The sequence below is a fragment of the Tasmannia lanceolata genome, unplaced genomic scaffold, assembly GCF_043159265.1.
Source record: "Tasmannia lanceolata isolate RefF3 unplaced genomic scaffold, GAP_Taslan_0.1 ptg000006l, whole genome shotgun sequence".
Lineage (NCBI taxonomy): Eukaryota > Viridiplantae > Streptophyta > Magnoliopsida > Canellales > Winteraceae > Tasmannia > Tasmannia lanceolata.
The window spans coordinates 41,364,821-41,504,594 of NW_027518683.1; the positions used below are offsets into that span (position 1 = coordinate 41,364,821).

Here is a 139,774-nt window from a genome sequence, read left to right on the forward strand (position 1 = left end):
CTGAGAGCCATAAGTGTATAAGAATTAAACCCAAATTCTATTTCAACTAAAATATGAGCTAAACTGACACAGACTTACCTGCAAATTCTAATACCATTTTTCTACCTGAGATTCTACAGACATACCATTACTAAGGGTGGAATTGGCATAAATCTTTCTCGGTTTTAACTGACAATTACCACAACAGAGATGGGTCAAGCTTATGCAATCATCCAGGTACAAATGTTAGAAGAAACACCATATGTGAAGTCATTATGAATTGAGCCTATTTGCAAAGAAACAGGTGAATTGATCCCATTGAAACATTTCTTGAATGCCTTTTATTGAGACAAACTAACAGACGAAGAGTTGAAAACAGACTCAAATGTACTCACAACCGGTGAAATTGAAACAGACCAAATGCATATTTCTCACTAATAATCGGTGAAATTGAAATGGGATCAATGTATTCACAACCAACTAATAGACAAGGAGTTGAAAACAGAGGTTAAGAAGGGGAAAATAATGAACATCACAAGCATGAAAAGAAAAACTGAAATAAAACTGAAGGGGAAAAAAATGAGAGGGATCTCCCAAATACTTGCATTTTGAGGCTAACTGATAGCTTAATGTATCCCAACAAATCCAAACATTCAGACATGGAAAATGTAAGTCCTAGGGTTCAAATTAGTCTAATTACCATGCCCTTATCTCCATTCTTTACATATATTTTCTAGAAAACCAATTTAAACAACACAATTAGAGATTAATAGTTGGTCATGGTTACCTTGGATTTGCAGAGATTGGAATAACCTGCTGATTGCTGAAGAAAAATATGGAAAACCGGAGAGAGAAATAATGGCCGGAGTAGAAATCTGTGAAGAGGAATTGTTGCCGAAATCTGCGAAACTTGCCGAAGAAGCTAACCGATTCTCCTCTCTGCTCCTCCTCTCTAGATCTGATTTTTTCCTCTCTCAATTTTGAAATATTGAAGTCGCGGATTGATCGGAGCTCCGGCAAAATTGCAAAAAAAATATAAAAAAATGTGAAACTCTCCTTTCTTCCTCTTACCCTCTCGGATCTCTTGATCATTCTCTTTCTCCCTGATTTTTGCTTGGGTTTCGTGATTGAGGCAAGAGGTGAAGAGAAAGGCTGAATATCGTGGATATGATGGTTGAGGTAGAGATAATAGAGGTGGTATAGGGCCGGATCTCCGATCGAATTTATGGAGAAGATGACCAGAGCTTCGATCATGCCATCGGAGAAGACGATCAGAAGAAAAGAAAAAATCTCACTCGTTCTTTCTCTCTCTCTCTCTCTCTGAATTTTCTGATCTGAAAAGGCTTCTCTCCGATCTCCTACTCTTTCTCTTGGATCTCGAATCTCTCTCTGATTCTTTTAAATGTAATGAAAGAGGGTTTGATAGAAGATGAGAGAAGTGATGGCTGGCCCTTGCCGGAATTAGTAGCGGAAAGATCAGATCTAGCAACAAGATGATATCGAAAGAGGGAAACCTTGACCGGAGCTTTGCCGGAGGCTAGCCGGAGAAGAATACAAAAAGGCTTAGGGTTTGAGTTTTTTTTTTCCTTTTCTCTCATGCTCTCTATCTCTGTTAAGAATTTTTTTCTTTTAAGAAAATGAGAGCCCTCTCCTTTTTATAACCGATTGCAATAAAGAAGGGGTGTGCTAATATTAGCACATCCTCATTTTGGTGAGTGCACTTAACTTTGAAATTTCCACCCAAATGAGAGACCCTTTCAGAAATTTTTCGCAAAAAATGAGATCCCCTGTCCATGCCCAAATCGGTTCTCTTTTTCCAAAGGAAGGGGTGCTTATATTAGCATACCCCTACTTTGGTAACCATACTCTTCTATTTGCCTTTTTCTCTTATTGGATTTTTGTGAGTGAAGTAATGGTATTAGCACACCCCTATTTGATATTTGTATCACCCACTCAATAATGTACTCCCCTGATTTTTTCAACGAGAGAGTCTCCTCTCCTCTGTAAAAAAAAAAACCTCATCAGGCCATATAAGGGAAATGATATATTTGCTCACCCCCATCACTTCCTACAGGCAGCCCCTTCTAGTGTAATTTATAACTCATCTTTTTCATTTCTAATGGTGGTGGCTCGGGAAAAGGAAAATGGGTATTTTAAAAGAAAAGAAAAGTGATATATTTTTGCACCCCTTTTCTCTTACTTGGACATCCCCTCAAAGTATTTTTTTACTATTCTTGTACACTACAAAGGGGGTGGCTCGAGTAATGACAAGAGTAAAACAAATCATTTTCTTCTTGTAGGGAATGATATTGGCACCTCAAATTTTCAAATTTGCACAGCCCAACTTGTCTTTTCTTCTTTTCTTATGATTTTTGTGGGGCATTTTGGAAATAAATAATGACCATTGATAGCTCTTTAAACACCAAGCAAGATGGGTTAGCGAAAAAATATCAAAACAAGATTGTACGGGTAAGCCTCGGAGTTTGGGGGACCTCAATAGAGGAGTGCCAATACCAATTCTCAGGGGTATTTTTTTTTACTTTTCTAGGTTAATGAGAAGACAAAGAGACTAAATAAAAAGGGGCCTAATGAGGCTTAGGGAAGATACTTGGGCTTCAATTTCGGAATCTTATTTGATTTTGGGGAATTAGGGTCCAGTCAAAATGGGGTGTCTACACTCGTAATTCCTTCGTCCTTGCATAATTTGTTGAATTCCCTGTTCTTGAATTCCAACCCGTTATCTGTTCTCAAGTACCTTACATGCCTTCCTGTCTGCTTCTCCACTTTTGCTTTCCACTGCTTAAATTTTGTGAATGCCTCTAACTTGTGTTTCATAAAATACACCCATATTTTCTAGAGTAATCATCAATGAAAGAAATAAAGTAAACTGCTCTACCTTTAGATGGTTCATGTACGGGTCCCCATACATCTGAATGTACATAATCCAAAACACCCTTGCTTATATATCGCCCTGTCTTGAACCTGACCTTGCACTGCTTTCCATACAGACAATATTTGCAGAAGCCCAGTTTACACATTCTCACCCCCTTAAGCAATTTTCTCTCATGAAGAACCTGCAGCCCCTTCTCGCTCATATGGCCTAAACGCATGTGCCATAGAGCCGTGTCATCTGTACCTGAGTCAACTGGAGTAGTAGCAGGTACTCCACCTATCACTGTATTCCCTAGCAACCTGTACAAGTTGCCTTCTTTCTTTCCCTTCATGACAATCATTGCCCCCTTAATCACTTTAATGTTTCCTCATGTTGCCTTGAAATTGCACCCACTTGTATCTAAGGCCCCCAAGGAAATAAGTTTTTTCTTTAGATCTGGGACATGCCTCACATCAGATAGAGTTCTCACCATCCCATCAAACATCTTGATTTTAATGGTGCCTATGCCGACTGTCTTACATGCTGCATCATTCCCCATCAGAACGGTTCCTCCATTATAGGGTCGGTAGGTGTCAAACCAATCCCTATATGGACACATATGATAAGAACACCCTGAATCCATAATCCAGGTCTCACTCAAGTGATTTACTTGCGAGTAGACTGATAGGACATCTCCATCACAGTCTGGATTCTCAGCTGCAACACTGGCCTGATCAGAAGTTTTATTCTTTTTTTCTTTTCCTCCATCTCTTGCTTATATTGTTTGCAATTCCTCCTTATATGGCCTTCCTTGTTACAATGGAAACATCTGAATTTACCATATTTTTCTCTCAACTTAGATCGAGACCCTTTTCTGAAAGGACTTCTATCTTTTGACCTTCATCTCCCCTTATCACTACTTTTTCCTCTTGCTACCAAGCCTTCACCTTGGGAATCATCCCCACTTGGTTTCTTACGTATATCATTTTCTAATAATACTGCAGTGACACCATAAAAAACCAAAGTGTCTTTCCCAATTAACAAAGTAGTAACTAGGTTATCATACGAATGAGGAAGGGAAGCAAGAAGGAGTAAAGCTTTATCCTCTTCTTCAATCTTCACCTCAACACTCAACAATTGAGTTATAATCTTGTTAAATGTGTTAAGGTGGGACATAAGAGGAGTCCCTTCTTCCATTCAAAGTCTATACAATTGTTTATTAAGAAATAATTTATTTGACAAAGATTTAGCCATGTATAGACTCTAATTTCTTCCATAATTCAGGTGCAGTTTTAATTCCAAGGACATTGTACATTACCTCATCTGAGAGACATAGCTGAATAACACTGATTGCTTTCATCTGGAGTTCCTCCCACTCATCTTCTTTCATTGTTTCCGGCTTCTTATTTTTCTCCGACAATGCCTTATATAACCCTTGTTGAACCAACAAGTCTTGAACTCTTTTTTGCCATAGGCTGAAATTACTCTTGCCATCAAATTGCTCCACCTCAAACTTCATGCTTGAGCCTTTCGCAGTCATCTTAGATCAAACCCACAAACTCGTCAGGAAAACTCAACTTCGACGAGAATTTACAGTAAGCGCCAAACGCTCCGCGGTTCTTGCTGTAGACACCCCCATTTTGCTACGCTTTAAAAGGCAAAAGATTCGGTAGTATCATCGAGTCTTGAATCCGTATTCAGCATTAGATTAGGAATCCATACATTTTAGGGTAGATTTCATTTCATTATGGGAGTTTTGAAGTTGATTCGCGATCCTGAAGGTCTCTAGGGGGTTCCTTTGGCCTCTGGAAGATTGAAGTTTAAGTTTCCAAGCAAATGAAAAAACCTGCTATTTTTAGAATTTTCAGGGTTTCCCTTATTTTTGCCTATTTTGCACTGCAGGGGTATTTTGGTCATTCCCGATTGGTCATTCCCGATGTGTCTCGTTTGACCCCCAAGTTATATTTGAGAAATCTTGAGTGATTTTAGAAATTTTGAAAAAGCTGCTATTTTTAGAAACTCATGAGGCTTCCACATTTTCATCATCTTATGGATATTTCAATCATTTCTCATATGTCCAAAACCATCTCGAGGGTACGGCTGATGGATTAGGAGTAATTTCGTAAGATTTAGGAAACCTGCTAAATTTAGATCTCTCAAGATTTTCTCTTAGTCTTGCACTTCAGGGGTATTTTAGAGATTTCCAAACATATCATATTTAGTCCCTAAGTTGTGTCTAAGAAATCTTGAGTCCGTTCATAAATTTTCGAAAATCTGCTATTTTTAGAATTTCTCAAGGTTTTCCCTAGTCTCGCCAAATTCTAGCACCTCGGGGTAATTTGGTTTTTTTCTGTGTAATTCTTTTGATCCTCGAAATATGTCTGAGAGATTATGAATGATTTCCTGAATTTTGGAAAAACTGCTAAATTTAGAATTTCTCAGGAGTTTCGCTTAATTTGGAAATTCTAAGTGTTGAGGGCATTTTGGGTATTTTCAGGGGATACCAAATGATCCTGTTTAATATTGCTCACCGAAAGGACCCAATTTTAAAAGTGTCTATTTTGGAAGTTTGACCACAAAGACTTTCCATTTTTAAGTTTTCCCTTTAGGGGTGAACCAATCTGAGGGTATTTTGGTCGCATTTGGATGTCTAACAGTCAAATAGGGGCATTTTGGTCCGAAAAGTTATTTTCCAAAAAAGATGGTCCAATCATGTGTGATGGATGCACCATAAATGTCAAATGGGTTGGTTCCATATATAGAATGTTGAATTTAGAAAAAATTTATTGATTTTTTACGGAAAAATCTGAAACCCGTGTGAAATGGCCCATTGGGTTAAAGCCCGCAAAGATGGAGCTCATGTGGGTTCACCCAAATGGGTCAACCACCATAGTGGGTGGCCCACATGGTTGACCCACATGAGTTGAGCACCCAACCTTATTGTGACATCATATTTGTTAAAAGAAAAATAAAAAGAATAAAAAATGAAAAGAAGGAAAAAAGGAAAAGAGGAATGATTGCTTAAAAAAGTTTTCTTCCAAAGAAGTAATGTGGAATGAGAATAGCATGTCTTGATTGATAAGAAATTAAGATTGGAATCAAATCCAATTTGGAAATAAGAAAGAAAGAAAGCAAGAGGGAAAAATTGGAAACAAGCCAAAAAGGGAGCTCTCACATTGAAAATTACTATTTCTCTCTTAACCCTAGCTTTTTGGTATAAAAATCAAAGCAAACAATGCTAGAAAGGATTGGAAAAAAATCCAAATTCGTCCTTTTTCTCTCTCCTCCCAAGAAATTTTTTTTTCTCTCTTGAAGTGTGATCTCTCTCTCAAGTATTCTTCACAAAAGAATTCTTAAATTCCTTCTTCTTCTCCAAGGCATCACACAATCAAGAATTATTGGAGTATTCTTTCTACCTTTTTTTAGCATATAAAAGGGTTGGACAAAGCGTATATCTTGGATCACCAACCCTGGAGACAAGGATCGCGATCAACGGTAAGGATTCCTCATCTTTGTGAAGTAGAAAAAGCATGCTAGGGTTTTAATTTTTATGGATCAAATCAACAAGTTTTTCTTTGAAATTCCAGTATGTTATAATATAGATTATGAGTTTTCAAAATCCAAAATTTGATCCAAAAATTAATTTTCCTCAATTTAAAAATGATTTTCTTTTGTTTTTATTAAATATGGATTTAGATTATCAAAGCAAGTGTTTGAAAACATGGTTCTTTTTAAAAAATGATATTTTATGGGTTCTATATAAAATACAAAACTACTGGAAACTTAATTTCCAACCGCGGTTCAGCCGTTTTGTTTTTCATTCTATTTTTCAAAGAATAACCCCGAAAATGGTTATTTCTTGATGAATGGAGCCAAACGTATATCAAATCATGTCCAAATTTAGTGAAAGTTTGTTTCCAGTAGTTTTACAAGGTTTTTAGATCACCCAAAAATTTTCATATTTTTTGGAGTTTATTTAATCGGATTATTAATTATTTTAAATTTCGGCTATTTTTAATAAATACCAAATCATTTTAAAAATTGATGAAACTTTTCAAAATTAAAGCCTAATAATAAATGGAAGTTTCCATTGAAAAATATTTTTAAAAAAATATGGTTTTTACTGTTTTCTAATCGCTTCCCCGTTTTACGTGCCATAATTCTTTTTCTTATTAAATTAATATATTTTCAAAAAATTTCTTTACAAACCAGTAACTTTGGTTACTGGAATGTTAGAGAAATATTTTTAATTAATTTTTCAAAGATTTGATAAGGTTTTACAATTTATTTTAATAAACGGGTTTTAACGCCTAGGAAACAAATTGATCTCTTATATTTAAAAACCAATTTTATGGAGGAGATTTAAGTTTTAAGTTTTAAAATTTTGATAATAAATTCTATAATCTATTATATATCTACTGGAATTTTTCATTTGATTTTAGGATACCATTAGGTTTGCTTTTTAAGTAATTCTTTGGTTTCATCTAATTTTTGTGTGAATTTAAATGGGCATCAAATCGTCATAAAAATCCATGAAAGTCATACAGTAGTCTAATTTCATGATTATCTTTATACTGTAAGGGTTTAAGTTGATTTGAAATTGATATGCTATAGGTTACTGTGTTAATCTATAATCTGATTTGAATTTTCAAAAATCGGACATTGATATCTAATCTTAATGATAATTCATGCAAATTTTTCAGTAAGCTTTATCATTTATATCTTTATTCTGTAAAATTTTGGAGTAATTTAAAAGTGATATAATATAGGTTGCTGTGTTAATCTATAATCTGATTTGGATTTTAAAAAATCGGGAATTTATATCAAATCTTAATGATAATTCATGAAAATTTTCCAGTAAGCCACAATCATCCATATCTTGTTACTGGAAAAGTTTCAACTGATTTGGAGTTCGATTGCTTAGGGTTACTGTGTATTCCTAGCAATCTGGTCTTAATGATATTAAATCACAATTTAATAGCAAATCAATACAAAAGTCGGTAAAAATCTCCAAAAAACCTTAAGTTTTTATCATAAATGCAATCCCTAACTTTTTTGAAACAGAAACCTTAGGGTTCATAGATTACCTTTGTAAATTGGCTATTTTGTGACAATTTAACTGCCGAGATCGCAACCGTAATCGTATACTAATTGCGATTAATCATGCATAATTGGAGTGCGTAAATTATAGTATGATATTAGCTCCGAGGTCCACTGTCCCCGAAAATCCTGAGAAATATGCCAGGCAATAAGATACTATAATTGAGAGCACGATTCCCTTCCATGGTGGCGATCCGATGCCGAAACTTGCGAACCATAGAGCCTTTGGTATTCCTTAGATGTTTAGGAATAAAAAATCCTCAAAAATTGAAAATCATTAAGTTCAACAAATCGAATTAACTTGATCCGTGTCTTAGGAGCCGTTGAATTACGGTCTCCTATCGTAGGAACCTTTAGGGCCCCTTAGGAACACTTACTGTAGACACCCCATTTTGCTCTACCTTAATCGATAAAGAAATTAGGGTTTGTTTTCCGTCGGTTTTCCAATGTCTTTCTTTCCCGCATCCGTTTGTTACATTTCTAAATATTTTTGGTCATTTCCGTCGTGTTTCGCATTTTCCCGCTAAATGTTGAGAAGGATTATTCAGAAAAATCTAAACTAGGGAGAATTTGTACCTGCTAGTGTGGGACCTGCTAGTGTGGGACCGTTTGTGTGGGACCCGCTGGTGTGGGACCTGCTAGTGTGGGACCTGCTAGTGTGGGACCCGTTTGTGTGGGACCCGCTGATGTGGGACCCGTTTGTGTGGGACCCGCTGATGTGGGACCCGCTTGTGTAGGGCCCGCTGATGTGGGACCCGCTTGTGCGGAACCCGCTGATGTGGGACTCACCATTAGCATGACTTAACTTTCTCTACCATTTCCACTAACTTCATTTTTCCCTTTAAAATAACACCATTATCTCCATTACCATTATATATTCCATTATCCCCACCACCATTCCCACCATTACCATTATATATTCCATTATCCCCACCACCATTCCCACCATTACCATTATATATTCCATTATTCCCACCACCATTCCCACCATTACCATTATATATTCCATTATCCCCACCACCATTCCCACCATTACCATTATATATTCCATTATTCCCACCACCATTCCCACCATTACCATTATATATTCCATTATTCCCACCACCATTCCCACAATTACCATTGTTTATTTCCATTATTCTCCACCACACCCACCATTCACATTATATATTCCATTATTCCCCACCACAATTTCCACCATTACCATTATATATTCCATTATTCTCCACCACACCCACCATTCTCATTGTTTATTTCCACCTCTCCACTAAGTTTTTCACTATATAAAGAGAGGTGATGAGAGGAGGAGAAAAGAAAAAAGACAACACATTGTTTTTGGATAGTTTTCTCTTTCTCTCCCTCAATATCTCTCACTCTCTCACTCTCACACTATCATTATCTACTTTCTCTCCTTATTTGTTTCTCCCCATCTCTCTCCCTTGTTCCATATAAAAAAAAATATAAAAGAAAATAAAACAAAGAAAAAGAGAAAGAAAGCGGAAGCGGATCAAGCGGCGGTGCGATTTTCGAATTTTTCGGCTCTCGGATTCGGCGAGGATTTCGATCACAGGTAGGTACTTAATTTTTAGATTTTTCTAGAATTATTTGGTATATTTGCATGATTTTTAGTATTTAATTGAATTTAGTTGAAAATTAAATATGTATGCTCAAAATCATGATCTCCATGAGTGTTTCGAAAATAAAATATATACTAAATGAATTCCAAAATTAATGAAATTTCGTGGGAAACTAATATGATACCAGTACATTCTACCATGAAATTTTGAGAATTTTGAGAATTTGTTTGGTATATTATTTTATGCTTTCTTTGAAATTTACCAGCTTTTGAAGGAATTGTTACTGACATCAGATAACAACTAAAATTCTTAAAATTTTTACAGTAGTCTTCAATCTCACATTTCTAGTTACTGTAAAAGTTTCAAGTGATTTGGATCTGTTTTCATATGGGATGTAGGGTTAATTCATAATCTGGTCTGAAAATTAAAAAATCTGAAACTGATAGTAAATGGTTTCCAAAATTTATGAAAATTTCTCAGTATGTTATTTTTACTTATATCTTATTAATGTAGAAATTTCATTGAATTTAGATTCATATTTCTAGTGGTTTCTGTGTTATTTGTGCAATCTGGTCAATCAATTGTTAAATCGAAATTAAATATGAGCTTAATGTAAAAATCTGTAAAACTCTTTCCGTAAGCTACATTTCATCATATCTTGCTGCTGTAGAAATTTCAACTCATTTCGAATTCGTTTGCTACAATTTCACTTGTAAAATCACTCATATGTTTAAAATTAATAAAATTCATTAAAAATCCGAAATTAATTGAAAATCATCTGAATATTTCTAAAGAACCTTAAATCTCTGTCACACATTAACTCCTTAATCCATTGAAACAGAAATCTTAGGATCATTAGAATTCCCTGGAAAAATGGTCAGTGCATCCATAATCGTATCCCAATTGCAACCGATCTTTGACAATTTGAATACTTAAGCTATAGCATGTTGTTGGCTCCGAGGTTACTGTCCACGAAAATCCTGAGATATGCCAGGCAATAAGATGTTATAACCTAAGTATTAAATTGCGCAAGGAAAGAACACACGATTTCCTCCCTTGGATGCCATTCTGGGCCGAAATTGGTGAACCCTAGAACCATTGGTATTCCTTAAGTGTCCAAAAACTGAAAATCCTTAAAATCTGAAATTCGTTAACCTCAAGAACTTAAATCGATTTATCTTGTGTCTTTCGGAACCATTGGATCATGGTTTCCGATCTAAGAACCATTAGAGCCCAATTTAGGAACCCTGGTGTCAGGTCGAGTCTTAGGTTTTAGGGAGTCCTAGAGTTAGGAGTCCAGCCTCATCACGGACGCTTGCTATGTATAGCAACCGTGCCATAGGTCTAGTTACACTAGTCACCCGATCTTTCCCTAGGACAAGCCTAGTAAATTAGGATGTAGGCAAACCTGCATTAGTCTAAGGGACAACTTGCATTCAGATAAGAATCATATAGCATCTTAGATGAAATCCTAAGATAATAAAATCCTCAACTTGAATTAAATAATTCCTCTTAAAACTGTTGAAACAGTCAAATCCGTCTAAGTCGGTGTCCTAGTTGAGTTAGGCATATGTAGCTTAGCTTAGGTGCACCGAACTACGTCGACTCTGATCCCAGTAAGGCTTGGGTACGTAGGCAGCTTGGATGTCTGATGGCATACCACCCGCGAGTCGGCACCACAAACAAATTGTGGTGTTTTGTATATTAATTTTCTTGTAAATACTTAATCAAATCAGTTAGGGTTTTCCATGAAATTAGAATTCTAGGAGAACTTTCACTTAGAATGAATCCAGACAAATTAATAAATCAAGATACACATCTAGGATTCACAGTGAAATTAGATTCTAGGATGCATGTCACTTAGTTCGCACATTAACATAGAGTTGAATGAGCCATTTAAAATAAATTTAAAAGAGTTAGCTTTTGGAATCGAAGACCGATTATCGGACAAGAATGGTGCATGTGGTGGATAACTCCCCATACCTTCCATTCTCGTAACCAGGTAGCGAGTCTAGATTTCTGGTTAATTACGGGTCCTAGATCCCACATCTAGGTGGCGACTCTGTCAGTCTCTTTTATGTGGAATTCGGATTGCCTTAGTGATCCCAAGTTCACATAAAAGACGAATCTAAATCAACACTAAGAAGCACACGCCAATCGCGTGGGTACTAGAGACCAAGAGAGTGCACGGTGGCTCGCGCCCCACGCCCCTCTCGCGGGATCATGTCCCACAGTCTGGCGACTCTGCTGGGGACCACCTAACTTCATTAAAATTTCAAAAGATAATTCATTTGAATTTAATTTAACTGGCTCATAAAAACTCTATACTTGTTAGATTAGTTTGTCTCGTTTTATTTTCTCATCACATTTTACTCGAACTTAATTTAACAAAACCTGAAGGCATCATAGATTGCGCGAACTTATTGCACACACTTACATCACTTGCATCTAAACCCTTGCATTTCACATGCACACACGTCCTATTTTAGGAACCCGGAGTGTTATCTAGCATGGTTGACTGGGATTTCATCACCTGGTGCCTCTGTGCTAGAGAAGCATTCCACCCTTAGCCTAGTACCTTTATGGTGCGTAAACGGATCTCTTGTTCACGTACTGATACGCCGGACACTGGTACAGTATATCGAACATGGATTCGCGCTAAGGGAACTCTTGGCCTTACCCCTAGATTAACCCACACATGCATGTAGTATACGAACACATGTGCATCACGTGTGTGAGCCTAGTTTAGGATATCTTACCCATTTGTGTCTAGATTAGGCCGTAGTCCATCTTCCAATGGCTACGATCGGTCCTAGGTACACAAACAAAGTCATGAGTCGAGATCCTCTCTCCACTCCGCTAGATTAGGATTAGGGTTGATGCCTTCAGATAACACTGTTAAAATATGCGAAGACTAAAAACTTTTCCTTTGGGGTTAGGATATAAATCCCATCATTTCCAAAGATCTCATAGGATTAGTTATTCTTGATCTACCCGTTGAAAGTAATCCTATGCAATCTCACATTTTGATCATGTGTCTATCATTCGTCTCTTGTGGGATTCGATTGTGTCTTCATTGGCGGAAATTGTGTCTCAATCATTTGATCGTGCAATCTTGATGATCCAATCTTGCCTGTACCCTTGATCTCTTCCTCCTCTAGGGGCTACCTTTTTCAAGAATATTTCTGCTAAATCCTTCAGAGTTTACTCTCATAATCCTTGAACTAAGGGCATTCCCCTCATCATTTGGATTCATTCTATTGTCCCAATTACTTGCTTAAATGTGTAATATTTTTCAGTCATTGAGAAGAAACACTCCATGAATGTCAAGCTCATATACCTCGTGTTCATTATTTCCATGACAGGGCACTAAACACCATAGCTAATCCTACTATTCCTTGGGTTCGGATCTCTTCTCGATTGCAGAGGAAATCTGTCTCCCCGCCACCTTCTCTGAGGACCCCAGCATCTCCTTCTTTCCCATCCTCATCCTCCCCAATGGCAGAAAACCAGAACAGTAGTCTTCCACCCGCTGCTATTACCGATACTCTCACCTTGATTCTCCGGCAGCTTCAAGAACTCAAAGAAGAGAACCAAGTTATCAAGGCCCAGCTTTCTGAAAAGTTGGGGCCATCGTTGTCCAAAGATAAAGGGTCCATGCACCATACAGTTACTTCAGCCGCACCTGCCCAGCCAGTGTTCATTCCTATCCCTGACAAAACTGAAGAAGATTTTGAAAAAGAGCAGTATAGCGAAGATCGCAGCAGGCCTTCTCAGTCCATGGTTGATAAAGTAGTTATGGAGAAATTAGAAAGTCTTACCAGGAAGGTTCAGGACATTCAGTTTCAGGACCAGGGTGGTTTCAATCCAAGTGACCTCACACTGTTCCCAGAAATCCGTCTCCCAGCCAATTTTCAAATGCCGGACTTTGATAAATATGATGGTGTGGGTTGTCCAATCACACATTTGCAAATGTTCACCATCATGTGTCAGCCTCAAGGCTTATCTTCTGAGCAAATGGCTCAATTGTTCCCGGTTTCCCTAACCAAGGTTGCCAGGAGGTGGTTCATGGTCTTGGACAAGACTCGTTACAGGACATGGAAGGATATCGGCGAGCAGTTCATCAGGCAATTCAAATATGATGACGGGACAGAAATCACCAGAAAGGATTTGGAAAGGACAAAGCAAGACTTGAGGGAATCCTTTCTGACCTTTGTGAAAAGATGGAGGAGAATAGCAGCTCAGATGATGGAGCGCCCTTCTGAGGAAGAGCAGGTCCAAATAATCATGAAAAATATTTCCCCCCAGCTCCAGTATCACATGTCGTTGCAGTATTATCCGGACTTCAAACACTTTATCGTGCCAGGCACCCAAATAGAGGAGGCTATGGCTCAAGGTGTGTTCAACCGAAGTAACCCGAATACCAAAGAATTCAGGAAGCCTCCATCAGCTGAAATTAATAACCTTTCCCGCTCCAAGCCTCAGCTTTCAAAACCTCAGAACCCCATGGTGATGGATTATACCCAACCTGCTGTCGCACCTCGGCCACAGGCCCAGACAGAATTTACCCCTCTCCCTCTTCCACCATCTGTGATACTCAAGGAGTGTCTAGCCTCAGGTCGCATAATCCTACCCGACATTAGGGCTCTTCCTAATCCTTTACCAGCAAATTGGCGAACAGATCAACACTGCGAATACCATAGAAATTCTGGCCATCTCACTGATAATTGCATTGCCCTAAAATTCAGAATCCAGAGGTTGCTCGACAATAAAAGCCTTGTGTTTGAGCCAAGTCCCGTTGCTACCAATAACCCATTACCGAATCATGCAGTACTGCCGCCAGCCGTTCGCAATGCTTAAATAACTGAAGGCTCAAAGGGGCACAGGTCTGGTTGCAATGAAAAGAATCAGAAGTTGAAAATACCATTTATGAGCCAGCTTTCGCCGAGCCTCCAAAGCTAGACAGTTGCAGCAGTTAAAGTTTTAGTCATTTACTATTTTATGTTGAGTCAGTCACCATGGTCAGTACAATTGTTGAGTCCGGTTTTACAGTTCAAGGTTAATGCCTAGTCCAGGCAAGTTATCGTTTGCTTTTCTCTTTATTCAGAGTTGTGAATCCTGAGCATGTTCAGGATAGGTCGTCAGATGTAATAGCCTTTCCTTTAAATAAAATTTCAAGTTTCAATAGTTCACTTGTGTCTGTTTCTTAAGTATGCTTCTGATCTTAAAGTAAGACTCCCTCCTCAAATGAAGACAAAATTGGCGAAACTCCACTTGAGTCACAACAATTACTTGAACAAGAGGAGGAGCGCCAATCTCAGCCTTTCAAAGATGAAATTAAAGTGGTAAACACTGGCACTGAAACCTTGATCCAGTAAATGCCGATTGAAAATACATTACCCTCTGAAAAGTGTGAAGAATTGGTAAACCCATTTTGAGGATAAAAAGATGGTCCGGTAAGTGTTACCATTAATGCCAAGAGAAAGACCCAGATAGAAGGTTCAAGAAAGAATGAAGTGAATATCATATGCTATGCAAGGGGCATGGAGTGGAAACAACTTTCATATTTCCAATCAATGACCTTGGTTCTCAAATTCATAACATGAAGCCATCAAATTCGAGATAAGAAGTTCAAGAGCAAGCATTGAAAAGTGATCATCAGATATCAAGAGTTACAAATCCATAGATGGAGGATGTCGAAGAACAAGTTTCGCTCTATGAAAGTCGAAGGCACGTATTAAAATCTTGAAAGAAGAAGATTTATTATCTCTTACCTGGAAATGCCGTCAAACTCCATAAAAAAAAGAAAAAGAAAATAAAAAAATAAATAATCAGTACCAGAGGGACTCTAGTAAACTAGATCGACTCCCAATCTGAACATCGGAAGGCCTCCTTTGGCCGAATAAATCCCAAAATCAGAACCCAACGTCAAAAGAATACTGGTTTGCAAACCCTTCGAGCCTAAATGAAATTTTCTTGAAAACCCATCAAACTAGGGGCATTCGCCCCGAACTACGCGAGACCTGATCCCTACACTGGGGTACGTAGGCAGCTCGGTTAAATTGAGTTCGGTCAATTCAAAAAAGAAAAGCAATTCAATCAATCCAAAAAAGGAAAAGAAATGTAATCGTTCCAAAAAAAAAAAGAGGGACCAGTTCCAAAAGAAGAGAGGTCAATCATTCCAGAAAGAAAGAAAAAAAGGAAAAAATCAATAAACTTTCGAACAATTTATCTTCAAACTAGGGGCATTCGCCCTGAACTATACACGACCTGATTCCTACCTTGGGATATGTAGGCAACCTATTCACAGGTTCGGTCGAAATCTTTGTTGAACCTTAAGCCATTCTTTGAAAAGCCCTATCCTACCTATAAAGTCCTTCCGGTGTTCAGAACTAATGATCTAGGTCCCGAAACAAAAAAAAAAATGATGATGAATAAAAAAAAATGGAGTTTGAAGATCTGCTAGACTGAAAACCTAAAAGGGCGGTTTAGGCAAAATTTAAGATTATTCCCCTGTTAAGTTGAAAACCCGAAAGGGCGGCTTAGGCAAAAGCTAAGGGGATAGCCTGCTGAATCGAAAACCTAGAAGGGCGGTTCAGGCAAAAGTTAAGGCCACCACGGTCCGCCAAGTTAAAAACCCTGAAGAGGTGACTTGGTCATGGTAAGAGAATCATTGTAAGAAGGCTACAGCCGGTATCAGGACTGAAGATCAACTGAAGTTCAAGCAAATTCAAGTGACATCCTCAAAACTGGGGGGCATTGGAGCTAAGCAATCCTAGGAGTTGTAATTAAATCATTGAGGCATTACTGTTTTAAGGAAAAAGTCCAGTGTTTACCAATTGAAAAAAATATTCCTTGAAAGGATAGACTTACCAAATAAAACGTTAACTAAGTCAGAAGCATTACTGTGTCTGTCAGTATAGTTAATCAATCGTTGTTATTCTATGTTCATTCCTTCAGAGCTCCTCAATCCTTTGAGTAGTGTCTTTTATCTAAGTTTTCTCTTTAAAAAGAGTCAATCGTCGTCCTTGTGTCCAAAATGATGCAACTGTCTCAGTGAAGGAGGCCCGGCTTCGTCAGCTCCCTGCGATTGTACCTGAAAGAGCTTGAGAATCCAGTCAAACAGCTTCATTTCAAAGATGATCAACCCAGAAGAATTCAGAAGTAGAAACATCAGAAAGCCCAGCTTCCGTAAAAAGATCATACTCCAGGAAAGCATCTTAAGCTTGGAAGAGCCTCAGATGCAATGATGGTCGAGCCAATTTCTCAGAAAGATGAACCGTTAAAATTCAGAATTTCCTTCCAGTTAGTTAAATACTATCTTGGTCAAGAAATGTTTATCTAAACACCTATCAAGAGGCAAGTCCCACTTTTCCATGATTATATCCAAGAGAGCCGTTGTTCTAGATTACCAATTTCAAGTGTCTTGTTCAAGGTTTCAGTCATCCAAATCCCCAAAGACAAGACCAGCAGTCTCTTTGAGAAAAATCTTGTTGAAGTTTCATAAAAGTGTTTCTAATCCATTCTTGTTAGTAATGGTTCTTTGGTTTGCCGTTTCATCATTCGTCACGGTTTGCCGTTTCATCATTCGCCAAAGTCCTAGTTTCCGATATCTTTGTCAAGCACGATCTGTAACATCCCCGATTTCATTAAGTTCAAAAAATCAAAAATTCATCAAATCCAATCCTATGTCAAATTCAAGTTCATGAAAAATCTCTAAATTCTTCGTTGTTGAATTCATCAATCAAAGCTATCTTGTTTCTTTGAGCCTGTTTGTGAACGGTGCCTCTTTTCTCGAGTCCATTTCTAAATGGTCTCATCTTCTCCTTGAACCCGTTTGTGAACGGTGTCTCATTTTTCTGAGTCCATTTATGGTCTCATGTCCTCCTTGAGCCCGTTTGTGGACGGTGCCTTATTTCTGAAAAATCAAAAATTCATCAAATCCAATCCTATGTCAAATTCAAGTTCATGAAAAAACTCTAAATTCTTCATTGTTGAATTCATCAATCAAAGCTATCTTGTTTCTTTGAGCCCGTTTGTGAACGGTGCCTCGTTTCTCGAGTCCATTTGTGAATGGTCCCGTCTTCTCCTTGAACCCGTTTGTGAACGGTGTCTCATTTTTCTGAGTCCATTTGTGAATGATCTCATGTCCTCCTTGAGCCCGTTTGTGGACGGTGCCTTATTTCTGAAAAATCAAAAATTCATCAAATCCAATCCTACGTCAAATTCAAGTTTATGAAAAATCTCTAAATTCTTCGTTGTTGAAGCTATCTTGTTTCTTTGAGCCCGTTTGTGAACGGTGCCTCATTTCTCGAGTCCATTTATGAATGGTCTCATGTTCTCCTTGAGCCCGTTTGTGAACGGTGCCTCGTTTCTCGAGTCCATTTGTGAATGGTCTCGTCTTCTCCTTAAGCCCGTTTGTGAACGGTGCCTCGTTTCTCGAGTCCATTTGTGAATGGTCTCGTCTTCTCCTTGAGCCCGTTTGTGAACGGTACCTCATTTTCTGAGTCCATTTGTGAATGGTCTCTTATTCTCCTTGAGCCCGTTTGTGAACGGTGCCTCGTTTCTCGAGTCCATTTGTGAATGGTCTCGTCTTCTCCTTAAACCCGTTTGTGAACGGTGCCTCGTTTCTCGAGTCCATTTGTGAATGGTCTCGTCTTCTCTTTGAGCCCGTTTGTGAACGGTACCTCATTTTCTGAGTCTATTTGTGAATGGTCTCATGTTCTCCTTGAGCACGTTTGTGAACAGTGCCTCGTTTCTCGAGTCCATTTGTGAATGGTCTCGTCCTCTCCTTAAGCCCGTTTGTGAACGGTACCTCATTTTCTGAGTCCATTTGTGAATGGTCTCATCTTCTTCTTAAGCCCGTTTGTGAACGGTACCTCATTTTCTGAGTCCATTTGTGAATGGTCTCATATCCTCCTTGAGGCCGTTTGTGAACGGTACCTCATTTTCTGAGTCCATTTGTGAATGGTCTCATGTTCTCCTTGAGCCCGTTTGTGAACGGTGCCTCGTTTCTCGAGTCCATTTGTGAATGGTCCCGTGTTCTCTTTGAGCCCGTTTGTAAACGGTACCTCATTTTCTGAGTCCATTTGTGAATGGTCTCTTATCCTCCTTGAGCCCGCTTGTGAAAGATGTCTCATTTTCTTTTAAAAACCGCTTGAGAACGATCTTTGTTCTTTCTCTTCGGAATCCATTCGAAACTGGTATCTCATTCTCTCGTTGCCCGTTTGTGAACGGCACCGCATCAGGATTTCTTATTATGTTCTAATTCTAGGATTTCATTTAGGGTCTTGCATTAGGTAGTAAATGTTTGCGTCTAGGCTCCGTTTTGTGTAGAGTCTTTTGTCGATTAAAGCTACGCAAAATGGCTCTGTCATTTTGACTTTGGTATTCGATGACTACGTCATCTCTACCAAAGAGGGGCATCTGTAGACACCCCATTTTGCTCTACCTTAATCGATAAAGAAATTAGGGTTTGTTTTCCGTCGGTTTTCCAATGTCTTTCTTTCCCGCATCCGTTTGTTACATTTCTAAATATTTTTGGTCATTTCCGTCGTGTTTCGCATTTTCCCGCTAAATGTTGAGAAGGATTATTCAGAAAAATCTAAACTAGGGAGAATTTGTACCTGCTAGTGTGGGACCTGCTAGTGTGGGACCGTTTGTGTGGGACCCGCTGGTGTGGGACCTGCTAGTGTGGGACCTGCTAGTGTGGGACCCGTTTGTGTGGGACCCGCTGATGTGGGACCCGTTTGTGTGGGACCCGCTGATGTGGGACCCGCTTGTGTAGGGCCCGCTGATGTGGGACCCGCTTGTGCGGAACCCGCTGATGTGGGACTCACCATTAGCATGACTTAACTTTCTCTACCATTTCCACTAACTTCATTTTTCCCTTTAAAATAACACCATTATCTCCATTACCATTATATATTCCATTATCCCCACCACCATTCCCACCATTACCATTATATATTCCATTATCCCCACCACCATTCCCACCATTACCATTATATATTCCATTATTCCCACCACCATTCCCACCATTACCATTATATATTCCATTATCCCCACCACCATTCCCACCATTACCATTATATATTCCATTATTCCCACCACCATTCCCACCATTACCATTATATATTCCATTATTCCCACCACCATTCCCACAATTACCATTGTTTATTTCCATTATTCTCCACCACACCCACCATTCACATTATATATTCCATTATTCCCCACCACAATTTCCACCATTACCATTATATATTCCATTATTCTCCACCACACCCACCATTCTCATTGTTTATTTCCACCTCTCCACTAAGTTTTTCACTATATAAAGAGAGGTGATGAGAGGAGGAGAAAAGAAAAAAGACAACACATTGTTTTTGGATAGTTTTCTCTTTCTCTCCCTCAATATCTCTCACTCTCTCACTCTCACACTATCATTATCTACTTTCTCTCCTTATTTGTTTCTCCCCATCTCTCTCCCTTGTTCCATATAAAAAAAAATATAAAAGAAAATAAAACAAAGAAAAAGAGAAAGAAAGCGGAAGCGGATCAAGCGGCGGTGCGATTTTCGAATTTTTCGGCTCTCGGATTCGGCGAGGATTTCGATCACAGGTAGGTACTTAATTTTTAGATTTTTCTAGAATTATTTGGTATATTTGCATGATTTTTAGTATTTAATTGAATTTAGTTGAAAATTAAATATGTATGCTCAAAATCATGATCTCCATGAGTGTTTCGAAAATAAAATATATACTAAATGAATTCCAAAATTAATGAAATTTCGTGGGAAACTAATATGATACCAGTACATTCTACCATGAAATTTTGAGAATTTTGAGAATTTGTTTGGTATATTATTTTATGCTTTCTTTGAAATTTACCAGCTTTTGAAGGAATTGTTACTGACATCAGATAACAACTAAAATTCTTAAAATTTTTACAGTAGTCTTCAATCTCACATTTCTAGTTACTGTAAAAGTTTCAAGTGATTTGGATCTGTTTTCATATGGGATGTAGGGTTAATTCATAATCTGGTCTGAAAATTAAAAAATCTGAAACTGATAGTAAATGGTTTCCAAAATTTATGAAAATTTCTCAGTATGTTATTTTTACTTATATCTTATTAATGTAGAAATTTCATTGAATTTAGATTCATATTTCTAGTGGTTTCTGTGTTATTTGTGCAATCTGGTCAATCAATTGTTAAATCGAAATTAAATATGAGCTTAATGTAAAAATCTGTAAAACTCTTTCCGTAAGCTACATTTCATCATATCTTGCTGCTGTAGAAATTTCAACTCATTTCGAATTCGTTTGCTACAATTTCACTTGTAAAATCACTCATATGTTTAAAATTAATAAAATTCATTAAAAATCCGAAATTAATTGAAAATCATCTGAATATTTCTAAAGAACCTTAAATCTCTGTCACACATTAACTCCTTAATCCATTGAAACAGAAATCTTAGGATCATTAGAATTCCCTGGAAAAATGGTCAGTGCATCCATAATCGTATCCCAATTGCAACCGATCTTTGACAATTTGAATACTTAAGCTATAGCATGTTGTTGGCTCCGAGGTTACTGTCCACGAAAATCCTGAGATATGCCAGGCAATAAGATGTTATAACCTAAGTATTAAATTGCGCAAGGAAAGAACACACGATTTCCTCCCTTGGATGCCATTCTGGGCCGAAATTGGTGAACCCTAGAACCATTGGTATTCCTTAAGTGTCCAAAAACTGAAAATCCTTAAAATCTGAAATTCGTTAACCTCAAGAACTTAAATCGATTTATCTTGTGTCTTTCGGAACCATTGGATCATGGTTTCCGATCTAAGAACCATTAGAGCCCAATTTAGGAACCCTGGTGTCAGGTCGAGTCTTAGGTTTTAGGGAGTCCTAGAGTTAGGAGTCCAGCCTCATCACGGACGCTTGCTATGTATAGCAACCGTGCCATAGGTCTAGTTACACTAGTCACCCGATCTTTCCCTAGGACAAGCCTAGTAAATTAGGATGTAGGCAAACCTGCATTAGTCTAAGGGACAACTTGCATTCAGATAAGAATCATATAGCATCTTAGATGAAATCCTAAGATAATAAAATCCTCAACTTGAATTAAATAATTCCTCTTAAAACTGTTGAAACAGTCAAATCCGTCTAAGTCGGTGTCCTAGTTGAGTTAGGCATATGTAGCTTAGCTTAGGTGCACCGAACTACGTCGACTCTGATCCCAGTAAGGCTTGGGTACGTAGGCAGCTTGGATGTCTGATGGCATACCACCCGCGAGTCGGCACCACAAACAAATTGTGGTGTTTTGTATATTAATTTTCTTGTAAATACTTAATCAAATCAGTTAGGGTTTTCCATGAAATTAGAATTCTAGGAGAACTTTCACTTAGAATGAATCCAGACAAATTAATAAATCAAGATACACATCTAGGATTCACAGTGAAATTAGATTCTAGGATGCATGTCACTTAGTTCGCACATTAACATAGAGTTGAATGAGCCATTTAAAATAAATTTAAAAGAGTTAGCTTTTGGAATCGAAGACCGATTATCGGACAAGAATGGTGCATGTGGTGGATAACTCCCCATACCTTCCATTCTCGTAACCAGGTAGCGAGTCTAGATTTCTGGTTAATTACGGGTCCTAGATCCCACATCTAGGTGGCGACTCTGTCAGTCTCTTTTATGTGGAATTCGGATTGCCTTAGTGATCCCAAGTTCACATAAAAGACGAATCTAAATCAACACTAAGAAGCACACGCCAATCGCGTGGGTACTAGAGACCAAGAGAGTGCACGGTGGCTCGCGCCCCACGCCCCTCTCGCGGGATCATGTCCCACACTTACGTCACGTTGTGTTCTAAGTTTTAGGGAGTCCTAGAGTTAGGAGTCCAACCTCATCACGGGCATTTTCTATGGATAGCAATCGTGTCATAGATCTAGTTACAATAGTCACCTCACTTTTCCCCTAGGACAAACCTAGTTGCCTAGAATGTAGGTTAACCTGCATTAGTCTAAGGGACGTCTTGCACTTAGATATGACCATATAGCATCTTAGATGAAGTCCTAGGATAATAAAATCTTCAACTCGAATTAAATAATTTCTCTTAAAACTGTTGAAATAGTCAATCCAGTCTAGATCGGTGTCCTAGATGAGTTAGGCATAAGTAGCTTAGTTCAGGTGCACCGAACTACGTCGACTCTGATCCCAGTGAGGCTTGGGTACGTAGGCAGCTTGGATGCTTGATGGCATACCAATCACGAGTCGGCTCCACACATAAGTGGTGGGGTTTTGTACATTAATCTTTAAATTAGAAGTAGTGAAATCACTTAGGACTTTCCATGAAATTAAAATTTTAGGAGAACTTTCACTTGGATTGAATTCAAACAAGTTAAGAAAATCAAGATACACATTTAGGAATTACATTGAAATTAGATCTTAGGATGCATGTCACGTAGTTCGCATATTAATATAGAGTTAAATGAGCCATTTAAAAGAAATTCAAAAGAGTTAACTTTTGGAATTGAAGACCGATTATCGGGCAGGAATGGTGCATGTGGTGGTAACTCCCCATACCTTTCGTTCTCGTAACCAGGTAACGAGTCTAGATTTCTGGTCAATTATGGGTCCTAGATCCCTCATCTAGGTGGCGACTCTGTCACTCTCTTTTGCGTGGAATTCGGATTGCCTTAGTGATCCCAAGTTCACGGAAAAGATGAATTAAATCACACCTTGCTAGGCTCGACGACTCACCCCTGCCCTTATGGGTACTGGGTTGTACGTTTGTTTGCACCCCATGGCTTGGTTGCTGCCTGCTTGGTTGGGTAATTAAAATCAGTAATAAAAAACACACGCCATTCGCGTGGGTACGAGAGACCAAGAGAGAGCGTGGCGCCTCGCGCCGCAACCCTCTCGCGGGATCGGGTCCCATACTTGCCCGGCAAGATTGATCCAACAGCTTTGATACCAATTTGTAGAAAATCAGCGGACAATGGTCCGATCAAAATCCACGATTTAAAGCAAGATAAAAACAAACCACAATTGCAACCCACAAAGAACACACAAATTTTACGTGGTTCGGCAAAGCCTACGTCCACGGGCGATCCAAGAGAAATATTCCACTCATCAAGAAGTAACAAAGATTACAATAGATTCCTCAATCGATCCAACACTTGATCGATTCTCAAATCCTTCTTTTGTAACCCTTTACAAAACCCCTTCTTGACTTCCCCTCTTGTATAAAATCCAAGAGAATACAAAGCTTTCTCGTCGCCGTCAAAGAACTAGAACAATCCCTTGAAAATGCCTTCATAAAGTTCTTTTCTTCTCTTAATTTTCACATCACAAAGATGCACTAAAACCCTTGGTTTTCCTCTTTTCTTCACACATAGAAAGAGTTCCAAAAAACGTAAGTTTTTCTTCTTTCTATTTCTAACATGAGAGAGAGAGCAAGAGTTTCTAACAATATGGTTTTTCCAAAAGGAAAAACTCACGCCACTTTTTGTTTTCGCTTACTACCAAAACATTGACTTTTATGTTGCTTGGGAAACAAGGCAACATCCCAACAGATTTCTCATATTGAGCTAATATCATTTTTCCTTAAATGATGTGAGATTTTAAGTTCCATGGGAATATATCAAAAGCCAAGGATATTCAAGAGTTTCTCAAGGATAAGAGTCACCTTAGGCTAATGAAACTACTTATGAATTTCTTATGATGTTAACTATGGATTTGGAAATTCATAAAGCTTGTGTTTTGACCCAACCTTGTTTGTTTAGAAAATGTCTAAGGTTTGATTCACAATGATTTTGCTTAGACACAATGTTTTACAATGAATCTACCTATTTCTTTCTTTTTTTATTTTTTATTTTATTTCTTCTATGCTTGCTAGAAGGACGTGATCAACTAACTTTATAAAACTAAAATCTAGCAATAGCAAGACTTGTTTCATTTGTGTTCAAGTTTCAAGATATTAGACTTATGAACCTAGTTTGCACCAAACTAAGCTATTCCTATGGGTCGATAAGGATACTAAGTGCATGAATAAGTTTCAGGTGAGATGCAAAACACTTTGACCTAAGTACCATTATAAGTGAGAGTAATGACATGAGTTTATAAGATTAATCAAAGATAGTATATCTTATCACTAATTGTATAAACATTACATTATAGATATTTAAAGACGAAGCACAATTGTTGTATCTATAATTTATTTTGAAATGATATAATCAATAAAGCACATACATAGCCTATATCAAAGCATCCAACAATCAGACATATAGACTATGAAATTAAAAAGATGTTTGCATTTAGCTTAAGAGTGAATGGATACAACAAGATCAATTAATGAATGAGCCTCGGTATCTATCAACATGAATTTATATGATTTTACCAATCTTAAGCACAACTCTCTAGATAGAATGATTTTCTTTGTATCATGATTAAGTACATGGTATCCAAGTTCATGTTTTGAACCATCTTAGTTCATTCAAGTTTTAGAATTCTTAACAGTGACTTCCTATGGATGGGCATGAATAATTTCTAGATGTGAAGAGATTTTCATAAAAAAAATATTCATGATTTAATTTCCATTTTCTTTCTTAAACACAATTTTTTATCGACTTCCTCTAGGTTTTCAATTTCAATTCTCAATCTGGATTATCAATTATGTGTTAATATTTGGACATCAAGTGCAAACTTATTTCATTTCCATTTTTCATGACTAATTACAAGTAAGTATAATTTTTCTTATTTTTATCGTTTTCAAGGATATGATCAAAATGAAGCCTAACCATATTAATTCAAAAGAATAATCCACTTATGCATAAATATGCAGATACTTGAGAAATAATTCATGATGAGCACAATGTATCTTTCCAACATTATTTTCAAATGATAAAAGCAAGTCATACTCAATGAAGCACAAGTACATTTTCCTTCGTTTCTTTTTAACCCATCTTTGAATTTGAATTTATAATATTCATAAGTATGAACGGGTCTTTGCAAGATTTTTAGATAATTACTTTCAAGCACAAATCCATGACATTAAATGAATAATCACAACTGATTATTTCCAACAAGTAATCAAATTAAGTACACAATGGTTTCAACACTAAATCATAGATACATATAAATCAATCAAGATGAACATGTGAGCATTTATAGTTCATTTTCAAAGGATGTGAACATTAAACACAAATAGCTAGACAATATCTAGTATAAAGATACTCAAATGATATAACAATGGAGCACAATCATGGATACGAGTAGATATGCACAATTTGGCACATGTATCTAAAACTTATTTTCAAATTATATTATATTGAAGTACACCCCCAAATCTACTAAGCATATGAAATGCCTCAAGTAGGGGGTTTTGGGATCCAAACTAACTTGGTTCCACTCAAGTTTGTCCTAAATGATAAGTCATTCTCAACCCAAACAAACTTGGTATTCTTTACAAATCTAAACTTACATCTAGATTTGTAATGTCCATATCTACCACAATAATTGCATGACATAGAAGAGTAGGTAAATGAACATGAACTACAAAAGTGAATATGATCACAAACATGTTTAGCTTTTTCTTCTTGTAGCTTGTGGTTTTCGATCAAAAGTTGGTGTCTTTTTCTAGTTTTATCTCTTCTATTTTATTTTCCAAATGATCTATTTGAAGACATGAGCTAACTCTTAGTTCTTCTTTATCTTCACTTAAAAGTTTGTATTTTTCATTAAGCTCATTATTCTTCATTTCAAGTTCTCCATTTACTTTGGCTAATTTTTCTTCTTTAGATACAAGTATTTTAAATTCATTTTTCAATTCTTCAATTTTCTTTGTTAGTTCAACATTTTTAAACACTCGCTCCATTAAACCATCATGAAATTTTTCACAAGTATCATATAGTTCTTCATATGACATGGTCAATATACTCCTCATTGTTGGGGTCCATCTCTATCTCGACCAGAGTGACCTTGTTATATGGATCTCTATAGTATTTCCCTTTTGATGAGATTTTCCTTTGTTCTTCTTCTTTTATTAGGCTGTCATATCTTGAGGCCTGAGAAACCAAATGGTAGAGTTCTATGAATTCTTGACCCGGAAATTTTTTTCTTGATTCCAAACTAAGCTCATTTTGATCCAACTTTACATAGTCGGCCTGTTGAAGACTAGGGTGGCATCTGTTCATGGCCCTTTTGAATCGGGCAATGTACAAGTCCACTGGCTCGTTTGGCAGTTGGCTCAACCTAGCCAAGTCAACTTTATTTACTTCGGGCTCAGTCGGGTAGAACTGTGAATGGAAAATATGTTCCATGCCTTCCCACTTCGTAACATTGTTGGGTGGCAGACTTATGTACCAATTGAAGGTCGCTCTTGTGATGGACTTGGGAAAATCTAAAGTTTGTAAAGTTCATGACTTGCCTCTCCACATTGGGTAGTGAAACGACCAATGTGCTCGACAGTAGACTGATTGTCTTCCCCAGAAAATAATGTGAATTTTGGAACCTTGTAACCCCTAGGGTATAAGTACTCATAGTCAAACCAATCAAGATACGGTTTCTTGTAAAATGGCCTATGAATTGATCTGAATATCAGACTAAGCTACTATTGAATCATTTTCATGACGTGGTCTCTATTCAGGCCGATGTTATGGGGGATGTAGTTGCCCCTGACGAAAGGTTTGTAGGAGATAGGGTTAGGCCATACTTGTTGCCCCTCAGCTCTGCCTATGACATGAACACCCATAATGACTTGGGGTTTTGGAGGTGGTGTTTGGTCCTCCTTATTGTTCCATGATACCCTAGTCTCATTGCCATTATGTACACTACCACTAGGGTCTGCCACACCCTCATTTGGTATAACGGTTCCAAGGTCGGTTCGATCTTCCGCAGAACACAATGCCTGCTATGTAGGTATTGTAGAGTCAAAGTCATTAACATTGGTCCCATTGTGTGGTAGAATTATACCTTGGTGCGAAATTTTGGCTTGATTCTCCTAGGGCAAATATAGAGGGGCCACTAAGAGGGCCTCCTAGAGAAGGGTTTGGCCTAGTTAAAAGCTGGAATTGGTCGATCCTGATGCCACCCTCTAGTGGGTTAGTTACACTTAAAAATGCGGATCCAGTGTATGGTAGCTTCTTGATAGTTCCAGTGTATGGTAGCTACTGGACTAGCTTTTTACGCTACCAAAGTGGTGGGTGTACTGGAGTTGACGACGTCATTCTGTCAGTTAGTAAACCAAACATTATGTCTACCTGTTTGGAAATTTTTCTCACTAGAGGAGTGGAAGGGCCTTAACACTTCATAAATCTGGCGAGCCACTAGTTGAGATAACTCATGGGAATTCTCATCCAAGTGTTGCCTAAATGCAACGGCACCTCCTGGAGTGATAAGGGCATGTCTGAGTTTCGGCCCTGAGGGGTAGTTTGACCACTTGGCAAAACTGGATTAGGGTTCTTCCCTAATGAAGGATTTTCCTGATTTGAAGTCCTTCTATCATTTGTTTTGGCACTCTGGGAGATATTAATCATTAGTATTTTTGGGAACACCAAGGCTAGAAGTTTTACTTCTTGTATTATAAGCCATTCAACGCTGCCTAATTCAGCTTGTCCCACCGGGCGTGCCAAAAAGATAGTGTCCAATCTAAAAGTTGCTCTGACGCGATCTGTCAGTGCACCCATGCGTGTTCGTGAGTTCGCTCGGGCGGGCCAGTCTCTCTCAAGGCAAGAAAATTGGAAACTCAATTCGAGGGGTTCAACGACCGAGATGTTTTCGTCCCCTAATATTGAATTTCAGGCAATTAAGAAGAAGAGGGGAATGACACTTCTTCCTTGGGCTCCTCTGCCTTTACACAGATGGAAAGGACTTTTTAGGTGCAGACGCGACACCAAACGTGGCGATGTTGACACATTCAGAATGTGAACGACACATCAACACACTGAACATGAACGACTCGTGATTGGTCTATGAGCATAGAACACAATGACCCTCAGGGTCGACAGACTGTTCGATCCCAGCTAAACGACAAAGCGACACAAATGAAAGACTAGTGCGAGGGATAGCAGAATTACAAAGAAAGACTCACCCGGGAAGATGAATTCATTGCTTCCTTAAATCTGAAGAAAAGCTACAGCTGCAAAAAGTAAAAGTTACAGTGCTGAAAAGTGATAAAATGCAAATACATGTTTGATTTAGTTATGGGACATCTTCTTTGGAGACAGACGCCTCCTTATATGGCTTTATTTGGGTAACTGGTCCTCATTACCCCATGTTCTCTTGGAAGGAGCGGTTTCGTAACTGCCCATGCCGGGCTCCCTTATTTTCACGTCTTCCATGTTCCAAGTGGTTATCATCCACCTTCCCACGATTGGCAACTGCAGTGCCACACCTTTGAATCTGTCAAACCAAATGGTGTCTTGATAATTCGGTCCCACTCAACCGATTCGCTTTAAAGATAAACATACTCTGATGGAAAGATCGTCAATGACTGCCCATCCATTACAGCTTTGGTACATGCACGTTCCTCCACATGCCCATCAAATGCGGACGTGGCATATAACTTCTGTGACCTAGTCCACATGAACTGCCAGTTGACAACTTGGTCTTTGATGACCGATTAAACCCCAAATGGGTGTAAACAGAAACCCAGCGACTACTAGATTTTAAAAATCCAAAGGAGTGTTGAGGCATAAATGATTAAATAACACCAAACTCTAAACGCCTAAGCTTTTGGAGTAATTGGTTGTTTCAGATCTTGATGGATCTTGTTTTAACTATAGGAATGGAGGCCAATCACTAAGGATAGTGATAAAGCTGTTCAGCTAAGTTCTGATTCTCCAATTGCTCATAATAGGATCAGCTTGGATCATCCTGAAACCCCTTCTACCAATAGTGCCTTATCTAGAAATAAATTCTCAGTCATTGGCTCTGATATCCCCGAGACATCTACAAAGCAGACCAAGCCTCCGGACCTTTCTCTCTCTTTATCGTCCCCATCGTCTGAAGGTCCTTGGAATTTAGTTCAGAGCAAGAAGAATAAAAAGGGAAAGTCAGGTGCTTCCATCTCCCCGATCCCCTCTACTAGAATAAGGTCCCCATTTCGTGGGCTCATTCCGGGAGGCTGATCATGAATTGGGGTCTGCTTTTGGTGCTGGTGTTTTTGGGTCTGCTGTTAGCTCTGGTGCTGTTTGTTTTTGTGGTAGCTGTTCGAATTTTGGCAGTGTTGTGGCTGTTGTTTTCATTTTGCTGAAGCGGTTAGGTTGTTCTCCTTTGTTTGTCTTTGCCGTTTTGTTGGGTGGCCTTTGGCTCCCTTTTGATAGTTTGTTTGCCCTTCTTCTGATGTGCGAGGGGCTTGATTTTCTGTTTTCTTGTAGTATCTTTATTGATCTTTCTTAATATATCTGGTTGGGGTCCGCCTAACCCCAGCTTACCTATTTCAAAAAAAAAGAATATGAATGCATGTATAATCCAAACCATTGATCTTCAAGATAATCATGAGGAGATCCTCACGTCCCATACCAAATTGACATCCCCTACCATGTTCTGTAGATCTGGTGCTATGTCTGCTGCTCAGCTCTGTGAAGCATTGGCTCCTATTCTCTCGAGCTGCAATGGTGTAAAGAGGTCAGCCATCATCAGTTCGAATGTCCTCTCAGATTATCCCCCTTGGGTTCAGAATCCTAGTATAGGGCAGTATGATTCTGTTTGTATCTTGTGTTTACTTTCTCTCTTTGTTTGTTGCTTGTACTGCCCTTGTGGTCCCCCTATGTTCTCCGTTCTTTTTTTTTCTAATATATCTCATAGGGTCCTGCCTAACCCCAGCTTGCCCATAAAAAAAAAAATAAAAAATTAAATGAGGTTTATGGACCACAGGGAATTGGATAATCTGATGAGCATTGCTAGGAAAATGGGAATCCGTTTTAGGAAAAAAAGGGCATCAATCAATGGAGCCACGTCCACTAAAAGACAAACGAAGGGAGTCAAAATCCCCTTAAAAGCAATAAATACAGCTTTAAAAAGGTCAAATCAAGAGTCTTGTTCATCCCTTTTTTATTTTCTAACACGGAATCCCTTTTTCAAATTGTGCTTCCTAATCTGATTAAGGTTTTTGTCCAGCCCTTTTTTTATTTTCAACACGGAATCCCATTTTGAAAGTGTTTTCATTACGGATCCAACAACAACCAAAAAAAAAAAGTTAGACACGTGGCTGCCGAAACGCTCTAAGGAAAGAACCTAAAATCATAAAATGGCTTGAAATTAAAGAGCCTAAAATCATTGACATTTTTAGGGAGTGGAGCCCGTGACCTCCCTTCAATACTAGGATTCCATTAAAAAATCCATAGTTTAATTTGTATTATTTCATGGGTCGCTATGGATGGGAGTAAAATTTTACATGCCTCTTTGTCTATTTATTGCCATGCAAAGTGTCGTAGATACTTTTAAGGAAATGAACACGAGGACAGTTCGGCTAATAGAGTTGTGTGGTGTTAGTATAGGGTTTGGTTTTGTTTGGTCGACCGCGAGGACAGATCGAGTGGCTAATAGACTTGTCGTGTTGGCATACACTTTGGTTTTGTTTTGTTCTGTTCGTGGCTAAGGAGACGACACTCCTCAAATGACATTGATCGAGACACGCAAGTAACCTAATTCACAGATTTATGTTCTCTGCAAGTGAAATTGTCTTATGGCTATTTAAGGCTATTTCTGGGGAGAGAAGGAAACAAGTTTTGAGACAGAGAGTGGGAATGGATTACTCAGTTTTAGTGTTGTGGTTCTCATTTCTTTTGGCATGCATCTATGCTTTCCATCTTCTTGTAAGGAATGGGTCTGATAAAGGGAAGCTCCCACCAGGCCCCTTTCCTCTCCCTATTGTTGGAAACCTCTTCAAACTCGGTGATAAACCCAATGAGTCACTAGCCGAGCTAGCCAAGACCTATGGCCCACTAATGACTCTCAGGCTTGGTTGTGTAACCACAGTCATTGTTTCCTCAGCAAACATGGCCAGAGAGATCCTACAAAAGAACGACAAGGCCTTTGCGGGTCGAACTGTCCCAGACGCAGTTCGGGCTCTTCAATACAATGAGGGATCGATTGTATGGCTACCGTCAGATTCTCAATGGAGGAAGCTACGGATGATAGGCACCATGCATATTTTCACCACCCAGAGGCTCGATTCAAACCAAGGGCTTCGACGTCAAAAGGTGCAACAGGTACTCTCTCACATAGGTGATAATTGTACGACAGGACAAGCTGTAAACATCGGTCGAGTGGCTTTCGTTTCTACCCTTAATTTGATATCGAACACAACCTTCTCTGTGGATTTGGTTGATCTAAAATCCGAATCTACACAAGAATTCAAAGATCTAATTTGGAAAATATTGGAAGAGATTGGAAAACACAATTTTTCTGATTACTTCCCGTTGCTTAGGCCGATAGATTTGCAACGGATAAGGCGCCGGATGACTGCTCTTCTTAAGAAACTCCATTTGGTTTTTGATAGATTGATCGAAGAACGCGTACTATATAGAGCCTCTTCGAACTCTCTGAGGATGAATGATTTTCTCGACGCACTACTCGACCACAAAGAAAATAATGATGAAAAGTTTGATATCAAAGCTCTACTTGTGGTACGTTTATTCATTCCATTGCATGATTTTATTTCTTCGCGAGAATGAGTAATGTGAGACGAATAAAATCTTGGTATCAAAGATCCCAACATTTCTCTTCTTCACTCTAAAATCTTGGTGACACATACAAAACGGAAGAAACAAACGGAATCCTTTGGGTGGTGGCTTAGAATGTAACACCCGGACCTACCTAGGGTCGGTGATGCATGTGCATCTCAGCCGATTGATGGATAGATGTTTCAAGATGGTAATCGGAGGATTGATCGGATCGGGGGCCAAAAATCTCAAGTCCATGATTGTGTAGGGACCTGGGTAGAACTCGCTCGGTTAAAAGCTAGCCATTAAGGGGAGGGTGCCCAAATCCTTATAAGTCCATCCACATCCACTCACATTACCGATGTTGGATCTTTTGCTTTTTCGTGGAACCCCCAACAATCTCCCCCTCCAAGCAGAAAAAAAGTGGACAATCTCACCCCTCCATACGGGAGCAATATGGGAACTACGAGATCTTCTCCGAGGGAATTTCACCGTCCTCGGAGGAGCGCCGGGGTTACCGAGATCTTCCACGTAGCAAAATGGGAAGGCCTAAACATATCCTTGTTTTCTTATTTAATATTTATAAATTCAAGTTTCCGATGCACATGCTTGAATCTTATTTCCTAACTGCTGTAGTATCAAAATCATGATAAAAAAATAACTCACAAAGTCGTTAGATCTGATCTAGTTCCCACATTGAATCTCTTGAACAGGGATTGTTAAAAGGTTCAAAAGTTTTCCCAAATAATCAGAATTCATTTGCATAGTATATTAGTCTTATCTTTAATAATCTGTTGTTATTCAATTTTCTCTCTTTTATAGACTCAAACAAGTCCATTTTATCTAACCTATATATCCTGCTACAGACATAAAACAGTGCTATAAACTTTACAATTTTAAACTTTGTTGTTATCATCAAGAAAACATTGTCTAACTACATATCCATTCATCAGGATATATTTACCGCGGGGACTGATACTAGTGCAAACACAATAGAATTTGCGATGGCAGAGTTGCTTCGTAACCCAGATACCATGGCAAAGGCCCGGTCCGAGCTCTTACAAACCATCACCTTAGATCAGCAGGTGGAAGAATCAGATATTGCTAGGCTCCCATATCTACAAGCCGTGGTGAAGGAAACCTTCCGCTTGCATGCACCTGCTCCCCTACTAATCCACAAAGCAGAATCTAATGTGGATATTTGTGGCTTTACCATACCCAAGGATACGAAAGTCCTCGTCAATGCATGGGCTATCGGTAGAGATGCCGATAGTTGGCCAAATCCCGCTGCTTTCATTCCTGAGAGGTTCTTGGGCTCTCAAGTGGATTTCAGAGGCCAAGATTTCGAGCTTATCACATTTGGTGCAGGTCGAAGGATCTGTCCTGCAATTAATCTTGCATATCGGATGGTAACCCTAATGCTAGCTTCTCTTCTCCATTCATTTTCATGGAAGCTTCCAAATGGGATGGCACCCGAGGACATGGACATGCGTTATAAGTTTGGCGGCACATTACAGAGGGCTGTCCCGCTTTGTGCTATTCCAATTCGAGATTCCTGAGTGATGTTGATATTTAGACTATTATTTTAGATAGGGAAATGATTTCATCGCTCCAGTGTTTTGATAAACATGCGTTCCACCTGTTTTTTCGTGTAGTATTTAAGGGCTTTAAGAGCTTTTTGAGAACCATAATATTCCTCTGACAGCCCTTTAAATACTACGTACATGAAAAAAGTTAGAGCTCATATTTATCAAAACATTGGAGCGCTGAAATCATTTCCCTTTTAGATATTGCAAAGATTGTTATTTTATGTAAGGAATATTGTACTCTATTAATGCCAATAAGAATGGTGGGGGTATAAGCGACCTCCCAAAATCAATGTAACTGCTTTTGTATCTTGAAGGAGATGCTAGTTCACATTAAAAAAGCTGATTTATCTTTGGAACATGGACGAATACATTTCTAAATTTTCAACCGTTCATGTTTCTTGAAAGAAAATGATGTATACCCACGGGCTAGGCACTTGACAATGCCGCATACCCATGGGTCAAATTCCATGGCATGCAAGGTTGACTAATTCCATCCTCATTCATTAATTTGACAATAGTATCTAAATTTGTAGAATTTAAATCGTACATGAAAATCTTATTTCAATAGGTTCATAAATTCAAATTCAACAATACATATTCAATGACAATAACCTTAATCAGGATATAATAATGAAAGAAAGCAACTAAAGATCTAATCTGGGCCAGATCCTCGCCGAACACAAGTCTCAGAATCTGAGCTGCTAACTCCATGACGGTTCACCTAATGCTCCTCTAGATCTGAAATTGTGAACCACATAATGAGCTCAAAAGCCCAATAGGAATCTCAATAGCCTGGCCAGCTAATACGAAAACAATGTATATAATGCAGGTAAAATGTTATACATGCTTGAGATCGTTTATCAAATGGAAATTGAAAGTAATTACTTGAAATGCAATAATATCAACATGCATCGATAATAAGATTTTATTTGAAAATTAGGCAAATGAAGATCCATTTTTTTTCTTCAAATTTATCTACTGAGACCAAGTACAGATGAAAGACATTTCAAGCTATTTCTATTATTTTAAAAAATGGAAAATCGGTGGACTCAAAATCAATCAATACATCACTTGTCAATCAACTCAGTTTTTAGAAAACCAATTGTCATTCAATTTAACTTTTTATTGTTCAAATTCAATTCCTAGTTCACCACTGGTCATTCTTCTGTCAGGCAAGCGGATTTTCTAATGAAGAAATACTAAAATAATGAAAAGAGAGGCTGCAAAGAGAATGATTGAGGTGTACTCTCTCGTACAACAAATCCAAGGAGGCTGTATGAGCTCTGATGGTGTCAGAATGGGCAATAAGGTCATTTTCCCTCCACTTTTCCAAGATTCATACATGATTTGAAATAAAGTACTCCAAAACTATCCGCATAACATAGTTGTTTTCAATCATTGCCCACATTCCATACTATTCTCCTTGATATTTGATCCAACAGCTCACTTTTTAAGATGCTGCTCTCGAGTCAAATATCAAGGACAGTACTTCTGTCATACCGCAATGCCCGCTTACATGCGCATTCATCATATAATTTCTCCACCATGATGTACACTTGACACACATAGTAACAAGGAACAATACTCGGCTGCCTAACGTGAGGCGGGAACTTCCTGCCTCATCCAATCACATGCTGACACCTCATCAAAGTGAAAGTAAGGCTTATTTTTTCATTCTAAACAATTAATGAGGTGTCAGCATGTGATTGGATGAGGCAAGAAGTTCCTGCCTCACGTTAGGCAGCCAAGTATTGTTCAGTAACAAGTTAGAAAAAGGGAGTGCCATTATTGAAAGAAAGAGAATCTCTATATCCAAGTGGGACTTGACCTTGAATGGGCTAAAAGGTAAAATATTAATCTGATCAAACAAAGGTAGTATTTGATCAATAGAGTAAAGCAAAATGATCAACGGCCCACATTCAACATACTTGCACCATTGGGCATCCAAGGTGGACCCAACATGTGGACGGTTCTTATTGTTCTGATGTCTAACTGAAATACCGACCTCGCGTTCCTCCAATTTGACTGAAATATCCCCACATCTAGACCCCCAACTGTACACGACCTTGCGGTAAAATGGTCATTTAAATAGGGATGTTTCTGTAATTTTAATTCCCTCGGAAAGAAATAGGGGAGGGACTGAGGGAGAAAGAACAGAAAAAAAAAACAAACTTCGTTTGTGAAACAGGGGAGGGACTGGTAGACCACGCGCATCGGTTGAACAAGGCGGGATTCGAACGCTCGTCACTGGGGAGCATACCCATGACTTTACGCCAAAGAGCCACACCCTCCCGGGTTTGCGTGGCCCTTGATCAAAGCCAAGATGACTTCGATCTCTTCAGCAATATACCATGAGAAGTCCTTCCTCTTTTAGAGCCAATTAATCATGTTACGGGAGTTTCCTTCCATAATCAACGAATCAAGAAGAGCATGGTCAACTAGCCAGATACTTCCAAGAAGAGAAAGATTTTTCCTTTATTACAGTTATCCATAACAATCGGACCCGAATAAGCCTATCTAAATAGAGCATCGGCTCTCCATAGGAGCCCTTTATTGCTGGTCAGACCATGGTTCCCAAGACTTGAATAATCAAATGATGTGATTTGGCCTTTGTCTACATGCCATCCTTAGAGATTTTCCATTTGTGTAGTTTCCAGGACTTTATATTTTATGTTGATATTTTAGAGCCTAGATGTGGAGGTTGTCTACATCAAGTAGGGCCCACAACACTTCCACACATCTCATCACCTACATTGCCCATTTGAGTGGGCCTATTACTAAAACCACCTAAGCTCTATTTAAGGAGGCCAAGAGGGGAGAAAAGCCCTAATTTTGAAATGATTTTGGTGTAGCCCCCCATTGAGCAGCCATAAGTGGAGTTTCTCAACCCCCTTTGACGCACAAAGTTAACACCATAATGCTCCACGATCACCTCTATCCACAGGTGCCCACTTTCCTCTCCAAACCTCGACAACCACTTAGCCCGACAACCACTTAACCCAAACAACTTTATCCATTTCTGTAAAAGAGAGAATGCCCAAGCCCCTTCAGCTTTTGCAAACTGTCTTCCACTTTAAAAGATGATATTTCTTGCACTCCTATTATCATTCCAAAGAAAGTTATATTGTAACTGCTCTATACACTCCATCATATTGACCAAGCACTTTAAGAAGAATAAGAAATATAGCGGATGAATAGCCCGAACCGCCTTGATGAGAGTGATTCTCCTTAAGGAGAAACAACTCTTCTTTCATGGAGAGAGTTCCTTTTTCTTGATCATGGGATTCCAAAGAGCTTTAGGAGGCCAACCTAAACGAAGACGAAGTTCCAAGTAGGTGTTAGGGATCACATCCACTTTATCCTTGCCAATTTTTCTACCTATCAGCCCTCCATCTGCACGCTCATCATGAAAATTTGGCAAAACTTATGCGTTGGTCGAAGATAGCCTCATAACACCTCATCTCAACCCTGAGATACTTAATGTCTCCTTTCTCCAGACTACTAACGATGGAAGTGTCTTCCACAAATTATAGATGAGTGATCTCGACCCCAGGGAGCCCAAAACCCTCTAAAAGGTTAATGCTCCCAGACTTATCAATCATGCAACTCAAAGTCTCTGCCACAATGATAAAAAGAAAAGATGAAACGGAGTCCTCTTGTTTTCAGCCCTCTATAGCTCTTGCAGAAGTCCCTAGAGGAGCCTTTGGCAAGGATTGAGTGCCAAATAGAGGGAACACAAGTGCACATCCAATCTCTCCTGCTGCCAAAACCCATGTGCCCCAAGAGGTAGTCCTGGCAACTGCAGTCCACCCTATCATAGGCCTTCATTATGTCTAATTTACTAATGATGCCTCTGATGCCGCTTTAATGATAGAAGTTCATGCATTCATTGACAATTAGGGCTCGATCAAGAATCTGTCTTCCATGTATGAAGGCGCTTTGGGTTCGATATCAAATAAAATTTATATAAAGAAAAAAAGAGATGGATAGGTAAGTTGGAACTGGATTTGTACTATGATGGAAGGAGAATTGCAAGTGGTTAGTTTTAGGATGAACCAATTATGATTATCTGAAAATTAGAAATTTGGATTGTTACCGGGGCGGATAATCTGGGTCTTTGTTACTTGTTGGAATCGAAAGGAGAATATCTGAATTTTTATGGAAATAAAGTTATAATCTAATTTTTCTTTTCTTTGTTAAAACCCTAGTGGAAATCAGAATACTTCATTGGACTCTTGGAGAAAAAGTTCATTAGCTTGCAACTGGGTTTTTCGCAATGTAATATAGTCAAATTTTCAATGATGTGAACTGTTACTTCTCTTGTTTTTTCCTTGGTATTCTGGGAAGTGTAACTGTATTATTTGGATTATCCATCACCATACTCAAATAATCGAAAATTATGATATCTTTCTTGTTGCCAAGTAAAGTTGGACTTGAATATTGGTTTACCAATCTATATTTCATATTGGTTTCCAAGGAGCAATAGAAGCATAAAGTTTTCTATTCGACCTGCCACCATCAAGTTTAATCACATCATCAAGTGGATTTCTAAATTAACAAGCAGTGGTTTTGTACTCACTAAAATATATCCTAGCTTTCTGAGTTTTCCACTTGTAAACAAAAATTGTATACATATCATTAAAAAATCAAAGAACAAAAGTGCATCCCTTTTACCATGCTATGTTTATCTGTATATATTTGAAGCAAAAGTATATGTTTTTTCTGTATAACTATGCAATAGTAACATCATAATTCTCTTTTGCTTATCTGCTGGCGTAGGTTTAACACGGTATCAGTTGGGTTTCAAATCTGTCATGTTCCCAGAATAGCTCAAATATAATGCAGATTTATTACTTTTCCACTTATTAACAGAGGTGGAACACATTTTCTTTCTGGAAATATTTGGGTATTGCTTGTTGTGGTTAAAAAGCTTTCTTTGGCCGCTTAGGAAGATGAAGTGTTCCTCATCTCTCTTATCCATATACTTGGATATAATATTCATAAGTGATTGAATCTCCTTTGGCACATAAATAGTATTTGGCATGCAGAATAATATGTTTCCGTAATTGTTTCCTTTATGTGGATAAGTTTCTTTTCAGTTCCACGTGTATCATCTGATATATTCCTCTAATGGAGTTTCTACTTTCAGGGTGCACCAGTACTCTTATCATCAGAAACAGTACTTCTAATTTTAATGGGTAATTGCAAAACGAAGGTAAGCCTTTTTAGTTTTTAAACATGTTACTATTACTCACAGTGGCAATCAGTTTTGAATTATAAATTACTAATAGATGTTATGCTCATTTATTTGCATTAACCATCAATCGCTTGCCTATGTTGTCCTTTTTTGTACGATAAACTGCCTGTAATGACACATATATCTTCATTATGAAACTTCATATATCATTCTCTGTTTTCATTCTATTTTTTTTGTCCTATAAGTTCATAATGTTTTGTTTGGATAAGGACATAATCATCAGTGGAGATTTGAGTTTGAGACTTTCTGGACCAATGACATATTTTTTCAGAAGCTTACCCTCGCAAAAGAGATTTCACTCTCAAATACATCTCTTCATATTTTCCATTTGCTTAGATAATCTTATCCCATTTTCTCTCACATTCGAAGGATCATCCTTTCTAACTTTAAATGGCCAGTTGCATTTGAAGCTACTAATCTTGATAGTATACTGGTTTTTCCTGCTCATAATTTTTATGATGTAAAACACTTTGTTATTTGGTATGGGTACAATTTTAATTTGCATGCTCAATTGCTTTGGTTTACTTTGTTCTGCTCATGATTCTGGAATTGCCAATGCTAAAGTTCCATTATCTTAATCTGGTCCCTTAATATTTTTTTACTGTTGGAATGTTAAATGGAAAATTGACATTATATTATTCTCTGAAAGGCTTCTGAGGAAGATAAAGATGAGAAGATAGACTTCAATGGTGGAAATGTACATGTTATTACTAGAAAAGAAATCTGGGATGAAAAACTAGCAGAAGCAAGCAAGGATGGCAAGATCGTAAGTTTGCAATGTTATTCTGTTTTCCGAAGATATCCTTCCTGAAAATTCTTCAAATAGATACACAAGTTTCGGTGTATTCGTACATGATGTCACATATATCCTTCTCGGGAATTTCTTGGCAAGGGAAAATCTCGGGATATATTTAATTTTTTAATTTTTTTCTGGTTTATATCGGGAAAAAACGATAAAAATAAATGTATTTAAAAATATATAAATATATAAAATTTAAGGAAAAATATAAAGTAAAAATAGTGTAAAAATATCGGGATAATATCGTGATATTTTATGACAAAAATGAAAACATCGCTATATTTTTAAAATCTCGGGATTATTTCGGGATTTTATCGTTTTATCAAAATAACGCAATAAAAACGCTATATTTTGAAAATAACAGTGATATTTGTGACATAGTTCGTAGTTTCGTACAACATCAATATTTTGGATATGACACTTGAATTGCAAAGTATAGTGATCCACATTTTTGCTGGATTCTACTGGTACCATGCTTCGTACGGTTCCTAACCCGAAGAGATTGCCATCTGTTCTTTGCATGTGCACTTGACATATTTTCATATTATTATTTCTTGTAGGTTTTTTTTCCTTCTCTTAATTTAAGTTGTGTAAAATTAGTAACATGTGACTCTAAACATCATTTGATCAAGTGAATCAGTCCATTCTCTACACGAGTTCTTATTTAAAAGGTAAGGCCTTGGAAACTCCACCTTTAAGAACCCTTTGTATTACAATCTGCATGACAAACCCCAATGTGGACTCACTTACTATTGACCTACACAAAAGTAGTTCCTTGATCCCAGAGTAGAGAGGAGTTTTTATTTGTACTGTATTTGCTCTCATCTGTTTAAATCTTCAGAAAATATTCAATACCAATCAGACAACTTCTCTGGTTAGCAGAGGTTCTGAACCCTCAAAGTTGTTTGTACATCGTCAGGGAATCTTTCTCCTTGAAGTCTCCAAATTATCTTTCAACCTGTTCTTCCTTGCTGAAGTAATGGAACTCTAAAAATGGTTCACGAAGGCTGTTTAAATTTTAGGTCTATATGTCTTGCAAACTTTAGTCAGTGTGCTCCTTATATATATTTTTTGAAAATGAGCGTGCTCCTTTTATATATATATATATATATATATATATATATATATATATATATATATATAGAGAGAGAGAGAGAGAGAGAGAGAGAGAGAGAGAAAGAGAGAGAGAGAGAGAGAGAAGGGTTTCTGTGCTCGAGCACAGAAATAGGGGGGGGGGGGGGGATCCAAACTATTCATTTGGAAGGCCCCATCATGGATGGGGTGCCTACCAAAAATCAGCTCCATTGGATCACCATAGGGTGTCCATTTGTGGGGCCAAAAATGGACAGATACTGTTTGTCTATTTTTTGCCCCACAAATGGACACCCTAAGGTGATCCAATGGAGCTGATTTTTGGTGAACACCCTATCCATGAAAGGGCCCATCAAATGAATGCTTTGGATCCGATAAAAAATGTGGCCCCACCCTTGTTTTTGTGCTCGATCGCAGATAAGCTTATCTGTGCTCGAGCGCAGAAAATATTTATATATATGAGGATAGAGTTCCTGCGCTCGAGCTCAGAAACAGGGTGGGGACACATTTTGGGTGGGATCCAAAGCATTCATTTGATGGGCCCTTTCACGGGTAGGGTGTCCACCAAAAATCAGCTCCATTGGATCACCTTAGGGTGTCCATTTGTGGGGCAAAAAATGGACAGATTAGTGGACAAACAGTATATGTCCATTTTTTGCCCCTCAAATGGACACCCATTGGTGATCCAAAGGAGCTGATTTTTGGTAGGCCATCCATCTATGATGGGGCCTTCCAAATGAATGGTTAGGATCACCCCCCCCAATGTCCCCACCCCCCTGTTTCTGTGCTTGAGAGCAGCTAAGCTTAGCTGCGCTCGAGCGTAGGGCTGGCAACGGGGCGGGTCGGGGCCGGATGTTGGGGTCCCCTACCCCTTCCCCATTGCGGGGAATTTCCCCCCTCCCCTTCCCCTCCCCTCTGCGGGGATGGTGGGGAATCCCCCTCCCCTCCCCGCAAGGAATATCTAATCCCCTTCCCCTCCCCGCATCCTTCGGGGACAAAATCCCCGCCCCGCCCCGCTCCAACATCACCCCCTCTTTAGTTATTGATACACTGATGATGGGTGTCCCTAATCAACTTGATGCAATTTCAATATATAAAAATGTTATAAACTAACATACTTGTAGACGAAGGAGATATATTTCTTACTCTTCAGAAGATAGCAAAATCCCTTGAAGTACTGACTTGACTCTTGAGTGCCCTAGCAGCAGTCGCACCAACAGGCGTTATAAACCCAAATAGATGCCTGAGCAATGTTCAGAGGCTTGGGAATCACCAAAATGCAAAAAGTGAACTGTGTCCCTAACCTGAGCAATGTTTCTTTCGTGGGAAGGAATTAAGGAAACCCTAAGTCCCTAACCAAAATAAAAATGCAATTTATTATTTTATTTTCGCCACCAATGTTGGTACTATGATTTTTTGATAATGGCATACACTCAGCTTGTCTTTATTATTTCAACATCTGTCAAAAGGTTGTTATAGTTCCCAAAATGCTCTCAGAAGCTAATTAAAAGGAAAAGACAAGCTAAGTTTATGTTTGGGGGAATCTTGTAGCCGATCCACAGAGTTTCTAGTAGTTTTCCTAAAAAAAACACTTAAAAATATACAAAAAAAAATGGCATTGATTAATGGAGCGGGGCGGGGCGGGGCGGGAAGGGGACAACTACATCCCCTTCCCCTTCCCCTCCCCGCACCGGGGAATTTTTAAATTCCCCTTCCCCTATCAAATCGGGGAATCCCCGCCCCAAACGGGGCGGGGCGGGGCGGATCCCCTCTTTTAGGTGAAATTGCCAGCCCTACTCGAGCGCAGCAACCCTTTTCTCTCTTTTATATATATATATATATATATATATATATATATATATATATATATATATATATATATATATATATATCTGTGTGGGAAAAATGTTTCTACTCATATGGTTGATAGGCCCTGACATAGATAGGGTGTGCCCAAAAAAATCAGCTCCATAGGATCATCCCAACCCTTCGATTTGTAGAGGTAAAAAATGGACAGATTTGTGGAGGTTTATACCCGTCCATTTTAACCTCCACAAATCGAAGGGTTGGGATGATCCTATAGAGCTGATTTTTTGGGCACACCCTATCTATGTCAAGGCCCATCAAATAATTGGTTTGCATCACCTAAACAATGTGGGGCCCCACTGTATTTTTTGCCGACGGAGTAGATAATGTATCTACTCGATCGAGTAGAAACATTTTTCTCTATAAGATATGGAAAAATTATAGTTGAGCCTTTCTCATGCTTGGGTTGGACTAGCTCGCCTCTGCTTCATGTACTCGTCCATAGTTAGAGGAACTTCTACTTGGAGTATCACTCCCGCTTTGGAATCTTTCATAGGGGTCATAAGATAGTTTATTTTCTACATCTGGTTGCAAAAAAGCTTACTCAGAAAAATCATTTCCTCTCTAATGGATAATCATGCAGTTAACGCATATCTTCACACATTCAAATCTGAAGTGCTGGTCGCCCATGTTCACATACACATCTGCACGGTTGCGCCCACATAAATTCAACTTCTGCTTACTTTTGCTGGTTTGAACTGTTCTGCATATTTCTCTGCTCACGTTTTCTGTTTGAACTGTTCTGCATACTTCTCTAACATGTATTGCCTTACATGGAATACTCGTAAACGTCACAACCTCATCTCTGCATCCAGAAAGCCCAGAGATATACTCCTATTCTATAATCTCAAAACACCACACAACCAAACCCAAATATATGCTGGCCATGTTCCTACCTCTAAATCCATGGAATGACAAAGCCCAATGGAGATATTTCTACCTCTAAATCAGAGATAGAAGAATCTTTCGTCAACTACTTCAAAAACACCCTTAACTCTTCTGACCCCCACTTCTGGCAGGTCCCTGACCCTTTAAGGGTCATCTCCCCTCTTCAAGCTTCTTCCCTTACCGATCCTATCTCCAAAGAAGAAATTGAAAGAGTCGTTCACCAAGCGGATGGAAACAAAAGTCCTGGGCCTGATGGGTTCAACGCAGATTTTTTCAAGGCTTTTTGGTATCTCATTGGGGAAGAAGTGACAGCAGCTATTCACAATTTCTTCCATTGTGGTAAAATGCTCTCGGAGCTAAACACCACATTCATCACTTTGATCCCTAAATCAGCTGATGCAACCTCCCCAGACAAATTCCGGCCTATCTCCCTCTGCAATTTCTTATACAAAATTATCACCAAAATTCTAGCTTCCAGGCTTAGTGGAGTCATTAGCGACATCATCAGCCCCAACCAGTCAGCATTCATCAAAGGTAGGCTCATTCAAGATAACATCCTCCTTACCCATGATGTCATGCATAACTTCCATTCAAAAGACTCCAAACAAGCCATCTGTCTTAAACTCGACCTCCAAAAAGCTTTTGACAATGTAAATCTCCAAAGCCTTTTGAGTTTCATGTCCAAACAAGGATTCAATGATACTTGGTGCAACTGGGTATCTCAATGTATCTCCACCCCCTCCTTTTCTATACTCCTAAATGGATCCCCTAAAGGCTTCTTCAGATCCTCAAATGGTTTGAGGCAGGGAGATCCTCTATCCCCTCTCCTATTCACCATTGTCATGGAAATGATGTCATGTTTCCTAAATGAAGCTCTGTCTATTGGCTCCCTTGGAACTCCATTCACAAGGGGCAAAACGAAAATTTCTCACCTCCTTTTTGCTGATGACGTGATGATTTTTGCAGATGCAAACCCTTCCACAGCTAAAGCAATCCTTAGTTGCCTTGATAGATTCAAAATGTGCTCTGGACTCGACATCAACCGAAGAAAAAGCGAAATCTTCTTCAGTAAAGCCTGCACCCATGGTAAAGAGACCATACTTGATATTCTAAAAGTTCCTGAAGGCACCCTCCCAATCAAATATCTTGGTCTTCCCCTAACCTCCTCCAGAATGAACTCTACTGATTGCATCCCCCTTGTTTCTAAAGTTAGGAAAAAGATCTCCACGTGGTGCAACAAAAACCTATCCCGAGCTGGGAGACTTGAGCTGATCAAATCTGTCCTTAACTCATTTCAGATTTATTGGTCCTCTTCTTTCAACATTCCAGCTGGGGTGTTAGATGAAATTGAAAAAATCCTGAGAAATTTCTTTTGGAGCGGAGAAGATCGGCACAAAAAGTTTCAGGCCATCTCTTGGGAGGTCATTTGCACCCCCAAAAGAGAAGGGGGAGCTGGTCTGAGAAGAATCAGAGACACCAACCGTATTGGCCAAATGAAGCAATTCTAGGGGCTGATTTCGAATAGGAAATCCCTATGGAATGACTGGGTCCAATTCAAATACATAAAAAATCGAAGCATTTGGCAAATGAAGATGCCCAGTCATCCTTCATGGGGATTTAGGGGAATCCTCCAATCCAGGGACATCATGAAAAATCACATTTGCTATTCTGTTGGAACAGGGGAAAACATCAACTTCTGGGACCACCCTTGGCACCCTGAAGGGACTATATCCAACCAAACCTCTTCTACCTCGCTTCAAACCAACATCAGTAAGAAAACCAACCTAAGTAGCCTTCTCCTTAATGGCATCTGGGATCAGATGTTTGATCTCCCCCACCTCGCCGTCTTAAAAAAGACCATTTCTTCTGCAATCATCCGACCTGGCTATCCTGATAAAGCTATTTGGAAACCTTGCTCAAATGGTATTTTCACCTCAAAATCAGCCTGGAATGAAGTCAGAATCAAAGCGCAGATAGTCCCCTGGTGCTCAACCATTTGGTTTTCAGGAAACATTCCCCGGCATGCTCTCACAGCATGGCAAGCCATCAGCAATAGACTCCCAACAAGAGACCGTCTGTGTTCCATGGGTATTATCACTGATCAAGCTTGCCTTCTATGTCACTCTGGGCTTGAATCAGTAAACCACCTTTTCTTTCAATGCGCCTTCTCCAAATGGATTTGGATCTTTCTGCTCTGGAGATTTAATCACAGAAGGAAAATTGGCAAAACTCTGTGTGATGAAGAAGCATGGGTGAGAAATCAATTCAAGGGCTCAAACCAATATACCATTGCCATGAAAATTTCTTTTGGGGCAGCCATATATTGTATATGGCAGGAAAGAAATTCAAGACTTCACGGAGGTACCCCAACCCACAAAAGAGATATTTTTCATCTGATCATCGACAAGATTCAAGCCAGAATTAGATTCCTCCACCCCCATGATAATCATTCCCCCAGAAGTCTCCACTTTGCTCTCCACTTCAATATTCCTATCCATCTGAAACCTAATCTAACTCGAACCTGCTCCTGGATCAAGCCCCCTGTCGGTGTTGCCAAAATTAACACTGATGCATCCCTTTTTGTTAATGGTGCCTCCTTGGGAGGTCTAATTAGGGACCCCAACTCTGTTCTTGCCCTCTTCTCTATTCCTGCTTCTGGTGACGACATTACAATCTTGGAACTGAAAGCTATTGACTATGGAATCTTTTTGGCTCAGGAAAAAGCCCTCAACAGAATCTGGGTTGAATCTGACTCCCTCAATGCAGTCAATATTATCAACTCTCAAACCCCCTGCCCATGGAAGGCCCTCACCTTGTTGGACAAAATCTACCTTGGTCTGGCTACCTTTATTGACTGGAAAGTCACTCATGTTTGGAGAGAAGCAAACTCAGCTGCTGATTTCCTTTCAAAAGAGGACTGCCCTTGCAAGGGTGATGACATCCCTCCGTCGTCCATCCCACACCCTCTCAAAGATATTATTGCAACTGATTCTGCTGGAGTCCCCTACTCTAGGACATAGCTCTGTATCTCTTATGTTTCTTCTTGTCTTTCTTGTTCTTTTTGTTGCCTGGGAGCATGTTCCCCGCCTGTTGGCCTTTGAGCCCCCTTAGATTGTAATTCTCTTTCTCATTAATTTTAGCTGGTCGGGGTCTGCCTAACCCCAACTTACTTACCAAAAAAAAAAAATATATGCTGGCCAGTTGGGATCTTGAAAATTGATTCAGTTACCCACAAACTTACTTTGAAGACATAATATTGGCACCATTAACTCTAAAGTCATACGAAACAGGAAGCTAGTGAAAAATAATACGCCACTGTTCAGGTTAAAACAAAACCTCTCGCATGTGTGGTATCCGTTGTTCTGAGAATTTAAATGAATGGTAGGTTATAGGAGGGTCAATCAAATGAAGTATACTTTGTACGTATTAAATTTGTAATATTCTTCATTATGCAAATAATAAATTCTAGTGAGGGAGACGTGTTAGCTCTCTTTCTGGGTGCTGCAACTTTTCCCTCTTTTGTCGGGTCCTGTTGAGGTGGACAATGATTATGTTAATATAATCAGGTTGGTAAGTTAATGAGTGTGTTACCATGGAGGCTAGATGATGGCACATCTGAGGAGCTTCAGATGTCTTTTCACCATATTCCTTGAGAGACTAATGAGGTGGAAGATTTGTTAGCAAATGTAGTGTTGAGGCTGGAATTCCATAGGGTCTGTAGTTACATTTTTATTGATGCAATATGGCTCATTGTTGGTTACCTTGCTGATGGGGGTTATTGTAATCTTCGTTTGTTACGTGTCAAACAATAAGAAGTGAGGACGAAGAGGAAGAGAAATAAAATAAGGGGGAAAGAGAGATGAAAGAATTTGTTAGGGTCAGGTTGACTCCCCGGAGTATTTAATATATATATATATATATATATATATATAGGGAATACAGAGCTCGAGCTCAGAAACAGTGTGGACCAACATTTTTTAGGTGATCCAAAGCATTCATTTGAAAGGCCCTTGCATAGATAGGGTGTGCACAAAAAATCAGTCGGTTAGGATCATCCTAACCCGTCCATTTGTGGAGGGAAAATGGGCAGATTTGTGGAGCAACAGTATATGTCCATTTTCCCTCCACTTTTGGATGGGTTAGGATGATTCTAACCACCTGATTTTTGGTACACACCCTGTCTGCGTAAGGTACTTTCAAATGAATGCTTTGGATCAAGATTGCCAAGGCGGGAATCGAAAGCGGGATTTGATTCGGGATTCGAAAGCGGGAATCGAAGGCTCCTGGGATGGTGGGAAGCGGGAATCGTGGGTTTGCCAGAGAGTCGACGGGGATTCGACGGAGATTCGTCGGGGATTCGCTGAGAGTCGCTGGGGACTTGGGATTCGATGGGGATTCGCAGGGAATCGCCTGGGAATCGGGGTTCCTATAAAGTGGGAATCGGGGTTTTCATAAATTGGGAATCGGGGTTCCCCAGAATCGGGGATTCGAATCGAATCACGGTTCGGATTTGCGATTCAGGGATTCGCGAATCCCCAACTCCAGGTACGAATCCTGCTTCTCTGCTTTGGATCACCCCAAAAATGTGGGCCCACATGTGTTTTTGATGCTTGAGCTCAGATAAGCTATCTGAGCTCGAGCTCATAAACAGATTTCTGCGTGGAGAAAGCTGCTAATGAAGTTAACAAATTGAACTTCAACAGATGCTCAATTCGCAACCCAAGGTAAGGGTGGGAGGCATTTTTTGGGACTTTCACGGGGTTTTTGCACTGCTTTTTAGGGCCTATAGATAGGGTCGATTCGACCTAAGCAGAAATCAGGGCCCTTCATTTGGTCTTAAGAATTTTTAAGAGGGAATTTAGTGGTCCCATGAACATAGAGGTAGACTCATTTAATACAATTAAGGGGGCCAAGTGCAGTAGCAACGGACCGTGGAGAATAGCATGATTCATTGAAGAGATCAGGGACCTTTGTAAAATTGTTTTTTTCCCCGTATGTTTCTATTCCTCAAAGCAAAAACTATTTGGGGAATCATCTCGCCGAATCGGCTTTATTCGATCCAATTGTATGATGGGCAATCTCTGCCCCCCACCCTATGTACTTCTATTGCATTTTCAATAAATAAAATAAAAATGGGACTTATTATAACCCACATCATAACCCAAAAAGCATAAAACAAAACCACTGAAAAACACATTCTAATCTCAACACCCCCCCTAAAGCATACACATAGATATCATCCATTCATGCCCGCCTTGGAAATTTGGAATAATTGAAATCTAGTCTACTAAAGCTTATTACTTTGGTGAAAACATCAACTGACTGATACTGTGATTGAACGAAGGATGTCGACATTTACTTTGTTGATGACTTTATCATGAACAAAGCGGCAGTTGTTCTCAGTGTGTTTTGTCGTCTCACAAAACATTGGTTTATTATCAATAAGTGTAGCTTCCTTGTTATCAAACTCTACTCTCATTGGAGCTTTAGCCTTGAATCGTGGTTATTGTAAGAAGGACCACAACTAAACCAACTCACTGGTAGTCTGTCCCATGGTTCTATACTCCACTTCTGAATTGGGCGATTCTACTCATAGTTGTAAAACCCCTCCACGTCATCGTTGACTTGCCCGAGTTGACTCCTTTTTGCCTTGGCAGCGTTCTTGTCCGAGTTCGCATTTTGCCCTGCTAATCCAATCAAAACTCCTTTGAAGAGTCAAAGGAGTTTTAAAACTCAAGTATTTGATCGCATCAACCAAATACTTGGCCTCGTCCACCGAGTACTAGGCCATTTCTCACCGAGTCAACTTGGTTTTGCTTTGGCCTCATTTAGCAACCCACATCCGCGTTTTGAAACAATGATTCCACTACATGATTTTCCTTACTCTTCCACTTTACAAGATTTCCACCAGCAAAAATACAGTATCTTGTAGTAGACTTCTCATCTAAAGGTGAATCAACCCAATTTTCCTCTGCCCTTTGAGTTCCATATTCCCATTAGATTTGTATAGAATTCCTTGGCCTGGATTTCGCTTGAGATTTCTCATTATGTGAATAATTGCATGCCAATGAAGCACTCAAGAATACAGCATATATTGGTTAATGACACTCACATCAAAATAGATATGTGGTTGTCTGATAGACAAATAAATTAGCTTACCAACAGATCTTACTATATCTATCCTGATCTTGAAACAATTCTCCCACATTCACGTAGCTTACTATCAATCTCTGAAGGTATGACAACTGGCTTTGTTCCAAGTACTATGGTCTCCTTAAGTAAACAACCTATTTTCTCTGAGACATTAATACCTTGCTTTGACCTTGCAACATCAATTCCTATGACATAGCGAAGTGGTCCTAAATTTTTAGTATGAAAGATATGACCAAGATACTCTTAATTTTTAGTACCCATGGAATCATCTACTGTCAAAATAATGTCATCAACATAGACCACTAACACATCAATCCCATACTTTTACAAAAAACATTGAATGATCTGTCATTCGTTTTCATCCCGTACGCAATCACTGCTTCACTGAATTTCTAAAACCTAACATGTGGAGATTGTTACATGCCATTGATTGACTTCTTCAATCTGCACACCTTGTTGATTCCCCATGAGCAACGAACCCAAGTGGTTGCTATATAAATATTTCTTCTTGAAACTCTAAATGAAGAAACACATTTTTAACATCTAACTGAAAGAGTGGCCAATGGAAATTAGCAGTAAGAAAAATATTAATATGAATAGAGCTAAGCTTGGAAATGAGTGAAAGAGTCACCATATGAATACCATAAGTTTGGGAGTAACATTAAGCCATCAATTGACAATAAATTGAAGCATCAGGAAGATATTTCACCTTGTACACGTGTCTAAAACCAACAACTCTCTGCCCTGTAGGTAAATCTTACAAGGCTCACCAATCATTATCACAAAGCATAAACATTTTTTATTCCATTGCGCTACCCCAACCAAGATGGTGAATGGATTGATTGTGAGGATTAGGAACAAAAACATACGAAAGGGATATTTATGGCAAACTTTTAAGAATCAGGAGAGAGATGAGTAGAAGACATGAACTGAGAAATGTGATGAGTGATGCAAGAGTCTGTAAAGTTTTAAACAACAACAGGAAGATCTAATGAAGAATCAACAACGATAGGAAGATTTAAATTTGATTTATGTTTAGGCAGTGAAGCTGGTGTCTATGAGACGATTTCAAATTGTCATGTGTATACTTGAAGTCTTTTATTTCAGTTAAATTCTTTTTTTCAATTTTTTGGTACTCTTGGTCAGCCACTTTTGGAGGATTTATTATGTGGTTTTTGCTAATAGAAGAGTGGGTCTACAGATTAAAAAGATAACTTCAAAAAAGAAAACAGTTTTTGGAGTTTTTTTTTTTTTGCAGGCTTATTTCTCTTTTGATCTAATGGTATAAATAGCATGTTTTAGATCAATTTTTACAACATCTGTTTCCTCAAGGTTGAGGCTTTGTTTCTCAACCTTGAGGTCAAAGGTTCGATCTCAGCTTACCCACCAAAAAAAAAGGTCTTCCCATAAACTTGATGAACAGAAAGCTGTTCTTTTCTGGTCGAAAGTTACTCAACAACTTTTGGACTTACCAATCATTGCAGGCTGCATCAGTATGGTACTCATCTTAGAGAACCTGAAGCAAGATTTTGATATGAAGGACCTCGGGGAGTTTTGCTACTTCCTAGGTGTTAAGCTCGAATGCACCAAGGAACGAGTGGCACCCAAAGGAAGTACTTCTTGTATCTTCTTCATTAGTTTAGCATGATTAATTGTAAACCAGTCATAAAAAGATTATTGATAAAGATGGAGAAAAGGTAAAGGGCCCTCTATGTATAGAAATATTGTAGATGCTTTTCAGTACCTCATTTTTACTAGACCTTGTGAAACTACCCGTTACTCCAAAAGCTTAAGCTGTTGGAGAAGGTGTTATTTATTCTTTTATACTTTAACACTACCCCTCATGTGTGGCCCCTCTTTCTTTGGGTTGGCCTACAGGTGGCATATGTGGCCCCACTTTTGGATTGACCATCGCATGTGGATTGTTTGACATCAGGGAGGTTTGAGCTCAGGACCTTTGCTCTGATACCATGTGAAACTGCCAGTTACTCCAAAAGCTTAAGCTGTTGGAGAAGCCGTTATTTATTGTTGTATACTTTAAACAGATCTGATATCACATATGCTGTGAACCAGGTCTATTAACATCTCCATGATGCTAGAAAGGAGCATCTACAGGCAACAGAGAGAATTATGAGGTAGATCAGGGGTTGGGTGGAGTGGGGGGCAGATATATGTTATGGATTATTCTATGAGAGATGAACGAACATAGACATCACTGTTGTAGGATCTTCAGGCACAGATTGAACAGGATATCTCAACCTTAGAACATCTATCACAGGTTTGTGTGTTTTAGTAAGTGGATGCTTATCTCTTGGAGAAGCAACATGGAATGTAGCTAGGTCTACTGCCAGAGTATAGGGCTATGACATCCATTACTGCCGAACTCACATAGGGTAGCCACTTACTGCAGGAGCTTCACGTCACACAAAAGCTCAGGCATTATTTTGTGGCAATTGTAGTACCATCAAAATGTCACATAACCCATTGTTTCATGTCAGACTAAGCATATTGAGATTGATTTTCGCTTCATTTGTGAAAAGGGAGAGAAAACTGTTAAGTGACACCCAAACAGATTTCCAAGAGAGACCAAGAAGCAGATGTATTCACTAAAGGGCTGTCTGTAGGGAATCATCTTTATGTGATTGACGAGCTGAAAATGTTCATAGGAACATATCAACTTGAGGGGGAATGTAGAGATTTTGTTAGGCATCCCATAAGGATATTTATTTTCATTGTACTCATTGACAGAAACTAGTTGCGTATTGGGCCTTCTCTGCTTGGCCAATGATTGGGAGGACTCCTTGGAAATTAAGTATATTGGCTACTATATGAACAACATGAAAAGAATGCAACAGAAGAATATTTAGATGGAAAAGAATGAGTTTAAGCAACTAGGGGTACTATTTTGAACTCTATTATAGGGCAGGCCTTTTCGGATGTCGTTCCACGCGATATTGTCATTTTCTTCAATTTTCTTCATGAGCAGCTCAGTCATATCTTGATGGTTGATAGAAATGGAGTCTAGGGTTAGAAGAGAGGAAGAAGAAGAGGAATGGAGAGATGGAGAGTCTCCACTAAAACAACAACACTATAATTAATAAATGTAATATCTAGTTCAACATTTCATATTCGACAAGAAAATTTTACAAATCCAATTGGTAGTACCTCATTTCACCGTGATTTTAATCATTTGTTTCTCTTTTCTTTAATGCTATCATCGGATTATATTGTTTAGGTGTTGTACGACTCAAAGGTGTTTTGGTCAATAGCTACAGTGATGTTCCATGTTCAACAAAGGCCCCAAGATGCCTTTCAAAATGATACTCCATCCATCCATTCAAGGTATAAATCAACGATTCAACATATATTATTTCAAATAACGCTTGCAAAACTAATAGAGTTAAAATCATCAAGGCGACAATTCATATTCATACTTACTTGAGAGACCACTTTAGATGATGTATTTTGTCTTCAACAAAATCACGCTCTTTTCCCAACAACCGAAGCTCCTGTAGAAAACAAACTGTTAGACGAAAGTTTAGACAGAGAAAATAAATGAGTTACGGTTATCTCCCCCTGACTCATATCTTTATGCTAAAACATAAAGGAATGTACAAAGTCCTAAATGCCCTTAGGCAAGTTACATATTCCAACACTCCCCCTCAAGCTGGAATGTAGATATCATACATTCCTAGCTTGTTACATATATCATTCAATTTTGACTTATTAAGGACTTTGTAAACATATCAGCTAATTGGTCCCCTGACCGAGTAAACACAGTGCAAATCTCTCTTTTCTGGATTCTTTGACGGATAAAATGACAATCCACTTCAATATGCTTGGTGCGCTCATGGAAGACTGGATTGTTGGCAATGTATATTGCAGCTTTGTTGTCGCAATAAAGCTGCGAAGGAGAAGATGAAATGAAGCCAATTTCAGAAAGAAGTGAACGTAGCCAAATAAGTTCCGTGCTTGTCTGTGCCATTGCCCTGTATTCAGCATCTGCACTGGACTTAGCTATAACATTCTACTTCTTACTCTTCCATGAAACAAGATTGCCACCTACAAATGTACAATACCCAGTGGTGGATCGTCTATCTGCTGGGGATCCAGCCCAATCTGAATCAGAGAAGCCTTCAACTTTCATATGGCCATGTCTTTTGAACATCAATCCCTTCCCTGGAGCCCCTTTCAAATACTTGAGAATCTGTGTCACCGCAGCCCAGTGAGAAGTACGTGGAGAGCTCATATACTGACTGACAACTCCAACAGCATATGAAATATCTGGCCGAGTAACCGTGAGATATATAAGTTTACCGACAAGCCTGCGATACCTGCCAGGATCATCCAACAACTCTCCTTCTTCTGGAACGAGTTTCACATTAGGATCCATGGGTGCAGAAGCTGGTTTAACTCCAAGATTGCCTGTTTCTTTTAGCAAGTCCAAGACATACTTTCTCTGTGATAGGAACAAGCCTCTAGAGGAACGAGCAACCTCTATCCCCAAGAAATACCTGAGTTGAACCAAATCCTTAGTAGAGAATTCCTTTTGTAAGAAGGTTTTCAAACGTTGTATACCTTGTGAATTGCTCCATGTGATGATTATGTCATCCACATAAACTATCAACAAAATACACCCAGCTAAAGAGTGATAACTGAAGACTGAGTGATCCACTGCGCATTGTTTCATGCCAAAGCGCATGACTGCCTCACTGAATCTCCCAAACCACGCACGCGGAGATTGTTTGAGGCCATATAGTGACTTGCGTAGGCGACACAGGTAGGAGGAAGTCTCCCCCTGAGCAACAAACCCTGGTGGTTACTCCATATACACCTCCTCAGTTAGGTCGCCATAGAGGAAGACATTCTTCACATCCAGCTGATGGAGGGGTCAGCTATGATTAACAGCAAGAGACAGGAGCACACGGACAGAGGGAATTTTCGCAACGGGACTGAATGTCTCAGTGTAGTCAACACCAAAAGTTTGAGTGTATCCTTTCGCGACTAACCGTGCTTTTAAGCGCTCGAAAGTACCATCAGGGAGGTATTTGATGGAGAAAACCCACCGACAACCAACAGGACGGGCACCAGCGGGTAGGGAAACCAGATCCCATGTATTATTACTATGAAGAGCGCCCATTTCTAGGTTCATAGCATCACGCCAGCCAGGATGGTCAAGAGCCTCAGCCACTGACTGTGGTAAAGAGATAGAAGACAGGGAGGAAACAAAGCTCTGGAAGGTACTGGTGAGCTTATCATAAGAAACAAAATTCGAAATAGGATGTGCAGTGGAACGGGATCTCGTACGAGATGCAATAGGAGAATCAGAAACAACAGAGGAAGGCGGAAGAGAAGATACCTGAGAGCGGGAGAGAGGGATCATCGGCTCAGAAGATGATTGTGCGAGAGGAGGTAGAAGAGACCTATCTGTAACTTGGCGCCGCTGATACTGCTGTGTAATTTTAGGTGGAGCTGGCTTCTCCAATGGGGTAGAAGAAGTAGAAGCTGCAGAAGCTGGCCGCACGGAAATAGGAGATGACGGAAGAGAAGCAGGTAGATCTGGTAAGGGAAGCGAGACCTCGGACTCGAGAGAAGGGGTGAAAGATGTCGCGCCATGTTGGAAGAATGCCTCAGACTCAAAGAATGTAACATCGGCACGGGATAATGTATAGGTGGAATCAGCTGGTGCAGGAACAGAAGCAGAGGGAGCGCAATCTGAAACCGAAGCAGTAGTAGCACCCATGTGAGTCGAGCGTGCCAGACGAAGCTCGGGATGCAGGGTATAGCAATGGTCAATATAATGTCCCTCACGCTGACAGTGAGTGCAAAAAGAACGGCCACGGCCACCACCAGAACGACCACCACCACGGCCGGTACGACCACGGCCACGACCAGAGGAGGCTCCACCACGAGGCCTGGCGAGTACTGCCATTATAGGTCGCGAGAGCAGAACCATCAATAGGAACAGATATCACTGGATCACCAGGAGAGCACTGCTGGACGCGGGAGTAAACCTCAGTAAGGGAAGGAATAGCGCCAGAACCAATAATCTGCTGACGAAGATGCATGTACTCTGGACCCAAACTCTCAAGGTACTGCACAACCCGGATCTGATCCCTCTGACGGGCAGCCTTTGTGAGATCCGTGGTAAGCGGCATGTAAACATCAAGCTGCTGACAGAGGCTAACGAATTGGTTGTAATGGGTGGCAAGAGGAAGATCACCACGGCGGAAACGCACCCACTCAGAATAGGTAGAGCAGATCCGACTAATGTTTGCCACGCCAGAGTAAAGAAGAGTAACCTGATCCCATATTCGTTTCGCAGTAGGCAGAAGCATCAAGGGCCCAGAGACGTGAGGGGCCATACTCTGCCACAGAAGGGTGCAAACAAGAGCATCCTCTTGTTCCCATCGATCAAATGTGGGATCCGTCATAGGAGGAAGATCACGACGAATAACGTGGGCTTTCCCACGGGCAATAAGATACTTCTCGACGGCTGCTTTCCAAGTAACATAGTTTGCCCCATCCAACTTAACAGTAGTGATATGTGGGAATGATCCATCCACAGAGAGAGATGATGACGAAGAAGACGCCAAAGAGGGTGTCGGACGAACACCAGGAGCCATTCCTGTGGAAGGATTGTCAAGCACCTCCTCCATAACAACAAGCAAGAAAGAAACAGACAATCCAAACCAAGATGAATAACAAAATAGGTGGGCAAACTAGGGTAGGCCAAGAAAGCTAGACGCGGCTCCAAGAATGACGGGCATCGACGAAGCTTGACAAGAGGGAAGCCATGAGACACAGAGGGGAGCCGCAAAGACAAACAAGAATCAAAGTAGGGGTAAGAGATGAAGATCTAACACATAATAACAGGGAGAAAAGAGTGGTAGGGTTTACCAAGGGATGAAAGGAAGAGGAGGAAAAAAAATGATGTGGGTTGAAAAACTTGGGGTGTGAGGCTTACCAGCAAACCTAGGAATTGGGGGCTGGAAAAAAAATATTCTGATGCGAGGCGAAACACAGCCCTGGGGGGGTCAGAAAATATTTTCTTGGAAAATTTTGGGGGGTGCAAATCCTCGGTCCTGGAAAAAAATTTCCAAGCTAGGAAGAAAATATTTTCCTGGAAAATTTTGGGGGGGCGGGGGTGCAAATCCTCGTTCTTGGAAAATAATTTCCGCCCTGGGTAGAAAATGTGTGGGGAGCTTTGCGCAGGGGAAGAGAAACATGGCGGGAGGGAGGGCCTGGTGCCTTTGGCTCGGAGAGAACGACTCCTCCTCAGGAGGAAAAAGATGGCGTGCCGGTCTGCCTCCGAGTTGGGTTTCGCGGCGAGGGGGGTGGCGGAGAAGATGGAGGCTGCTAAAGAACCCTAGGGATCAGAAAACCCTAAGGCTCTGATACCATGTTAGACGAAAGTTTAGACAGAGAAAATAAATGAGTTAGGGTTATCTCCCCCTGGCTCATATCTTTATACTAAAACATAAAGGAATGTACAAAGTCCTAAATGCCCTTAGGCAAGTTACATATTCCAACACAAACTATTGGGTATGTTATATGAGTTAACTGAAGCTCCTTCAGATGATGTATATATTTCATTCGCTCTTGAAAAACTGGATTACTGGCAATCTGAATATCACTCTTATTGTTTTCGTAAGAATAGGAAAACCAAAGTCTGATAGAATTGCGCAAAGGCAGACAATTTCATGGGGTGCTGCCAACATTGACTGATGTTCCGCTTCAGATAAGGACTTAGAGACAGCAGTACATTTCTTGCATTTCCAGGAAATTAAATAACGTGATGAGACCAGTTTTTTTGTATTTCGCAAGCTCCGCCTCTTATATAATGTTGTTTGTATATCAAAAGAAATGACCAACTTAAGTTCACTATCAGGAAAAACAATGGCATTTTATCAGCAAGATTACCACATGTTACCTCTTTTCATGTCACATGTAACACATTAAAATTATGTGCTAATTACATAACACTACCAAGACAACATTTCTGAAGTATGCTAAAGAAAAGGAATAGTGCATTCATTTCAAATAATATGGAGAAAGAAGTGTTTTAGAAATATATAACAGCAAAAAAAAAAAATTACCCACACCTTACGGTTTTCCTTTGACTCCCAAAGAAGCTCCACCTCCCTTTCAAGCTCTGGAACAACAAGCATTGTTCTCCACCCTGTTTAAAAGAAGCAACAAAAATTAAACCACAGAAAAGAAAGCAACCAGGCATAAAACCATACCATAAAAACAGAGCAAAAATGTGTCAAGCAGATCTCCTTAAAGACCACTCAAAACTGAAACACATCTTTCAATAAATCATGTTTCTGATATCAGCTTTTGCTGGACTACTCTAAAATCAGCTTCTCAATTCCATAAACCAAATTTTGATATGAGGGCTGCTGGGAAGACATGCAGTGTCGGGAAGCTTCCTAACCACCCTCCCCAACAAGCCACACAACCGATAATTCATTGATGGCAATATGCATTGGACAATCATTTTTTTTTTTTTAAATGAACAATGTACTATCTGCTAAATATGGAAATTTTAGGAGGGCAGTTCAGTACAGCCCTGACATGCCCATGTTCATAGCGTTTCCATTTTGATATTGCTATTCATGAAATGATGTTATAAGGTCAGTAAAAATTTTGAAAACAAGAGTACCATTAAACAGGATATCCATTTAAAGGCTATCAGCGCACCCGAGCTTAAGACAATAGGGATCATATTCAGAAAGTTCTAATATAAGAAAAACAGAAGAAAAATATTATACCCAGAACTTTTTTGCTGCGCAAAATATCTCCATATATGTGATCTCCAACATAAAGAACCTATTAACATAAAGAACCTATTAAAAGTTAAACAGAAACATATAATATAAGAACTTAGCAGGAAAAACAGCACAAAATATTTAGCTAAAAACAAAGAACACAGCATGTAATTTCCAGAAATGAATCTCCAAGAATCTACAGCAATTGTCAATCATCGCCAATACATAGGAATAAGAAATCGAAAGTCGTATAAGGTACTTGAGACTGCATTATTGATTATCTTCACCTCCAGACGGGATAAAGAGGAAAGAGGAATCAACATAAATTTGTCATGGAACCAGAAATGAAGAAGCAAAATAATATATGAAGTATATCATGCAATACGAAAGGAAACAGGAACCCCATCTCTCTCACTTCACTGCTTTCGGCTCCACCACCCTGCACTTTGTGCAGCCGACAACCTGTCTTTCTTTTCCCTTGCACTTTCAGTCTGCAAGCCCTGCGGAGTTGCAGGCAACACACCCCTTTCTTTTCTCTTATACCCTCCTCCGTTTACCTCCTTTTCAGCCCTAGAAGAACATGACCTCGGATTTCGGTCAACCACGAAACCGAAATTGTAAATACCCGAAACGTTACTTTATTTCGGCCGAAATTTCATTTTTTCCAAAATTTCGTCCGAAATTTAAGGAAAATCAACCAAAAATGTCGATTTTTTAACTCATTTAATATTTTCCTGAAATAAGATAAAATATTATATTTAATGATTTCGTCAAATTTTGACCGAAATTTCGGTTTCAGTGAGGACCGAAATTTGAAACCATGGCTGTAACAACCTGTCACTTCTCTACCTTTGCTGCTGCTTTGCTGTTCCTGCTGCTTGCTACACGTGCTACATCACCTTTCCCCATCATTAGGAGCCATATTGGTGCTTGGGCGGATCGTGGTTCCACTACTTCTCGCATCTCCTTCCTCTTGGGCCTCATATACACTGAGATTTGGTGTCGGTTAGCTATCCACATTGGCTGATGCACTACTTGGGTGGATCGTTCTTCCTCTACTTTATAAACCTGATTTTGCAGCCTTTTATCTTTTTGGATCAGCCATCCACCTACCTAGATTTCATACTGAGGCTATCTACCCTGGATTGGTGACTTTTGCTCCCTAGTATCTGATCATTCACTTTAATTTTCAGAGTGTAGAGAGTTTTGCAACTTGTTTCCCTATTTTTATAGATATGATTTCATTGGATGAGAGCTATTTTTTGCATGTTTTATTTGGACTGAATTAATCTTGATAATAAATTAACTTTAAGGCTGACTTTGAATGTGAAAAACCTATCAAGGAGCGATCTAATTCTGAACATCTAATGATTTGGGGTTGGTAACATTAACTTTAATTAAAATTATGCCCCCTACTTTCCTAAAAGTTCTCCATGAAACCCGCAAACACAGTTTGCACCAACGTGTTACAATTTTACCATTTCTCAAGCAAGCTGTTAAATAGCATTCATAGTATGATTAGAGTCACAATTTGTTGTGCGGTTATGCTTTCATTTTATATGAATGACATAGTTCACAAGTTAAGAAAAATATTGTCGCTAAGAAAAACAAAAATGAGTATGGCATGCTGTAGTGTGCGAACAAAAGAAGTCAGACGGGAACTACAATAACGTAAAATTAAAATAAAGATATAGTATGCTACTAAACAATACATCATTCTACAAAAACAAGGGCATTAATTTATCAATTTCTTCCTTATTTATAAAAAAATAATATATCCAGTAATAGTTACATGCTAAAATAAAAGTAAAAATAAATTAATAGCTTACAGATAATATCTGAAAAAAACAAAAAAGATAAATTCAGGGCCCAACGATCATGTGTGTCAAGCATGCAAAACATGGAAATTAAGAAATAAAATAATGGAAACATTTAAATGAAACTACAGCTCAATATTGGAGAATAAGCATAAGAAATCATGCCCAAGATATAAACTTCAAATTCAATAAAAACAAAAGCTACATAAAGAATAAAAAGTAACTAATATCAATCTTCATGGATCAAATAATGCGGCACCTGTGAACTTGCTTCAATTGAAAGTAGTTTATGCAGATGACCAACACTCCCTCCCTGATAATGCAATTACAGAACATCAACATTATCAATTGATGATTCAATTTAATTGACAAGAAAAATAGTTCACGGCCACAGAAGATAGACAAAATTTTTGAAGTACTAATAGACTGTTTAATTGCAGAATGTCACGATAGCATCTCTTATATCCTGGTCAGCATTACTTTGGCTTGTAATTCCCATGAAATGCAGGTTAAAATAATACCTGGAAAACTCTACAAGCCTTTTTCAGTCCCTTGGATGGTGATCTTGGTGATGTATTTCCAATCTTTTTGACATACGATAGAAAAAAAAAGAAAAAAAAACAGACGTAAGAAAAAATAACTGTATCAAAGAATGGACTGGAATCGTTCAAAAGAAAAAAGAATGGACCGGAAGCACATTTGATTTATTTCTACTAGCCTGAGGAAGAAGAGTGCCATTATCAGTATTGAGTAGCATCCCAGTTTCAGGTTCAACTTCAAATAAATTTGCACGATTTTCATCATGGAAAAAGCTTGGCTTGCAGCTGTAAACAGTGAACAGAATAAAGAGGCTACTAAGATATGGTCGAAGGTAGTTGATGTCAAATACCTATGAGAAAAGGCATGCATATTATTGCTCCACAACAAATAAAAAGAAAGAAAAAAAAAACAGGTTGCAGCTTAAATGACCCAAAAGTGCCATATCTAAAACAGAATCAAAGATAGGAAAATTAATCCAAGGACGATTCCCACATTTAGTATCTTAATTTACCACCTTTGAAACAATCCCACATGACAGCAAGATGTATTGAGAAATGGATCTTGATCCGGTTTCAAGATCTATGAACAAGAGAGATCCCTAAATATCCATTTGAAAAAAGAGATGAATAGATAGGGCTGAGCAGCAAGCAACGCCCTATTAGTTAAGTCAAAGTCGTTGCGCGCCTTACTACTTGAACTTACATGAGAGGGGCTAATAGGGGGGCTCCAAGGACGATTCCCACATTTAGTATCTTAATTTACCCCCTTTGAAACAATCCCGCATGACAGTAAGATGTAAATCTAAAAATATTGCACCACTTCAGTGTCCAAAGGGGCCCCACTTTGAGGCTCTGTAAAGATCTTCACAGCACTAAGCATAGACTATAGTGAAGGAATCCCGAGTTCACCAGTTCATATGCATGTGCAACTGCCCTCTAACAATGAATGGTCAAAATGTTGCATAACTTGTGAAGGTAACAGTTCAGCAACCCAACCAGAATATTAGTTGCTGGAATAAAATAGGTTCACTCCACTTTACTATTGCAAGCATGTAACTAATCACACCTGGTTTGATTGTCCTTTCACATTTGGGATTTTGGTTCAAGGTTTACAAAGGACTTGTTAAAGTGAACCATGACAAAGCATTAGGCATGTATGATGAAGAAGCGTCTTTCCAGAAAAAAAAAATTTGAAAAGTGACATTTCATTGATATTATAATAACACTAGGACTAGGAGTCCCAACTTGTATTACAAAATAACATATGGAGGATGGACTGGGTATACCCAGGACCAAGTAGAGGAAAAATTAAAGCTGTTAAAGTATAAAAGATAAATAATGCCTTTCTCTAATAGCTTAAGCTTTTGGAGAAGTTGGTAAGTTAACATGGTATCAGAGCCAAAGGTCTCGAGTTCAAACCTCCCGGATAGCAAAAATCCACATGCGATGGTCGGCCCAAAGTGGGACCACATGTCCCACGTGTTTGCCAAGTGGGCCACACGTGCGGGGGAGTGTTAAAGTATAAAAGATAAATAATGCCTTTCTCCAACAGCTTAAGCTTTTGGAGAAGTTGGTAAGTTAACAAAAGCATAACAAGTTACAAAAACATATCTCTCTCTTCCCTCCTTAAATCCACAGAGATCGCCTAGCTGCCACAGTATCCCAGGGCCGCTCCAACACGGGGTGGCATATCTAGGAAGCGCATCTCGCCAGCTCCTCAAGAGTGTATTGGAGGTGGGGAACCGGCAAACCCATGAGGGCGGCATCCGGGTTTCTCTCCAGAAAACCAAGACTTTTTCGGATAAAGATATTTTCTTCTGTGTCTAATAGCCACCTCCCTGGTGAGCTCCCAAGTACGTTTCCTCGAAGCTCTTTCCTCACTCATGAGTAACATGAAGAAAGGGTGCTTATACAAAGGAGAGTGGGTCTCTTCCACTGAGGCAAAGCCACAAACACTGTAGAAAGTGAAAGGGCCATCTTTAGCGTCTTGCTTAAAAATTTTCTAGAATTTCCTAAGCACATCCCCTGAGATCTCATTACGCCTTGGATCGTTGATGGATGCCCTCTCTTCGTCATAAACCATCATTCTCATCCAATGAAGGATTTTTTCCAAAACCAGAATCTCCATGAATAGCTTCCTGCTTGGACCCCCAGGGCATGTGTGAGATTCCTGCTGCGGAGAATGAGAATGATGGTTGTTCATTTCTGCCTACACAAAGTTGAAGTTGGATCGCCCAAGAGACCAAAGGAGCCCAAACGTCTCGCCTGAAATCTGTAAGCTCCGGGGATTAAAACATTTTCTACTATCAAGAAAGAAGGCTCCTTTGTAAAGAAAATCCTCAATTTCTCGATAAAAGAGCTCTACTTACGCCACGCGCCAAAGCGGGGTGAGAAATACTATCGTAGCTATTACATAGCATACCCCACCATTCAAAAGCCGATAATACCAAGGTTATACAAAAACAAGAAGCTCTTTAAACCAAGGAAGCAGGATTCTTCCCTGGGAGCCTTCGATTCCCGCTTTCGATTTCCGCTCTGGCAACCTTGCTTTAAACCCAATCCTTAGCCAAAATTGGGGAAAGGCCCCCACCCACAAAGAGTTAGGTGGTGGCCAACAGGTACTTCTCCAATGGCACAAACTACGCTGGACGAGGGAAAGGGTTTATCCAACCGTCTAATTTTTCTCAATTTCCGCTTAAGGGCAAGAAGGTCATACTTCTTAAGGCCAAAGCCAACAGTTGTCAGATATTCCTGACCAAGAACCTTTTTCCCCAATCCCCGCCCACGTACCAACAGTCTAATCTTGGGCCGCACACCATTATTTGATTGGACAGAACCAGGACTTGAATTTGGCAGGGGCCCCAAAGGTTCTCCGAGGAGCTTATCCTGTTGCACCAGAATGCTGGCAGTTAACGGCACCGTCGGCTTCCCTAAACCAGCAAAAATCTTTGGGGGAGAATTTAAGGCAACCGGCCACCCCTTATGGCCGAGGAGCTCGAGACTAACTGAGCAATCCACAGGATCCTCTTGAATTTCAAATCCAACAGGGTAATACTGATCAAAGATCCGGATATTAACAGGAGGACCTGATAAGCGTCAACGGGAAGTTAGGATTTCGGCCGATACGAAATTCATACAGTGTTTGTGATTACCTTCCATTTTTGTCTCCAAGACTGCACCGAACAAACTCCCTAAGGCTTCCACCGTTGAAATGGTCCAAGCATGCAAAGGGATACTGTAAAAATTAACCCAGAGAGCTTCCTCACCCTGGTTGTAATCCCTATGCCACGCTGAAAGAGACAAGAGATGATCTCCCAGGGCCTCGGATCCCCTGGTTAGGATCTTATTGGCCTGTTTTCTGATTCAAAAATAAAGAGGAGCTCATCCTTAGCCAATGAACAGTGTAACGATGGAATTTCCAAGTGCTTCCGTGCCCAGAGCCACAGATCCTCTAGGGTCCCTTTGATATCTCTCCTTCTCCCTATTAGACATGACTTTAAAGAATCCCTCGCCACCCGAGATAGATAAGGAAGAGACCCCCCCCCTCCCCCCCCCCCCACCCCCACCAGACGTGTAATAGGACGTCACCACTATCAGGCCACATCCCACCCTTGCTATCCAGGGAGAATGGCGGACTAACATTGGACACCAGCTTTGGGGTTTTTTTAAGCTGCCAACACCAACGGCACTTATCTCACCACTTGAAATTCACATATTCAAATGAAGAGCAAGACCAATCTTCCTTTCGCCTATCCACTCCCTTCTTAGCTTTCCATTTGCGATTTACCCCCGCACATGTGGAGTTGATCTGGTTTTATCATGAAGTGAAGAAGATGGAGAGAGTGATTTCTTCTTTTTGTGCTAGCATCGACAGCATCTACTTCTCCACCTGAAGTTACAATAGTTACAAAGGGGACAGAGCCAGTCCCCCTGACGTTCCTCCCACATCTCAAATTTTTTTAGAATTTGAGCATAAAAGTACTTTCCGTCTTTCCAGAAAAATAAATAAGAGAAACAGGTCAAAAAGTATAAAGTAAGAGTCTCTCACTCATGGGGAAGAATTAGAGTTGGAAGGGATTACATACGAGCTCAAAAGATGAATCTCACCAGGTTCCCCCTCTTTATGAACAGAAAGATACGTGATTCCAAAATACGGAAACAAAATAGTACATTGGCCATACAAATCCCATGTCTAAGGAGTGAAAGATGCATGCTTCTGCGAGGTGAAATGAAGTTTACAAACACAAATCCAACCATCCTTCTAATGCACTATTTTCAGATTTTAGAAAACCTTCTAGATCTAACCCTAAGCCCCTAGATCTACAACCCTACACTCTACATCTAAGCCTCCAACCTGTAGATCTAAAACTCTGCACCTTAGATCTAAAACCCAACATCCATGAAATCTATACGTAAGAATGTTTCTCCTCCTCTCTCGTTTCTACGTTTTTTTCCCTTTTTTCTATCTCCAGCCATTGTGGTGGATTTCAAACCCCTTTGCCTCCAGCCCTTCGTGCCATATTGCATCCCTTTTTCCCTCCACCCCTTCGTGGTGAATTGCATTCCTTTTCTTTGCAATCAGCCCAATTTATGGTTGATCGCACATTTTTTCTTGTTGTATTGCTTTGTATTCATTTGTCCTTTCAACGATCAGAAATTCAATGGACAAATTGATTGTGACTTCATGAGAGAAATTGAATATATTATGAGATAATGTTATGATTAATAGCTTGTGTGATGCTGGCAGTCTGGCACATCCGGTCGAAATTCCATGATCGTTGATCGTCCTTTCAGAAATCTCCAAATTAACAATCAGATGCGTCAGATCGGTGATCAGGCCGATCATATTGCTGAAGAGTACTATCAGAAGGCCAATCATTCTGATCGGTAGGATATTAAAGTGGCTCTTAGATCGATGGACCTCGTCGATCCTGGACAAATGAAGGAAATTGGAGATCGTTCGGATGATTTCACTATTGCCTCGTCCATCCGATGACATCAAAGTGGGCCACTGCTCACTTTAGCAAGAAGAAAATGACAACTAGTCAAGTTAGTTAAGAAAACTAGTTTCCAGTCTGAACACCTTAGGTGTTCCTAGTGTGAACACCCAATGTGTTTTCAGTATGAACACCCAAAGTGTTTCCACTGTGAATACCCAAGGTGTTTCTAAATTCTAATATAAACACCCAAAGGGTTTCTAGTGTGAAAACACAAGGTGTTTCCTGTGTAAAAACCCAAAGGGTTTCCAATGTGAACACCCAAAGTGTTCTAGTGTGAAAACATAAAGTGTTTCAAGTGTGAAAGTTGGAAACAAGGAAACTAGTTCCAATGTGAACACCCAAGGTTAGGTAAGACTTGTGTGTGTGAAAGCTGAAAAATCTCTCTTTTTGTCTATAGACTATTTATTATGTATGACGTGTGTGTGTGTGTGAAAGCTGGAAAATATGTCTTTATGTCTGTAGGCTATTTATTGTTGTAAAGAGGTTCCACCTCTATAAAAGGACCATAAACCTCAATGAAGAGCATTCCACTTTGAGTTATAATTTCTTTCTTTTGGAGAAGTATCTTCTTATCTTGTTCTTCTGGGAAGAAGTGCATAGGTTTACTTAATGAAAACTTATCATTCTCTTTGAGTTTTTTCATCCATGTTGTATTTAGGTTACCTCCTGCTTTGATGCAAGTTTAACCACTGAAGCAACCCCTTCTCTCTTCCGTTATTGTACATTCACCCAATACCGTCTCTAAGTTCATGCAAACGGCCACCCTTATCTACCATCTTCTACCTCTTGAAAATCAAATCAAAGCCTTTAGCTCCTTCGCCCTTTTCCAAACCAAAACAATCTACTACCCTTCTCACCACTATCATCTTCGTACCTAGCCCTCACCAAACCCCTCCAAACCAAAACCATCTTGTAACGACCCGATTTCCAGAACCAGGCCGCTACACCTATTTTGACAAATCACCTGAATTTTTTATTTTTTATTTTTTTAAAAGGAACAACTTAATTGAGCGGAAGCATTCACAATAATAAAATTCATCCATAATTTTAAAACTCACTCTGTTCCAAATTAAAGACCTAGCATTCCAAATAAAATTTATTACAGCCCGAAATTTAATAACTTAAACTGAGTTTAATAAAACGACAGGTGACCCATCTGTCACCCCACCCTCTCTATTTATTTCCCCATTCCCGCTTTATTTATATGTCTTCGTTTGCGAAGGCTCCCTCTTCTACTAATCCTGTGGAGGGAAATGTAGCAACGTAAGAGCAAGGAAAATGGCTAACGACATAAAAGCAATACAGTACAATAACCATAAAAATTCTCAATGATCAATATTAGAATCCATTTTAAACTATACAGTTTTTCTCAAATCCTACATAAATGAGACATAACTACATTGGCATTTTATTTATTCAAATTACAAGAAGAAATATAGGTGGAAATAAATCAAGCAATATGTACTCTCATCCCCAATAGTCATACGGCAATTCCCAATAAAATCATGTTCGGTGGCCTTCCAGCCTGGCCGTCAACTATTGACCATCAAGGAGTCCTCCGTCCCCTAATGAGACGTGCTCCTTTCTAGGGTTCTCTTTGGGTCACCATATGGTTCCACCCGAAATGCATTGTCAGCCAGGTGTCGTACGCTCTCAGCCTGGGTAACTTTTGGCTTTTGCCCAAGGACGAATCTAAGGGTCTGCCTTAGTCCTCCCTCCCTCGTTTCCAAATCCTAGAATGGCATACAGAATCTACAATTTTTCTTTATGAACATGCTGGGTCTATTTTAATTTACAACTTTATCTAACATAAATCATAGCAAATTCGCTTTCTGAAATGAAAGCCTAAAGAAATATGGTATTGAAACATATGCGATGCCTTTACCTTCTAACACAGTCATATATCAAATAATCATAAGAATTACACTGAGTTACCGTTATGAAGCGAGTCCATATTCACTTGCCTTGTTTTTCCTTGGTGTTGGTAAGGAACGTCTCTATAAGTTGCGGAGGCAGCAATCTGTACAAAATATCATCATACGATAAGTGTTCTAACCACCGTTCTAACCATCTTATTTATCTTGTTAGGTTTAATTGGGTCAATTCTGTTTTAATCGCGATGTTGCAAATTTTTGAGTTTATCTCGGCTACTCGTCTTCAAATGATCAAAAGACTTATCATATATATATATATATATATATATATATATATATATATATATATATATATTAGGTATCGAAACATGCCAGTGAATATTCATATATGGTTACAGGAGCTGTCCCGCTCACCTAGTTTATTAAGCCATGTTCAGGGGCATGCCCAGAATCCAGTACATCTACCCGTATAAACCCACACATGTGTTTCTTTAAATACAACTACTCCCACTGCCATGGAATAATTTGACCCTTATATATGTATAAAACCCATATATGTATAAACCCATATATGTATGGAGTCACGTATATATATAAACCCATATATGTATAAAACCCATATAGGTATAAAACCCGTATATGTATAAAAACCCATATAGGTATAAAACCCGTATATGTATAAAAACCCATATAGGTATAAAACCCATATATGTGTGGACCCACGTATTTTATAAATATATATATATATATATATATATATATATATATATATATATATATATATATCAGTGTGTGTTTCATTAAGTACAGTTTTTCTTTTTGACATATGATCACACCCCCTTTCTTCCCTGGACCTCCCTCTTAACACAAAAATTTATTATTAAAAGATGCTAATAAGGGTGGCCCAAGGTAGAAAGAGAGTGGGTTTATTCATTCCCTTTTCTTTTCCCTTTTTTTTTTTTTGTTGACTTTATCCTCTTTGCCTAACACATACGTTTTTGGGTTTTCTTCTTTTTTTTTTTTTTTTTGCAGGTTTTGGGTTTCATGAAGGTGGATGATGAAGATGATGGCTTAACTTAGAATTGAAGGCATTAATGGGGTTCAAGATTAGAGGCCATGGGATTTGGGTTTTGAGCTCTCACAAAGGATTTTGAGAAAATAGAAGTTGCAAAGCATTCTTGTCTGTGTTATTTTCATTTTTAATTGGCTGTAATTAGGGCTTAAATTTTTGGATTATAATCAAGCAAGAGTTTGGAGTTAATAGTACTTACTTGGATTTAGATGGAAAGGTAACCCTAAATCCCCTTTTCTTCTTCTTCTTCTTCTTCCTGTTCTTCTTCTTCTTCTCTCTCTCTCTCGGTTTTTTTTTTGGTTTTCTTTTGGACGGCAAATCAAAATGGGTAGAAAAACCCATACGTTGGATTCTTTTAAAACCCACAAATTAGAATTTTTTTTTTTGTCTTGTTTCCCTTTTCCCCTTTTTCTTCCTTATTTGATATGGCCCTAATAGGAAGTATTTTAAGTTGATTTAACTATACTTAGAAGTAATTTATTGGATTCTCTCATTAATCCAAGTTTCTAAATTAAGTTTCATAGTAAGCAAGAAATGCCCTAAGGCTATACTTAACTACCTAAAATTTTGGATTTACAGTGATCTACCCAATTTATATAATTAGGTTATCAAATCTGATCTGGGAGATTTTAATTTAGTGTGTACCTATGGCATACGAATTTAATTGGAGGGTTTTAAATATAATTACAATATCTAGTAAATTTGAGGTCGTTACACATCTACTATAAGAGCATATAACTATACAATAAGAAATAATTCAAAGACTTCAAGTTCTAGGGACACAGATCTCATAAGGTACCAGAGCAATATAGAAAATGAATTGCCTGAAATTCAACTATCATCATCGACAAACACCAAGCCTAAATACAAGCAAAACCATACCTAAATACAACCAAAAGAAAACACCACTGAGAGATTAATGAGTTATGCTATATCAAACACTAGAAACCTTGGGATTGAGCCTCTAGTTCAATGGCTTAAGGATTTGTTCTTCAAACTAGAGGTCAGAGGTTTGATCCCAGCTTACCTACCAAAACAAAAAAAATACTAGAAACCAGAGATGCAAACAATATTGCTGCCAATTGAGATACATCAAACTTATCCATTCAGCAAGAATTCCGAGCAGTACTAGCCTGTGATTCATTCCTACAAGTTATAAATTGCCAAAGAATAAGAAGAACCTGCCAGTAATGACGACATCAAACTTCTCCAGCCAATCATAGTTGCAAGGGGAACAACCGTTCAAACTTTGGCCTCCACAAAGAAAATTCATCACGATATTTGTGTAGTCCCACAAGCTGCACCAGATAAACAACAGAAACTCTACTTTCAGCTAGTACAACAAAAATATAACACAAGAAACAGTCGGTGGAGAACCCAAATCCAGTTTCACTAGTATCATAACAAAGAAAAACAGCCACTATCAAGCCCATGTATAAGAGAAAAATAATCAAATGGATCAAACTTGGCATCCACAGGAAATAAAAAGGTCATATAAAGATGCCCACTGATTTAACTGTAGGTTGCTGTGAGCCTGTGACATTGGGAGTCAAGTGTTTGATTTGGCATAACTCAAAAAGAATGATTTCTCGATTCGCCAAAATATTTTAATCAATTATTAAATTTTATTTTTTTACATAATAATATACTAATAACAAGTAATATATTGAAATTTTTAATAGGTAAGTAGATATAATGTAAAAAGAATGATTTGTTGATTCTCCAAAATATTTTAATCAATTATTAAATTTTAATTTTTTAGATATAATTTTTTATTCCCATTTAAGAAACTAATTATTAAGATGGCAGTAATTGTAAAGTTGTGATAGTAGTATTCAAAGAGAGAAAAACTGTTTAAAAGAGGCATAAAAGTGTCTAAGCAGATCTTGACACATTGGAATTAGGGACGTGTCCGACACGGGTTCTTTGCCCATTTAGAAGAATCCATATAACATGCTGCAGCAAAAGAAATTATTTAGAACCCAGCCACAAGGGAAGAAAAAAGAATAGGTGGGGAGCATGTGTTCAACAAGAAAAAAACATTCAACTGATGGCTCATCAGGAGTGTCGTATACCACCCAAATCTCCCTCTTTAGACAAATCTTAACCCTCAAAAAACAGAGAGATCTCCCCGCTGAATGCGAATATTTGGCATCCATCATTTTAACCACTCACTTGCAGATCGCCAATTAAGGGTAAGGATCGTCTATAGGTAAGACTTTGGGGGCACACCGGCATGGTCTATCCAAGATGCGGCTTAGCAAACGAATGGTTTGGAAGATTGAACATGTGGCCCCCGATTCTAAATTTCTACCTTTGCCCACCTTATTTTTCTTTAGGAAAATAAGGCTGAAGACCATATATTTCCTAATATTTTACAAGCTTTTATGGGATTACTAGAGCACTTATTTGGGTTACAACATTAACATAAAGTAAATCCCTTCTTCACATTATTTACAGGCATTATAGGTGCATGCCTTTTATGCTTCACAGTTGCTGTTTAAGTTACGTTCAATAAGAATTGGAAAAAATGAGTGATATGACTACCTTCAGGTATGCATAGGAAATCTTTAGAATAGATCCGAGAAATTTGAGCATTCAGCAGTCATATTAGTTTATAGGGGAAGTAATAGCAGGTACCTAGAATGTCAAGCTTGCCTTACTCAAGAGAAGACTAACAACAAATGCTCCTAACCCACAAATATAACAACAATGGAGGATGATAAGACCATATTATAATCATAGTTCTAAATTTCCACCGAAACTGACATAAAAGACCTAAATGTTTCTGTTTCCATCCCCATCGAAACGTTCCCGAAACCGGAATGCATACCGAAACCAAAACCGTAAGTGCATTAGTGGTATACTAAAGCAATATATGTATATGGTACATAATTATATTTATATGAATTGGATGTGAAATGTGGTGCATGCATTATGTATAAATATTTATATGAATTACATGTGACAAGTGGTATGTACTAAATTACCAGATATGCGTGACAATGGATGTCACTAAGTGTCGATGTTATTAAACAAGGGAGATATCAATATGAATCTAGAGCACGTCATCCATATAAATGGATCCTTCCATTCCAAAATTCTTTTATGTGAAAAGAAATGCATGAAAGAAAATATGGTACCTATTTGTCACCAAGAATGTCGCACGACCAGAATCTCGGAGCATTTTAAGCATTGGGACGATTGATAGATCCTCATTGATATACCTTAATAAATGCACAATGGTCAAAACACAAGGAGTACATAATAACATAAATAGTAAAAAATGGTAGATTTTATAATTCTTCAAGAAGAAAATAAAAATTATATAACCTTTAACAATTTAGTTGAATGATGATTTATGATTGGAAATGAAGCATTTCTTTTCTAGATTTTTTTTTTTTGTAAGAAGGCAGCCAAATTTATTAAGAAAAATAGAAAGAACCGAGATAGTCAATACAAAGTGGGTAAAAGAACAATTGAGCAAATACAAAGCAAGGACAAGTGTAAAGACTACCCTCATTAAATCTAAAATTTAATCTAAAAACTACATAAAGCCGTTCAATATTCATAATTTAGGGAAGTAATTAGGGGCATTTGATGACTAAATTAAAAAGGCTGGTAACAATTAAAAGGAAAAACGGTTGGAAATTATGAGGAAGGAAATCACGATCTCAAAATTTCAAGAGGAGAATGGGCAAAAATAAAGATTTTCTTTATGGATCGTATTTATTTTGTGGTAACTTCCATCCTTGCTTAGAAAAGCTTAAAAGTCTCACCCAAATTAGTTACATACCTCATTGTTAAAATCAAAAATCAAGAGAAGAAGAGGGGAAAGAATACAGTGAGAAAGAGAGGAAGAAAAGAGAGGCTCGGACGGTTCTTGGCTGTGAAACCCATCTTGATTCTTCGTCTTCTCCATTCACCAGCCGAGAGGTATGCTTCTTTTGAATTTTACTTGAAATCCCATGGCAACTTCTTCTTCTATTTTTGGAAACCATGGAATTTCATCCCCAAAACCGTGTATGCTATGGAACCCTTTCTGTTTATTCTGTAAAACCCATTTCTTTTTCACGATTTCTTCCATGCCCCCTATCGCACTCCAAAACCTGCAGAAAACCGACATCTACGTTAAAATGAATTTAGTGTTTCTACAACTAAGAAAGCAAGATACAAAAAGGAAAATACATAAATAAATAAAATGATTTATACATTACCCATATCAATTCCACGATTTTTCCGTGCCAAATCTCACGATTTAATCACCTGCAAAAACCCTCATCTTCGTTAAAATGAAATTAGAGATGCTGTAAACAAATGAAGCAAGGCAGAAAGAGAAAAGAAAGAACGAAAATTTTAATACTTATGCCCTTGTTTTACCTTGAGACACCCCCCTTTTTGTTTATTCGTTTTCTTAAAAAAAAAAACCACAGTACATATGTATGGGTATAAATGTTCTTTTGAATAGTAATGCGTATAAACTAATGTATACGTAAAAAAATCTGTGTATAATAACTAAATAGACATGGTACAATTTTGATGTATAAATTAGTGTATAAACTATGTATCTCATCCTTGCCAGGTTATCAATCTTCCCACCTCCTCTAGGGGGGCTCGTCAAATTTTATCCACAAATCTAACTGGAAGGCAGGTGACAGTTAGACCTTGCCTTGTAATGGTTTCCAATATAATTTGTCTATGCAATGTGGTTATGTTTATAAAATTTTGTCTTATTAATACCTGCATAGCTTAATTATACTTGCTTACCTGGCATGAATTGAAATGAAAAATAAATTGTTCTAAAACCTTATGCGAAGTAATGCAGGAAGGCTGATAAAGGTAATGTACTTTAAATTTCTAATTGCATATTTACATGGGAGAGAGTGAAGGGGAACTTAAGGGTGTGGTGGTATCATCCTGGGACCTAAGGTCCAAAGGCCAACGCGAGAAGCGTGTACAGCCTTTCGTTGGCAAACCATCCAAAAGGGATAGTATCCCCGAAACGGCTCGGCATTAAATGCGAGACCGAAATCCGAGTCCATAACGCCACTACCTTTAGACAGGGGTAGTGGGTAGTCGTGCGGCAAGGACACCGGCAAAAAGAAAAAAAAATGGGAAAGTCAGAAAAGAACTGACAGAAAAATAAACTGGGGAAAAGCCGGATGTACCTGGGGAATGTGCTGTCTCAATTTATATAATCGTTGCATACATAGTATAAATTTGGATTATTGTCACTCCTGTTATTTATATTGCAATCAATAGCGTAATTCCTTTCCAGTTTTTATTATTGTTGATATATATTGCTGAGGATCTGGATTATATTGCCTGTACTTTTTATATTGTCTCTCTTACTCTGCTCGGTCTCTGGAGGACCCTGCTCTGACGTTGTTTACTCCACCACAGGGGTTGAGGCGTTAGATGGTGGAGCGTTTGCAAATGAAGGAACCTTGGGATAAGGGACTGTGTTATCAGAGAGTTCGTTTCTGGGGTTTTTGCATTTTGACGTCATGCGTCATTTACCACTTTTATTTCTATCAAGACTTTATTTAGTTTGGACTTTGGTAATTTAAAACTTTTCTTTTCTTTTGAAGTATGAGTATTGAAATTGTTATGGTAAGACATATTTAATTTGGAATAAGACTTTATCGTGGTTGCTGAATATAAAAAAAAAAAAATATTTCCATGATTTTTGCGTTCTTTTGCTCGTAGCGACTTGACGGAAATCGGGTCGTTACAACAAGTTAAGGGGGGGGAGAATAATAAAGCGCCAAAGACTCTTTTCTAGCAATTATACAGGTGTTTTTGTATTTCCTTACTTCTTGCTATATTTTATTTATTTTTTAAAAATTTATTTAGAGAATTAGAAATTTCTCATGAAGCTTATGCATCGCACCATCTCTGAAAACACTACTATACACTAGGCATATGATCCCGTACAAGTAGCAACTTTCTGATCTTCCACTTTAACAACAAATTCTTTTACTTTTCTGACATGTGTGCGCGCACACACAAACACACATGATTCAGTTCATTCATTTAAAATTTCAAGGATTAAAAAATGTGCGGGTCATCTTATTCTTGTGAACATAATGGGAAAATAGGAATCCGAGAGCACCAAGGGTTTGATTCTTGAAAAGACCATACTTTGTTACTATTCAGAAATGTAATCAACGTTTTTCTTCATATAAAACTTAAAGCAAAAGTTAACAATTTCAGTACTTACTTTCCAGGATTCTTTGCAACCATTTGCTTCAAAGTTCCATCACGATGGCACAAGTCAACTGCAGCTCGAACATCTCTATACATACGACTATAGCTGCGAGTGGAGAGTATAATGTTTCTTAATTGCAATTCAGAAAATAAATATAGCATGTTCTAGAAGTAGAAAATATGAGGACATAAAACAAGCAGATTAAGCAATGTCTAGGATCTGAAAATGTTCAATCTTGCTCCCAATAACAATTCTTCCTTAAGTTCTGGAGTCATTGGATTACCAATTGAAAGTGTCTCAGAGCTTTTCATTGCTTATAGAAGTGCTGTCATTGCATACATTCCAAGATGGCAGCGGGCGAGCATTTCCATTGATTTGTTGGGCCACCACAAGTTTAGTAAATCATTGCCAGTCCAACCATGATTGATCTTAAACCTTTCGACCACTTTTAGGGTTTCCCATGAAAAGATTAGCCTTTAAGACTGTTTGCAGGCCTTGACAAAGGAATTAGGAGTTGGCACCATTCTATCACGGTGGGACTGTTACAACAGCTGGCAATGGGGATGCATGGCAGCCCAACAGATCAACAGCACCAATCAGCAAACATATGCACCGCTTGTAAGGTGAGGGTCTGAGGACTGCCCCAAAAATATAGGAACGGTGGTCATCCATGTAGTAGAACCCTTTATATAATAGTTGACTTTAGTAGATGTCAAAGAATAATGTATATTGTCTTGTATTAAGTACCCTGGGGCACTTTTTGTCTTTTTCTTTTAATAATAATCATATATATATGTTAGTCGACCTAATTGGAGGTAGACTAACACATCTTTTCTCCCTAAACTGAACGTCGTAATCTCTCTCCCTGCGGTTTTTATTTCTCTCTGTTTTAGACATGCTGTGACATGGTATAAGAGCATGCAACTGATGCTCTTTCCCGTCCTAGCACCAGACAAGAGCAGATCTGAAAGGAAGGTATTGGTTCCATCTCCAAATCAAAACTAATCACTTCTCTAGTTTTTCATTTCTAAATCAGATATGATCTCCTTTTTCATCCTTTTCTTCCATTTTTCCCTTTTTTTGGTGTTAATCCAAAGTCTGGAATGATCGTCTTGAAACAGATCTGACGGTTTCTCTTCTTTTAATCTTTTCTTTTCTCTCTAAATCAGATCCGATCAGACCCCAGTTTATATCAGATTTGATCACAACCACAAAGATCTCTTACTTTTCTCTTTCCTGTGCAACAACCATAATGGTCAGTTACTGTACTTGTGCCAGTGGGGACTAAATATCTTGTTTCATCTCCCGATGATGATGACTCTCTTATCGTTGGTTGTTCTGTCCTCGGACTCCCAATGCCCAGAGGCAGCTCCGTACGTACTTTAAGTTTTAGTAACTTTGGTCCAGAGTTGTGACTCCTCCCCAAACTTCCATAACCACTTTCCCGGAAGAGCTTGATTCGCTTACTTTATCTTTCTAAATCCCAAACCTCCCCCTTTATAGATTTGCATACTTCCTCCCAACAAACCAGGGGGATTCCTCTCTTTTCTTGAAACCCCAGGCTGAATTCTGATTAAATTTCAGTAAAAGGATAATCTCTGGCTGGTGACACCATTCCATCCATGCATAAAGTTTACTCACGCCTACAATGTGTTGGGGTGTTTATCTCCACATTGGATTTTATCACAGCAAAGGAATCTTCTGCTCGTGTATCTACAAATTATGACCATGGGTGTGGTCCTGCTTGGTGGCAAGGATAGAGATTCAGGGGGAGGCCGAGGTAGAGAGGTATTCAGAAATGTGTTCAGTGTGGCAGAACAAATCATACTATGGATAAGTGTTGGGAGAAGTTTGGAAAGCCGGAGTGGGTGATGGGGATCGACATCCCTTGCGAGTTTATTCTCGGCAGGGGCGCCCTCGAGGAGCCCTGTAGAGTTCTTTCTATTATTATTTGGGCCCAAAGGGACCTTTTTAATATTATTAGATATTATTGGTGGTTGTTTTAGCCATTTCTGCTATTATTAGGGGTTGCTTTAGTCATTAAGTTGTTTTAGTCTTTTAGGAAGTCTTATTTTAGTAAGATTCTATTTCTTTGGTTGTTAATTGCCTATTAATAGGCTAAACTACATATTATTATGCACTTTTGCATGTAATACAATTGAATTGAGTGAGTTCTTCTTCCCCTCTTGAGTTCTTCTCCATCTCTCCCCCAATTCTTCTCTCCCTTTTCTACTACTTCTTCGTCTTCTTTCTTCTTCTATTTCTTCTTCAACAGCCTTCTTCTTCCATTGCGTATTCTGCCACTCCTGCTAACTCGATACCTCTGCTTTTTCATTCTCCCAACCATCTTCATATATCATTGATTCTCGGGCATCCTCACACATGATTGGTGAGTCCAGTATTTTCTCCTTGTTTTCTAAGTCAGCACCTAATACTTCTATTACACTCGCTGATGGATCTCACTCTAGAGTCTTTGGGCAGGGAATGGTCCATCTTACTACATGTCTTTCTCTTTCCCATGTCTTATCTGTCTCAAAATTTCCTTTTAACGTGTTTTTAGATAGTCAATAAACTCATTCTGTGAAATCAACTGTACCCTTTAATCCCTCTCATTGTGGTTTCCAGTATTTATAGATGAAGAAGAGGGGTATAGGGCTTGAACATAACAGATTGTATTACCTGGATGGGTCTCTTCACTCCTCCACTAGTCTGTTTTCATCTACATCTCCTCTACAATCGCATTCTCGTCTTGGGCATCCATACTTGGAAAAGTTGCGGCAAATGGTTCCATCTCTTTATCCTATTTCTGTTCTTGAGCGTGAGTCGCGTCAAGTCTCAACTTGGGAGGCAACACCGTTCTTTCTTCCATACTTGTGTTGAGAAAAAGAGTTGTGCACCTTTCTCATGAGTCGATTCTTATATTTGGGGTCCATATCATGTGTCTAGCCTATTGGTTTTCAGTATTTTGTTACATTCGTAGATGACACGTTACAGATGACTTGGGTGTTTTTACTTAAGTATCGTACTGAATTTGTTCCTGTATTCATAGTATTTCATATAGAAATAAAGGTTCAATTTGATAAAAATAATTGTATTTTATGATCTTGCAATGTGATGCATAGCAAGAGCGGAAGCAAATTCTGAACTGGAAATCAGATCTTTTGATATGGTGTTCTGTTAATATCTCTGTGAAGTGCAGTTTGATCTCTAACTTGAAACCAATTCACTATATTCAAATTGGGTTAAGCATATTCAACTTCAAATCTTTCAGTTGAGCTGATGATGACCGAAACTGAACTTCAGTTCAGATCGCATTTTCCGGAGAAAACTTCTATAGTAGCTTAATGAAACTAAAAACACAAACTAAGAAAATGGATGGAATGCTATCAGTGATGAGAAACCCAAATTGTTAATTCATCTTTTGAGAAAAAAATACATTTTGAGAAATACAGTTTTGAACATGACTACTAATAGTACCTTCGCAAGGACTATGCAACTTAAACATGTAAATAGATGCAAGCATAACACAACAACAAGAACACATGTCCAGACAAAGATATATATATATATATATATATATATAGAGAGAGAGAGAGAGAGAGAAAAAACATTTCCTACACACTTGTGTAGGTAAGTTACCTACGCACTACCTTAAAATACAGTGGGGGCCCACATTGTTTGGGTGATCCAAACAATTCATTTGAATGGTCCTCACATAGATAGGGTGTCCACAAAAAATCAGATCCATAGGATCATCCCAACCCTACGATTTGTGGAGGTAAAATGGACGTGTATAAACCTTCACAAATTAGTCCATTTTTTGCCTCCATAGTTTGAATGGTTAGGATCCTATGGATCTGATTTTTTGTTGACACCCTATCTATGTGAGGACCATTCAAATGAATTGTTTGGATCACCCAAACAATGTGGGCCCCCACTGTATTTTAAGGTAGTGCGTAGGTAACTTACCTACACAAGTGTGTAGGAAATGTTCTCTCATATATATATATATATATATATATATATATATATATATATATATATATATATATATATATATATATATATATATATCTTTTACAGAAAAATAAACATTTGCCTAAACACAAAATTTAAAATACATAATGAGTAAATATATCCAAGTATAGATAAATAAATAAAATAATGCACACGCGCACATACACACATATTTCTCTACATATATATAAATATATATTTCTACAAAATATTGAAGGTATCACTATCTCCAGACTCATGGTCAAGCACATATGTACAGCCTATTAATTTTTTTTTAAATCATAGCCTATTAATTATTATTAAAATCATATACGGCCAAAGAAAAGAAGGTTAATGCAAACATGCAGTTTTGAACAATGAGAAACCTAATCCCACGATAAGGAGATCCGAAACTTTGACATAAAGAGTTAGTCAAGACATCACCCCGTAGTTAAATCATAAAGAAGGTTGTTAGAGAAATGTATATTTTGACCTTTCAAAAAAAATAGAGAAATGTATATATTTCAACAATATGAAATCTATATCAGATCCAGGAACTATACAAAAACAGTGATACCTAAAACCACAACATAAACAGCCAAACAGGTGTGTGTAAAAGTCTATCCAAGAAGAGGATAAAATATAAAAGGAGCATAGATAATATCAAACAACATTGAAAAGATGAAATTTATGAAGGTTAATAAGCAACTCGTGAGTCCAGACGGTGATATTTTTAAGAAGCAAAATCTAAAATTAAATCAAAGGATAGCTTAAGTAACTTGCTATTTCCATTTTCCTAAACAAATTGGCATGCATTTTTTGCGGTAGCCTGAACCTTTCACTTGTCAACATATAGTGGGACCTTGAAATCACAAGGAATCATGGCACTCAGATGGAAATCTGAGACTACTAGCTGCATCAGGAATGGGAAAGACCCGCTACTAAATTTATATTGGTAAGATAAACTGCATACAAAACTAGCAAAAAAAAAAAAAAAAACAAATCCTAATCTTTATCAAATGCATTAAGCGTTAATTTTCAATCCCAATTTACTCGGGGATTTCATAACTTAGCAACCACTCATAGGAAAACATATCATGAAATGAAAAGCATGATAATTATGAAGGCATTGGGTTTCCTGTAATCTACAAGAAAGCGTGGAGAAGAAAAGGAAAAAGAGAAACAAGCAGAAAATGATCAGTATTCCACCAGGATTTACATCCACCCCTCACATTGGTGGAAGTAATGGGATACCTGCGAAATACTGAACATTCCCTTAAAAGAAAATTACCACTACACAGTTTTCTCTTAACATCAAAGAAACAGACAAATATAAATAATTCCATCAAAGCACAAAAGGGGGGAAAAATCTTACTCAGCACCATCAGGAACTTTTCTGGGATAACTATCTTTGAAGTCAACAAGCTGGGCAAATAGGTAGGCTTCAGCCAGTGAGAAAAGAGTATCAATAAGAGCATAGTCAGGCTCATCAAAAGAATCCCGTAACAAGGTGTTCCCATAAGTTGCAATTTTATCTTCCTTGGACATCTCCCTAAAGCCATGGTAGGCTACTTTTACGTATTTGTGCCTATCCATCTGTAAAACAAGCAGAATTCAGTTGTAAATTTTGCACTCAAGGAATTGAAGCAGTGAAAAAGAGTAAAAGAAAAAAATTGAAAAAAGCATCAAGTTAGTGAAGTAAAAAAATTACAATTACAAAATAATTGAGTTCAATAAACAACAAAATAATATCAATAAAAACAAAACAAAACAAATCATTCTAAAGATCAAGCGATCTCAGAAAAGAAAATCAATGTCTGCCGGCCAAAAAATAATTAATAAAGTACATAAAAGTTGTATCTCTTTTAATATTACTCTATGACAGCTCATAACTAATTCTTAAGGTATCAGGTACGTGCACCAGTTACTAACTATAAATGAAAGAGAAATGAAGGCTATTAAGAATGGAAAAAGGAAAAAATATTATAAGATAAGCAGAAAGGCCACATCAAAAATGCCACCCAAATATCACACTAAAAATTCGTTGTGACAAATCATAGCATACTCGCTGTTGGAGTTAACAAGGTTTTGCTAAGTTAATCAAGGGCAGTTTAACCTTATGTTTATTTTCTACAAAATGGGTTTTACAAGTTCCCTCATTCTGCAGAGCATTGCTGTCATCAATTCTAATACCGCAGAGATTATGGCACTTAAGGAGGGCATTGGGTCGACTGTGTCAATCTGGGGGGCGAACTGGGAATTTGCAAGGTTAATTTGGGAAAGGTTGGGGTAGAGAATATGGAGCAAAAATGTTGCAAATAAAAGGTGATCTGTACATGAGCGGGTGCCTTGATTGACCGCAGTGGCCGAGAGGAGAGAGAGAGAGAGCTAGAGTGAGGGAAAGAAGGGATGATCACAACCAACGTAAAGAGTGGGGAAAAAGTGGAGAAAACCTTATCAAGAGAGGGACAAGAAAGGGGGAGAAAAAAAAGATGGGAAAGGTAGAGAGGAAGAAAGAAGGAAAGAGGGGATCCCAACGTCGGGGAAGGGTAGGTCTTCTTTTCGATTTCAATAATTAGGTTGAAAGGGAGTTGCTTAAGGGTATTATATGGGAGAGGATTAGTTTTAAGGGGTGGGCCATAGGGTTTTGGCCAGTAGGATAAAAGATTAGGAATAAAAGGGGTTTAGGAGGTTTAAGTGATGGGCCATGGGGCAGCCAATAAAAAATAAATGGGGTTTAAAAGCTTAAGTGGTGGGCCATGGAGGAGGCCAACAACGTTATGAGGTACTTTAAGTGGGCTTGGGCTTGCGCTTGAGCTTGGGTTTTGAGTAGTGGGCTATGGGTAATAAGCAAATAAATTGGTTGATAAGTTGATTTGGACATCCCCCAACATCTAGGAGTATTAAAACATGAAATGTAAGTCTAAATAAACCCTCAATAAAATAAAAGAATGAAATAAGAAATCCTAATAATAGATCACATCGGTTCCCCCAACGTCAGAAGAACTCGATTCCGTCGAGTAGAAGTATGCAACATGCTAAAACATGTCCTCGCGAAGTCGCCATAAGTAGACCTCATCCAGCTGCAAACACTCGATTTGAGAACTTGTTTGCCAGTGAACTATGTATCTACAATGAAATCCTATGCGAATCTCCATCATCTGAACGTCCATGTCGTAAACTCCATAAGGTAACAAAGCGATGATGGTAAGTGTTAATAGCAAACACACCATACACTTCCTTGTAGAGCTTGTTGCCTATTTCACAACTTCCTCGTATAGCTTGTTGCCTGTTTCACACATGCCTTCTATATAGTCTGTTACTTATTTACGCTCTTATTCTCTTCATTTGATTTCCCCTAATCAAGGGATTGTATACTTGTAATATCTATAAATATGTAACTCATTGTACACAGAAAGATAGAGAATACATACACTTCTTCTCCGATTGCTCAGGTTTGAAAAGTGAAATCCGGCAAATCTCCAAGATGGGGATGACGATAGACCAAGTTTGCCGGAGAGGGAATCGAAAGCAAAAATCGAAACAGGAATCGAAGGCTCCCGGGATGGTCCGAAGCGGGAATCGTGAAGTCACCGAAGAGTCGCCTAGGAATTGTGTCGGGGAATCGCTAGGGAGTTGGGCATCGCCATAGACTCTCCGGGGAATCGCGTTTCACATAACATTAAACCGCGGTTCCCAAAAGTATGAATCTTGTTTCCGGGGAATCGTAAACCGCGATTCCCAAAAGTGGGAATCGGGTTTCTGGCAAATCCGAATAAGGATTCCCAGTTTTGGGGGATTCGAGAAGATTCCCATTTCGGATTCGAGAACCCAGGAATCGAGGTTCCCCACTCCAAGGGAAGAATCATGCTTCCTTGCGATAGACTCAAATCGTGAACCGACCACATTGAAGGAATGTCGTAACTAGATCCTCCATGCTATAGATGTGATCGCTCTGATGATGATCAATGATCAACGGTCGCCTCATTCCTCGCAATACTCGGTCACATCTCTCGATGTGCCTCCTCGATGTAGTGGATGAAAGTGTCGGCGTTAGCACTGCACTTCCCAAAATAAAATATAGGGATATGGTTTAAGAGGTGTGGAATGGGATGGATACAAATTGTCTAAAAGGAACGGATAATGGAACTATAGTCTATAATATGTAAACTCTACTATGATAGAATTAAGGTCCATTGATTATGCTTCTTCACAGCCAAGCATCTCAACAATGCCTTGACTTGTGATTGATCACTTTTGTTTGTCCATCTGATCGTGAGTAGTATTTGTTAAAAAAATTGAAATATAACCACTATTATGCTCTATAGAATTCTCCATAAATGACTTGGGAATAACCTAACCACCAAAGTGGCATAAATGGAGACATTTCAGAGAACCTATCAATAACAATGATGGAATCAACTGTAAAGATGTAGAAATGAGCTCAAACCTCCTAACAGACTGACTTGCCATGCACTGGGTCACACAAATTATCCCTGCATGACCCCCATCAATTGCGGTTTCATCATGCTTTCCCTTATGAGATTATCCATCCATCCCCTCATGTGGAACACTTATATCATAGGGACCATTTTCTCCTTTAAGGTCAGCACTTTTGTTCTATTACTCAAAAATTAAAATAGAGTTTTGGTACAAAACTCTTGAACAATTAGGTTGAAAAAAAAAAAACTATAAGAGGACATAGGATGCAGTTTTGATCTGTTGACTGATGCTACAATCAATGTTTTTTGTGTTGATTTAAGTAGAAGTAAAAAAGAATAGTCATTAGACCTTCCTATTAGAGTTTTAAGCAAAACAAAATGAGAAACAATGAAATTTTGGGGTTTGTGTTGCCTAAGAAAGTCATGGGATAATAACACCATGTTTCGGAAAAGACGCTGTGAGAAGATAACTTTTTAGTAGTTAAAAATTTTAAAAAAAGGAGAGATAAGAAATTGTTAGTATTAGAAATGAGATTAGGGTTAGAAGAGCGAATGAAGAAGAGGAGTATACTACAACAACAACTAAAAAGTACAATAAAAGACCAAGGTTGCAGGATTCGTCCCCTAGCATGTGGATTCGCGGTTCCGGGAACGCGAATCCGATTTGGGATTCATGGAGATTCCCCAGAATATGGGATTCGGGAATTGGATTCACCGAAAACGTCATTCCCGGTAATGGGAATCGTAGTTTAGCCCTCGCCGGAAATGCGGTTTTTAATTTATAAAAACCCGGATTTATTATTTTAAAATCATGAATTCATGGATATGGGATTCGCGTTTTTCCATAACGTAAACCGTGAATCCCTTGTTCTTGGAACCGAGATTCCAAATATTGGAATCGCGATTCCCCTTGGTTTGATGAAAATTACACATTTGGGCTTTTTTATTCTCTTTTGTAAGTTAAAAACGTAGGGGTATTTTTGTATTTTACTCTTTAAAATCTAAAGAGTAGAATAAAAGGACTTTTAAGTTTTTTTTTTGTCTAACTTCTTCTCTCAGTTCTCTCCTCTCACCGAAACCCTAACCCTACTCTCCGCTCCTCTCTTCACCGCCCTCTCTTCTCCGTCACTCCTCGCCACTTATGTCTGCTCACCGTAACTCTAACCTTCACCGAGACTGAAATAGCGAGGGAGCAAGACGATAGAAGAACAGGTAATCCCTCTTTTTCAGTTTTTCTTCCATTTTTTTACTTTTTTTTTTTTTTTTTTTTTTGGGAATCTGTCTCTTTAATCTCATTTCTTTATCTTCGTAGGTTTGAAAAGAAGAAGACAAGGGAAGAATTAAAAGAAGGGGCTTTTCTATTCTCTAAATAGGTATTATTTTCTTCTTCTTTTCTTCTCATTTTTCTCCCTTCTTAGTTAAAGTAACTATCTCTCTTTAATCTCCCATTTTTTTCTTATCTCTGTTACGAGAGATTGAGAGAAGAGAAAGTGAGTTAGAGCTAGCTCCCCCTCACATTTGGGTTTATATGTTAAGAGATAGAAATGGATACAATGACTATAATGCCCCTATTGGGCTTATTCTAACACTCCCCCTCAAGCTTGGAATGTATAAATCATACATTCCTAACTTGTTATAGATATGATTCAACTTTGCTTTATTCAATGGCTTTGTAAACATATCAGCCAACTGTTCTGCGGAACGAGTAAACACAATACATATCTCCCCTTTCTGAATTCTCTGACGGATGAAATGACAATTGACTTCGATGTGCTTTGTTCGTTCATGGAAGACTGGATTTGTTGCAATATAGATGGCAGCCTTGTTGTCACAGTACAACTGTGACGGTGAAGAAGATGCAACGCCGATCTCAGACAAAAGTGTTCTCAACCATATAAGTTACGTGCTTGTGTGCGCGATCGCTCTGTATTCTGTTTCAGCACTCGACTTTGCAATGACGTCCTGCTTCTTGCTTTTCCATGACACTAGGTTACCTCCAACAAAGGTACAATACCCAGTAGTTGATCTCCTGTCTGCAGGAGATCCAGCCCAATCAGCATCAGAAAACCCCTTAATTCTCATATCATCGTGTCTTTTGAATAATAGGCCCTTTCCTGGTGCACCTTTCAGGTATTTAAGAATCTGAATCACTGCACTCCAGTGTGAGGTGCGTGGGGAGCTCATATACTGGCTGACTACCCCTACAGCATAAGATATATCAGGACGAGTAACAGTGAGATATATGAGCTTGCCCACCAGTCTTTTATACCTGTCAGGGTCCTCCAACAAATCTCCTTCTTCTGGAACTAGTTTTGTATTGGGATCCATAGGTGCAGACACAGGTTTTACGCCAAGATTCCCTGTCTCCTCCAACAAATCCAAAACATACTTCCTCTGTGATAGGGTAGGGGCAAACCACGAGAGGAGTATGCTACCTCTGTCCCAAGAAAATATCTGAGGCGTCCCAATTCTTTTGTAGCAAATTCTCTTTGCAAGAAGGTCTTCAGCTTCTCTATTTCACCTGAATTACTACATGTGATGATGATATCGTCAACATACACGATCAATAGAATGCACCCTGCTAGACTGGTGACTAAATACCGAATGATCTACAGCGCACTGTCTCATACCAAACCACATAACGGCCTCACTGAATCTGCCAAACCATGCTCATGGAGACTGTTTCAAGCCATAAAAAGATTTCCTAAGGCGACATACAGAAGAGGACATCTCCCCCTGAGCAACATACCCTGGAAGTTGCTCCATATACACCTCTTCATGAAGGTCGCCATGTAAGACGGCATTTTTCACATCTAATTGATGAAGATGCCAACCATGATTAACTGCAAGTGACAGAAGAACGCGAATAGAAGGTATCTTTGCCACTGAGGAGAATATTTCATTGTAATCAACTCCAAAGTCTGAGTATATCCTTTAGTCACGAGACGGGCTTTCAGTCTCTCAACAGTACCTTCTGGCAAGTATTTGATAGAGAATACCCATCGACAGCCAACAGGTTTAGCACAAGAGGGAAGGGGAACTAGATCCCATGTCTGGTTCAAGTGTAGTGCACCCATTTCAAGGTCCATGGTGATCGAGAGCCTCCTGTAACGACTGTGGTAACACAAAAGAAGACAAAGAGGAAACAAAACTTTTGAAAGTAGGAGTCAGACGATCATAAGAGATAAAATTAGAAATAGGGTGAGCAGTAGAATGAGAACGAGTACGAGAGGCAATAGGAGAGTCACTGAGAACTACAGGGGAAGGGATAGATGATACCTGTGTAGATGTAATCGGGATATCTACCTGTGAAGATGATGGTTCGAGTGGAGTTGGTGGAGGCCCATCTTTGCGTTGCCACCTATGATAATGCTTTGTTACTGGTGGTGGATCTGCTACAGGGACTGAATTGCCATCTTGAACAATAGGTTCACTTGGAGGTACCGACGATAAAGAGGTCTGTAGCAAAACTGACTCAGGAGGTATAGGAAGAGAAATAGGCACTTCGGGTTCCAGAAGGGCGGAACTAGGCAAAGATGGAGAGTGGAAAGACTCAGACTCAAAGAATGTAACGTCAGCGGATACAAACCACCGATTAAGACGAGGACTATAACAACGGTAGCCTTTCTGAATTCTAGAGTAACCCAGAAAGACACACCGTTCTAACCGTGGATAAAATTTGTCACGACCTGGACCCAAATGATGAACAAAGCAGACACACCCAAATACACGTGGTGTGAGGGGAAAAGGGTCTTGTTGAGGATACAAGACCTGGAAGGGGGAAGAGCCATGAAGGACCGATGATGGAAGGCGATTCGCAAGCAAGCATGAAGTTAAAACCGCATCACCCCAAAACGACTTAGGAACTCACATCTGAAACATTATGGTACGAGTGAGCTCGAGTAAATAGCGCAATTTTCTCTCGGCTACACCATTTTGCTGCGAAGTCTAGGCACAAGAGGATTGATGAAGAATCCCATGAGAGAAAAGATAATCCTGAAAGCCATGAGTGCCTGAGAAGAATTCTCGAGCATTATCAGTACGAAGACATTTAATATTGCAATGAAATTGAGTTTTTATTTCAGCATAAAAAGATTGAAAGGCTGAAAAAACCTGAGAACGGTCCTTCAGCAAATACACCCAAGTCATACGAGAATAATCATCAATAAATACTATAAAATACTTGAACCCAATATTTGACGCGATCCTAGAAGGTCCGCAGACATCGGAATGAACTAAATGAAAAGGACTATCAACTCAACTAACGACTCGGGAAGGAAAAGACACCCTGCAGTGCTTCCCGAGTTCACAGGACCGCACTGGAATGAAGACACAGAAGCAGGAACTAATGACGTCGGTTGGAGCTTCTGAAGGGAAGGATGTCCAAGACGACAATGCCACTAGAAGGCGTCCACAGAGCTATGCAAAGCAGTAGAAGTAGGTTTGTAATCAAGACGATAAAGGCCATCCACCTCACGACCCGAACCAATCGTCTTCTCAGTTGAAAGATCCTGAAACAAACAATAAGAATGATAGAATGAGATTGAGCACTGAAGGTTTTTCGTTAATTGACTAACAGAAAGTAGACTGAAAGGAGATTTAGGAACACAAAGTACAGAAGATAATAAGATAGTAGGGGAAGGACACACAGTACCAATACCAGTGATGGGGGAAGTAGACCCATCAGCTAGAGTAATGGTTTGATAGTCAGAGGGAAAAGAGCGAAAGGATGAGAGCTGAGATGAGTTACCAGTCATGTGATTGGAGGCTTCCGAGTCAATAATCCAGGACCCGGAGCTAGAGAATAAAGTCGTGGGTGAACTACCTAGCTGAGCAAATCCTACAGTGGAAGTGTGAGTACTCTGACGAAGGCACTGTAACTCCTCATAATCTGTCCTGGTGAAGGTAAAGGCATTATCGGAAAGTGCAACGACAGTACTAGATGGTTGAAGAGGCGCCTCGGAGGGGCTGGCAGTCGATTGATGGGTTAAGCAAGACAGTCCAAGCTCGGGATGGAGAGTGTGGCAAGTCTCAATCTGGTGGCCATCACGATGATAATGTGTACAGTAAGGGCGGCCTCGGCCACCACCAACTCAGCCACAACCACGGCCACGTCCACGGCGTAATCGCATCCACTCAGAATATGTGTTACAAATACGAGTGAGATTCTGTGCTCCAGAATATGTCACGGCGGTGTGATCCCATATCATCTTTGGAGAAGAATCACGGTAAACGAGATAGATGGGGTCATGCTTTGCCAGAGGAGACTACGAATCAGAGCATCCTCCTGTTCCCAACGCGCGAATGAAGGGGTTGGGAGAAGAATCATGGTAGACGAGATAGATGGGGTCATGCTTTGCCAGAGGAGACTATGAATCAGAGCATCCTCCTGTTCCCAACATGCGAATGAAGGGTCTGTAGGCGAGGGAGGCTCCTGAAGAAGGAAACTAAACTTGCCTCGCCCGAGAAGGTAGGTCTCAACTGCAACCTTCCAGGATAGGTAGTTGGTCCCATCAAGTTTGGCAGTAGTCAATTGTGGATAAGAGCCATCCACAGGTGCCAAGGTGGGAGAAGAAGAGATAGTAAAGCGGGGTAGAGAGGCACGGACCTCAGTGGTCATGCCAAGAGATGGATCCACAATGACAGAAGGGTCCATAGTGACAAAAAATAACTAAGAGAGAATAGCCCCCACATGATCTACTAGACGGATAGAAGGAGTGAAGGAGGGACCAACTAGGGACCAACTAGACAAAGGAATGGCTCAGAATGCGGCTTCGTTAGCCAGGGACAAGCGAAGAGACGAAGCCATGGAGTGGATGAGACGAATCAGCGAAGAAAGGACAGGAGAATGAAAAAAAAAATCAGCACATTAGGGCTGCAAAAATACGGGGTGTGGAAAGGAGATTAGGGTTCTTAAAAAAATTTGAAGAAAGTCGAGAGAAAGAATGGAGAAGACAAGGGATGGGGCGTGGTTGAGAGGGAGAGGGGTACTGGGGGGTCGCGGGTGGAGGAGGAGGGCACGAGGAGGATCGCAGGTGGAAGAGGATGGAAGGGATGTCACGGATGGGGGAGGATGAAGGGGGCGAGTTGCTGTTGAGGAGGCGGGGTGGGAAGGGGGGCGGGGGGCGAGGGGCTGTTGAGGAGGCGGGGTGGGAAGGGGGGAGGGGGGCGAGGGGCTGGTGAGGAGGCGGGGTGGGGAGCGGGCTCGCGGCGAAGGGGGGTCGTGGGGAGGGGGCGAGGGGCTGGAGGGGTGGGGAGCGGGCTCACGGCGAAGGGGGCGAGGGGCTGTTGAGGAAGCGGGGTGGGAAGGGGGTCGTGGGGAGGGGTCGAGGGGCTGGTGAGGAGGCGGGGTGGGAAGGGGGGTCGTGGGGAGGGGGCGAGGGGCTGGAGGGGTGGGGAGGGGATCACGACAAAGGGGGCGAGGGGCTAGTGGGGTGCGAAGGGGGAAAGGAGGGTCATGGAGAGGAGGAGAGGGACTGGCGTGGTAGACGTAGGGGTGGAGTGTCGGGGGGAGGAGGGGAGGGGGGGAGGGTGATGGAGGTTGGAGATAGGGTTAGGGTTAGGGTTGGAGATGGAGATGGAGATAGAGGAGATGGAGATAGGGCTAGGGTTATGGTTAGGGTTAAGGTTAGAGATGGAGAAAATGGAGGCTAATGGAAATCCCTAGGGATCAGAAACCCTAAGGCTCTGATACCATGTTACGAGAGATTGAGAGAAGATAAAGTGAGTTAGGGCAAGCTCCCCCTCAGTATAGTATTTATATATTAAGAGATAGAAATAGATACAATGACTATAATGCCCATATTGGGCTTATTCTAACAATCTCTTTCAATTTTTCTTCTGTAATATGGTTTCTGTGAATATGGTTGGCAAAATCCCCCCCTTTAACGGTTTCTGTGAGAATGGTTCACTTCTTGAGGATAAATTCACACCCTTTAACGTTTTTCTATGCCTTTAAAACTTAATGAATAATGTTAAAAGGAGGGGGATTTTATCCGTCAGAGGGGGGAAATATCATTCCCCTTTATTTTTTATTTATTTTTATTTTTTGATAATATGTGATTCTGTGTTGTTGAATCTCAGAAATATCATTCCCCTTTATTTTTATTTCTAGATATGATTAGTGTTTTTTTAATTTTTTTTATATTCAAACTATCCTAGCTTGTCTTTTTAGTATTTAATGGGCTGTGAAAAGGTTATTACAGTTCCCAACAAGCTCTCACAAGCCCTTTAAATACTAAAAAGACAAGTTAGGAGAGCACAAACTCAATTTGTCTCTTCTTATTAATCGGATTCTGACTTTCTGAGATAAAAAGACAGAAGTGATAATATCATTTCCCTAGCTATATGTGTTGGAAATTATTAAAGGGAAATGATTTTAGCCCTGCCATATTTTGATATTCAATTTCAAGTTATCTGCTATCCTAGCTTGTATTTTTAGTATTTAATGGGCTGTGAAAAGGTTATTAGTTATTACAGTTCGCAACAAGCTCTCACAAGCCCTTTAAAATTTAAATACTAAAAGACAAGATTGGGGAGTTTGAATATCAAAAGATGGCAGCGCTAAATGCTTATATCATTTCCCTTCAATAATGCACAAACTCAACTTGTCTCTTATTTTTAATCAGATTCATGGTAGTGAGTGGAGTGCCAATGTCAACAGTATTTTTAATCCTAGATCTTGGTGTTATCCATAATAGTGAGACCTGTGAACTCTATCAATTTGAGCTAATAAGATATTGTTTATCATTTGTCATTCGATAGTAGTAGGAGCCTACGTTAGGCCTTTAAGAGTGATGGCGAGTGGGATGGCGAGTGGGATGGCTCAAGTCTCCAACAATAGTTTGTTGGCGTGGATCAATGGGTTGCAAATTGTGGAAGCCATTAATCTTGGCACGGTGGGCGTACGCAGCTTATGCAATATTTCCTCTGCCTGTGTTGATTGGGGTTTGATTCGTGCCGCAATCAGATTTTAGGATCCCGACATGCATGTGTTTCGTTTTGGAACGCAAGAGCTTTTTCCGACTCATGAAGATATTTGCATGATGCTCGACATTTCCCATGATGGTCCCTTGTTCAAGCCTTCCTTTAAGGACAGCTATGATAAGGCAGTGAGCCATCTGAATGGCATGCCAAAGAAGTCCCCAGCGCACTACCGTGATCAGAGTAGTATCTTCCTTAGCGGTGTTCATTATTCGGTTATAACCGAATAACCGAACCGAACCGAATTGGTTCGGTCAGTCGGTTCGGTTTGGTTTTTTTCCTTTTCGGTTCAGTTTCGGTTTTTTTTTTTTTTTTTGGAAATTCAGTTATTCGGTTTCGGTTATCTAAAAAAAAGTTCGGTTAACCGAAATAACCGAAATTTTGATAAAAACCATTACTTAAAAAAAAAAAAAAAGTGCTATATGGGCACTCCGTAGGATGATCAAAACCGTCCATTTGATTGATCACAACTTAATTAGGGTGTGCTCAAAAAATCATTTCGATTGGATGATCCTAGCCCTACGATCGAAACCGAGATTTTGTTTTTTTCCCTCTTTTTCTCACACTATTCAGTTAACCGAAATAACCGAATTTTTTATCAGTTCAGTTTCGGTTCGGTTTTTAAAAATTTCGGTTCGGTTTCGGTTATCAAATTTCGGTTCGGTTATAACCGAATAACCAACCCTAATCTTCCTTTCTAAGCTGATACAAGTCTTTTCACCAAATAGAAAACTTGAAAAGGAGTATCGTCATTGCCATGAAAATGCCTTAGCACCAAGGTTTTAAATTTCGGTTTCGGAATGCGTTTCGGTCCTCACCGAAACCGAAATTTCGGAAATTTCCTAGAAATCTTTCTAACAGCTATTTTATAGGGTATAGAATTTCGACCGAAATTCGAAATTTCAGCCAAAATTTCGGGATAATATCAAATCACGAGATTCTATACGATAAGAATTCCAGCGTGGCTTTTTAATCGACCTTCTCTCCAAGTTTTTAGGGATATGATTTCAGAATGGCAGTTGTTTGAGTGAGACTTTATCTGAGTGAGATTTTCTCACCAGGTTGCTTTTATTGCGCTAATAAATTGAAAAAAATTGCTTGCCGTTCTTTAGAAAGTTCATTGTTATTTATTAGACTCTCTCTCTCTCTCTCTCTCTCTCTCTCTCTCTCTCTCCTTTTAATTGGATGATTTTAACCACAATCGCCACAATATAGAGACGTTTCATTGGATGATCTTAACCACAATCGACACAATATAGAGTTTTTATATGGTGTAAGCCCACACTAGATCCAAACCGTCCATTTGATGGGCCAAAACATAAATAGGCAGTGCCCCAAAAATCATATCCATAGGATGATCCTAACCCTCTGATCTATAGAGGTTTCCATAATATGGAATTCCTTTATAGATCGGAGGGCTAGGATCATCATGCGGAAACGAACTTTTTATGCACATATTTGACTATATTGTTCAAGATTTCAAATAGTATGGTGCGACCCGCCCTATTTGAAGATTGAAACCAGATCGTCCCATCATAAATAGGTTTGGCCACAAAAATCATATCCAAAGAATGATCCTAGCCCTCCCATCTATAGAATTTTTTTTTAATAAAGTACCTTTCTTCGAGATCAGAGGGTTAGGATTGTCCTTTGGAGATGATTTTTTGGGCCAACCTTATTTACAACAAGGCGATCCAAATGAATGATTTTGATCATTGCAGGCACATCATACTTTTGTTACGGCGATCCAAATGACTGGTTTACCCATCAGCAAGTGTGATAGACTGAGAGGGAGACGAGAAAGAGCGAAAAGAATGAAGCTGAGAAGAGTTACCAGTCAGGTGATTGGATGCGCCAGAGTCAATGATCCATGACCCTGAGCTAGATAGAAGGGTAGTGGGTGAACTACTTGGCTGGGCGAAACCTACAGAGGGAGGACGAGAACTGAGCCGCAAACGCTGGAACTCCTCATAATCGGCACGGGATAATGTATAGGTGGAATCAGTTGGTGCAGGAACAGAAGCAGAGGGAGCGCAATCTGAAGCCGAAGCAGTAGTAGCACCCATGTGAGCCGAGCGTGCCTGAAGAAGCTCGGGATGCAGGGTATACCAATGGTCAATATAATGTCCCTCGCGTTGACAGTGAGTGCAAAGAGAACGGCCACGGCCACCACCAGAACGACCACCACCACGGCCACCACCAGAGGAGGCTCCACCACAAGGCGGGCGAGTACTGCCATCATAGGTCGCGAGAGCAGAACCATCAATAGGAACAGATATCACTGGATCACCAGGAGAGCACTGCCGGACGCGGGAGTAAACCTCAGTAAGGGAAGGAATAGCGCCAGAACCGATAATCTGCTGACGAAGATGCATGTACTCTGGACCCAAACTCTCAAGGTACTGCACAACACGGATCTGATCCCTCTGACGGGCAACCTCTGTGAGATCCGTGGTAAGCGGCATGTAAACATCAAGCTGCTGACACAGGCCAACGAATTGGCTGTAATGGGTGGTAAGAGGAAGATCACCACGGCGGAAACGCACCCACTCAGAATAGGTAGAGCAGATCCAACTAATGTTTGCCACGCCAGAGTAAAGAAGAGTAACCTGATCCCAGATCCGTTTTGCAGTAGGCAGAAGCATCAAGGGCCCAGAGACGTGAGAGGCCATACTCTGCCACAGAAGGGTACAAACAAGAGCATCCTCATGTTCCCATCGATCAAAGGTGGGATCCGTCGTAGGAGAAGGATCACGACAAATGACGTGGGCTTTCCCACGGGCAATAAGATACTTCTCGACGGCTGCTTTTCAAGTAACGTAGTTTGCCCCATCCAACTTAACAGTAGTGATATGTGGGAATGATCCATCCACAGAGAGAGATGATGACGAAGAAGACGCCAAAGAGGGTGTCGGACGAACACCAGGAGCCACTCCTGTGGAAGGATTGTCAAGCACCTCCTCCATAACAACAAGCAGGAAAGAAACAGACAATCCAAACCAAGACGAATAACAGGAGATAACAGAATAGGTGGGCAAACTAGGATATGCCAAGAAAGCTAGACGCGGCTCCAAGAATGACGGGCATCGACGAAGCTTGACAAGAGGGAAGCCATGAGGCACAGAGGGGAGCCGCAAAGACAAACAAGAATCAAAGTAGGGTAAGAGATGGAGATCTAACACATAATAACAGGGAGAAAAGAGTGGTAGGGTTTATCAAGGGATGAAAGAAAGAGGAGGAAAAATGATGTGGGTTGAAAAACTTGGGGTGTGAGGCTTACCAACAAACCTAGAAATTGGGGGCTGGAAAAAAAAATTCTGATGCGAGGCGATACGCAGCCCTGGAAATTTATTTCCAAGAAAGTGATTTTGTGGTTGGGGGGGGGGGGGGGGGGGGGGGAGGGGTCAGAAAATATTTTCCTGGAAAATTTTGGGGCGGGGGTGCAAATCCTCGATCCTGGAAAAAGTTTTCCGAGCTGGTGAGAAAATATTTTCCTGGAAAATTTTGGGGCGGGGGTACAAATCCTCGATCCTGGAAAAAGTTTTCCGAGCTGGTGAGAAAATATTTTCCTGGAAAATTTTGGAGGGGCGCAAATCCTTGATCCTGGAAAAAGTTTTGAAGAAAATATTTTCCTGGAAATTTTGGGGAGGGTGCAAATCCTCGTTCTTGGAAAATAATTTCCACCCTGGGTACAAGACCAGGAGCCGCAGGGGAGGAGAAACGTGACGGGGGGAGGGAGGGAGGGCCTGTGCCTTCGGCTCAGAGAGAAGAACGGACTCCTTCTCAGGAGGAAAAAGACAGCGTGCCGGTGTGCCTCGGATGAAACTTGGCCCGGAGTTGGGTTTAGGGTTTTGCGGCGAGAGGGGAGGGGATTGGTTTCTCCCCATCTTATCCAGCTCAGCTTTATTGCGACAATAAGGCTGTGATTCATATAGCTACCAGTCCTGTCTTCCATGAGAGAACCAAGCACATAGAGGCTGATTGTCACTTCATTCGCCAGAGAATTCATAGAGGCGAGATTCATGTTTCCTTCACTCGGTCTGTGGACCAACTAGCAGATGTTTTCACTAAATCCCTTAGTAAAACAAAATTAAATGACATCTGTAACAAGCTGGGAATGTATAATATATGTTGGAATATGTAACTTGCCTAAGGGCATTTAGGACTTTGTATATTCCTTCATGTTTTAGTATAAAGATATGAGTCAGGGGGAGATAACCCTAACTCATTTATTTTCTCTGTCTAAACTTTCGGTTAACATGGTATCAGAGCCTTAGGGTTTTCTAATCCCTGGGGTTCTCTATCAGCCTCCATCTTCTCCGCCACCCGTAACCGAACACTAAATTGCCGCCAACAAAAGTACAATATTCGGTGGTGGATCTCCTAGCTACAGGAGATCCTACCCAGTCTACAGCATTAAATCCTTCCAACCTGATATGCCCATGCTTCTTGAATAGGAGGCCTTTCCCTGGTGCCCCTTTCAAGTAGTGAATAATCTGAACCATTGCTGCAAGGTAGGAAGTACGGGGTGAGCTCATATGTTGGCTAACAACACCAACAACATATGATATATCTGGATGAGTGACTGTAAGATATATGAGCTTACCCACTAGCCTCCCGTATCTGCCAGGATCATCTAACAAAGCCTCTTCTTCTGGAAGAAGTTTCACATTTTGGTACATTGGAACTAAGGCAGGTTTCACAACCTGTCTCCTCAAGAAGATCCAACACATATTTCCTTTGTGAGAGAGAGAGAGAGAGAGAGAGAGAGAGAGAGAGATACCTCTAGTAGAATGGTCCACCTCAATGCCAAGAAAGTATCTAAGACATCCCAGATCTTTGGTTGTGAACTCTTTCTGCAAGAATGTCTTCAGTTTGTGTATCCCCGCTGAATCACTACCTGTAATGATAATGTCATCAACATACACTATCAATAGAACACAACCAGCACCTGACTGATAACTGAAGATAGAGTGATCAACAACACATTGCTTCATGCCAAAGCGCATGGTAGCATCGCTAAACCGGCCAAACCAAGCTCTAGGGGACTACTTCAGGCCATACATAGATCGCTGCAACCGATACTCTGAGGAGGACATCTCGCCCTGAGCAACATACCAAGGAGGTTGCTCCATATACACCTCCCCAATAAGCTCTCCATGTAAGAAGGCATTCTTCACAACTAACTGATGTAGGGGCCAGCCGTTGTTAACTACAAGTGAGAGGAGAACCCTGACAGATGGTATTTTGGCAACCGGGGAAAATGTCTCATGGTAATCAATTCCAAAGGTTTGAGTATAACCTTTGGCAACTAGGTGCGCCTTAAGGCGCTCAACTGTCCCGTCAGGTAAGTGTTTGACGTTGTAAACTTAGCGGCAACCGACGGACCGAGCTCCCGGTGGAAGGGGAACCAAATCCCATGTATGATTGGCCTGAAGGGCTCCATCTCAAGGTCCATAGCCGCACTCCAACCAGGATGATCAAGAGCTGCTGGCAAGGACTGTGGCACAAAAACAGAAGACAAAGAAGATACAAAACTCTGAAACATAGGGGTCAGAGAATCATAGGAAACAACTGAGGAAATAGGATGAGCAGTACTATGAGAACGAGTACGTGAGGCAATGGGAGAATCTACAGGTACCTGAGAAGAGGTAGTCGTGATCTCCGGTTGAGATGCCGATGGCGCAGGAGGAGGCTGATGGGATGTAGACTTCGACTTGCGTTGATATGTCTTTGTAGGAGCTGGAGGAGGAGCCTCTGGAGCCTTTAATGAAGATGAGGGCTCATAAAATGTGCTAGATGGAGGAACCGACAAAGGAGGAGCCGAGAAAGGAGAAGGCATGCAAGACTCAGGAACCGGCAAAGGAGGAGACGAGGAAGGAGAAGGTATGGGGTCTGGAAGAGCTAGACGAGGAAGCGGGATGTTCGAATCAAGAACTGCCGGACAATCCTCATGAGGAGTGATAAAGTAAGACTCGAACTCAAAAAATGTGACATCGGCAGAGACAAATGACCTACGTAAGCGAGGACTGTGGCACCAATAACCTTTCTGGGTCCGAGAATACCCAAGAAAGATACATCGCTCAGCGCGAGGGTCCAATTTATCTAATTCAGGGCCGAGGTTGTGGACAAAGCACACACAACCAAAGACCCGAGGGGTGAGAGGAAAAGGGTCATGCTGGGGATGTAACAAGGCGAATGGGGATGAACCACCAAGGATAGAGGAAGGAAGTCTATTGGCAAGTAAGCGGGCTGTAAGGAGGGCATCACCCCAATAGGTCTTAGGGACACCCATTTGAATGAGAAGAGTGCCGGTCCCATCCAGTAAAGATCTCAACCTACGTTCTGCCACACCATTTTGTTGGGAGGTGTGAGCACATGAAGATTGGTGGATGATGCCACGAGTAGAGAGGAATTCTTGGAAGCCATTAGATTGTGAAAAGTACTCCCGAGCGTTATCAGTGCGCAAACGTTTGATTGAACGACCAAACTGATTTGTAACCTCGGCATGAAAGGTGCGAAAGACAGAGAAAACCACCGAGCGGTCATTAACCAAATAAAGCCAAGTCATGCGAGAAAAATCATCAATGAAGACAATGAAATATCGGTATCCAAAAAGAGAGGTAGTCCGCGCGGGACCCCATACATCAGAGTGTACTAACTTGAAAGGGTGCGAGACTCTACTAACAAGTCTAGGAGGAAACGACACACAACGGTATTTGCCAAGCTCATAGGCCTCGCACTAAAACTGTTGAATGGGGGTAGGAACAATGGAGGTCCACTGTAGATGCTCGAGGCAAGGATGACCAAGGCGACAGTGCCACTGATAGGCATCGATGGAGCTATGCAAAACAGTACTGGAAGGGCCACAGTCGAGACGATAAAGCACATCCACTTCACGTCCCGAACCAATCGTTTTCCCAGTCGAGAGATCCTGAAATAAACAATAAGATGGTTAAAATGAGACAGAGCAATGAAGATGTTTGGTTAGCTGACTAACTAAAAGTAGGCTAAAAGGGGACTTAGGAACACATTAGACAGAGGATAAGGTAATGCCAGGGCGTGGAGAAATACTGCCAATACTAGAAATATGAGAAGTACTCCCATCAGCAAGAGTAATAGACTGCGAGGATAGGGGCCGAAAGGAACTAAGAGATGAAGAAGTATCTGTCATATGGTTCGATGTCCCGGAATCAATGATCCAGGAGTTGGAGCTAGAAAGAAAAGAGGCAGGAAACTACCTGGCTGGGCAAAGACGGCACTTTGCGGGCGACGGGATAATCGAAAGCGCTGGAACTCATCATAATCAGTGCGAGAGACAAAGAAGCCCTCAGAAGGGGCGGCTGTACTGTGCTGTGAAGAGGAAGCCAATATAGCTGAAGGAGCAGAAGCCAAATGGTGTACAGAGTGAACGACGCGAGGCTCAGGAGGCGGATGGAGCTCGGGATGAAGAGCATAACAAGTGTCAAGATAAGGTCTCTCCCGCCAACAATGAGAGCAATATGGACGGGGACGACCACCAGTATCACGGCTGCCAGTAAGATCCCGACCACCAACACGTACACTACGACGACAACCACGGCCAAAGGTACCGCCACCACGGGTAGCACGATCACTAATGCTATAGGCAGCAATAGTAGATCCATCAAAGGAATCAGAATGAGTAGAGACGCTAACGAGGCACCGCTCAGCGTTTGAATAGTCCTCCATGAGAGAGGGCACATAATGAGGAGGGAATGACGCATCCACCAATGAAGAAGAGCTAGGTAAAGATGAAGATAATGTAGAGGGACGAACCGAAAAGGTCAGGCTAAGAGAGGGATCCGCAATAAATGGAGGATCCATGAAGAGAAAGACAGAAGAAGGAGCTCAAACACTACGACTGCAGAGCCCGAAAGGAAGAGGGGCCACTAGATGAGCCAAGAGAGAATATCGCGGCTCCTATGACAACCACTACAACCGAAAGTGGCAGGAGGCATGATAAAGCCTCGAAGAGAGAAATACATAAATATACAAAGGAATCGGATCCGCGGAAAGAGTTATGGGGACTAAAATGTTTAGGCCATGAAGGAAAGGGACAAAAAGAAAGGAAAAAGGAAGAAAAGGAGAAGAGGACTATGGTTTTAGAATATGTAGGGCTTCAAATGGTGGAGGTTGGGGTGGAGGAGGTGGTGGTGGTGGTGGTGGAGGAGGTGGAGGTGAAGGGTGGTAGTGGTAGTGGTGGAACTATAGCGGTACTGTAGCGGTCACTGTAGTACTGTAGCGAGTTATTGTAGCAGGGAGTGGAGGAGAGGATATGGGAGGAGGAAGGGGGCTTGCAAGGTGGTCCCTAGGACCACAAACCCTAGGGCTCTGATACCATGTTAGAAGCCACCAAAGAGGGAGAAAGAAAGAGGAAGAAGAGAAAGAGTGAGTTAGGGATCCTCCCCCTCACTTATGTATTTATAGGAAAGAGAACATACAAAAGACTACTATGCCCTTATGGCTACAATACACACCCACACACACTTCTAACAGGATCCAAATGGGTTCTTCTCGTACAGCTCGTTTCTATTGTTTGGTTAGATGTCCCCGCGCGTCTTTCAAGTGGTCCAAGGTGTGGAATGCGGGTGCTCCCCAAATATCCAAAGCTTTAGATGGGCAATGGCCCATGGTAATATCTATATCATTGACTTTTTGAGGAAGCTATGGTATATGATCAATCGGTGCATCTTATTTGAGAAGGCCAAGTATACTTGGAAGTATATTTTCATTCAGTCTTACATGACTTGCAGGGTTTAGGTTCGGATCCTTAGATTTTTTGGAATCTTATGGAAATTATAGGTACAGTGTCATTGGCCAGATTAGAGAAACTATAAATAGCTGCCCCCAACACCTGTACTTTTCCCATACACATCGTATAGTGTGACGAATCTGAAGACCTCCTTGCTAAAAGGGGTGTGTCTAGGCCTTCGCTGTTTTGGGACAACATCTGCCCCTTCTTTGAGCTTTGGAGGTCTATTTCTGTTCTAAATTGAGTTCTGTTACCATTTCAGAATAAGACACACTTTGTACACTCGTATCCTTGCATATGCATGTACACAATGCATTTCTTGATCATAGAAACGATATGGTGTAATGCAGGAATTCAGTTCTTCATGGGATATCCATGCCACTCCAACATTCTATTTCCTCAAAGATGGGCAACAGGTGGGTAAGCTCATCGGCGCCAACAAACCAGAGCTAGAGAAGAAGGTAATTGCCTTTGCTGACTCAAATACCAAATGCCCTGGTTGACCTTTCAGTCGTGGCAGCCACACGGTCTCATTGCACGCTTGTGATGGAGACGAGGAGATTCTTTGGTTTGTAATGTGTGTTATTTTGTATTAATTGATCAAGAATTCCTGATGTGATGTATTTGTTAATAATTTTATCAGTCTTAGTGTGTTTGATGGTAAATGAAGCTCTCTCTCTCTCTCTCTACAAAAATACTAAAATACATTTGATATTGCATAGTTAGAATTTAGATGTGTTATCTTGTATTAATTTCATGGTATGCTCTGACACACCATGAGTTAAGGCAAGGCATGTAATCTCCTTGCCTCCAAGTGAATCCTCTTCAACCAAGAGTGTCCTTACCGCGCTAAGAACTTTGTCACCTATATCATCACCGGTGTTGTCAGGTGAACCAAGATCAGACAGTTTGTGTTTGGGGACTTCGTATTTGCCAAAGTAGCAGGGTGAAACCATTGATTCCTAAAGTGGAGGTAAATAAAGACATATCAAGCATATCACATGTCGTTCTTGTGACCATAACATGAACCCATTCATTGTTTTTTTTCAACTCAAATTGCTATTTCCCTTGAACTGCAATTCTCACTTCAGCTGCTAAGAAAGTAAGAAGATTGAAATAGTGGTCACCCAGCTAATGTAACGGAAAAACCACTATGAGTAAATGAAAATTTCAAGAACAATCCTGCATGGAAAACCACTTGCATTTAGGCCTTGTTTGGATTGCAAGAAAAACATATCCAATGGAATTTTTTTTTGGGAAATTTTTTTTCTTTCACAGTTTAGAAGGAAATGATGCCGACCCCAACTAGTTTGGAACAAAGGCTTAGTTGAGTTAAGTTGAGTTTAGAAGGAAACGATATGACCATGGTTAATTTAGAAGGATATTATCATAAATTGAAGGTTCTTCGAATACAGTTTTTTCAAGTCATCTTTTTTCGTCTGTGAGTAGGAAATTTTAGAAATATTTTTCCTTTCCGAACTTTTCCAAAAAAATCCTGCAATCCAAAGAGAGCTGTGGTCTTTTTCTTCTTTCTGATCCGATTCTTGTTGAGAAATCCGCCAGGTAAAATCCGATCCAATCTTGTACAAAGAAATGGATTAGCAGATATAAAAGCAAACTACAAAATGTACATTGAGCTTTTATGTAGTTCGGCCAAGATGCCAACGTCCAGAAGTGAAACGGTCTTCACTATGAGAGAGCAAAATTTCAAGGATTACAACCGATTAACTGTTACCCACAAACTACAATCCTTTCCCTTGTATCACAAGGATTACAATGTAGTTCGACCATTTGTAAGGACAAACAAATGAACAGGTTGCCAGGACAAACAAATGAATGGCTTAGATCATCTAAATAGGTAGTTCCCACTTTAATTTTTTGTGGGTGTGTTTTTACACTGATCTTCTTACCCACTTATCAAGTGAAATTGTCCGCTTTAAATATTTTATGCAATGCACCATCGAAGGTGAGGCGACTCACATAGTCCTGATTCCATGCTGAAAATGGAGTACAAAATTAAACAAAATTTTGAGCCCAATAATCAGTTTTGGACTCAAAATCGAGTCTAAAAATATATAACGAACAAGGCCTTTAGCTTTTCTTGGGGGAACCTTAAACAAGGCCTGATGTAGGCCTGATAGATAAAGGGCTGAGGATCATCGAATCAAGTTGTTCTCAACGGCATCTGGCTGCCATTTTGGTTTCCCTTTGGATCAGATCAACAGATACGATAGCATAAAAAGGCAGAAGTAGGGCCCATTATGTGTCTTGCGTGTTCCATATCATATAATATCATATCATATAATCATATCATATCATATAATCTATCTCTATCATATAATATATATATATGTAAAACATAATCCTGGACGACGTAGGTGCGCCACGTGGCACTTCTTTTCTCCGTTGCGTTTTCTCTTAGGCTGTTTTCTGTTGCATTCCTTGAGATGGATTCCCTCATAAATGACGTGGCAAAAAAGAAAAAGAAAATTACAAACATGGAAAAAAAAAGGGCGTTCTGTGGGAAGGAAAACAAAAATGAAAGTCTTGGATTGCTGTCTTCTTCTTCGTCTTCTTCTTCTTCGTGCAATAGCAACAGTGAGCAACACAAAGGTCTCAAATCCAACAACGATTGTATCACCTCAATAATGGTGTCTCCTCATCTTCCTGTCATGAAACCCCTTTGATGGGCATTAATCAAAACCCCTTTGCCATGAAACCTCTTCTCATCTCCCTGCCATGAAAACCCTTGGATGGGCATCAATCAAAACCCCTTTGCCATGAAACTCCTACCTCACCTCCCTGCCACAAAACCCTTTGATGGGATTTAAGCAAAACTCCTTTTCCATGAAATCCCCTCATCTCCCTGCCATGAAACCCCCTACTATGAAACCCCCTGCAATGAATCCTCTTTTATCTTGGCCAAAAGAACCAGAGATGCGGTCCAGGGAAGGGGTTTATGCTCTCCCTCTCCTGCTCTCTTCTTGGCTGAGCGAACCAGAGATACGGCCGAGTGAAGCAAGGAAGAGAGAGAGAGACAAGTTAAGCATTTCAATATTTTTGGGTCTCGACTCACGTGATTCCTCTAAGATTTTAGCCCTTTCCTTTGCTCTGGGACGGAATTTCAAGCGTGGATTTTGAAGTTACACATCAACAAAATGGAATCCACGTAGGATCCTAAGATTTTCAAAATATGGCAACAGAACGCTTGGAATTTCATCTTTTAGCAAAAAAGAACCGTTTTTCCATTTCCTTTCCCGACAGAGTGGCACAACAGAACACAGCCTTAGGATTCCATTCAATCTCAAAATGATTCTATTTCTAAAGGGGTGATAAGTAGAATACTTAGGCAAAAAATTAGCTACCATACTACTTATTCTCCTAAACACAAGGCAAAAAATAAGCAGTTATTCTCTATTTAAACGCCAAAAAAAAAACATATCACATCCTAAAAATTCTCAAAATTCCTCCTATACACACTACTCTTCGTACCATTTATTCATTTTTTTTCTTATTCTTTTTTCTCTTAAAAGCCTGTGCATTGCACGGGTCTGCAACTAGTATATAAGTAAAGCAGAATCCTCTGAGTTGTGGACGACGAGGGTGCGCCACGTGGAACCCCTTCTATACCCAGTTTCCTTTCTCCATAGATTCACGATTAGAAAAAGTAGTTATTTAGATAAGAATACGAGGAATACAATTAGAAGTGGACGACGTGGGTGCGCCATGTGGCACCCCTTCTATACCCAGTTTCCTTTCCCCACAAATTCACGATTAGAAAAAGTAGCTATTTAGATAAGAACAAGAGGAATACGATTAGAATTGGAGACTTAAGAAATGTTTTGTGCTTTAACGGTTTGTTTGGGAGAGATATTAGCGATAGAACAAACTAACGAAGTGTTGGGGGGGAAATTGGCACCCCCTTTTATATTAGACACATGGCATACATGCTAATGCATGGCAAGCACGCCGACAAGTGGCAAACATGCTAATATATGGCATGCACAGGGACACATGGCTTATACACCAAAACATGGTGTAAGAACTCTAAGCCTATAAAAGTCACCCTCTTGCTCATTAAGCATGTTTATCTCTATTAGTTTTGCTTAGATATCTGTGATACCAAAACCTGACTTGAGTGTTGGAGGGTGCCCCCGAGTCCCCACTCCGGGGCCCTTCTAACATTGTTTTCTATGAGCACAGGCACCCATGAATAGGAGCTCTACCAACCTAAGCTGCTGGTTTTGTCAATAATGCTCGCCCAATGCCCAGATCCGAATTTTGGCATCATCAGATTGGCGCCATCCGTGGGACTCGAAGAAATAAATCTAAGCATAACAACAGAGGACATGCTGGGGGCAAGAGTTGAGAGTGATTGATTTATCATTTTAGAATGAAGCTATGGCATTCAACAGTTGCTACTTCTCTTATGTATTTGTTATTCTTCTTAATCTGTCAGGTTCTCTCATTCCAACATCATCTACTCCGTCGGAATCAACTACGGCCAGATCGCGGACAATCTCCCCTCGTTTGGAAAACGTGGTTCCGATTCTGAAATCAATCAGAGTTAGCAAAGGTAAAACTCTGCCCGTGGTCAGATCTTCCACGAAGTGAAGATCTTGAAAGTGTACGGACTCACCCTACGCCATCTATGTGCTTCACACTGAGTCGGATGTAGATGCTAGACTTCTCGAAGATGCCGAAGCGTCAAACAATGGACGTGAAGAACAGGTGAGTCGTACATAAGCCCGGAGTGGTTCGACCCAACATGAACGGGGCTACAATGGATATGGCTGAGATATTTGTCTCCACCGGCAACCCGAAACCATCGGCCGACAGACTTCGCCAAAGGTAATCTCTAACCCCCTCTCTGTTTGCTTTGGCATGTTAGAAGGGGAAAAGAGGTGAGTTTGACTGTAAAAGTAGAGTCTTGGGAAAATGAAATAAAACTCTACTAGAGTAAGAGGAGTCTTGTCTCATCAGTGCATTGGGATGAAGAGGAGACAAGGCATTTTTTCTTTATACTTTTGGAAAAAGAAATAAATATGATAAAACAAGAGTAGGAAAGTATCTAATATAAGAGAATTTATATGATGGGTGGCTGTGAAAACACGTGAAGTCTAAAAAAAGTAGGTACGGCCCACTTTTTTCGATGATCCAAACCGTTCATCTGTTTGGGCACAACGTTAATAGGTTGTACCCCAAAAATCAGTTCCATAGGATGATCCTAACCCTCCCATTCCTTAAGAAGATTCCATAAATGATTTTTGAAATCTCCATATTCAGATCAATTCAGATCGGAGGGTTAGGATCATCTTATGGAACTGATTTTTGGGGCACAACCAATTTACATTGTTCCCAAACAGATGAACGGTTTGGATCATCAAAAAAAGTGGGCCGTACCTACTTTTTTAGACTTCACGTGTTTTCACGGCCACCCATCATATAAATTCTCCTAATATAATACTATATATTAGAAAAAGTTGGTCGTAAAACTCTGATGCCATTGTGGTTTGAGATCTTTTACAAATAAAAAGAAAGGCAAAGATTAGCCTAGGGAAGGGAAAATATCCCTCATTTATGTCATATCTTGTCTTTTCCCATTACTTGTGTTGGAACTTAGAAGAAAGGTGTTTTTTTTTATCGGTAATTTGGGGTTAGGCAGACCCCCACCAGCTATAATAAAAAGAAAAAAGAAAATTTACAATCTACAATCTAGGATAGATCATTCCCGATACATCATCAGAAATAATTTTTGCAAGTTCCTGTGGAACCAATTCAAGTGAAATTGAGTCTCCTTTACAGATACAGTTGGGTTTGGATAAGAAGTCAGCTGCTCTATTGCCTTCACGCCAAATGTGGGTCAGCTTCCAGCTCTCAAAAGAGATGAGCATGGATCTAATTGATTCGAGCGTTGGGATTTTCCGCCATGGGCACGGCCAAAGCAGGTTTATGGCCATAACAGCGATGAGCGAATCAGATTCTATCCACAGCCTCTTAACTTGGTGCTTGACGGCTAATTTGATGCCATGATGGATGGCTTCAATTTCTAATTCTTGGATTGGGTGAGGATTGCAGTTAACAGAGAAGAGAGAAAGGATTGTACCCTTGTGGTCTCGGAGAAGGCCTCCAATCGAGGCGGTATCACTAGCCAGGGAGGCGTCCGGATTCAACTTGATCTCATAGGCAGCAGGAGGTTCCCAATGACAGAATTTTGGTTCGGTGGCTTTGCTGAACAGGGGAAGATTAAAGGAGTTGGAAATTCTTTGGTTTTCTTCAGAGTCTTCATCTTCCAGCTTGAGGGCCAAAATACGAGACCTCGTTGCACTGATAATTCTACTTAAAAGGAACCTTTTATGGGTTTTTTTTTTTTTGAAATAGTCTCGAGTTTCTTTCCTGCCAGAGCAAGTAGATTGAAGCAGTGAGAAGAGTTCGAACAAGGGTCTAGGTCTGCCCTTTTTTCTTGAATTTGCTCCTAATCCAGTTTTCCTCATCGGATAGGGATTTTTTTTGCTTTCTTCTATCTGAGATGCGGCGGAGAATCACTCGCCATATCCATGCCGAGTAAGAGCAGTTGAAGAAAATGTGGTTGACACTTTCGGAGGCAGAATTGCATAGAAGGCAGGAGCGATCATGGTTGGGGCCGAGGAAATGAAGGTTATCTCTGGTACTCATTTTGTCCTGAAGAGCTTGCCAAGCTGTGATACTGAACTTCGGAGTGTGACCGGCGAACCAAACTGATGACACCCAAGGAGGTTTAAGATTAGGAGATCTAACGGCGTTCCAAGCACTACGTAGCCTGAATTTGCCATCAGATTCCGGCTTCCAAATCGGGTTAGAATTAGCAGCTTTAGTGAAAAGACCTGAATTGATGATCTGCTTAAGCTCTTGAAGATTAGGAAGCACTTGAATCAAATCCCACCCACCTTGAAATTTAGCCTCAGCAATAGAAGCTTTCTGGGGAATGAATGATGTCGTAATGGAAGACTGGGCAGAGAGGGGACCATTTGGATGCCAAGGATCTGTCCAAAATTGCAGAGGGGTCTGAGTTCCGACAATGAAGCAGACATGCTTGCTGGCCATGTCACGAGATTTTATAATGCTTCTAGCTGCCCAGGATGGGGATGTAGGCATGGGGAGAGTCCATAAACTTCTTCCTCTGATGTATTTCCGATCAAACTAGGTAACCCAGGGAGAGTTTCTCTTGGTAAGGATGAGCCAAAGTTATTTGATCTGGGCGGCCAGATTCAAATCTGATACCTTTTTTATCCCAAGGCCTCCTTCAGATTTGGGGCTACAGATTGTGTTCCAAGATACTGTGTGTGGACCCCGATCCGAGAGAGAGGCGGGGAACGGGCCCCACACTAAGTCTCAGGATCATCCACGTGAATGGAGAGCTCTACCAAGGAACTCTCGAAAGAAGTGCCTCTCACAGCATGAGTGGCGATATGAAAGGTGAGATACCTCTCGATTCGGGGACTAGCCCAGATTCGAGGCGTACCTTAAACAAAGAAGAGTCGCCATCCAAGGAAAAGGCAAATGGGCCCTGGATCCCATACTATGCTCTGTTGCAACGGATAACCAGAGATATAAAATAAGGTTCGTGCCTGGTTACGAATTCGGAAGATCTAAAGAGCACCTCATCCGCCCAAGTGCAAACACCTGGTCTCTTATGCCATTTACTTAATAATTTTGAAGAGCTTTGGGCGAAAATCATATGGAATGAGAATGAATATCTCCGAGAAGACGTCTATCTAATCATGCATGTCTCGGAGATGAAATCAAAGGCACACGAGATAAAATAAAAGAAAACATGTGTCACCTAAGCATAGCTAGGTTATAAGTGACATGCCTAATGGGTGTCTAAGTTCTGATGAACAAACACATGCACGACACACCAAAAAGTATAAGGTCTGCGCAATAAAGTAAGAAAACACTGCAAAACATAGAAAAATGACTCGATACTATACAATCCTAAGACTCTAATCTATACCTAGGCCCGAGTCTTTAGATGATCTGATGTTCATCCAAAGAAGCCTACGTATCCCCGCCTCCACGAGAATCAAGGCAACGTAGTTCTTCGCACCTATTCTAAGCTATGATGCCTAAGACATCTAGACCTCTATCCTCGACTCGATCTAAAAGACCGGACTAGTTCTTAAAGCTTCTTATGTGATTATTTAAATTCCAATGGATTGTAGATTTTAGGACACCCTATATGCCTTAACTAAATGCAGGTTAGCCTTAAGCTAATGCAGGTGGTTCCTATAATCTATGTGTAGCTAGGCTGTATATCCTAAGGAAAACAGTAGGATCTATCGCATCTTAGACCTAGTCATCAATTGGCGATGTGGATCGCCAACTGACCGGACGGAGGCGCTCCTATAACTCTAGGACAAACTCTTAACTCTAACACAAACACAAACAAACCACACAACACATCAAAGACAAATTCAAAACTCTAAAACTCTTTATCTAGGACAAACTACTAACTCTAGAGGAAGATCTTGTTGAAAACAAGGTTTTGAAGATTTTTGGTATTTTTTCTTAAAATGGGTAAATGATTTATTTACAAAGGTTTGGCTGGACCTGAGATAAGAATCTCAAGCTGCACTACGTACCTCGTGGAAGAGGATCAAGCCAACGTAGTTCGAAACAGAATTCCTAATTACTCTCCTAATGACTCAAGATTTTTGAGATTTTTGGTTTTTCAGATGTTTTTGTTGTTTTTTAAGTGTTTTTGACTCGAGGGGAATAAATCCTATCATCATAAGGGGAGGACAGACTCCCGATATCCCGCAAAGGTTGGACAGCATCCTATGCTTTGCGGGGGAAAAGAACAGAAACACAGCTCTACAAGGGTTGGACAGCATCCTATACCTTGCAAGAGCGGATAGAAAAAACACAAGATTTGATGAGAGGTTGGATAAATCCTAACCCCTATGATGATAGGACTGACTCCTAAAAGAAAAACAGACTCTCTAGCTAAGGACAGACTCCTAGGCTAAGGACTGACTCTGAAAATAGGATTCTTAAGAAGGAGGTGCTAATGAGACAAAGCTTGTCTCCTAAAAGAAAAAGAGATAAAGAAGGGTGCTAGTGAGACTATCAAGCTGAGATAAAACTCACAAGTAATAAGGGAAGACCTTGTGCATATTTAGCAAAGGTAAAACATTCAGCCGGGCCGGACAGCTACCTAGCCCTAGGGTGCAACAAATGTGCAACCAGATACCCATATAGGATAGGGGTATGAAGCCAAGCCGAGTAGGGTGTTCTCCCAAAACCAAATGATACACAAAGAGAAGGTTTAGCAAGAAAATGAGACTAGGTAAGTCTCTTAGACACAGAGGTAGGATAGAGAAAATACTAACAAGGAAAAAGAGACCTTGTGCATATTTGGCAAAGGTAAAACACCCAGCCGGGCCGGACAGCTACCTAGCCCTAGGGTGCAACAAATGTGCAACCAGATACCCATATAGGATAGGGGTATGAAGTCAAGCCGAGTAGGGTGTTCTCCCAAAACCAAATGATACACAAAGAGGAGGTTTAGCAAGAAAATGAGACTAGGTAAGTCTCTTAGACACAGAGGTAGGATAGAGAAAATACTAACAAGGAAAAAGAGACCTTGTGCATATTTGGCAAAGGTAAAACACCCAGCCGGGCCGGACAGCTACCTAGCCCTAGGGTGCAACAAATGTGCAACCAGATACCCATATAGGATAGGGGTATGAAGCCAAGCCGAGTAGGGTGTTCTCCCAAAACCAAATGATACACAAAGAGGATTTAAGACCTATGAGACTAGAGATAGTCTTCTAGAGGTTAACTCAGGTTGATTCATTAATGAGACAATGCCTGTCTCCAAAGATTTGGATTTAAAAGACTAGGCAAGTCTTTTGAGAAAATAGAATGCTATTTGGACTGAGCAAGTCCCCTAGAGATGGGCTTGGGCTAGCGCCTTCATCGCCCTACAAGAAAAGGGGATTCTAATATCTAAAGAAAATTAACAGCAATCTATAAGACTGTGTTAGTTTATCAAAGAGAGAAGAAAAAACTGCCAGATAATTGCAAATTTCACTCTATTTTTATAAAAATAAATCAAGTGCTAAGCAAAGAAGAATTTTCAATAAGAAAACAATACACAATCTAAAGCAATCATAAAATGATAAACATCATTAATTAGTCCAGACCAGCCGCTGGATAGCCTAATAAAGCAAAAACAATATCAAACACTTCAAAAACCAACCACAAACCCCAATACGGGGACTCCAATGAAATCAGATGATGCCAAAGTAATCATCTGATATCATATACACATGATAATATTTCTAAGCCCGCCTTGAGATCAGACAGTACTCATGTCGATAATATCGGATTGAGTAGTCATCTGATCTCCTTCTTCCTATTAAACAATTTATTTAAATAAAAAATGAATGAATATAATAAAAAAAATGAAAGGAAATGAAATCTACGTGATCAATTATAAGTGCTATAAAGTTAGGAAATGATGGACAGCAAATAGTAAGCAGCAGTGAATATCAGCTAGGTGCTTTTTCAATTCATCCAAAATCACAATTTCTAAATAATGAAACTAATGGACAATAGCTACTCAATTATGGATAGCAGATAAGCGCTTTTTAATTCATCTCAAAATCGCAATTTCAAAGTGATGAAACTACGGGCAGCAGTTGTGCATAATGAAACAGTAGTATTGTGCTTCTATAATTAATCCAAGATCACAATTTCAAAGTAACGAAACTATAGATAGCAGCCATGCAAAGTGGATAACAGATATGTGCGATTTCAATTGATCCAAAATCACAATTTCAAAGTGATTAAACTACGGGCAGCAGCTGTGCATAGTAAAACAAATAGCATTGTGCTTCTTTAATTAATCCAAAATCACAATTTCAAAGTGATGAAACTACAGGCAGCCACTATAAGCTTAAAAACCATTATATATTATGGAATTGCATAGAATTGTGGACAGCAGCTGTATGCAACTGTTGACAGCAGTTATACATTCGTGGACATATGCAATCTATGACAATTGTTAAGTGCTTGTGGACGAAACCTTTGAGGAAGAACAACAGCTGATAAGGTACATGTAAACAGTGAGGAAAACAGAGGAAATGATGGCTAAAATAAAAAGCAAGAGAGTGGACATAACAGGGCTGCAATCTTAGACTGAAGTAGGACTATACTTGCAGAAAATTGGAAGCATAAACCAATGCCACAACATGACAGAAATTGAGTAGGCACTGGACTGGTTGTCCATTTGACTAGTCAAGGACTGTTCATATACAAATGGGATGAGGTTATGCATATTAAACAAGGGTCAGGAGTTGCAGTTATCAAAAAGCTGTGTGGTTGCCATTTTCAAAGAAGTATGGCTGCCACTATCAAAATGGTGAGGTGGCTACCAATATTAAAATGAAAGGGCTGCTATTATATATATAAAAAATGAAGCTAAGAGCTAACACATGCATTTTCGATTTTGAAATATGATCCTAATAACCAAACTTTAAATAAAATTCTTGAAAACTAAAATCCACATATTATTAGGTGTAAAGCAAAGAAGGAATTAAACACTAAACTCTTACAAAGATATGAAAGATGCTGATGGAGATTTAACATAGTAACCCAAGTGAAATTAGAGAATCAACCGACAGGAACTTTTCCTAAAACTAGTAAAGGAGGCAAGATAACTGAAACACAATTAGGCATTCTATCATTATATACATCATTTTATCATGCCCATTCATACAAGAATTACTCATTCTCATGCTTTACTTGAACCTCAAAATAGCCAGAATCATTAAATGCATTCGAATTCAACCTTAAGCCACTTTCCAGACATCATCCTTCTTGACTAAATTGTAAAAAAAAAAAACTACCAATACTTAGTAACCCGCATGGGCAACCAAGGCATAAAACTAGAACAAATTCCTTACACTGGCTTATTGTCCTAACTCATAAAATAAAAACAAAAATTCATGAGACCATTGCCCAATTACTCTGAAAAATATAGATCATGAAGGTTATTACTCTATGGGATCAATTTTATAAACTGAGGAGATAAATTTTGAAACCAATTTTAGAAAATCTGAAATCATCTCACAAGTCAAGACTTACATTTATTTTGATCATAGGAATAAATCCTAACTAGTAAATAATCAAACCGACTTCGATATTTCAAAATCCTCATTTGTAGATTCTAAACAGACAAGCCATAATTGGGATGAAATTTGTTTCCCTTGACAGAAGTAGATAAACGCACGGCAATCATCCTTGTTTGAGAAGCAAAACAACACAAACAGACCAAAGCAAAAATACAGACTTCATTTTTAAGCTATTGATTTAAACAAGAAAAGCTTTGAAATATGCATCAAGTTCTCCAATCTAACTAGGCTTTAACAAATTTCTCAAAAAAAATCAAAAAGGACTAGAACTAAAGATAAAAGTGAAATTATAAAGAAAAAGTACAGATCTAAAAAAATGTTTAACTGGAGATCTTGAATGAAAAAAATGTTCTAATAAAAATAAAATAAACTGATACACCTACCTTCAATTTTGCCAAGATCCAGATGATTTGAAGTGTTGGATTGATCCCTTCTTCCAGAGGCAACAAAATATTTCAGAGGCACCTTTTACACCTCAGATCCGAACTCCAGTAATCAATAATATCTGAATCCAAGCGCTGATCTAAGATTTCGAGATAGATCGGAGGTCAAATGGAGAGAAATAGTTATCCAGAATTGGGATCTAACGAGTTTAGCTAGAGATGAAGAAATGGCCGGAGCTCATCGGAGCTCTGCCGGAGAAAAAAAAAAAAAAGAAGCACAAAGTTAGAGTTTGGATTGTGCAGATCTAAGATTTTTGAATTTAGGATAAAAAGAAAGGGATCTGAGATTTGAAGGACTTTTAGGCTATGGTTTCTTTGATCGGATCGGAGAAAATGAAGATCTGTCGGAGGAGAAGAGGTACGGTTAGAATTTCAAGCCCAGAAAATCAAAAATTAAGACTCCTAAAAAAAACAGATCTGAGAGATTAAGCAACGGAGGAGAGTAGATCTGAGGGTTTAAACGATGAGCTTAGGGTTTTAACATCCTAATAAGCATTTCTTAGGATTTTCAGAGATACAACTAAAGAAGAAGAAGAAAATGAAGTAGAAAAATAAAATTGGCCGAAGCTCACCGTAGCATGCCGGAGAAGATGATACAGAAGGTTAGGGATTTTAAGATCTAGATCTAAGATCGAAAAATAGAGAAACGGATGGAGAAGAAGGAGACCGGAGATTATGACCGGAGTCTTGCAGACGATTGATCGGAAAAACACCACCGGAGAAGAAGAATCAGAACGAAGAAGGTTTGAAATCTCAGATCTGCTTTCTCTCTCTCCCTGCGAATTTTTTTTTTTTAATTCTGATTTTTTTGTATATATAGAAAAATATATCTGTTGATAATGGCACTACTACTTGATGAAGCGCGCGGACTTTGATAGGCGCGCGAAATTGCGCGTCTTTTTCGGCCTAAATTGCATTTTCCAAAATAAATTCGCCCCCATCTCGGATAAATTCGCCCCCTTTTTCTGATTTACACAACGGTCTTTTCTCGGCTTGTTCGCAGGGCAAACGCACTCGGAATTCAACGAAATTTTACAGGGGCTTAGCTGGGACCCTAAGCTAGCTTGGGGTGAAATTTGGGGTTCTATCTCATTTATTTGATGAGGCTTTGCTCAAACATGAAGGGATTAGGGCACGGTCAAAATGGGGTGTCTACAGATGCCCCTCTTTGGCAGAGTGTGCTTGTCGCGCGAATGTCAAAGCTGAACAGACAAACCATTTTGGCCGACCCGAAAAAGAAAGTAAATCAAATTTTTATTTTTATTTTTGAAAATGATATTCACAAAGATAATACGGTGAAATAGCCTTTCGCCGGACTCTGACTCTGCAAACGCTGGTGAGATAGCCTCTCTCCAACTCTTAACTCAGTACATATTGACGAGATAACCTCTCTTGCAAAACATTAAAGGATAGATTTGATTGTAAATGATCTTGAAATTTGAAGAGAAAATGAATCTGGATGCCGTGTGAAAACGGACTTTGAATGCCATGTGAAAATGGACTTGAATGCCATGTGAAAATGGACTTGAATGACTTTGGATGCCGTGTGAAAACGGGCTTTGAATGCCATGTGAAAATGGACTTGAATGACTTTGGATGCCGTGTGAAAACGGGCTTGGAATGCCATGTGAAAATGGACTTTGAATGCCTTGAAATAAAATCTTTCAAATGGTGAGAGAATTGACCAAACTCCAAATCGCGGAGCTATTGGCGAAAACATCTTTTAAAATCTTTCAAATGGTGAAAGAAATGACCGAACTCCAAATCGCGGAGCTATTGGCGAAAACAGCTTTTAAAATCTTTCAAATGGTGAAAGAAAAGACCAAACTCCAAATCGCGGAGCCATTGGCGAAAACAACTTTTAAAATCTTTCAAATAGTGAAAGAAATGACCGAACTCCAAATCGCGGAGCTATTGGCGAAAACAACTTTTAAAATCTTTCAAATGGTGAAAGAAATGACCAAACTCCAAATCGCGGAGCCATTGGCGAAAACAGCTTTTAAAATCTTTCAAATGGTGAAAGAAAAGACTAAACTCCAAATCACGGAGCCATTGGCGGACATATATTTTTTAAATGAAAGGAAAATTCATTGAAACGATTGAAGAGGTGACCAACTTTGATCAATTTCACAAGGTGAATAAGTCATTCTTTGCCAAGAATGATTGAAAATGCATGATCTTCGCCGAAGATAAAACTCAAGAAACTTGAAGAAAATTTCAGGTATTGACCCTTTTAGAATGAGTGAAAAACATTTTGCTGAGGATTTGACGATTGCAGGAGCAAATTCTAGACTCCGCTAGGGATAAAATTTTCTGAAAACTTGACTTTAAAAGAAAACAATTTGATTGAAGAGACCGGCTCAAAGATTGTACTCAAGCTTCTCTGGTTTTCATTTGCTGAGAATAGCTATCCTAGTTATCATCACGCTTGATATCTTTTATGACGTAAGTCGTAAAAGATGCCCCTAGTATGAAATACTTCCATAACAGATTCGTAAGAGAGCAAAAACATAGGAAATGGTTAAAAATTTTCATTTCATTGAATATCTAAGGTTACAAAGCTTTCAGGTTTACAACAGGCTGTATCTGCCCGACAATTGCCTTTCAATTCTGACGATCTCTGCCATTTCATATGGGCTTGAAAGCCTGCCATATGGACTTGAGAATCAATCATCTTCTGAACTTCACTCTGCTGCGCATCACCCTTGAGGGGATACAAATTCATCATCATTTTTTTTTATCACCCCAGCCTTGGGAGGAATATTAACCACACAGGACTCTGGAATTTGACCTTGACTCGACATAGAAAAAGACTTGGACAACCAGCAAATGAGAACTTCGACGGGCACAATGACTTAAACTCTAAGAGAGACTGAATCTGCTTCTTAGTCTGATAAGTATTTTTAAAATGGTACAGTCTACCACTCTTAAAATCTTTTGAAAACCGTATTTAAAGGTGTTTCATTCCTTTTTCCGGTATTTCCATCATGGTTATTATTCCCTTGGATGGCTTAGTCTTAACCCCTTAGCCTTGAGAGTGTCAGAAGAATTTCTGTCGGTGCTTACTCAGACTTTGAAGTAGTGCTGCCGAAGAAATGAAAGTCTTGCTGGCTTTCAGAGGTTCTGTCCTTTATGAAGTCACTGCCATGACCAAATTACCTTTTCAGGTTTTCGATTTGGCGGACCGTATGCCTTAATTTTTGCCTAAGCCGCCCTTTCAGGTTTTCAGCTTAGCGGGCGAATGACCCTAACTTTTGCCTAGACCACCCTTGCGGGTTTTCAGTCTAGCGGGTCTAAGACTCCATTATTTTTTTTTATTTTCTTTCTGTTTCTCTACAAACCTGGGCCCAAGTATACCAGAAGGACTTTTAGGTAGGCTTGGGTTCAAACAGGTTAACATTTGGTAAGTTTTCATGTATTTGACCGAATCTGGCCCTCCAGACTGCCTACGTATCCCCAAAGAAATGAGAATCAGGTCCGCGTAGTTCGCCCTTTTAGGGTTGTAAGGATTGTTTATTTGCTTCTTTCTTTTTGAAGATTTGAAGGATTTGACCGAACCTGAATTGATCAGGCTACCTACGTATCCTGTAAAAAGGAATCAGGTCATAACGTAGTTCAAATTTCATATCTTTTATGACGCAAGTCATAAAAGATGCCCCTGGTTTGAGTTTATAAAAAAATGAAGGATTTTTTTTTTTTTTTTTTTTTTTTTTTTTTTTAGGTCCAAAGTGTTTGCAAATGGTTTTTGACTTTGAGGTAGTTGGCTTATGAGCTCTGATCGATCAAGGATGGCCTCCTGGTGCATCTAAGCATAGTATTTCTTTAGTTGGTCCAGGTTTGTAGGTTCTGTTAATTTTTCTCCATTTTCATTGAGGAGTCTTACGGCTTTTCCAGGCAGGACTTCATCAACAATGTAAGGACCAGACCAGTTCGGTCTGAATTTCCCTCTGGGGTCAAATACTGGTGCCCTGTAGGATTTCAAGACAAGATCTCCTGGTTTCAGGTCTCGGACTTTAACTTTCTTATTGAAGGCTCTTTCAATTCTTCTCTGATACCCTTGGATGTGATACAAGGCTCTCAACCTCTTTTCATCAATCATCTGTAATTCCTGATGTCTGGCTTTGGCCCACTCAGACTCTGGCAGATTCGCTTCCATCATAACTCTTAGAGACGGGATTCTCACTTCAACAGGGAGGACTGCTTCCATTCCATACACCAGAGAGTACGGAGTTACACCTGTAGAGGATCTGATCGATGTCCTGTAAGCCCATAAAGCAAAAGGAAGCTTGTTCGACCAGTCCTTATAAGTCTCGGTCATCTTACTGATTATGACCTTGATATTCTTATTTGCTGCCTCTACAGCCCCGTTTGTTTGCGGTCTGTAAGGAGATGACTTGTGATGCTTGATTTTAAACTCTTCGCACAGGTGCACTACCTCTTTCTTGAAATGAGATCCATTATCAGAGATCAATTCATGAGGTACTCCATATCTGCAAATGATATTCGCACGGATGAACTTCGCAACTGTATTGGAAGTTATGGAAGCATATGAAGCAGCTTCTATCCATTTCGTGAAATAATCAATGGCCACCAAGATGTACTCGTGCCCACTTGACGATTTGGGATAGACTTTGCCAATGATATCAATTCCCCATACTGAGAACGGCCACGGCGAGGTCATAGAATGCAGCTCCGACGGAGGCACATGAATAAGATTCGCATATACTTGGCATTTATGACATTTCTTCACGAATGCGAAACAATCTGTTTCCATTGAGGGCCAATAGAAACCAAGTCTAAGGATTTTCCTTGACAGCATCTTTCCATTCATGTGAGGACCACAAACACCTTCATGTGTTTGTTCTATGAGCTCTGCAGCCTGATCTTCATCAACACACAGAAGCTGAATACCGTCAAATGACCTTCTGTATAACTCTTCACCACAAATGATGAAGTTGGCAGCGAACTTCTGAAGAGTTTTCCTCTCTTTGCTGGAAGCTTCAGGCGGATGCCCCTTGCCTGAAATGAAATTTCTGATATCTGTATACCATGGCTTTCCATCTGGACACCTGGCAGATATTTCAATGGCATTCACATGTGCTGGAGCCCATTGCAACCTTACAGCTAAAGGTTGAACCTCCATTGTAGCAGAAATGTCCAACATTGATGCCAGAGTAGCCAGGGCATCAGCAAAGTGATTTCTTGTCCTCGACAGATGAGTGAAGGTGACATTCCTGAACTTTTTGACCAGAGATTCGAGATAAGTATGATATGAGATCAACCTCGCCTCTTTTGTCTTCCAATCCCCGTTTATTTGACAAATGATCAGGATTGAATCTCTGAATACGTCGATGTCTTGAATTCGCAAAGCCAAAGCCGCCTCAAGTCCTGCGATGCATGCTTCATATTCTGCCATGTTATTGGTGCACTCAAATTGCAACTTGATGGATAATGGAATGTACTCCTTCTTTGGAGATACCAAAACTGCCCCTATTCCTTGACCGTGATTATTGACAGCTCCGTCAAAGTACATAAGCCACTTGGAACTCAGAGTTTCTTCTTCAATGTCCATAATCTCTTCATCAGGAAAATCAGCCTTCAGAAAAGCATTCTCTTCAATAGGAGCATCAGCCAGCTGTTCAGCAATGACCCGTCCCTTAATTGATTTCTGAGTGACATAAGTGATGTCAAACTCAGACAACAATAGCAACCATCTGGCTGTTCTTCCAGTAAGAGCAGGTTTTTCGAACAAATATTTCAACGGATCCATCCGTGAGAGCAAAAATATCTTGTTCGACAGAAGATAATGTCTAAGCCTTTGAGTCGCTCAGACCAATGCTAAACACGTCTTTTCCAAGACAGTGTACTTGAGTTCATATTCCAACATTTTCTTACTGATGTAGTAAATGGGCTTTTCTTTCTTAGACCCTGCCTCCTGCTGAGCAAGCATACAACCCATTGCTGTATCCGTGATGGACAAATACATCAACAACGGTTGACCAGGAATGACCGGGGATAAGACAGGAGGCAAAGACAAACATTGCTTGACTTTTTCAAATGCTTCCTGACATTCTTCATTCCATTTCTTGGAAGAATTCTTTTTTAATAACTTGAAGATGGGTTCACACGTCATAGTTAAATGAGATATGAATCTCCTCAAATATTGCACTTTGCCAAGGAATCCACGAATCTGCTTTTCTGTCTTTGGTGGTTGCATTTCTTGGATAGCCTTGATCTTCTGAGGGTCTACTTCGATTCCTCTTTCACTGACCATGAATCCAAGCAACTTCCCTGACGTGACCCCAAATACACATTTATTAGGGTTCAAGCGAAGCTGAAACTTTCGGATTCGCTCAAAAAACTTTCTCAAAGCGATTGTATGCTCTGGCCGAGTCCTGCCTTTGACAATCATGTCATCTACATAGACCTCGACTTCCTTATGAATCATGTCATGAAGAAGAGTAGTCGCGGCCCTCTGATAGGTGGCACCAGCATTCTTGAGACCAAATGGCATTACTCTGTAGCAATATGTCCCCCACTGAGTAATAAATGCCGTCTTCATCATATCCTCAGGCGCCATTTTGATCTGGTTATACCCTGAGAATCCATCCATAAAGGATAAAAGTGCATGCCCAGCGGTATTGTCAACCAGGAGATCAATGTTCGGAAGCGGAAAATCATCTTTCGGACTGGCCTTGTTCAGATCTCTGAAATCGACACACATCCTGACTTTCCCGTCCTTCTTGGGCACCGGTACAATATTTGCAAGCCATTCAGGGTATTCAACTACTTCGATGAATTTCACTTCGAGTAGTTTCTTAACCTCATCATGAACTTTCAACTCCCATTCTGTTTTAAGCTTCCGGAGTTTTTGCTTCTTAGGCTTGATGCCAGGGATTAGAGGTAATTTGTGTTGGACAATGTCCTTACTCAATCCTGGCATGTCGTCGTAAGACCAAGCAAAAACCTCCTTAAACTCTTTTAGCAAGGTGATTAATTCTTCACGCTCCTCAGGAGATAAAATTTTGCCAATTCGTATTTCCCGAATTAAGGTTTCATCACCTATATTTACGGTTTCAATTTCCTCTTCAAGTGGTTTAGCGCGGCGACTCTCCTCTTGTTGAATCATATGCTTGATTTCAAGGGGAGTTTCGTCGACTACCTCATTAGAGGGAGAGTCTTGATTATCATTATTAGTTACTTGATCAGGTTTAGAAGCAGGATCAGTAGAAGAGACAAGTACAGGAATGTAAGCAAAAGAATCTTTTATTTCATCAGAATGAATGATTACATCAGATGACTTGCCCACATCAGGCGTTACAGATTTTGAAACAGAATGAAAAAATAAGCCGACATCAGTATCGACGTGATGAGAAACATGTACAGCCAAAGAATCAATGAATACGCCCTCAGACTCAGACTCGACACCACCAAGGACAGACTCGTCACCCATTCCAGAGGTAGACCCGACTTCTACAGTACCTGCATCAAAAGAAAAGTTAGAAATGACAGACTCTGGGACGGACTCAGAAATTGACACATACTTTGAAATAACTGACTCTTTTGAAGGGACTGGAATGTACTGAGGGATTACTTGGGGTATAACCTGTGAGGTCCAGTTATCCAGAGGTCCCTCGGCTGGGGTGATATAGTCCTCTGGGTTCAGAAAAGGTGCATCTCTTCCAATCATAGCAATGACTGGTGCCTCGGTCTGAAACAAAGAATTCAAGAGTTCCGGTTCGAAGTTTTCAACCCAGTCTGAGTCTGGTTCCTCTGTCACTACTGCCTCTGCAATCTGCTTACTGTAAAATTCTGCTGGCAGCTCATCTGCGAAGAAGATCTCAAGACCAGGCAGCTTTAGCCCGCTCTCATCATACCATGGCTCTGAGAAACCATAATAAGGGCAATCAGCTCCCTCTTTTCGGAATCTACCATTCATGACTTTGCTGAAAGGTCCCATTGGAAACTCTAAACCTTTGCGGCGACATTCTGCCCATTTAAACATGTAAGCTCTCATTTCTTGCATCTCCTTGCGAGTCGGCTTGTATCCCAACCCAAATAATCCGTCAACCGCTTTCAACTCAGGCCGCTCAGTCGGACCCTGCATATTCTTCCCCAAACCTGCCCCTGGGAGATATCCAAATCGGCGCATCATCTTGACTACCCGAGTATTAGTGCTAGAAAGAAACATAATTTCTTCATTCATAGCTTCTTTCATGGTGATAGCTGAAACCTCCACTGAAAATCCTGTCAGACTGATATCTCTTGTATTTTCAGTAACAAGCTCTTGAGATATTTGTCCGACTTCTGGCTCGGGATCTCCTTTAACTGTGATCACCCGATTGTTTCGAATGAATTTCAGTTTTTGATGAAGTGTGGAAGGGATAACTCCAACCTTATGCAACCAAGGTCGACCAAGCAAGAGACAAAAGGAAGTCTTGATATCTAATACTTGGAATTCAATGTCAAAGGTTTCTCCTCCGATGACAATCTCAGTAGCCAACGTTCCAATCTGTGGGACATGATCCCGCGAGAGGGGCGGGGCGCGAGCCGCCGCGCTCTCTCTCTTGGTCTCTCGTACCCACGCGATTGGCGTGTGCATTTTAATTATTGATTTGAATTTGTCTTTCCTGTAAACTTGGGATCACTAAGGCAATCCGAATTCCACACGAAAGAGACTGACAGAGTCGCCACCTAGATGTGGGATCTAGGACCCGTAATTAACCAGAAATCTAGACTCGCTACCTGGTTACGAGAATGGAAGGTATGGGGAGTTATCCACCACATGCACCATTCATGCCCGATAATCGGTCTTCGATTCCAAAAGCTAACTCTTTTAAATTTATTTTAAATGGCTCATTCAACTCTATGTTAATGTGCGAACTAAGTGACATGCATCCTAGAATCTAATTTCAATGTGAATCCTAGATGTGTATCTTGATTTATTAATTTGTCTGGATTCATTCTAAGTGAAAGTTCTCCTAGAATTCTAATTTCATGGAAAACCCTAACTGATTTGATTAAGTATTTACAAGAAAATTAATATACAAAACACCACAATTTGTTGTGGTGCCGACTCGCGGGTGGTATGCCGTCAGACATCCAAGCTGCCTACGTACCCAAGCCTCACTGGGATCAGAGTCGACGTAGTTCGGTGCACCTAAGCTAAGCTACATATGCCTAACTCAACTAGGACACCGACTTAGACGGAGTTGACTGTTTCAACAGTTTTAAGAGGAATTATTTAATTCAAGTTGAGGATTTTATTATCTTAGGATTTCATCTAAGATGCTATATGATTCTTATCTGAATGCAAGTTGTCCCTTAGACTAATGCAGGTTTTGCCTACATCCTAGTTTACTAGGCTTGTCCTAGGGAAAGATCGGGTGACTAGTGTAACTAGACCTATGGTACGGTTGCTATTCATAGCAAGCGTCCGTGATGAAGCTGGACTCCTAACTCTAGGACTCCCTAAAATCTAGGACACGGCACGACACCAGTGTTCCTAAATTGGGCTCTAATGGTTCTTAGATTGGAAACCATAATCCAATGGTTCCGAAAGACACAAGATAAATCGATTTAAGTTCTCGAGGTTAATGAGTTTCAGATTTCGAAGATTTTCAGTTTCTAGACATTTAAGGATTACCAATGGTTCTAGGGTTCACCAATTTCGGCCTTGAATGGCATCCAAAGGAGGGAATCGTGCGCTCTTTCCTTGTGCAATTTAATACTTAGGTTATAGCATCTTATTGCCTGGCAGAATCTCAGGATTTCCGTGGACACTAACCTCGGAGCCAACAACATGCTATAACTTAAATATTCAAATTGTCAAAGATCAAGTTGCAATTGGGATACGATTATGGATGCACGGGCCATTTTTCCAGGAAAATCTAAAGATCCTAAAATTTCTGTTTCAATGGATTAAGGAGTGAACATGTGACAGAATTTTAAAGTTCTTTAGGAATTTTTATATGATTTTCAATTAATTTCGAATTTTCCATGGATTTTATCAATTTTAAGCATATGAGCGGTTTTACAAGTAAAATTGTTGCAAATAAATTCAAAATGATTTGAAATTTCTAAAGAAGCAAGATGAAAATGTATGTAGCTTACAGGATGAGTTTTGCATATTTTTACATTAAATTCACATTTAATCTTGATTAAACCATTAAATGTCCAGATTGCACAATTAACACATAAACTAGTAGAAATATAACTCTAAATTCTATGAAATTTCTACAGAAATACTATATGAATCAAAATAGCATGAAGTGAGATTTTCATGAATTTTAGAAATTATTTACTACCAATTTCAGATTTTACAATTTCCAGACCAGATTATAAATTAACACTATATCCCATATTAAAACAGATCCATATCACACGAAAATTTTACAGTAACAAGTAATATGGAAGATAAGACTACTGTAAAAATTTTATGAATTTTAATGATGATCTGATGTTAGTAAAAATTCTCCTAAAATCTGATAAGTTTCAAAGAAAATATTAAATAATATACCAAATAAACTCCAAAAATCTTTACAAATTCATGGTAAAATGAATCAGTAACATATTATTTTCCCACGAAATTTCATTAATTTTAGAATCTGTTTGGTATATAATTTAATTTTTCTTCGTCAAAAGATGTTTTTTGAAGAGTTTTCCATTTTTAAAACACAATTTGCGGAAAAAATCAGAAAAATTCGGAAAAATACAGAAATATTTTGAGAACAATGCACCTACCTGTGGTGAAGATCTCCGCCCAATCCAAAAAATATAAAAAAATCCTGCCGCCGCCGATCCGCTCCGCCGTCTTTCGCTTTCTCTGGAGTGTTTAGAGGGAGTGATTGAGGGAGTGAAGAGATAATGGAAGAAGAATATTAGGGAGAGGGATGGAAGAATATATTGAGGAAAGGGATTGGAGGGAGTGATTAGAAGAGATAATGGAAGAGAAAGAGATAATGGAAGATAAATTTCTTTTTTTTTTCTCTTATGGATGGGAAGGAAGATATATATAGGGAGAGAAAGAGAGAGAGAGAGATATGTTGGTGGAGAGCTCATCATGTTGTCCCTCTTAGTGGAGAATCCATCATTATTGTTCTTAGTGGAGAATCCATCATTATTGTTCTTAGTGGAGGGCCCATCATGTTTCTTAGTGGAGAATCCATCATTATTGTTCTTAGTGGAGGGCCCATCATGTTGTCTTAGTGGAGAGCTACCATCATTATTGTTCTTAGTGGAGGGCCCATCATGTTGTCTTAGTGGAGAGCTACCATCATTGCTCTTCATAAGAGGCCTCACAAGAGGCCCCATTGAGGCCCCACAACGCGGGCCCCACAACGCGGGCCCCACAACGTGGGCCCCACAATGTGGGCCCCCGGTTGATTCAATTTTAAACAAATGTTCAATGCGGGCCCACCAAACGGGTACAAATTCTCCCTTGCTCGGATTCTCACGAATAACCCTTCTCCGCACTTTAGCGGAAAAAATCAGAACAATGCAGAAATGACCAGAAAGATTTGAGAAAGCGTAAGGGACGAACACCGGAATAGAAAACATTGAAAAATTGACAGCGAAACCCTAATTTCTTTTTTAATCAAAGCAGAGCAAAATGGGGTGTCTACAGATGCCCCTCTTTGGTAGAGATGACGTAGTCATCGAATACCAAAGTCAAAATGACAGAACCATTTTGCGTAGCTTTAATCGACAAAAGACTCTACGGAACCTAGACGCAAGCATTTACTACCTAATGTAAAACCCAAAACGAAGTCCTAGAATTGGAATGTAGTAAAAAAAAAATCCGCTGCGGTGCCGCTCGACATCACATTTATATGATGTTCAAAGAGAAAAGACCATTTTTGAATGGACTCAGAATGAAATACCATATTTTTACGGCTTCCAAGGAAATGAGACATCACATTTGTATGATGCTCAAAGAGAGTAAGAGACCATAGTTGTATGGACCTGAAGAGAATGGAATACCGTATTTTTACGGAGTTCCAAAGAAATGAGGTATCATATTTGTATGATGCTCAAAGAGAATAAGAGAACGTAGTTGTATGGACTCGAAGAGAATGGAACACCGTATTTTTTACGGAGTTCCAAGGAAATGAGGTATCATATTTGTATGATGCTCAAAGAGAATAAGAGAACATTTTTGAATGGACTCAGAAGAGAATGGAATACCGTATTTTTACGGAGTTACAAAGAAATGAGGTATCATATTTGTATGATGCTCAAAGAGAATAAGAGAACATTTTTGAATGGACTCAGAAGAGAATGGAATACCGTATTTTTTACGGAGTTCCAAGGAAATGAGGTATCATATTTGTATGATGCTCAAAGAGAATAAGAGAACATTTTTGAATGGACTCAGAAGAGAATGGAATACCGTATTTTTTACGGAGTTCCAAGGAAATGAGGTATCATATTTGTATGATGCTCAAAGAGAATAAGAGAACATTTTTGAATGGACTCAGAAGAGAATGGAATACCGTATTTTTACGGAGTTCCAAGGAAATGAGGTATCATATTTGTATGATGCTCAAAGGGAATAAGAGAACATTTTTTAATGGACTCAGAATGAAATACCGTATTTTTACGGCTTCAATCTTCGGTTGAGATTAATGAATTTGGAGGTTTTTTTATGAATTTGAATTTGACGTAGAATTGGATTTGATGAATTTGGGGAATTTGAATTTGACGTAGGATTGGAGTTGATGAATTTTGGGATTTTGAATTTTGACGTAGAATTGGACTTGATGAATTTTGGGAATTTGAATTTAACGTAGAATTGGATTTGATGAATTACGGAATTCCAAGGAAATGAGGTATCATATTTGTATGATGCTCAAAGAGAATAAGAGAACATTTTTGAATGGACTCAGAAGAAAATGGAATACCGTATTTTTACGGAGTTCCAAGGAAATGAGATATCATATTTGTATGATGTTCAAAGAAAGAAGACCACTTTCAAATGGACTCAGAGAGTATATGATAACAGAGATTATCAGGAAAGGGGGAATTGGAATCTCCAATTAACAATTTTGGAAGCAAATGATTCAATACCACCATGCAGCAAAGGTCTTTCAAGGCTTGAATATGAGATGCCACTTTATTAGCAACCTGCCCCAGTGTAAGGCCTTCTAACCTTCTTCTATTCATTGACCAGAGATCATTCTTGCAACGATTTTTCACCATTCGTGACAGTCGCACCTTTTCCAAGTTTCTCGGAATCCGTTAATGAACCTGCCTTCAGAGTGATTGCACCCTACAACAATTCTTTAAAATAGCATTTGTAAATTTTTCTAAAAATAGAACCACTGACATTGGTAATAAAAAGACAAAATAAGAAAGATTACTCAAGTGATCTCGTGATGCTTCTGACTTATCAGTATTTTCTTTTGGGTTAGGTTAGCCTCTTTTAAAGAATGTTTCTCCACTGATAAACATCTTCACTTATTTTTTAAGACAGTGATACTTCATATATCCTTCTATCAACTTTCGGATTGTTTTGAAATTAATGCCCTTAGTTTCGGGAATCATTGTTATTTTTGCCTGACCTACTGAGAGTTCAGAGGTCGATGTAATTCTTCTGGCGTGAACCCCATCTTACCACGACCAAGTATTCCTTTTTAGATTTTCAACTTGGCGGACCGTTCAACCTTAACTTTTGCCTGAATCGCCTTTTCAGGTTTTTGACTCAGCAGGCTACCCCCTTAACTTTTGCCTAAGCTGCCTTTTCAGGTTTTCAACTTAGCAAGGGAATGATCCTAAATTTTGCCTAGATCGCCTTTTCAGGTTTTCAATCTAGCGGATCTTCAAGCTCCATTCTCTTTTTTTTTTTTTTTTTTTTTTTTTTACTTGAACACCAAAAGGACTTTACAGGTGAGGTAGAGCTTTTCAAAAAATGGCTTAAGGTTTTGCAAGAGTTTCAACCGAACCTGTGAACAGGTTGCCTACGTATCCCAGTGTAGGAATCAGGTCATGCGTAGTTCAGGGGAATGCCCCTAGTACATTGGGTTTTGAAGGAAAATTTTATGTAGGCTCAAAAGGGTTTGCAAAAGGTTATATATTTTTTGATTTTGGGTTATGAATTTGGGTTTTATTCGGCCAAAAGACGGCCTTCTGGTGTTCAAGCATAGAACCTCTTGAGTTGATCAAGATTTGTTGGTTCCGGCAATATTTCTCCATTTAAATTACGGAGCTTGACGGCTTTTCCAGGTAAGATTTGGTCCACGATGTATGGCCCTGACCAATTAGGCTTGAATTTGCCTCTTGGGTCAAACACTGGTGCTCGGTTTTCTTTTAGAACAAGGTTGCCTTCTTCGAGATCTCTGATTTTAACCTTTTTATTAAAAGCCCGGGCTATTCTGCGCTGATAACCCTGCACATGGTAAAGCGCTTTTAACCTCTTTTCATCTAGCATATTCAGCTCTTTATATCTGGCGTCTGCCCATTCATTTTCTGGCAACTTGACTTCAGCCAATACTCGGAGCGAAGGTACACGAATCTCTACAGGTAGCACTGCTTCCATACCATAAACAAGAGAGTAAGGGGTTGCCCCAGTTGAAGCTCTAATTGATGTTCTGTAAGCCCACAAGGCGTACGGCAACTTATTCGACCAATCCTTATAAGTTTCTGACATCTTGCTAATGATAGTCTTGACATTTTTGTTTGCAGCTTCCACTGCTCCATTTGTCTGCGGCCGATAAGGTGAGGATTTGTGATGCTTAATCTTGAACTCTTCGCAAAGAATGATAACTTCTTTCTTGAAATGAGATCTGTTATCTGAGATAAGTTCATGGGGAATCCCATATCTGCATATGATGTTGGTTCGTATGAATTTAGCAACTGATGCGGATGTAAGCTTTGCATAAGAAGCGGCCTCAACCCACTTAGTGAAGTAGTCAATTGCAACGAGTATGTACTCGTGACCACTGGATGACTTAGGGGAAATTTTGCCAATAATGTCAATTCCCCAAACCGAAAACGGCCAAGGAGAAGTAAGAGAATGCAATTCGGTAGGTGGTACATGGATGAGATTCGCATGTATCTGACATTTATAGCATTTCTTCACAAATGTGTGACAATCTGCTTCCAATGTTGGCCAATAGTACCCCAGACGTAGGATCTTCTTTGACAACATCTTCCCATTCATATGAGGTCCACACACCCCTTCATGAACATCTGCGAGAATTTCTTCTGCCTGATCTTCAGTGACACATAAGAGTTGAATTCCGTCGAAGGACCGTCGATACAGCTCTCCTCCACAAATGACAAAGTTAGCCGCCAATCTCTGCAAAGTCCTTATCTCCTTATTCGACGCCTCATTGGGATGCCCCTGGCCCGAGATGTAGTTCTTTATGTCCGTATACCATGGTTTACCATCGGGACATCTTGCAGCTATCTCTATAGCATCAACATATGCAGGAGCCCATTGCTCTTGAACCGTGATGGGCCTCATTTTCATATTGTGAGGTATGTCAATCATAGAAGCTAACGTCGCTAAGGCATCGGCGAATCTATTCTTCAACCTTGGCAAATAACTGAAAGTGATGTGCTGGAATTGCTTAGCGAGAATATCCAAGTATTCATGATATGGCAGCAACTTTTCTTCTTTGGTTCTCCATTCTCCTTGGGTTTGGCAAATGATTAACATTGAATCTCCATATACGTCAAGATTCTCTATGCCTAAGGCCAATGCTGCCTCAAGCCCAACAATGCATGCTTCATACTCTGCCATATTGTTGGTGCAATTGAATTGTAACTTAACTGCAAGGGGAACATGCTCATTTCGGGGTGACACAAGCAATGCCCCTACTCCTTGCCCTGTTTGGTTTGCTGCTCCATCAAAATAGAGGGTCCAACCAGTTTCTGGATATTCATCTTCTACCATCATGATCTCTTCATCTGGGAACATCGTCTTGAAAGGCTGATTTTCTTCTCGGGGTGCTTCTGCCAATTGTTCAGCAATGGCTCGGCCCTTTACTGATTTTTGGGTTACATGAGTGATGTCAAATTCAGACAACAACAATAACCATCTGGCAGTCCTGCCTGTTAGGGCTGGTTTTTCAAATAGATACTTCAAAGGATCCATCCTTGACAAAAGCAAGACCTTATGTGATAAAAGGTAATGCCTGAGTCGTTGAGTAGCTCAAACCAAGGCTAAGCAGGTTTTTTCCAGGACAGTGTACTTCTGTTCATACTCCAACATTTTCTTACTAAGATAATACACAGCCTTTTCATGCTTAGTTTCTGGGTCTTGTTGCGCTAGCATACACCCCATGGTGGTTTCTGTTACTGACAAGTAAAGCAGCAATGGATGCCCCGGTATCACTGGTGCTACTATCGGTGGTTCAGACAAACTTTGCTTTATCTTTTCAAAGGCCTGCTGACATTCCTCTGTCCATTCTTTGGAAGAGTTCTTCTTTAAGAGCTTAAAGATAGGTTCACAAGTTGATGTCAGATGAGCGATGAATCGCCTTAGGAACTGTATCCTTCCTAGGAATCCCCGAATTTCCTTCTCGGTTCTAGGCGGCGGCATCTCCTGGATAGCCTTAATCTTCTGAGGATCCACCTCTATACCCCTTTGACTCACCATGAATCCTAACAACTTACCAGAGGTAACCCCGAATACACACTTGCTAGGATTCAGGCGAAGCTGGTATTTGAGTATTCTTTCAAAGAACTTCTTGAGGTTCGGGATGTGATCCCTCCTTTCCCTGGCCTTTACAATCATATCATCAACATAAACTTCGACTTCTCTATGTATCATGTCATGGAGTAAGGCTGTAGCTGCTCTTTGATATGTCGCACCAGCATTCTTAAGACCAAATGGCATTACCCGATAGCAATATGTCCCCCATTGTGTAATGAACGAGGTCTTAGCCATGTCCTCGGGTGCCATCTTAATTTGATTGTAGCCCGAGAAACCATCCATGAAAGATAGTAATTCATGCCCGGCCGTATTGTCCACCAAGATATCGATATGTGGTAGAGGGAAATCATCTTTTGGACTTGCCTTGTTCAAATCCCTGAAATCTACACACATTCTCACCTTTCCATCTTTCTTCGGTACAGGTACTATATTTGCGAGCCATTCTGGATATTCCACCACTTGCAGAAATCCAGCATTCAACTGCTTAGTAACCTCTTCTTCTACTTTCAGGACCCACTCAGGCTTCATTCTCCTTAGCTTCTGCTTTTTAGGTTTAATCCCAGGCAACAAAGGTAGCTTGTGTTGAACAATGTCTTCGCTCAACCCGGGCATATCTTTGTAGGACCAGGCAAAAACTTCTTTATATTCCTTAAGTAGGTTTATTAATTCATCGCGCTCTTCAGATGATAGAGTATTTCCAATTCGTATTTCCTGTATTAAATCTTCTGTTCCGATGTTTATAATTTCGATTTCATCTTTAAGAGGCTGGGCTCGGCGCTCCTCCTCTTGTTTGAGCATATGCTGTAATTCAAAGGGAGTTTCGTCGATCCCCTCTTCCTCGTCTGAGGAGGGAGTGTTATCATTATTATTAAAGTCAGAAGCAAACACAGAGACATACTGAGAATCAGATTTCATTGAATTGAAAGAAGTTACATCATTATCATTGGACTCATCCTGAACAGGCTCAGGATTCATATAGTAAATAAACTCAGAAAACGACTCGCCTGGACTAGGCACTGACACTGATTCAGTTGGCTTGACTAGACTTGACTTAGCCGTAAAATAAGATGGAAAAATATCAGAACTCCAGTTGGAAAGATTTTCTGTTGCAGGTGCAATCTGACTCTGAGGTTCAGTAAAGGTAGCATCGCCCTGAATAACCGCCACTAGCACATCTTCACAGTCAGTCTCTTCTTGCTTTTTAGAATGATCTAAAACGGGCAACTCCTGACAAACAACATCAGGCACATCTTCTTCGAACAAAGACCCCAACATATCTGGCTCAAGGCAGACTATCCAATCCTCAACAGTTTTTTCAACACAATATACCGGCGGTTCTGTTTCTGGGAGAGCAAGGCCACTGAATATTTCAAAACCCGGTATCATGATCCCTGTTACTGAGTCATACCATGGTTCAGAAAACCCATAGTATGGAGAAGTCTCACCTTCTTTGATAAAGTGACCATTCATTGATAAGGAATATGGAGTCATCGGGAGTATCCTTCCAGTGCGGCGGATTTCTTCCTTCAATTTCAACAATTCTTTCATGGATTCCTCCTCCTCTTCAGTAGGTATATACCCAAGACCGAAAGCTCCAGAGTTTGCTTTGATTGGGCGCCAGTGAGACGCTTTGCTTGGATCACGGCCTAAATTCATACCCGGAAAGTAGTTCATTTTTCTCATCATCTTGGCAACCACAGGACTGATGGCAAAAGGCAAATACAACTCCTCCCGAGAGGCATCTTCATAGGAAATAGCAGTAACATCGAATGCGAAACCATTCAAGTTGTAATCATCTGCTTTTGTAACTGGAAGAATCCGAGTTTCTCCTGTTATCTGCCCTATTTCTGGCTCTTCGTCGCCTCTGACAGTGATCAATTTTCCTTCTTTAATGAACTTCAGTTTTTGATGAAGGGTTGAGGCAACAACACCTTCCTTATGCAACCAGGGTCGTCCCAGAAGTATATTGAACGAGGCCTTGATATCAATAACTTGAAATTCCACCTCAAATTCTTGACCGCCTATAACGATCCTGGTGGTAAGGACTCCGACCACATTTCTGCGGGTATTGTCATATGCGAGGATACCAAGGGTTGATTCGGCAAAATCAGTGGGACCGAAACCCAAGGTAATGGCAGTTCTTAATGGACATACATTCAACGCGGATCCATTATCTACCAGCACAGACGGTACTTTCTTGCCTTCGCAAACAACAGTGACATGAAGAGCTCTAGCATGATTCCGACCTTGAGGAGGCAGCTCCTGGTCTGAGAAACTAATGGCCCTGGTGGCGTGTGTCAGAGCGACAACTTCAGCTAGTTGCTCTGGAGATATTTCTGAGGACACCTGTGTGGTATTCAGTTCTTTCAACACAGCCTCTCTGTGTTTCTTCGATGCTATCAACAACCCCCAAACAGATATGACAGCCTGAGTTTTCTTCAACTGCTGAACAACTTCATCATCTGGGTCCTTCACGTATTGCGGCTCCTCTCCTCGAGCCAATGCCCCTGGATTTTCGACTCTTAATTCAGCAGGTTTGAAAATTCTTCCACCCCTTGTCACATGTCTGACTTCATCCAATTCTGGCTCACCATAGGTGATAATTTGAGGGACTTGTGGCTCATAGGTGATTACCAAGGGAGGTACAGACTCCCTCAGGTATGATTCATCACAGAAGATGATTTCGGGTTCAGAAATGGGTTCTAAAGCACATATGAGGGTGAGAGGGTCAAACTCAGGATCTCCTATGGTTATGGCATTAACGGCAGCGGGAGGATTAGCATGACCAGGTAGCGGGTTTTGGGTAACATTGGGTCTTGGTTGGAATGCAATGACTTTCTCATCAATAAGTTTCTGGATTCTGAATTTCAAGGCGATGCAATTGTCTGTAAGATGACCAGGACCCCTGTGATACTCACAGTGTAGGTCGGCTCGCCAATTGGCAGGTAAAGGATTGGGGGGAGGCCGGGTGGCAGGTAGGGTTATGCGACCTGAAGCCAGACACTGCTTAAGCACCTCCGAAGATGGAATGGGAAGAGGAGTAAATTCTACCCGGGCTTGTTGCCGAGGTGCGGTCGCAGGTTGAGCATAGTCCATTACTAGAGGTTCCTGGGATTTAGAGGATTGAGCATTGGAATGGGAGATACTACTGACTTGGGCTGGTGGGGATTTTTTGAAATCTCTGGGGTTTGGGTTGCTACGGTTGAATACACCTTGAGCCATAGCCTCCTCTATTTGGGTGCCAGCTACGATGAAGTGCTTGAAGTCCGGGTAATATTGTAATGACATGTGATATTGGAGCTGGGGGGAAATATTTTTCATGATTATCTGGACCTGCTCCTCCTCAGACGGGCGCTCCATCATCTGAGCTGCTATTCTCCTCCATCTTTTCACAAAAATCAGAAAAGATTCTCTTGAATCTTGCTTGGTTCTTTCCAAATCCTTTCTAGTGATTTCTGTCCCGTCATCATATTTGAACTGCCTGATGAATTGCTCACCGATATCCTTCCATGTCCTGTAACGAGTCTTGTCCAATACCATGAACCACCTCCTGGCAACCTTGGTCAGGGAAACCGGGAACAATTGAGCCATTTGCTCAGAAGATAAGCCTTGAGGCTGACACATGATGGTGAACATTTGCAAATGTGTAATTGGACAACCCACACCATCATATTTATCAAAGTCCGGCATTTGAAAATTGGCTGGGAGACGGATTTCTGGGAACAGTGTGAGATCACTCGGATTGAAACCACCTTGGTCTTGAAATTGGATGTCTTGTACCTTCCTGGTAAGACTTTCTAATTTTTCCATAACAGACTTATCAACCATGGACTGAGAAGGGTTACTGTGGTCCTGACTGTACTGCTCTTTTTCCAGATCTTCTTCAATTTTATCAGTAATGGGGATAAACGCCGGCTGGGCAGGTGCGACTGAAGTAGCTGTATGGTGCATGGGCCTTTTATCTTTGGACAACGATTGTCCGAACTTCTCAGAAAGTTGAGCCTTGATAACTTGGTTCTCTTCCTTGAGTTCTTGAAGCTGCCGGAGAATCAAGGTAAGAGTATCGGTGATAGCAGCGAGTGGAGGACTGTCCTGGTTTTCTGCCATTGGTGAGGATGAGGACGGGAAAGAATGAGATGCTGGGGTTCTCAGAGAAGGTGGCGGGGATACAGATTTTCTCTGTAATCGAGAAGAGACCCGAACCCAAGGAGTATTAGGGTTAGCTATGGTGTCTACGGCCCTGTAATATTTGAAAGACATATTTAAAATCAGAAAGAAGTAGACACTGATGTATGCATAGACGAAGATACTGAAAGAAAAAGGTGAACTTTTATTGATAGATCATTAAAGCTTGAGTACATGGTTCGATCTTTCAAAGATAGACTGATAAGAGAAAACATGACATTAAGCACTCTTTCTAGACTTCTTCTTTGGACGACTATCTTCCTCAACTGACTCCTTGAAAGATTTGATGACTCGAACATCCCAAGCAGATGAAACGGCTTTGACAATCTTGGGCTTGAGATCCTCAGGCGGATAGAAATGACGAAGGGGAGGCACAATGGATTGCTCCCTTCCATACTGACGCTGAATCCTGGCAGGAATATAAAAGGAAGTCTTTTTGAGGCCAAGAAGGCGAACGTAGTTAGCTTCTCCAGTATTGAAGACAGCTTCTTGGATTCCAGGGATTTGCCAATAAATCTGATCTTCATGGCGAGAACTCAACCACTCAGCCCAATCGCCTTTATGATTGAAAGAAACATCATGACGCCATTCACTGAAGGTGTATAACGTATGATCAAAATGCACAGGAGCTGCAATTTTTAGCTTGTGGCATAACCACACGTGAAGTAATGCAGGACATCCTGAGAAGGACCCAACAAAAGATCGAACATAAGAGCCTGGACCTGAGCTGGCACGAAGACGAGCCATCTCATCCAATCCATTGAAGGTTTCTGCAAGCATAGTAGGAATTGGATTGGCGCCACGATCCATCTGATCAACGAGGTCCAAGAGAACAGCTGACGCACAGCGAGAAGGCTGGACAGTGAGGAACCTAGCAAAGGAGCAGAATCTCAGAGCGCGACCTCGGGCTTTTTGAATATCAACAGCACCAATATGCCCAACAGGAGGGTAAATGTCAATCAGTTGTTGCATGGACACTTCCTGGTCTTTGATGAAAGAGTTCATGGATTCATCTGGATTATTCATCAAGCGAAGAAACAAAGGACAATAATCCGACACGTAAGATGGCTTCACCAGAGGGCCATCTACAGGATATTCCAATAAGGCACACCATTCTTCAAAGGTGGGACACATTTCTTGGTTGCCAAAACGGAAGACATGATGATCGGGATCCCAACACTCTGATGCAGCATAGAGTAATCCCCAATCGAGCTTGATGGTGGCCACGTAACCGAAGAGATTTTTCTCTTGCTCACTTATGGCATAGATATGGGATTCTCTTAATGTACCACGGATCCAATCAAGAATTGTACGAGTAGACATGGTGTCTGTAAGCCAGGAGAAAGGATACAGGGATAATCAGGATTACATGAACATGAGATTAGGATGAGTTCCTACCAATATAAAGGAAGTATGGATACTCGATCGAATCAGATAATATAAGATTAAAAATCGTACGATCGAGATGAGATGAGATAGCATAAGATTGCTTTCAACGGATGGATCATGAATGACTAATCCTATGAGGTCTTTGGAAATGAATGGGATTTAAATCCTAACCCCAAAGGGAAAGTTTTTTAATCTTTGCACATTTTATCAGTGTTACCTGAAGGCATCAACCCTAATCCTAATCTAGCGGAGTGGAGAGAGGATCTCGACTCATGACTTTGTTTGTGTACCTAGGACCGATCGTAGCCATTAGAAGATGGTCTACGGCCTAATCTAGACACAAATAGGTAGGATATCCTAAACTAGGTTCACACACGTGATGCACATGTGTTCGTATACTACATGCATGTGTGGGTTAATCTAGGGGTAAGGCCAAGAGTTCCCTTAGCGCGAATCCCTGTTCGATATACTGTACCAGTGTCCGGCGTATCAGTACGTGAACAAGAGATCCGTTTACGTACCATAAAGGTACTAGGCTAAGGGTGGAATGCTTCTCTAGCACAGAGGCACCAGGTGATGAAATCCCAGTCAACCATGCTAGATAACACTCCGGGTTCCTAAAATAGGACGTGTGTGCATGTGAGATGCAGGGGTTTAGATGAAAGTGATGTAAGTGTGTGCAATAAGTTCGCGCAATCTATGATGCCTTCAGGTTTTGTTAGATTAAGTTTGAGTATATGTGATGAGAAAATAAAGCATACAAACTAATCTATCAAGCATAAAAGAGATAGAGTTTTCATGAGCCAGTTAAAATATATTCAAATGAGTTATCCTTTGGAATTGTAATGAAGTTAGGTGGTCCCCAGCAGAGTCGCCAGACTGTGGGACATGATCCCGCGAGAGGGGCGGGGCGCGAGCCGCCGCGCTCTCTCTCTTGGTCTCTCGTACCCACGCGATTGGCGTGTGCATTTTAATTATTGATTTGAATTTGTCTTTCCTGTAAACTTGGGATCACTAAGGCAATCCGAATTCCACACGAAAGAGACTGACAGAGTCGCCACCTAGATGTGGGATCTAGGACCCGTAATTAACCAGAAATCTAGACTCGCTACCTGGTTACGAGAATGGAAGGTATGGGGAGTTATCCACCACATGCACCATTCATGCCCGATAATCGGTCTTCGATTCCAAAAGCTAACTCTTTTAAATTTATTTTAAATGGCTCATTCAACTCTATGTTAATGTGCGAACTAAGTGACATGCATCCTAGAATCTAATTTCAATGTGAATCCTAGATGTGTATCTTGATTTATTAATTTGTCTGGATTCATTCTAAGTGAAAGTTCTCCTAGAATTCTAATTTCATGGAAAACCCTAACTGATTTGATTAAGTATTTACAAGAAAATTAATATACAAAACACCACAATTTGTTGTGGTGCCGACTCGCGGGTGGTATGCCGTCAGACATCCAAGCTGCCTACGTACCCAAGCCTCACTGGGATCAGAGTCGACGTAGTTCGGTGCACCTAAGCTAAGCTACATATGCCTAACTCAACTAGGACACCGACTTAGACGGAGTTGACTGTTTCAACAGTTTTAAGAGGAATTATTTAATTCAAGTTGAGGATTTTATTATCTTAGGATTTCATCTAAGATGCTATATGATTCTTATCTGAATGCAAGTTGTCCCTTAGACTAATGCAGGTTTTGCCTACATCCTAGTTTACTAGGCTTGTCCTAGGGAAAGATCGGGTGACTAGTGTAACTAGACCTATGGTACGGTTGCTATTCATAGCAAGCGTCCGTGATGAAGCTGGACTCCTAACTCTAGGACTCCCTAAAATCTAGGACACGGCACGACACCAGTGTTCCTAAATTGGGCTCTAATGGTTCTTAGATTGGAAACCATAATCCAATGGTTCCGAAAGACACAAGATAAATCGATTTAAGTTCTCGAGGTTAATGAGTTTCAGATTTCGAAGATTTTCAGTTTCTAGACATTTAAGGATTACCAATGGTTCTAGGGTTCACCAATTTCGGCCTTGAATGGCATCCAAAGGAGGGAATCGTGCGCTCTTTCCTTGTGCAATTTAATACTTAGGTTATAGCATCTTATTGCCTGGCAGAATCTCAGGATTTCCGTGGACACTAACCTCGGAGCCAACAACATGCTATAACTTAAATATTCAAATTGTCAAAGATCAAGTTGCAATTGGGATACGATTATGGATGCACGGGCCATTTTTCCAGGAAAATCTAAAGATCCTAAAATTTCTGTTTCAATGGATTAAGGAGTGAACATGTGACAGAATTTTAAAGTTCTTTAGGAATTTTTATATGATTTTCAATTAATTTCGAATTTTCCATGGATTTTATCAATTTTAAGCATATGAGCGGTTTTACAAGTAAAATTGTTGCAAATAAATTCAAAATGATTTGAAATTTCTAAAGAAGCAAGATGAAAATGTATGTAGCTTACAGGATGAGTTTTGCATATTTTTACATTAAATTCACATTTAATCTTGATTAAACCATTAAATGTCCAGATTGCACAATTAACACATAAACTAGTAGAAATATAACTCTAAATTCTATGAAATTTCTACAGAAATACTATATGAATCAAAATAGCATGAAGTGAGATTTTCATGAATTTTAGAAATTATTTACTACCAATTTCAGATTTTACAATTTCCAGACCAGATTATAAATTAACACTATATCCCATATTAAAACAGATCCATATCACACGAAAATTTTACAGTAACAAGTAATATGGAAGATAAGACTACTGTAAAAATTTTATGAATTTTAATGATGATCTGATGTTAGTAAAAATTCTCCTAAAATCTGATAAGTTTCAAAGAAAATATTAAATAATATACCAAATAAACTCCAAAAATCTTTACAAATTCATGGTAAAATGAATCAGTAACATATTATTTTCCCACGAAATTTCATTAATTTTAGAATCTGTTTGGTATATAATTTAATTTTTCTTCGTCAAAAGATGTTTTTTGAAGAGTTTTCCATTTTTAAAACACAATTTGCGGAAAAAATCAGAAAAATTCGGAAAAATACAGAAATATTTTGAGAACAATGCACCTACCTGTGGTGAAGATCTCCGCCCAATCCAAAAAATATAAAAAAATCCTGCCGCCGCCGATCCGCTCCGCCGTCTTTCGCTTTCTCTGGAGTGTTTAGAGGGAGTGATTGAGGGAGTGAAGAGATAATGGAAGAAGAATATTAGGGAGAGGGATGGAAGAATATATTGAGGAAAGGGATTGGAGGGAGTGATTAGAAGAGATAATGGAAGAGAAAGAGATAATGGAAGATAAATTTCTTTTTTTTTTCTCTTATGGATGGGAAGGAAGATATATATAGGGAGAGAAAGAGAGAGAGAGAGATATGTTGGTGGAGAGCTCATCATGTTGTCCCTCTTAGTGGAGAATCCATCATTATTGTTCTTAGTGGAGAATCCATCATTATTGTTCTTAGTGGAGGGCCCATCATGTTTCTTAGTGGAGAATCCATCATTATTGTTCTTAGTGGAGGGCCCATCATGTTGTCTTAGTGGAGAGCTACCATCATTATTGTTCTTAGTGGAGGGCCCATCATGTTGTCTTAGTGGAGAGCTACCATCATTGCTCTTCATAAGAGGCCTCACAAGAGGCCCCATTGAGGCCCCACAACGCGGGCCCCACAACGCGGGCCCCACAACGTGGGCCCCACAATGTGGGCCCCCGGTTGATTCAATTTTAAACAAATGTTCAATGCGGGCCCACCAAACGGGTACAAATTCTCCCTTGCTCGGATTCTCACGAATAACCCTTCTCCGCACTTTAGCGGAAAAAATCAGAACAATGCAGAAATGACCAGAAAGATTTGAGAAAGCGTAAGGGACGAACACCGGAATAGAAAACATTGAAAAATTGACAGCGAAACCCTAATTTCTTTTTTAATCAAAGCAGAGCAAAATGGGGTGTCTACACAATCACATCCCTTCGGGTACCATCATATGCTAGTATACCCTGCTCAGACGGAATAAAATCTTCAGGCCCAAACCCCAGAGTAGTGGCAGTGCTCAAAGGACACACGTTCAAAGCTGACCCATTGTCAACCAGTACTTCTGATACTTTCTTCTGATTGCAAAGCAGGGTAATCTTGAGAGGACGAGTATGATCCTTTCCTTCTGAAGGCAAGTCCTCATCTGAGAAAGATAAAGCTTTTGAAGCTTTGGTCATGGCTACCAAACCGACCAGCTCGTCAGGAGTGATCTCAACTGATACCTGGGACGAGTTCAATTCACGAAGTACACCCTGTCTGTGCTTCGGCGATGCCATCAATAAACCCCAAATGGACACATTGGCTTGTGTCTTCTTGAGCTGATTCAACAAGTTATCTTCTTCTTCCTCAAGCTTCTGTTTCTGCCTCTGACTATCAACCCCTCTCGCAACTTCAGCGGGATTATCAACCCTGAGTTCAGCTGGCTTAAAGACTCGTCCACCCCGTGTGACGTGGCGGAGTTCATCACATTGATCGTTCAGGAGCAACAAATCTTCATCTTCTATCCTAAGGGTGTAAGG

At 40.0% G+C, this 139,774-nt stretch overlaps 4 protein-coding genes and 1 long non-coding RNA gene across 5 annotated transcripts; 2 read left to right on the forward strand and 3 right to left on the reverse strand.

Annotated features, from left to right (window-relative positions):
• The first annotated feature begins 31,247 nt into the window (after window positions 1-31,247).
• On the forward strand, window positions 31,248-34,149 carry LOC143880307 (cytochrome P450 76T24-like). The gene is made up of 2 exons (XM_077383183.1): window positions 31,248-32,170; window positions 33,160-34,149. The coding sequence occupies exons 1-2, from the start codon at window positions 31,289-31,291 to the stop codon at window positions 33,763-33,765; spliced, it is 1,488 nt and encodes a 495-aa protein (XP_077239298.1). The 5' UTR covers window positions 31,248-31,288; the 3' UTR covers window positions 33,766-34,149.
• Window positions 34,150-34,304: 155 nt separating this feature from the next.
• On the reverse strand, window positions 34,305-81,470 carry LOC143880308 (uncharacterized). The gene is made up of 12 exons (XM_077383184.1): window positions 81,250-81,470; window positions 80,509-80,729; window positions 75,150-75,242; window positions 72,070-72,153; window positions 70,108-70,224; window positions 61,160-61,265; window positions 60,963-61,025; window positions 60,701-60,754; window positions 58,628-58,685; window positions 57,956-58,032; window positions 53,289-53,359; window positions 34,305-34,533 (listed from the first exon to the last, which is right to left on the reverse strand). The coding sequence occupies exons 2-12, from the start codon at window positions 80,727-80,729 to the stop codon at window positions 34,497-34,499; spliced, it is 981 nt and encodes a 326-aa protein (XP_077239299.1). The 5' UTR covers window positions 81,250-81,470; the 3' UTR covers window positions 34,305-34,496.
• On the forward strand, window positions 38,941-43,520 carry LOC143880309 (uncharacterized). Its single transcript, XR_013251626.1, has 3 exons — window positions 38,941-39,010; window positions 39,702-39,818; window positions 43,393-43,520. It is a non-coding gene; the product is annotated as an uncharacterized LOC143880309 (long non-coding RNA).
• Window positions 81,471-96,869: 15,399 nt separating the features above from the next.
• LOC143878999 (uncharacterized) lies at window positions 96,870-98,129 on the reverse strand. Its single transcript, XM_077381207.1, has one exon. It carries the CDS (start codon window positions 98,127-98,129, stop codon window positions 96,870-96,872), a length of 1,260 nt encoding a protein of 419 aa, XP_077237322.1.
• An 8,646-nt stretch (window positions 98,130-106,775) lies between these two features.
• On the reverse strand, window positions 106,776-107,414 carry LOC143879000 (uncharacterized). Its single transcript, XM_077381208.1, has one exon. It carries the CDS (start codon window positions 107,412-107,414, stop codon window positions 106,776-106,778), a length of 639 nt encoding a protein of 212 aa, XP_077237323.1.
• Window positions 107,415-139,774: the final 32,360 nt, after the last annotated feature.

Coding starts and splice junctions, on each gene's coding strand:
- LOC143878999 (XM_077381207.1), bottom strand. CDS start 98,129: ATGACTTGGCTTTATTTGGTTAATGACCGCTCGGTGGTTTTCTCTGTC.
- LOC143880308 (XM_077383184.1), bottom strand. CDS start 80,729: ATGGATAGGCACAAATACGTAAAAGTAGCCTACCATGGCTTTAGGGAG. Junction 61,026..61,159: donor ATGGCACTCTTCTTCCTCAG/GCTAGTAGAAAT, acceptor TATGTCAAAAAG/ATTGGAAATACATCACCAAG. Junction 60,755..60,962: donor AGGCTTGTAGAGTTTTCCAG/GTATTATTTTAA, acceptor TTGCATTATCAG/GGAGGGAGTGTTGGTCATCT.
- LOC143879000 (XM_077381208.1), bottom strand. CDS start 107,414: ATGGCCAGCAAGCATGTCTGCTTCATTGTCGGAACTCAGACCCCTCTG.
- LOC143880307 (XM_077383183.1), top strand. CDS start 31,289: ATGGATTACTCAGTTTTAGTGTTGTGGTTCTCATTTCTTTTGGCATGC. Junction 32,171..33,159: donor ATATCAAAGCTCTACTTGTG/GTACGTTTATTC, acceptor TCCATTCATCAG/GATATATTTACCGCGGGGAC.